This window comes from Enoplosus armatus, chromosome 4, assembly GCF_043641665.1.
Source record: "Enoplosus armatus isolate fEnoArm2 chromosome 4, fEnoArm2.hap1, whole genome shotgun sequence".
Lineage (NCBI taxonomy): Eukaryota > Metazoa > Chordata > Actinopteri > Centrarchiformes > Enoplosidae > Enoplosus > Enoplosus armatus.
In genome coordinates this window covers 17,575,880-17,687,700 of record NC_092183.1, presented here as the reverse complement: position 1 = coordinate 17,687,700, position 111,821 = coordinate 17,575,880, and the positions used below count along the sequence as shown (strand labels likewise).

The window sequence follows — 111,821 nt, the reverse complement described above, 5'->3', positions numbered from 1 at the left end:
TGTTTATCAAGTTTGATACGCAGCCTGGATGTGTTGATTCTTGATAAATATGTATGGCATGCACTAATGGCTCTCAAAACCACTGTGATATGAGCTGAGAATGATAGTTCTTTCAATGCCTGGGCCTAAAACATCCCAGCCACAGCATGTATCCTTAGTACTGTAATGCAACTGTGAAAAAAATAAAAAATAAAAACACAGGGGAAAAATGAGAAAAGAAAGAGCAGCAGACAAATAAATTCAAAGTAATGGAGTGCTCATATTGTTGTGTGAAGTATATTTCCTTGTGAGAAATGTAAATATTACTTTAAGGCCAGCAAAAAAAATGTTTGGACGTTTTTGTCACCAGCAGTAAGCCAAATTATTTTCCTCGTGGTTTCATTTGTTCCACCACAGGTGTTACTATTTTACTATAATGTTGGAAATCTTCTCTGGTTGATCGATTTGCAGTATGATATTAATGGCAGTTGTAGGGAATTAAAGTGTAGTGAGTCTAGCTTTCCCTGGATGGACTGCAGTGCTCACCTGTTGCTGCCTTTAGACAAACCAGAAAAGACAAAGATGGGAAACATAAGAAAGATGGATGTGAAAGCAAATCTGTTGGGTTTAAACTCAGCACATCACAGTAACATGGTGCTGGTTATGCCACCAGTTTCTTTTCTCTGAAGTTTGTCTATTATTTGTAATAATACCTGACCCTAAAAATTAAAAAGAGCAAATCCACCGAGTCTTAATCATGGATGGGATGCCCTCGTTAGATTCACTTAGAATCTAGATGGAAACTAGATCTTGTGTTTTTAAATGAGAAAATCTTGTTCATGAGAATGTTTGTGATGCATTTTGGAGCATGTGCTTTCGGTTGAATGTATTTTTCAAACACACATTAAATAAAAACAAAGGTTGGCCAAAGCAGTAACCAAGTGGTGGCGGTTCCAGATGGCAGCGAGAGGTAATTGAAAAATGTGAACTTCAGTAGCCTGCACTCATGCAACTCAAGTGGTGGCTGTACACAAATATTTCTGCCTCTCAAGTGGATTTCCTGCATGACAAGACAAATGTTGTCAATATAAATGACACATTTGCAGTGTGACCTTTTTAGTTTTTTTTTTTTAGCATTATATAATAACTAGCCTGAAAAACCCATATGTGAAATATTTCCGTCTAATCTACGCCTGTCCATATCATTCCTGGGAAATATTTTAATCAAAGTCTAATAAATTGAGTCTAGTTGGTTATTCATGATATAATGATAATAGTCTGATATGATGAAAAGTACTTCTTATAGACCCATGTTCAGAAGGACTATTCCTCAAAACAAACTATTTTGAAAGAAAAGCTAAAGTCCTTCAGATATTTTAGTCTGAAAAAGCAAATGTTGCATTTGAAAAAGTTGAATGGTTTGAAAAGAGTTGTTCAGACATTTCTATTATTTCATCTAACTGTTGAAATAAAAACTTTCAAGAGGGATGACATCTCTGCCAGACACATCTGTCCTTTCTGTCTAGTCAGTGTCCAGTGACGGTTGGTTTAACCTTCATTGGACCTTTGTACACATGAGCTCAAGTTACAGTTTTTTGTTAATGAGCTTCAGTAAAATGTTATTACAAACCCACTCAGTTATTTGTCAGCACAGGCCATTATGAATATGTAGGAGACACTAGTTTTAGAAGAGAGGGATGGCAAAATCTTGTATATATGTTATTGGAAAATATGGACTGTGTCTCCTTTTATGTTGACACACAGTGAATGAGAAGAACAAAAAAGGCTTTATTTTTCCATTAAATGATGTTGTTAATTGTTAAACTGTCTCTATATTTGCTATATAAGAAATGGTGTTACTTATAGCACGCTGTTTGACAAGTGAAAATTGTTTCAGTGAAGAGTAGAGAAACACAGAGACAGACAGAGACTGTAATTGGAAATCAAAACAAGGGCCATATATCTTTTTAAGCAAACATCTTCATTGTCTGGCGAGAGGAGTGGACAGCAGTATTGAACCAGGCCACTTGAGATGTAATTCCTTGCTCCATTGAAGAAAGACTGGACATTTCTATTGTCAAGACAAAAAAAAGTGAAGGTGAAAGAAAGAGAGAAGGACAGAGAGAACGAAAAAGAGGCCTCAGCAAGAACAAAGAGGTGTTGGAGAGAAAGCAGGAAGGAGGGAGAAGAGGACTCAAGCTAGTGGAACTGTGAAACAATCCGATATAGATTCTGCCATGGCTGTACGACTTTGACTGTCATGCTCACCCTTCTGCTTCTCACATGAGGGGTGGTTATTGATGGAGCCGTCATATCCAGACTGAACATCTGTAATGAAATTCTACTCCTCTTATTGGATTTGGCGTTGGGATCTCTGTCTCTCTCACAGCTGTAGTCTGGCCTTTATTGTCCAGCCACAGCCTGTGGAAAAGCGCATATATACACACACAATACACAACACTGTATGGATTCCTGCGCTTAGGGATTATATTGCTGCTCACCACTGTAGGTATTGTTTACCCTCTCTGGCTTGGTCTGTCAACAGTGTATTTACAGTATTCTAACACTGTTTATCATTCTCAGAAGAATGTTGGCTATTGAATCAGGAGTTAAATTTTGTTTCTGCTTTCTGAAAACATATTATTCTTGCAAAAGGAGAAGGGAGAATGCAAACATAATGGACACAGGCTCCCAAAGAAAAAGCAGGAGTGGAAACTGGAACCAGAGTTGGTATCAGCAGCGGCTGCAGGCGGCATGCAACAATAGGTGGATGGTGGTGGAGTTCTGCAAGTGGCATTATGGGGGGAAGAGCAGGAATGCAGCCTAATAGAATGAAGTAGAGTAGAAAAGAAGAGATTTGAACAGAATAGAGTAAAAGAAATGCTATAATGCAAAGCAAATTTGTGAATAATTTATCAGTGATGCACAAGAATGGAATCTGAATATTACAGTGGGCTCAGGTCCATGAAGAGCCGCCATGGCCGCGGGAGGAGCTTTCATACTGATTTCCAAAGGGGAGGAAAAACGAAAGGCAAGGGAGCAAGAAAGAGGGACAGCACAAACAGAGCGAGGAGACAGAGTATAAAATTCACATGACAGGTCTCGTTATCTTGAATGCAAATGCCGGCTGTGTGTTTGCTGGAGTGACACATTGGTTCTTTTATTGATAAATTGAGGACCGCTATGGTATAATGCTACCAATATACTTTGCAGGGGCCCGGGTAAAGGACCCACTCTAAAGGCATAGATGATGACAGACTGTTCAGACTGCCTCTCATTACTCTTGCACCTCCCAGCCCAGCGCGTTTACATGTTTATGACGTACACATAGCGAAAGATTCATTATTCCTGCTGCCTGTTGTGATTTAAAATGGTATGGGTGGATTTTTGGATTACAGGAGCTCTCAAAAAAAATAAGCCTTGGTTTTTCTCACTGCTGGAATATTTGAATTTAGAGCAGATGACCCATCCAAGACACCTCCTGCAGATAAAACAAAACACCATCGATACACCAACAATTTTTGTCAGTTTCACTTGGCTTTTGCAATCTGCTTTTTTAGGCATGTCATCACATGATTACAGTATTTTCTAAATGAGGTGGGAGGAAGGAATTGTTAGACAGCAACCCCTTTGAAACTCTACTCATTACATTTGCTACACTCCTTCGGTGATAGAAATGTATCCTGTGCCACCATTTTCCATGCCATAGCATTTCTACATATTCCTCATCTAATCCCTAAATTCATACAAGACACTATAAGGTGAAAATCCATTATGCAAATATATTCAATCCATACCTCTGTGTTGAAGGAGCCAATCTACTCTGTGCATTCCCTCTGTGGACATGCACACACTGCATATAACCTTCTGCGAGTGTCTTCCAGACTTGTAATCATATTTACATGAACTGTGCATATTCCAGCAGGAGTTCTGTATGAGACCCAATCACTGGGGAAGGTCAACCTCAGTAAAACATCACTATTATAAAGCAAAGAAAAAAGGCACAGTGAGCAGTGTGTATCTGTCGACAAGTATTCAGAAAAAAAGCGATTTTCATTGAAAATTCAGAGACTCTGAGACTTCAGAGTTCATGCTACACATCTCAAGGAGATTCACAGTTCATCGTATCCCTTTCCCCCTTTTCTTTCTCTCTGATGAGCGTGTGTTTCCCCTCACTGAGGGTGCTGCAGGGCTGCACAACAACTTGCTAACCCTCGACCAATTAGAAAATTACTCAGCACATGAAATACTGTATGCTAGTGCTTCATCAATTACCGTAAAACAGAGTATTCCGCTGCTCCAGCAAATCTGTTGCGGCGGTCTTATTTATTTCCTGGTTTTAACAGTCATATCTTAAGGAAGTGCAAATAATATTAATGAATTATAAATATTTAAGTGTACTGCCCAACCAAAGCTGGGGGGAAACTTCTCCATGACTGAGATGACATTTGAACATATCAAACAGTATTGATGAAAATGCATTATTATAATGAACACTGGATCTGTCAGTATCAGCAGCTAATAACTGAGAAACTCTAGATAGTGATGCATTGTTTCAACGTTGAAGTACTTAACTTAAAGGTAAAAGGGGAAAAGGGAGAAAAAATATAGATTTTGACATCTATAACACCTTAATGTCTGATTTGTAGTCCAGCTACAAACACAACAGAGATAAGTTCAGATCAAAAACTACAGTAAAAGTGTGGACAGAGATTTATTTAGTGGAACGAAAGTCTGAGTAAAGGTGAACATCATACAAAGCTCAGGGAATCTCAGTGTGATATCGTGTGTGTGTGTGTGTGTGTTTAGTCTCACGTAAGGGTGCGTTGAAGCTTGTATTTTTAGGTCTTTGCCCAGGGCCGTTGTACTACCCTGAGTCTGTGTACTTTATGTATGCATTGAGGCATAGAGAGAGAGGGTGAAACAGAGAAGGAAGAAGAGAGATGAGAGAGAAAGAGAGGAGGAATGAATGGAGGGCAGAAGAGGTGGTGTTGAACCCCCCTCTCACCTCCTGCCCCCCCCCCCCCGCAGAGATGAGCTCCAGGTTTGTATTCTGAATGAGCATATTGGCTGGAGAACCGCACTCCACAACCAACATACCCCGACCCCAGAGGACCCCACAGGGCCTCCAGCAGCTGTGGAGTGACGTGCTGAACAAACCCAATGTCAGGTCAAAACACCTCACCTTACAACCACACATCAGGCAGGGCTGAGAGAGAGAGCGAGAGAGAGAGAAAACAAGAGAAAGGAGGGGGAGTGCGGAGAAGAGAGGTGGAGGAAGAGATGTGGACAGTGAGAAATAACGAGAGAATTGGGGAAACGGAGGGAAAAGGAAAGGGGGAGGGGTGATGTCTTACAGATAGTGATGAGAGGAGGGAGGTCCATATACAATGTGTGGATGTGTGTAGTGTGTATATATGTGTGTATGAAGTAGAGTATTGGAGAGAGGGAGCAAAAGGGAGATAGATATGGAGAGAGGAGCAAAAACCAAGAGGAAAAAAAGACACAAAAAAGTGAGAAAAAACAAACCTGGCTGAAGAGGGTTTTTTTCTCACTAAGTCAGTTTTCTTTGCTCTCTTTCTCCCACTACAGCAGTTTCATAGTGAATACTGATACAGCACAGACATATACCAAGTGCTGCTCTTTGTAGCTACAACTGACAACAAAGTTGGTGCTAAATAATAACTCGTGATTACTCAGTTTGCAGAAGAATGCTGCATTATGTAAAGAAGGATATATGTAGTTTGTTATCAAAAAAAAAAAAGAAATGTAAAAATTACTTTTATCCTTTTTACAGGGAGTAATGTGCTGGTTTATTTCTTGGCTGGGAGCTGCAACTTCCTGGGTAGGCAGATTTTGTTACCTTTGGACAGAGCCAGGCCAGTTGTTTCCCACTGTTTCCAGTCTTTTGGGCCAAGCCATGCTAACCTGGCTGCTGGCTGTAGCTTTATTTCTATCTGACAGGTATGAGTGCCATCAACCTTCTCATCTAACTTTCCACCAGAAAGCATATTTCCCAAAATGCTGAACTACTCCTTTAACAGCGCCCAGTTGCTGAGTCGAAATATTCTATGACAAATATTTCTTGCAGTTTGCGGTTGAATATTAGTTTAGCACACAGACTGGAAACATGGGGAAACAACCAGCCTGGCTCTGTCTGTAGGTAACATAATCCACCCACCCAGGAGGTTACAGCTCCCAAGCAAGGAATAACTGGCACATAACCCCTGTAAAATGGCAAATTATCATTTTTCTACTTAGGTTTTTGTTTGGATTAAACAAACTAGATATAATGTGTTAATTAGGGAGCTTTAGAAGAGCTTCTAGACAAATTATGTAACAGTTGTACAAAGCCAGGCTAGCTGTTTCCCCCTGTTTTCGGTGTCTGTGCTAAGCTATGCTAATGGATGCTGGCTGAAGCCTTATAGATAAAGGACAGATATGAGAGTAGTACTGATCTTCTAATATAGTTCTCCCCAAGAAAGCCAAAATATCAAACTATTCCTTTAAGTTAAAGCACAACTTGGAGGTTAGATCCATAAAGGGGTGGATCTGTGTGGTATGCATCCAAGAAACCTGCATGCCTTTATCATAAATGGATGCGGGCTCTCTATCACTGACGTGGTGACTGCTCCATCTCATACAAAGATATCACCGGAGACTCCATGAGATGGAAAGAAATGATAGAGAGGTGTAGAGAGAGCTGGAGAGAGAGGAAGACGGTAAACATTTCATGGAAAGAGTAGGGGGGAGGGGGGATTAATTGAGGAGGTCAAGTACGCCGAAAGAGCTTGTTGATGCTCACAGCTAATGGGGGAAGACAATAAGACAATAATGGACAAACACAAAGCTGATGATTTGTTCCCGTAGAAATGGTTTCTCCAAATGCTTCCTGTCAACAGAAGTGCTGTCATTCTTAGCTTTTGCTCTGGTGTTAAAGGAAGATTTTTGGCCGCACTAAGACTCCTTCTGTTTAACATCCAAGCATTTTCACCGCTAATACACTGCAGACCTCCTCCAAGGCCATGGCATTCAAAAACCTTTCATACTCCTTGTTGGCCTTCTGATCTAAATGATTAATTTAAGTGACTAAATAGCCTTTAGAAATGTGGGTACATATGAATATATTACAGAGTAAAAGCTCGGCAAAGGTAGACTGTAACAGAACTCTAGCATGCAGACTGTGAATATTATGATACAAACTATATGATGCATAATCAGATCGCAAAAACTGCTGGCTGGAATTGTCTTTCTTGTGGGTATCTTTACTTTCACTTTATCTTCAGCCAACTGGGACTTTCAATCTACCGATACAGAAATAATGATGCGTCTTTGGGAAAGGGATTGAGAGGAGGTAAAGTCGGGGGGAAATCCCAACATCCTAAACTACAGTATTCAACTGACAGTGACAGGTTTAGCGTGACAGAGCCTAAAATTTGATTAAATTATATTCATTCTCTCTCCTGTCTCTTATCATTTTTCACTCTCCCAGCACCCGCATCTGCACGTTACAATAACAAGTGAGTAAAGCTGAAGTCCACTATGAAGTTTAGCAGTTTTCATTTTAGATATTATAGATCTGGACTTACAGGGCTGTTCTAAGAGTCGCAGCTCTGTGGCTCTCAGCTCCGTCCCCCCACAGCACTCAGGTCTAATGAGTTGAAACGAAAAGGAGACCAACTGCTGACGTTAGTGGCTGAGCATTAGCTTGAACCAGGCCCCATGCAGACCCACTTATCTGTAAATCACCTGTGTTCTGCAGACCGTATGGCCAATTATATTGAGCTAAACTAGCACACCAGAAACAAATCAGAGCACAGTGTTGTCATCCGCTTATTCCCGATCCAGAGAGAATTCCTGTTATTTTATTTAACCCTTATCTGCTTATAGAGGATAAACTTATTAGGGTGTAATGTGTTTTTCAAAATCTGGCTTCTTACTCACTTGCCCTCTAGGGTCAATCATTGCAACAGGGAAGAGGGAATAGTGTGCAGTGTGTGTGTCTGTGTGTGTAGCTGTGTGAAGCTGCTCCAAGTCATTAATAATGTTCTTTTGCTCTGATGTGATTTATTTGATTTTATTTGAGTTTACAGCTCAGAACAGCTGGGCATCAGTTCAATCTCTGCAGGATTTTTCCAACAAGATATAAGGTCCACAGAGGAATAAAATAGTGCTTTTTACTCAAGTTCATAGGGCATGTGAGGGAACTGCACTGTAGGGTCACACTGCTTCTGATCCAGAATCTGTTTAAACTTCTGGCAGCCAGCTTTAACCATTACAATGGAGTCCCCTCAAACACAAAGAAATTGACCGCAGTATTGATCTGCATGTAAGAGGTAGAGATAACATTGACAGGACATTATGTTGAGTAATTTATCTTTCCACTCGTGATAAAATGATTGACAGTAGAAGGGGATTCTTATCCTGATAATATGCCCTGGCTGAGTAGCCTTCATATTCATCAAAATTATAAGTCAGTGCTTGAAAGTGAGAGTGTCTGTGCTGATAAATGGACTCTCAGAGAGTGTTTGATGTTGGACTTAACTATGCTTTCTCACCAAGGAAGAGACCATTTAAAACAACCCACCCACCCCCCAAAAAAGCCGCCTTTGAAACAAAAGAAAGTAATTACTGATTACTCAGTAAGTGAAGCATGCCACACTCCTGCATAGCTTCAACTTTTATTTTCTTTCAGTGTGTTTGTGTGTGTGTGCACCTGTGTTCACTGGTGTGCCCATACTTGTGTTTGTGTCCACTCTCCTGTTCTGCCTAGTGGTCCACTCAAATTACACACTCTATTATCTGGTCTCTCCAGTCAGCAAGCTCATTTGGAAATGAGATTTAAAACAGCAATAAATATAGAATTATGTGGGGAAAGGGGAGTGATTTTAAAATTGTTTTGTTGGGGGCTGGTCCAAATCACAACTGGGCATTTGGAAAAAGGCAGATAGAAAGACGTAATGGCAGTAACTAACTGCTTGCCAGTGTTTTTGTGCATTCAGGCACCCTTGCTGAAAGCAGTATTTTCTCCACAGTTTGAAATCCTTTTCCCAGGATAATTATCCATTGTAGATGCCCATCCTCAGATAATGACTGCCTCGCCACTGAGATAGGAAATTAACAGGGACCCAGTGTGCTGCAAGCGCAATGGAGGGACTGCCCCCTGGATCACTCAGCTAATTTTAACCAAGGACAGAAATGGGGAAGCTGTTGTTAATACTTTCCTCCTACTTATAAGGAATAACATAATTTCATCTCATGTATGATATCATCTAGAAGGAAGAGAAAATGAAAAATAATGTCTGAGGAGACCTTGGTTTATGAAGTGAATGGCAACAGTGCCCCCTTGTGAAGCAGATAAGCAACACTACAGCTGAAGATTTGGAATGGCTCCACATTTTTCTTTTCTTTCATACATTAGGAAGCTGATTTGTGCGGTTCAGCCTCACGCTGTCAACACACCTTAGTTACTTTAGCCATGCTAAAAAGGATTAAGTGATCAGGAAAGATCAGGACTGACAAAATGGCTGAGGAAAATGGGTTATGTGAAGTTGGGTTATTTTAAGGTACGAGCTCATGAGCAGTTTGTGGCACAGAATAAAAGACGGATAAAATAACAGTATGAATAAAGTGCAATCACAAGCTGGTATTATGTCTACAGCAGGATTTTTATAAGTGCATTAGTGCAGCAGGGCCTCAGTTTTAATTAGTGTAGCAAGTATGAACACATTTGTTTAGTGCTGTGCTAGTGTTCACAGAAGCTTAATTATATGATAGTGAAGGCCATTTTTCACCAGCTTGGCCTCTTTGTAAAGTAATAACTACTGGCTCACAGGCCGCTATTTTCATGATTCAATTGAGACACTTGTTGAGAGTTGGCATGAGGCCCAAAAGTCAGCTATAGGTTAGCCATTATCGCAATTTGCATATATTATGCCATCAATATTTAGAGGGAACTACAAAAACCAATAAGATCGTCATCTCGAGCTAACACAACCTGACTGTGCTCTATGAAGCAAACAGATTTCAGAGGGAGGAGGTGTTTGGTGTATTCTGCTATTCTGTTCACGCTACATGGTCGTACACCTCGCTACAATTTATAGCTTAGTTACACTCCATATAATCCCTATTAGCAGATGCTTAAGACTTCTCAAAGTAGTTAACTGTTGTTAGCCTGTGAAGTGTTAACCACGGGAGAGATGGATGCCTTAATTTGTGAAATTTATATTATGCACGTAATACACCTGGGGGGGCAAAGCGGCTGGATCAGGGTGAGTTTGGCAGTGATCCATCTGTACCGCGTATGGGCACAGTCACCCTGCGCCTCTACGCCCCTGCATCAAAAACTTAAATCATCAGCAACAGTTCTTCTATTAACCCCACTACTTAATAGGATTATGTGCAAATCTAGTCTGAAAGGTAAAATGAGGGTGAAACAGCAGCTGAAAGCTCCAAACAGAGATTCAGTGAGCGCCAATGGCATCCCTGTCCCAACATTCACCTCCCACTTCTACACATTTCCAAAGGGGTCAAGGTGTATATTGATGAGCCGATCTGTAAGTATGTGGCCCTATACTTTTATCAGAAGTCAGTTAATCCTTTATTCATCTATGAAGACAATGCTTGCCCTGGCTCTGTGCCCAACAGCATCAACAGGGAGAGTATGTTGATGAATTAAAGCCTCATCAAACTGTGGCTTAGCAGAGTTGAGCAAGGTACATTAAATCAATACTAATAACCCCTGTATGTGTTTGTGTGTGTGTGTGTGTCTTAGTGACCACGTCAGTATCTGGGTGTGTAATGCGTACTCTACTCCCAACTTGTGCCACTCATCAGGTGTGTGGGACAGACAGACAACTTTATTGTCCTCATCTAACCTGACAGGCTGTTACTGTGCGCTCTGACCGCTTGGTGCCAGGCTTATTTATATGCTGCCGGTGAGAGAGATCTTGGGGAGAGCAAATTGCCTTGCACAGAGAGAGACAGCCATCACTGCTTTGAAGTCTGTGTGTGTGTGTGTGTGTGTGCGTGCGTGCGTGTGTGTGTGTGTGTGTGTGTGTGTGTGTGTGTGTGTGTGTAGGTGTGTAGGTGTGTGTGTATGTGTACATAGCCTCACTTCATCTCTTGCTATGGGCAGGAAAAGTTGTACCTATTTATGCCGGGAGGAAATTCAAAGCTGTTTATGGATTTTATTTATTGATGACAAGTTTATGCTGTCTGTTGTCTGACAGTGAGCGCTGGAGATTTATCAAGTTCAGTGCAAAGTCACGTTCTTGCAGGTCAACAAGCAGGTGAGTGTCTCTGTTGCTCTCCCTGGTTCACGCCAGCTCTCAGTGGAGTTGTGATGTACGGGGCTCGGAGGGCTGCCCTGCCCCTGCTGTACCAGCAGCGTAACACAAGGTCCCTGTAGTGCCTGACTCCCTGACTCGTGTCCCTTGCTGCAGCAGCAGAGGATTAAGCAGCCATACATCATAGGCCAACGATGTCCTCTGAGGCGGTGACAGACAAAGCCAACAGAATCAATAAAGCCTTAGCTCAAGCCCTACTTCTGTGCACTCAGACCTCGCCTCGGCCTCTTTAGCTTCTTTTCTTACTCAAATTCAATCTCTTTTTCCTCCCCACTTACATTTCTTGTACATTTTTCTCCCAGATTCTGTCTTTTCCAGGGTGACATCATTTATCTGTGTCTGGCTACTTCTGTCAATATTATCTCTATCTGCCCTTCTGCTCGGCCCCAGGTGAACATGCTGATACACAGTGGAGCTGTCAGCCTTGACAGGAGATGGAAAAAAAAGAAAAGCATTTCAGAAAGAAAGAAAAGACCAAGGCCTGAGGATTACCGAAGGCCATTCAGCTTGTTAGTGCAGCGGCACCTACATCAGACAAATGCATACTTAATTTTTTCAGAGGGGCTGAGTGATTCAAGCTCTGGAGGGGTGAATGTTCCCCAAATAGACAGTTTAAATGATGGAGGGCCTTGTGTAGTACCCACAACCCATTTCAGACAGCAGTGGAAATGCTATTAGAGAGATAGAAGGAGCACTGGGGAGTAGTTCACGGTAATTAAACTGGAGCGTCAATGTCACTGCTACCTGTTTACGACCCAAAAGAGTAGCAGTTTCCTGTAGTGAAGAGGTTTGGTTTTCATTTATTACCGTCGATTACCATTATGAAGTCCTCCCACAAAGGACTTGGATTTTATCTGGGGAAACTCTTTTGGAAATATTTCCCCACAAACATGACTCTTTAGAGATAATAGTTGTGTTCAAGTTGTAAAGTCTAGATGAAGGGTTCAAATCTAAAATGCTATAAATACATTCTGGAATCATTTTGCTAATAAATATTTTAAAACCACAGTTTATTCTATGTGCTTACAGTGCTTACACGTAAGACCACTTTAATAGCACAGTGCTTTGCTTTAGTGCTTTTTGTAAGAGAGGCATGTTTTACTCTTCTTTTTATCTCTTTTGTTATGAGATGAAGAAGCTCAAACTGAAAAAACTATGGGACTGTGCTTCTTGAAAAACAACAACTTTAATTTTGTTTCCATCCAACAGAGTCACTTTGGAATAAAACGTGACCAACATTTCAATATAGCTGCTTACGTTTTAAAATGACGGTTGTAAATCATACAGCTATTGCACATGTTTGCTCCATGTGATAATATTGTGACTTGACAGTGTCTAATCTCCAGTGTAATATGGATTCATATTGGATTCACGTTCAGCCTACTACATCCACCAGTCTGCCAAAAAAGGCATATGTGCAAACATAGGGCAGGCTTACATAAGAAATTGGATTTTTGAGATCGGCAGTGTGTGTGTGTGTGTGTGTGTGTGTGTGTGTGTGTATGTGTGTGTGTGTGTGTGTGTGTGTGTGTGTGTGTGGCTTTCTATTTGCTTGTCAGAGCACTGGTTCACCAAATTCCTGATCTAAATGCATGTGCATATGTGGATATGTGTATTTAAGGTTATGTACATACATGAGGATGTTTTCATGTATACATAAGTACAAGTGTGATATAAATGTGTGCATGTAGTAAGTATGTGTGTGTGTGTGTGTGTGTGTGCCTGTGTGTGTGTGTGTTTCCACCCTCTGGACACCCAACAATGACTGGGATCAGTTTCTTGGGCCAGCTGGGTCAACAACATTATGCTGGGTCTTTTTATTCAACAAGGTATTGATCCTCCTCCATGTGTTTATTTGTGTGTGTGTGTGTGTGTGTGTGTGTGTGTGTGTCTGTGGGGGTGAGTGAAGATAAGCAGGGAGATGGGGCCGGGCCAAGAAAAGGAGGCACGTTCTGGAAGAGCAAATTTGACATAAAATCCAATCAATTGCTGCAGCCCATTCCCAGTCTGACAGCCTGAGCCGCTCCTTCAAGTACAGAAAACAACACACACACAAAACTCACATGAGTAATCACGCCAGTTCATTCACTTAGGCAGAAAACACGAACATCTCTTAATTGTTTTCCTGTAATGCAATCTTTAGAGACCTACTAGAAGATTCATATGGCAGTGAGTGTAAATACACAAAGAACCATACACACATACACAACATGCACACACTCGCACACCATCATTGATACCTTTGGACTGAGATATTAAAACAGACTATTTCAAAGCACACAGGCTTTTGAGATAACCATGAAATTATATGTTCACATATACACACAATCATCCCCATCCACACAATCCCAAATGCACAGTCCTGCCCACACATCTACTCATGCACACACAGGCAGATGCTTATGTGAGAGCAAACAGGATACTAGTCAGATGTAGGGCCTTTGAAGAGTGAGCAGACAATGGCACACTGACTAATGTACTTTGTCAGACACACACGATAGTATAAAAAAAAGGGGGAAATTATACTGCCAAGTATCGAAATATAATAATTTAAATACACCTTGGTTACAACTAAGATAACAGGCTTGTATCAAGCGCCCAAACACACAGTTACACACACACACATACAAATCTCTGGCACCCACTGAGTGTAAAGCCTATAAAGGGGGTAATATCATTTCAAGACAAATTGGCACACCAGGAACACTGAAGGAAGTCTGCAACACTCATCATATCTCAACTAAACATGCTCAGACAGAAAAGAGGAATATTGTACTTTTTGTACAGCCAGCAACTTCAAACTTCATTTTATTAAATTCATTGTGAGAGAGACTGGAAGTTTTGATACTTCTAATTGTGATGCAGCAGTTGTCAAGTGTTTGGGGGCAAAAGATTAAGCATGTGAAAGGAGGGTGGACTGCAAAAGAGGAACGAAAGAGGAAGATAACAAGAACAAGAGAGACATGCAGGCAGGCGCGCAGGAAAATGATGGACACAGAAAGGCGAAACAGAGAGATTGGGGAGGTGTACTCGCATGTCAAAATGGTACTCTGCCAAGACTGCATGGGGGTTATAACCTGCACACTACCATCCTGATCATTTATTCAACTCATCTGTTACATAAATAAACCAACACACAACAGATCGGCCCCTGGCTTCCTGTGTGTGTGAGAGCCAATGGAGTCAGTTAGAGCAGTGAAGCAGGTTAAATCTACAGCTGCAGAGCATGGTGGGTAACAACATGGATGAGTCATCAGCCCAGCAGCCACTTACTGACTTACTTGCAGGTGCGCACACATGCACACATATAGGCTGCACAGGTTCACATGAATATAGTCACACAAACGAACACACAATAAAAGGAAGTTTTGAAGCTTCACACAATCAAACACACATGTTTAGACCACTTTAGACCACTTACAGATATTGTGTGTGGCTTAGAGGTGTGGGCAAGGTTGACATGCTGTATGTAGGCATACAGAGGCAGTGAAGGGACTTAAGATGAAGAGCATAATGCCAGGAAAAGCGAAAAGTGGCAAGAGACAGGTTGAGAGAGATGGACGCAGGGAACAAGGGATGAAGGGGTGAAAATACTAAAGAAATAGTGCACAACTAAAGAGAAATGTATGTAGCATGCTGGATGAGGCAGGGAGGGAGGGAGGTAGGTTGGGAGGGAGTGTTGGATGTTCAGAGTGAAGGACAGAGTGGGAGGGAGTTCAGAAGGGAGGCAACAAGGATACACTGTAAAGAGAGGGAGGGGAGAAAGAGAAAGAGCGTGTTTATGGAGGAATGTGACAGTGTTCAGTGTATGGGAGATGGGACGGAGTGATTGCACCGTACCAGGTGTTGAAGAGGAGTGAGAGGGGGACCTAGAGAGAACAGCAACAAAAGCAGACATCTCTTTCTCTCCACACCAGCAGTGCTAGCTAGTATCCGGTTGGAAGTGGTTTATCCACAGTGATCCACACAGCTTTGGGAGACAGAGCAGCAGTGGCAGTGACTGTGACTGTGGGGGCAGGAAGACTATAATTGAGGTAAGTTACCTCCAGCCAGACTTGAAGGGAGGTTATGGCTGTGCGAAAGGGTTGTGACAGGGTACAAATGATGGCAAAGACCCAGTCAGGGCTCACAGCCTTTGCAACTTCAAACAGGAATGAGCCTGGGTGGCACGAGCAGATCCCACAGATTTGAGTGTGTGTGATTTGTTAAATGGAGTCCTCTTGATGTGGCTTACATAAGTTTTTGTTTATACAAAGTAAGGACAAAATGTAAACTCGGTTCATTTTAGTACCCAACTGAATTATATCTGTTGTTTACATAGTTAAACATTCTGACTGAACCAAAGTTTCTCAGCATGGAAGTAGTCCAACTCTTTTGCTACTTTTAATATGCAAGCTGACTTTCAAAGTAAAAGCATCTCCATGTTTGAGGACATGCCAGCTCTGAATGAAAGGTCTGCTTTCAACTTTTTATTTACTGCCAATCATGTTCTTTACTTTCATCACAGCCATTACTGGACAAACCACTGTTTTTAAACTGGTGAAATAATAGGGAGCAGCATGGGGCTTTATTTAAATGTTACACTATACACAGCAATTTGGGAAAATAAATGGCATTGGACACAGAGCCGGTTGTTATAGGTGTTTTAAGCATGAATAAAGTATGTTCATCTATATGTGTCCCATCCTATGATTCTCTAAAGTAATTAAATATTCTTATGATTTTCCTGCATAATAGCAACACAAGGAAGAGATCTGTGAGGGGAATAATTTACCCTTTGCACAACCTCTCAGCTTCGGCACGTCACACCTGTGTATAGTAATGTATGTGTTGAGACCTGTGGGGATCTGATATTGTGCTGGTGACAAAGTGAATGGGTAAGTATAGGGCACCTGTTCAGGCATGTTCAGTTTTGTTCTGTACTGTAAGTTACTGTACAGAGAAAAACACAGGGGAGAACCACAAGAAGAGGGTGTGGAGGATGGAAGATAGGTCTCTTCAAAGCAGAAAATAGCTGATCTATTTATTTTTCTTATGTGAAGTGCAAAATTCCTTTTGTTGATGTAAATATCTTGACTTCGCAGGTAATTTAATATCTTTTGTATTTTGCATTTTTTCGTGGAATTTAATGCAGCTCAGTTCCATATTTGTAGCGTGTGACAAACCATTGGAGCTGTCATGACCTGCTAAAGAAGACGCTTCTTAAAATAACTGTCCCAGATACCCAAATGCAGTGTCCTTTCAAGAGTGAAGGCTGTAGAGAAGTGCAGCATCCCAACATCTTTGAGAGTTTCAGCTCATGATGTGGCAGAGTTTTCAACCTTTCAGTAATGATTCATATAAACGTCCTTAAAATAGAATTATATTATGACGGTATGTGAATCAGCTGAGCAACTGTGCGCAGCAGGTGAGTATCAGCCATGCCTTTTGTTCGTTATGACACCTCAAACTGAACCATGCAGAGTTTCCCTACACCGAACAATTGAGCATGACAGTGTCAGGGGGCTTTTATTTTGGAGCTGAGCACAGGTATCGCCTGCAGCACATATTACCACCAGCTGCTTTCAGAATGATATAGACCCCTGAAAGTGAGCTCATTGTGTCTTCTCTTACTCCCACATTACACCATCCACACATACACACACACACACACACACACACACAGCCACAGCAGATTAGGAGGATGGGAGGATGGTTATGCTCCAGAATGACAACTTTATCACAGAGTCTTCAGCTTGCAGGGTCAATGGGCCCCAATGCCAGGAAAGGCCTCATTCTTTTCCACCTACCTATGCATGTCATTCCACTGTGATGCCGTATCAAACTAAAATATATAAGACAGACTAAAGAAATGGTGCAGAATGGAGAAATTCCATGTTACCATGTTAGGTGAGTTTATGTAAATCACATAAACTCACTGTGTATCATTCACTGGTACTACTAAGTTCAAAACGTTTATCTCTAATTTGTGTTTGGAACACAATTTTTTGATCCGACATTGTACATCACTACAAAACCTGAACAAAAAATGGATGTGAAAACCGGTAATAGCCAGTATGTGTGCTACCAATATAACTTCTACATTTTGACAACAAGCGTGCCTTTCCTCGCTGAAAGCTCAATTATTGTACAAATAATAATCTGACACCACAGCAAAGCTTTTATGAGAATCCATCTAGTTTAAACTTCATATTCATATCATGCAGAAATGACACAGCCTGTTCAAAACAAGCGATGGCTAATGGAAAAGGTAAATATTCGTGGGTAATGGATGGGCAATAATTCAAAATGTCTAAAAATACTTCCACTTGTTTCAATACATTTCCAGTTGCTGTTTATAGAGTGGGATAAAAGCCTTAGACGTAAATATTTTATGACTATGGAGCTGGCCGGTGATCTGCCGTATCTAACTGAAGACACATACAACTCTTTAAAATCATTTTTGGACAGATTCCAGGCCGCTGCATAAGTTTGAAGCATTACAGAAAAGGGCAGAGATGTATTGCAAGGCAATAATCAATCATGTATGGATTGTATGGATGGATGCAGCTCAATAAAGAAATATAAAAGGACATTTCAGATATTTAATTTTAGGACTCCTTAAATTCATGAACATCAATTCCCATCCTCGTCACAGCTATAAAGGCTCCCATTTAGACTCCATTAAAAATACATTTTCCTCCATACTCCAGCTGCCAAGGTTATGCAAATGCCTGTATTACAGGAGCAGTAGTTGGCCAGCCATACAAACCCAGTGAGCAGTGCAGACAACCTCCTTATCTATTAAAACCCAAGGAGGCTGATTGTTTAGATGACCTAATGTCTCATTTGGATGCACATAATAGCATCTGAATGCAATTTAATTTCAACGGGAGGTCCTTCACTAAAAGCTGGCCTCCAGTCAAAGATGCGGCCACGTGGCTCCCAATAGAAGACACTGAGATCTAATTGATGAGTAATACATGTTTTACTCAAATGATTCAAGTGAATTCATGCAGTTCTTAAGTCGTTCTCTGCTTCCAATCCCCTCAAACTTTGAACAGAGGAGACACTGACTGTTTGCTGGACAATACAACCTTCATCAATGCATAATGCAATGTTAGCTCCACAGAATATAAAACTCTCGCACACACACTCTATCTCTCCACGCCTGTCTCTTTCTCTTTCTGCTATTGCCTCTCTCTCCGTGCCTGGTATTCCATCTCCTTACTCTGGGGCGGTAATGAGTGTCTGGTATTCTGCTCTTCAGCATTGAATCCCTATTCATGCTCAATCTCCTTTACAATGCACTAAAAGGATTACCCAATTAGCTACTATTGGATGCCATTGTGAGTGTGTGTGTGTGTGTGTGTGTGTGTGTCTGTGTGTGTGTGTGTGTGCGTGAGTGTGTGTGTGTGTGTATGCGTGCTTGGTCAGTAGATAGATGTGTTAGCAGTGAAAGTGAAAGATAGATGGCTGTCTGTATCCCACACTTCATTCCCAGTTGATGTTCTGCTGGAGGCCACATTACTCATCCCTACAACTCAGCCACAGTGAGTAAGACACAAGATGGGGAAGTGTGTGTGCGTGTGTTTGTGTGTGTGTGTGTGTGTGTGTGTGCGCGACTGGAGCATTGACAGGCCACAGAGGATGACAGAGAAAGAGACGGAGTATTACCTCTCAATAATTCAACCTATCAGCCTATCATTCTCTGGAAATATACTCTCTGCTGTCACATGTGAGCTGTTCTTCTTGTCCTTGCTTTAATTTGTTGAGTTTAATTTCCACTGTGTCATGCCAGGGATAATGGGACATGCTTCATTACATGTGAATCATCAGTTACTTTGTGTGAGCCGCAGATCGATTCCAGTTATCTAACATGTTACATCACACTGGGAGCAATATGCTCAGCGTGTATTTAGACAATCGAATCGCATAATAAGGATTGATTTTGACTGATGTCTCCTCCAGGATTTAAGGTGCAATACAGAATTTTTGGCCATCTTAATTTAAGTTACTGTTCTCTTTGGTTTTATTTCTGGCACTTTGGAGAATGTTCTGAAACAGCATTTATATCATGTAAGGACACACTACTGCCTTTCAAAGTTTTATTTGACCTTTTAGACTAAAACCCGCAATGAATTTACTAACAAGTACTGCCTGTGAAATCACAGTCTCATATGTCGGCCCACATGTTGGTGAGCCAACACAGATGTTGTGGAAATGATAACTTCAATTTGGTAGCTTTTTGCTCCTAGCGTAAGTCTTTGATGTTAGACATCCCTGCCAGCATTTTAACATACCACACTGGAAGCCTTTGCAAAACCAACTGTGCTTTCATCTCCATCATCTCACAATGATATCCTAATTCTGACCAAAAAAAGACTAAATATTCGGATTACCTGCCTCAAGTAAGTTTGAAGTCTACAAGATGCAGAAATAGGAATAACAATAGCAAAGACATTTTTGGAAAATGAATGGGAAATTAAAATCAATAATGTTAGAGGGGAAGTCATCGTGGGGAATACTCCACGGCGCATTCTGTGGCTCCGGAGGGAGCATACTATGTCAATGTCATCAGGGTTAACTTGGGCTTTGAATTTTTAAAAGAAATCCTGGAGGTGTGGAGTTTAAAAGACATTTATGGGCCATGGAGGATTTAAAGAAAAGATGCTATTGTGTTGTATTACGGAAAGTGCTGAAGGACTACAAGCCAGGACTACAGTCATATTTCGCCCTCTGCTGCTTCACTTTTGACCACTTCCCTCACAAGACCTCCAACATTATGTTCAGATGGCAGTAATTCAACCTTAAATGACAAAATGTTTGTAGATATTGGGGTAAAACAAGCAAAAGTACTGGAATGATCCTGTTATTGTTACAGATGGAAAGTGTTGGGCAGCAGGTTGGGCTTTCGAATAAAGAGATACTGTGTATAAAATTCTGTATGCGCTTAAGACGCCACACATAAACAAAGAACAATAAGCTGTCTCAGACTGACCTAAAAAAACAGAGACACTGAACTAGATAGATTACACATGCATCTGTTAGAAATTACCATATAAACAGTGAGAATTAAAGGGATGCCATCTGGCACCGTGGTAGTGTAGAGGTACAGTGAGAACAGAGGAGAGTTTCATGGTCATTGTGAGACAGGTATAAATCCCGGACCTTTATAGCACACTGCTGCCTTCCACTGGCTGTGGTAATGGATTGGCTATGCTCTCAGAGTGTGTGTCTATGTGTGAGTGTGTCTGCTTGTGTGTGTGTGTGTGTGGGGGGGGGGGGGGGGGTTGCATTGTCAGCTGGTCTTGTGCAGGACAGGGCTTTGTGTCAGGCAGGTCAGCTGGGGCTCGAAAGCTAGGGCGACACCCGCCCATACACACACACAGCACCCCCTGCTTACCCACACACACACACACACACACACACACACACACACACACACAAGAGCACACACTCTTTTGTGCAGACACAGAAAAACATGCAGCCAATCAGATATAAGATTAGATGTATGCATGCATCTACACACACACTCACCCCCCCCCCCCAATCCCATCTCACCAAAGGTCTTAAATCACACTGTCCACTCAAAAGCCGCGAGGTCAGACCATTTGTACTGCTTATTGAAATGTGCAATGATGGAGCAATGAAAAGATTTTCAAATCGCCACAATATTTGCATCAAATCGAAATGATTCTCTCTAGAAAGTGCAAGGGAACATGAAAGTGAAATGGCAGGATCATTGTCCAGACAAACAGGCTTTGGGGGCTAATCGAGGAACAATGGTTGTCTGCTGAAAGCATGAGTGAGCACTGCTGCTGACAAAGATTATTGTAGATCTACAGAGATACTGTATATTACTTCATTAGTGGGTCAAAACACTGGTAAAAAGTTTCACACAGTATGATGCAATATGATGTAAACTTTAGTGCAATTCTGTCTGCACATGTTGAAAGTAGGGTCATGCTGTTTCCCGCAGTTCATTATTGGTTCAATTTTAACAAACTGATTTCTTTATTGATTTTTGCATGATGATATCATTGAATCACCAGTGTTCCATCTGTAGATATGTGATAAAGCTGTCTGCTTTCTTCACATTAAGGGAAAGTATACCTTTACTTCTGACAAAAATGGGGTATAAGATTTACACTTGTTTTGTCAGCAGCAATGCTTAGGGGCCATATCTTTTCGGTTGTTGTTGTTTGTTCATTTGGAACACAGTACCTTGTATATTTTCCTGTCGTGACGTGTGATTGTATTTCATCCACAAGGTGTTTCGTCAACAGTGTGTGCTCTGTGGGATGCTGAACGCTCTACTGCCTTAGAGAGACTCGCACTCCAGCAATGAGACTGTGTGAAAGTGTGTGTTATTTGTGTGGATGTGTAAAGGTGTGTGTGAGAGAGTGAGTTGTGTGTATGTCTGAACAAACAGCATAAAGGCAGAATGGTGGTAAATCACTATAAAACCGAGGCTCTCCAGCCCTCTCATTGTGAGGACTAGTCATTTATTTAACACTCAAATATGGTCCTGGGCTGTTTGGGGAGAATACATCAACCGGCACACAAGAGTCCACACAAAGAGCGGCACACTTCAACAGACAAAGAGCGAAAAGAGAGAGGGCAAGCGCCTTTTTTTCTCCTTCAGATGAAGTGTTGTTTGTTCAGGGTGGGTGCAGGGCACCGAGTGGGACGGATGGATGGAGGGAGTGAGGGAGGGGTGAGGGATGAATGGTTATTACACAGTGAATCGATGCACAAACGGAGGGTGTCTGTGGGTGATAGTGGGGAGAGGAGGGGGGCACACGGGGGGGTGTAAAAGATCTTTTGTGTAGGCTGGGAGTTAATCACTTGAGCGGCACACGCCAGTTCTATGGGAGCACATGTTGTACACTGGCTCCCCTGGGGGGAGCAGGAAGTCCCCAAACACACACACACACACACACACACACACACACACACAGTTGAATTTACATGTCAGTTATAATGCAAAGCTGGGTACAGGCCGACTAGAAAAGCAGAAGACCCACCCCCTCCGCAGAACAGTTAGTGAACCCTCCAGGCCCTGGTGATAGGATGAGGTTTGGATTTGCTGCTGGTTCATTCAAGTGCATACACACACAGACGCACACACGTCTGCCTGTTCAGCTTCTCCAGGACTGGATAGATGAATCTGCAGGGGCCTTGCTAGAGATGGATGCTTAGTTTGACCTGGCAGTAAGTAAAATCTATTGTTTCATTACTTCAGTCTTGTGTCAGCGGTGGATGCTAATATCTGAGAGTGATAGTGAAGGCTGGTGTTGAGATTTAGCGGCAGACATCCAGGCAGAGTAGAATAGAGGCAGTCATGTCAGAGACTATTTACATCAGTGGCACAGGGGACTGCTTTGCTTTGTACTATAGCAGGTACAATTTAACATCATATACCATTACTCAACATTTTCAGTGGCTGTTTACGTTGTAAATTATATTTTGAATTTCATCCCGAATGAAATTGAAGCTGTGCTGGAAGACTTCCAACTGGCTATGTGATTCTTTCATGAGTAGAAGGCTTCTTGCAATTTAGGATTATCTTTCCTTTCCTGTATTTACATGAAATAGCCTATAACTATTAGCTTTTTATTCTGCCATAGCAACCACTCGAACTTTCCTTCCTCCTTGTGTATGCACACTACTCTGTCTCACTTGCTGTCTGTATCTGATGCTCCTGTTATTCTCCTCATCGTGAAACATCTATTTTGTGCATGTCTCATCTCGCTTATCATTGTTCTCTGGGTGATGAAAAGGCATTTTGTTCTTTAAGCATGCACATCAAACACCTCGGGAAAATGACAGTGACAGCTATGTGTATCCTTATGAACACCACCGTTTAACTAATAATTATGGATTAGCTTCAAGCCAAATGCAATGTACACTAATACGTGACTTACGGCAGGCTATTAGTCCCACACTTTGTTGATGTGGCCATTAGAAAATGCTTAAAGGCTGAGGACCAGGTGGTTAGGGGAACCCACAGGCCTGATCAGCCAGTATGGAGCCCTTTGCTACTAAGTCACCACTGAGGGGACTTTTCCCCTGTGGGTTAGAGATCATGACATAGCAACATCTGGGGTCTGGTTGTCTTTAAAAGGGAGGTGGGGACAATGAATAGAGAGCATCAGCAGTACCTCTGTGAATAAATGTCCTTGAATTATAAGTGAGAATGTTAAAAACACAGATCAACCCATGACATCACATTAAAACTCAATATTTCTGTGTGGTGTGTCTATACTATGTTCAAGTACAAGAGTAAATATGAAATGGTTGTATAGTGTCACTCAGATGGCAGCACCAGCGAAGTGTTTAGAGTAGGCAGTAAGTAGCCTAATTGCCAGTTTGTTTAGAGGAAGGGCACCCAAAGGGTTGTTTGTCAAATTCAACGGCTGAGCCATAAATCTAGACACACAAAGCCAGGCGGAGTGCCAAGATAGACTTCTTTTTTCACATTGTTTGTTTTTCAAATGTGAACACACCTGCTTCAACACTGCATGCCTGGACTGAACAGGAAACAATAAAAACTAAAACACTAAAAAAAACTGAAGGATCAGAGGAAACTATGTCATGGCTTTGTCCTTTCATCAAAAAGTCTCCTGTCTCTCCTCAGCAGCTTTAGTCTCTGTGTTTAATCTGTATAACCCCTTTCTTATCTTGCAGATGAAGCCGCTGACAGTGCTTCTCTGGGGTCATGAGTTGTGTCTTCTCTTCACTTCTGTGTAACTTGACCATCTGGACTTCAGCCCCACCCTCCCCTCACCTATGCCTGCAGGACCATGGGGAGTGTCAGCAGCCTCGTCAACGGCGACAGCTTCAACAGCAAACACTGCAAGGCGTCTGACTATAGGTTAAAAAAGGGAACAAACCATCATAGAAAGAGCGGAGGTTGCAGCCTTGACGGGCTACTTAAGTGCGGCTTCACTCAGGGCTCCTCGTCCACCACTCATCCCTCTAAAGGCCTGTCCCACTCCCGGTCGGGACGAAGTGAAGATTTTTTTTATATCAAGGTAAGCTCACGTGCCATCAGATGGCATCAAAAATATGGTTTTAAATCATAGGAAATATATTGCATATACTGTATATTACAATGCACTTAAATAGTAAAAAATGTTTGTCCTGTTCCATATAAGGTGAGCCATAAGCCCAGGTCAGTGTACCACAGAGGAGGATCAATGGAAGATCATGCAGGTGGAAAGAAAAGAGATGGGGAATCAGATGGGCGACTGCAACCAAAACTGCTGCTCATGTCAGGAAACATGACTAAGAGGGTGAGCAACATGCCCATTATTTCCTCTCTCATGCTTTACCCAAAAGACATGGTAAGATTTTAAAGGAATAGTTCAACATTTTTGGAGAAAAATCTATATTAACATTAATAGCAAACTCGCATCTGTATGGTAAAAAGATGGTTAGCTTAGCATAAAGACTGGTTAGCCTGGCTCTGTGCAAGGGTAACAAAATGTGCCTATCGGCAACTATGTAATTTGTTTATACTGTATAAAGACAGTGTTAAAATAACAGTTCGGTTTTTGAACAGAATACACAATCAAGATACATTTCATTAGTGAGCTTTAAAGGCAAATTTTGTTACCTTTGGACAGAACCAGGCCAACTTTTTATTCTTGTTTCAATTCAATTCAATTCAATTTTATTTATATAGCGCCAAATCACAACAAAAGTCATCTCATGACACTTAACATATAGAGCAGGTCTAGACCTTTATAATATTATTTACAGAGACCCAATAGTTCCCAGTCTTTATGCTAAGCTAAGCTAACTGGCTGCTGGCAGTAGCTTCATATTTATCGTGTAGACATGAGAGTGGTATCAATCTTCTCATCTAACTCTCGGCAAGAAAGTGAATAAGCGTATTTCTCGAAATGTCAAATTAATGTCCTTTAAGAGTATTAGATTTAGATATTAACTGAGATTCTGATTTTATGTCCATTGTCATAGCCTTATAAAATGTAGTTTGAGGTTTTACTAGACTGGAAACCGTTGCTATGATTATTCTTACAACCATTAAGAAGTCATACTGTATAACATGCGCAGCAGACTTTGAAAGCCTCACTGCAAAGTTGAGGATGAAACATGCACAGCAGGTAGTTTAATTGGTAGCAGCCATTCCTCATAACCTGTGTTGAACCTTCCCAGCTTATTAATCACCCCCTCCCAGATTAATGACCTAAGAATGCCTTGATCTTCTCAGAGAAGTCATTTCTGTGCCAAGAATACGTAGGCAAACTGAGTCTCTTTCAATAGGTCTTTATTCCTCAGGGGCAAGAGCGGGAGAAAGGAGAGAAATAGGAAGCGGCTTTAAAAGAGAAAAGAGAGAGATCGAGGGCCAAGGAGAGTTTGAGGGATAGAAAGAGAGAGAAAAAATGAGGAAAGGCATCCCAGTCATGAAGTCAGTGAGAAGGAATGCTGAGCTCACAAGCTTTACCTCTTACACTTCAGCAGTAGCTCATATTATTAATATCACAGAGAAGAGCTATTCATCTTCCCTCAGACAGCACATGGGGGAGAGATGTGGGATGCAGAGGGGAGGAGAGGAGGACAGAAAGGAGTGGAGGTATGGTACTGCTAGTGACGTTCTTGGACAGCACAGATGGGGCATGTGGAGTATAAGTTCATCTCTGAAATGAGTTTTCTCTTCTATGACAGTCTAGTGAATTTTACTTGCAACTACTGCTGTGTGGCTTTTAATGCTGCCAGCTTGTAGTGAAGCAATTCTGCACGCTTCAGTGGTTCTATTTCTAATATGAAAAGGCATGATTGGAAAAAAAATCTATCCCTTTCATTTGTACAGACTTCCAGCACGTGCAATATTTATCTCTGTTAAAGCCAGTCATTATGATTTTCAAGTTTCAGAATGCAACCCATCCTTGGCTCTTTGTAGCAGTACAAGAGGACTCTTTTTTTCCATGCTGTCAGCTAAGAGGAGCCACTGAATATAAAAACATAAATAGGCAAGAGCACCCCTGACTGTGTGTCATTTCACTCTTCCAGACCTCTGCTGAGAAGTCACTGGTCCGTTCCACTGCCTTCAAGCCTGTGATTCCCAGGAGTACGTCCTCCACAGAGACAGGCCACAACAGCCTGGGCCGCATCCTTTGTCCAATGGAGAAAGCAAGGAGTCCTGACATAAGACACAAGCAAGACACCTTCTCAGGTCTTTATCTATATTATATTGATAATCTGTGGCCTTAAAATTAGATTATTCGTGTTGAAGGACAAATTACCTTATAATAAAATGTCATCTCTTTTCCTTTCAGGGACTCTCTCTGACTCCGGACGTAACTCGATGTCTAGCCTCCCCACCCACAGCACCAGCGGCAGCCTAAGTGCTTCTACAGGCCCTGTCAATCAAAATGATGGCAGCTCAGCTCCCGCAAACAGCCCCAGCAAGGGAGTACAACCCAATTTCCCTCCATGGGTCAACGGGAATAGTGCTAACCTTGACTGTAGCTACAGGGCTGGTTTAAACAGCGGGGGCTTTGCATCTAAAGCTAATGGCTCCCCACTTTCTGCAGATGAGCCAAGTCCTCTCTCCGAGACGGCTGGTGGGATTCGGTCCCCTATTACTCCAGATGAGTCACTAATTGAACGCTTGGAACAAAGGCTGCTGGAGAGAGAGACTGAACTGCAGGAGCTACAGGTACCAAGCTGCCACATTACAAAAAACAGCACATGCTCTTAATCAAAATCAGTACTTCTTATAGGTAGTTAGACTGTCAACAATGTTTTACTGAGATGTCTTCATCTTATAATAGGTGAGTTTTGAGGAGAAGGAAACAGACACCTGCCAGCTGTTTGAAGAAAGACAAAGGTACTGTACTGAGGAGATGGAGGGACTGAAGCAGCGATGCTCCACGAAGCTACGACAAGTGTCCCAAATGGCTGCAAAAACCCAGCAAGCTCTCCAGCTGCAGGTCAGCCAGCTCCAGGTCAGCCCACCTCCTGTTTTCTGTCCTATGAATCAATTAAGATACAGTATTTTACTGTTCTTCATTTCATTTAAGAAAGCATTTCAAGAGCAAGATGTATAGAAATTCCACAGCTAGCACACTTGCATGAATAAGTGAAATGAGAAATAAACTCTTGTACAGGCCGAGAAGGAGAGGCTTCAAGAGGACGTCTCAAAGCTGACCCAAGAGAAGGATCTCATTGAGCTCAGACTGAGATCTTATGAGAGCGAGAGCTCACAGCTCGCTCCGACACTCGAGGAAACTCAATGGGAGGTGAGTCATGAGTCATATGTGTGACATCAGATGGGTTTGAAACCTTGTAGCATAACGAGGTGTGGGAACATAATGTTCTTCTATCACAAGAGGAAAAATCCACCATTTTGCATCATGTGTCAGAGATACCAACTTCTACCAAAATTCACATTTTCCTCAGTAGTTCACAATGTTGCCTTTCAACATCAGGAGCTTTACGTACTTTGCCTGAATGAAAACTTCTCACTTTGCTTAGTTCTCTTCACCCATATAGGTATATTGTCCCTAGTTAGATCCCAAGATTTGTGAGATGAGCTTATTGATTTTATTATTATTATATTATATATAAACAATGAGTCAAATTACTTTAAATTAGTTTATTGTGTGTAATGTAAAAGGGGTCACTCTTAGTGATGACCCCACATAGAACAGTCACCAACTCTGCAGTTCTCCTCAACCTTCGGGAGCTTTTTAGCATCTTTCAACTCATTGTTTTGGTTTTATGGCCCGCAACTTTTCTGTTTTGTACCAACTGTTTGCTACCTGCCCAACATGAAACGGCAGACAAACAAAGTTAGCAACAAGGTGGTGAACATAGTGGGGCATTTAGCAGCTAAAGAGACAGAAATCTCAAACAGAGCTGAAAGGAGAGCGAATATTGGACTTAACATTTTCAAGGTGGCCAGACACATGACTTCAAATAAATGCTAATGTTGCTCTGTGTCTGCTGGATGTAAACCATATATACTGATAATATGTCAATTTTGTGTTTAGGTGGCCAAAACAATAAATGAATGCACATTTAAATTCTCAACAAAAAATTGTATTGCTTCCCATGCTTTGTCATATGATCTTTTATAATGCAATATAATTTACTAATACTTAATGCCCATTACAAGTATTTAGCATTTGTGGTCATTTTACAGATTTGTATGACATTGTGTGCACAAACAAATTCAACTATTTCCCAACCATTTTCTGGGTGCTTTCATTATGGGAAAAGCAACAAAATCAATGATTGTGAAAATGTGCATGACACTGGGTGGAGGGAAATATATCTTATGTTACATTTTATATAAAAAATGAAAATCCTTGAAAGCCTTGAGCATTATTAACAGTGTAAACAGTTCATTTAACTGCTGTGTGGGGTACATATCACACACAATATCCCTCTCACTGGTTCATCTTCATAAATGTCTCCAAATGTAGGTGTGCCAGAAGACAGGGGAGATCTCATTGTTGAAGCAGCAACTGAGAGACTGCCAGGCGGACGTCAGCCACAAGCTAAACGAGATAGTCAGCCTCAGGGCGTCACTGAAGGAAAACACAGCAAAGATGGAGATGCTCGAGAAACAGAATAAAGACCATGAGGGCAGACTCCACTCTCGCACCATAGAGGCTGAGGTGAGTCTCTTTGTGATTCAATGGCAATTCATTCCACAATGGCTTTCAAATAGGGACGTGCGAATAAAATGTCCACGTAGTGCTTGTAATAAGAAAGCACATCTAGGAAGGATACCTCCTGTTACGTGCCACACTCAACTGTGACCTTCTGACTGTTTTCGATGTCTGTATTTTAGCTTATATAATCACAGTCATAATAAGTTAGCTTATTTGACACTGCACATGATTGGACCTGTTATATTAGTCAAAATGGTCTTCTTGATTGCTGCCTATGTCTGAATATTTTACATTTTTAATTCAGGTGTGCCAAAATGAACTCCAGCGCAAGAAGAATGAGGCTGCTTTGCTGAGAGAGAAAGTAGGCAAACTGGAGACCGACATTCAGGGAATGAAACAGGATGTGGCCATGGCCAAAGAGCAAAGGCTGCAGCACAGTTTGCAACATGAGACCCATGTCCAGACTCAGGCCTTGGAAAGACTAATTCAAGGCTCAGACTCCCCCGTCCAGGGCCAGGGGGAGAACAGTGGACACATCTCCACAGAATCACTCCAGAGGGAGGTGGAGAGACTGAAGCAGCAGCTCAGGGAGGAAAAGGATGCACACGAGAGGCTGGCCAACAGCTTTGAGCAGGAGAGGCAAACGTGGAACAAGGATAAAGACAGGGTCATCAAGTACCAAAAGCAGCTCCAGATCAACTACCTGCAGGTGCACAAGAAGAACCAGGACCTGGAGAGGATCCTGAAGGAGCTGACCGCTGAACTGGAGAGCCGGACGGAGCTAGGCATGGACATCAACTACAGCTCAGGGTTGCAAACATATGACGACGTTATTGCCACAGAGATTTGATGGGAAGCACTCACACACATTCAGCAAAAGTGAACTGACTTTTTTCACCACAGATATTTATGATATTACAACACCTGGAGATCATTCACTGCTAATTAGTGTTTTACAAGGGTTATTTAATAACACATGCATAGTCTAGTGTATTTTGTGTCCAGGTCACAAAAAGGGCTTTTTGTGATGACACTGTTAGAACTAGAAGTAAATACTAAGTTATTTAACGTTCAGATGAGTATATCTTTTATTTTTTTACCATGCTGTCAAACAGGATCACTCATTGTTCAAACCATGCACAATTTTGTAGTTTAAACACCATTTATTAGTTGTTTATGGATACAGGTCAGACAATAGCTGATTTATGTGTTTCATGATTAATGTCTGATAGTAACACATGACAAGCATGATCGTGGCTTAACATCTGTCCCTTCCAGTATAGAAAATGGCAGTGATATATCATCTATTGTGAGTCAGGGTTCCTAAACTTAATTTACTTTGCCTCATGTATCCACATGACTGTATGCTCCCACACTGTCCATTCACACTAAAATCGTTTTAAACTGTCTTGCATTTTCATCCTCAGATTAAAATCAGTGGAAATTGAAGTCAATATGAAAACTGAAGTTAACATATTTCATTATATTATCTTTACGTTTTTGTCATTCTCTGAATCTTGTAAAATTCAAACTTCAAAGTAACAAATTTGTTACTGAGAACATTTCAGTGATCAGTAAATTCATCTTGCAAGGCAGTGCCATGTGTGTCAATTCAGGTGCCATGTAAAGCCTTAATATCACTCGTACAATAACCATCACTCCACTGAACAGATATATATGAAGTTATTTATTTTCTTTATGAACACAAAAGTCTGAAATGGGTTCATTGTAGTTCAAGCTGACTGTCTGGTGAGATCTTGCAGTTGTAATCTAATTGTCTAATTAAATTTTCTATGGCTCCATCTACAAACTTGAGCAGAGCTCATGGACACTGGACAGTGTCACTGCATTGTTGGAGTATGCATGAAACCAGGACTTTGTTAATGCCTGAACTATGCATGGCACGTTTACTACACCATCAATATGTATGTTGGTTCCTGATACAGAAATGCACATAATACACTGTGTACTAGAGAACACCTCTGACAGATACCAAGGGCAAATGCAAATGTTGGGATTCACTTTTTGCTCTGTGTGTTTAGAGAGAGAGAGATTAAAGGGGGCTGGATAGAATACAATAAAAGCAAATATTTTAAGAGAAGAACAAAGGAAAAAAGGGGTGATCTCCCAGTAATGTCTATCTCTCTCCCTACATTGTTCATCTAACTTCGTGAGCATTAGCTGGCACTGTTCCACTTGGAGACAATATCCTTCCTAGCAGTGGCCCCGGCCATTTGGCTGTACTATTTTGGAGCTATTCCACTTCCCACAAGGGCAAAGTAGTTTGTGAAGCAAAAGTTTAACTACTCGACCCACTCAATACTCAGGGGCTCACATCGACTATCAGGCAGAAATACATGCACACTCTGCACTGGTCAAGAATGTGTGGCAATCTCTGTAATGAGGCTGCTTGAGATTACTCAGCTACCCACCATTACATTACATTACCACAGCAGGTCAGGAGAGATTTGCAGGCAGACAGACTAAGTGGAACGTTAAGGTGAGGTGCTGTAACCAGTGGCACTCAAATTCAAGTGACTGATAAGTGTTTCATAGCCCTTACTCTGCGTCTTAGTACAGAAAAGTGGTCAAATAGGGACGTAGCAAAAACACAATTAATACTGCAGCTGTGATGCTGGTGAAAATGTCTTCAAACATAGAACACCTTGCACACCTGGGGCAAAAAAGCCCCAGTGAACAGACGGTATGCTGAGATAGAATTAGAAATAAGTACCAACAAACAGGCTAGGGTGCAAACACAGGTGATTTAAAAAAGCAGCACGTTTGTCATTTGTGCATCAGTGTCATCTTTGCCAACACTTTTGCCAATTTACTCTGCTGTATTCTGAAATTCTGTTTATGTAAAACAGTTTTACATCTATCTCAGCAACCAGACTCGTTCACTGAGGCTCTTTTTGCCAGAAGAAGACGGCGAGCAGATTTACCTGTGTTCAGACATCAACAAGCATATCATTGGACTAATCTGTATTATGTTTGCTTTTAATGATTACTAAAGCTGTCCTTTAATGCACTTCATGTTGAAAGGTATATGGGTGAATAGTTTTCGATTAAGTACCCCACACCACAATGGACAATACTGTGGCTAAAAATGTACAGAATTATTAGATTTTTGTAGACGTTTTGTCAAACAACACTTGTTACTATCTATCACACAACTTCACGAGCAAATGCTGGATTTTGAAATAAATATGAATGCTGTTGATATATATTCAAAGCTGTCAACGGCACTCTTTGTCAATCCCTCATTATCATTCTCCATTCCTCTTGGACTTAAATAATGAGAAGATTGTTTTCCTCTCCCATCTAATCATCTAATTTCAGCCTTTATAGTGTTTCCTTCCTCACGCAGCAGCTCTTTCCAGCTCAGCTTCTGTCATAACTAAGCTGATTGGACCAAATCAAAACTGAAATCAAATTAAGACCCATTGTCAATGCGCATTGGCTCCGTCACTGACATGAAAGGAGGACCTCACAGAGGAGATAGCTAGAGATTCAAAGTCGCTGGTTTGACAAGAAAGACAATAACAGAGCTGGGTGGGTGAGGGGATTTCTTTCTCAAAAGAACCATCACCTACACTTGCATGGTTGTATGTTATAAACATAGATCCTTGCCGAAATGTTCTCATGTGCTTTATGCAATAAATATACAGCAATTGTGCTTTAACAGCAGAATAGTTTTAAAAATATATATTTTCCGGGCACATTATGACAAACACAAGTATTAAATTCTAGCTTTCAATATTTATCTTTTTCATCAAATTTACCATTTTTAATTATGGCATGTAGTTGCAGCGAGGTTTTCTTCAGGAACGTTATGATATGCATCTCTTTGTATGGACTCAGCTGAACATACAGAGTATTGGTCCAGCAGATGTCACGGTGTGATTGGACAGCAGTTAGGCAGCCGTCAGAAGACACTGGGTGATAATTTAGCCCTGCCCTGCAGTGACATGATAATAATGCATTCATATCCTGCTGTGATTCTGCTGATCGGCTGACAGTCAAGCACAAAAGAGCCTGAATTCATTAGTAATGGGGAGGCACATTTGCAAACCTGTTCAACATACAAAAAGGGGATCTCTGGTTAAACATTCACAGCAAACAAATGTAATAAATTCACAATTTGAACTATAATAAAAATAAAAATTGTACTCCTATGAAATGGGAGTTTGCACTTCATGGCCCGACCCTCACCTCTAACATTATAATAAATATTCCATACCGGTAAATAATAGATGAGTCAATAACACTGTATCAGTTTCTACCTTGCCCTCATTACTTATTACACACTCACATACTCAAATGTGCTATATCCCAGCCATACCCCTAAGCAATTAGTTGCTCGAAAATATCAGGGGGCTAGTTATTCAGGCATGTATTTCATATTTGTATTGGTTTATTCGGAGCCCTGCATGCAGACCAAGCTACAGCAAACACAGCCTCAGCAAATCCCCGAGCTCCTCCGCAGTCAGCAAAGTAATTGGGGAGGGAGTCCCAAAGGGTCCTCGCACACTGCTGAACCCTTTACTACCAACAAGTTAAAATGGCAATGGAGTTAGATAGGAGTCAGTGTTAGTGTGCGAATATGTGTGTGTATGTGTGGAGGATATAAGTACAGGAGGTGGCTTGAATACTGTGTGAATAGGCCTGCAGTCTTTAGAGACTCGCCGGTTGGCTGGGAAACCATCTGGTTCCCCAACCCCCCAGCTGCATCGCCCATGGTTCCCCATTTCTATGGGGATGTAAAATTCTGCTCACGGGGGGGCTGTATGGGTGCCAACTTAAGCCCCCACTGCTCAAAATTAGTTAATTAACTCTATCTCTCACACAGAGAGAAACTTCCTTTGTAAGTAATTCTAGCATTCATCACAATCCAACTCTTTTATTATCATGCTTTGCCAACTATCAGCTTGTGAAATTAGCAGGAACAGTTGAATGTGGAATAAAAAGCCCTGTAAGTGAATCCATAACATTACATAAGCACAAATGCAGAAAATGGCTTCAAGCTAATTTCAGAATTTGAGGCCGGATTTAAAAATGCACTTTAGCTTTCAACCATCTGCAACTGCAACTTCACTGATAAGATTAAGATGATAACATTAATTTTGTTTAGACATAAATTAATTGATTTTCCTAATCAATGTACCACACATATTCATGGAATATGCCTATCAGATTCCTAGTTTCTGATGCAGCTGTCTGCCACGAGGGAGAGGATGTCAGTGTGCGTGTGTGTGTGTGTGTGTGTTGTCAAAACAGACTAAGCATATAATGAGATCTACTCATATTTACAAAGATCAAATAATGCCATAAAGCCATATATATATATATATATATATACACCATGAGGCTTTAATTCACAACAATCACGTGTGTGTGCGTGTCAATTTTGTACACTGACTCTGTGCACTGAGACAAAGTGGTCATATCCTGAGGTGATGATAAATCGAAGGTGGGTTGCACTGCTTCCATTTAGCTGAAAGAGAAACAATAAGACAATAGGTTGTTTTACCTGTGAATTGTATGCATTCATATGTTTTACATAATATTTTCATTTCCACGTACCGAAATAGCATTTGACTGAAGATGTCCCTCTGTATGTTCAAATTCTATAAAACAATCAGTTTGTTAATCCCAATTTCCATTCTTTGGCATTTAAACCAAATGTGCAAACAGATACTGTAGATGGATGCCCCCCTTACCTTTCTCTGTAACAGACTCAAATTGAGAAGCATTTTGTGAGGTATTCTTTTCTATCTTTAGATGCTTGACTGCAAAAGAAAAAAAACAGATACCTATAAATGAAACAACAAGAAAAACATATATATATAGGTTTTGTGAGAAAATATGATAAACTGAACATTTTGGTTTATCACTAATGCCTAGGAACTCATTTATTTTGGCAATGAACATTATAAATGTGTTAAAACGTGGTAAAATTACATTTCATGCCATGCTAGCAGCATATTGGATGGATTGCCATGAAACACATTCAAGCCCCCCCTCAGGATAAATTGCAATCTCTTTAGTAATCACCATCACCACCATTAGGTCAAAATTCCAATTTGTCTAATACTTTGGTTTATGACCAAACACCAGCAAAACTAATGACGTGCCCATCAGCCTCAGCTGTACTTTGCTGCTTATTGCTATTAGCAAATGTTTACATGCCAACATGCTAAACTAAGATAGTCACAGTGGCTATAGACCCTTAGGATTGTTTATACACATTTTTTCCAATCACGTTTTTACTCATTCAAATGACCAGACATTCAGTTCTTGTCCAATATCTTCCAAATGAATCAGTACATTTTGACCATGTAAAAGAGGAATAGATAGATAGATAGATAGATAGATAGATAGATCATTTCTGGTCATAACAAAATATACATCTTTGTGATTACAAACACTAGTGATCTAAAGAAACCTTTATAAAGTATCAGTCTGAATATAATTCAGATAAATATAATAATAATAAAATATTTGGCAGTATAGACCTTGGTTGCATGTTGCTTCAATCTAAAATACAAGGCATGGCAGAGTACATTGGTGGTGAATTGATAGCTGATCATACATGTATTTGTTTTAGAATGTGTTAGTTTGTAATTTGCATGTTTTCAAAGGCCATTTACAACATTGTGTTCAGATTCTGTTCATTTAAGAGATGTGAAAAATTAAGCCATAGTCAGATTGCCTGAAGGAGTGTCCATACATACGAATATTAATTATGATCCAGCTGTTATAATAATGTAAAATGTAATCTTGACTAGGGCATTGACACTGACATTAACTATTGACAATAGGATATTTAACATCTACATATCCTTCGAATTCTATCAAAATGAGTAACTAGTTTTTATCAATTCATTAATTGAGGAAGATGACACAACCTGTGCAGTGTGTCATGGGGGACTTCAAGGCAGATAATTCAGACAATGATTATCTGCTTGATTTCTCAAACAACAAACAAATCAGTAACAGTATTTGACAGTAACATGACACTACCACAGCTTACATACCATTGTAGCTGTCCACTGTCACAGCAGAAATCTTTGAGGGCTCAGCAAAGCGAATGATGAACTCTTGAGGAAACATCCCGGTGGACATCCAAAACGTTTTCGTGTTTCTGGGTGAAGGGGGCAAACAAACATGAAAGTTAGCATTAATCTGATGGGTTTGGGGTTCAGTGGCATTGAACAAAGTGATCACCTGACGTTAACTGTCACTGTAGTGACTTAGAGTTGACAAAACCACTGGCGTTATTTCAGAAACAACTAAAGCTAACACTCACCCGTCCGTGAGGTTTTCTGGCGGGTGATTCTCGTCGCTGGATGTAGCGACGACAACTTTTGCACCCAAAGAACTGAGAGAGGAATCGATCATCTTCAGCGACTCACTCAACACAGATTATGATCTTCGGTGCTGTCTTGTTGAGGAAAGTAACCCTTGTTCCGACAAGAATACACAACAATCTGCTTTGTTTATGAGGTCGGTTGTTTTGGAGAGGTCGACAACTAACGCTAGCTACCGTCGTTGCCAAGCCAACCACTGCGTCGCAATATATATACGTCAGCATCACTGTAAGACGTCATTATTTCCGACGCACGTTGCTCGTTAGTTGTTTAGCAGTTAGCTGTTAGCAGTGGAAGCTACACATCTTCACATGGCGAATGGATGCAAAGACGTGTTGTTTACGCGCGGAGCTGGACAGGTCAGTTATGATGCACTACTGAGCACAAGATGACAACACATACTAACCTTTGTGGGCTGCTATAGATTTGGTTGAGATGGTGAACCAGGAAGATAAGCAGCAAACTAACGCCGAGTTCGGCTAAGTTGGATAACAAAGAGGAAATGAAGAGAAAACATAAAACCAGAAATCCACAGTGTATCAGATGTGTTTCAATAACGCTAGTCAATGTATTGTGGTGTTGTAATTTAACGTCTTGGAAAGACGTCACGTGAATTAATTGAGGGGCACTTGTATTCAGCGTTAGCTTTAGCCGCTGAAAGACGTTGCTCTTTGACTTCAGCATCCTTTCAACGTTTCAGGGGATGCAAAGGTAAACATGTCAGGAATCAGATGATTTGCAGAAATTAGCTGCACTTAGGATTGTCCCAGATGATAAAAAAAAATCTAATCACAATCGTTTTGCATCTTATCTGTCGTGTTTTGAGTTGAAATGCTTGTTAGAAAAAGAATCTTTCTTCTGCAGAGGCTCTAAATCTGTTTCTCTTTCCAGAGTGATGATTCGGACATATGGGATGACACAGCCCTGATAAAGGCTTATGACAAGGCAGTTGCATCATTCAAGGTAAAGTAGGTGCTTTGTAGTGTATATGCACGTAAAACTTTTCGTTTTTTAGTTTTTGACACTTATGTCCCCACTCCTGCTTTGTGTGTCAGACTGCCCTAAAGGGTGAAGAGGAGCCGCAAGCCTCCAAGAAAAACCAACCAGGGAAAAAACGCAAGAACAACAAAAAGAACCAAAGCAGGAAAAGAACCAATGCGCCACCAGATAAAGAGGTGTGTAACTGGAACTAAAAAATACTTAAGAGTTCAGTTATTAACTAAGACTTCCTAATTACAGTTTAAGTTTATGTTGTGTCACAGTGGCAGGTTGGGGACTCGTGCACTGCATACTGGTCTGAAGATGGCCAGCCCTACGCAGCCACCATCTCCTCCATAGACGAGAAGAGGGGCACTTGTATAGTTGTTTACACAGGATACGGCAACGAGGAGGAGCAGAACCTTGAAGACTTGCTTTCAGAGATTTCTGAGGTTGATGAGGAAACAAATTCCAAGGTAAAGCAGTGCAAATAAAGTACTTCATTTCTGATTATACAATACAGAATATTTAGCGTATTTTATTAGATTTCTTTTTACATTCTTACCTCAGGTAAGAATGGTGACGTCATTGCAGCTCTTGAGTCCATTTTGTTTGGTGGTGTATTTATATTATTCCCTCATGCCAGGTCGGTCAGATTTTGCTGTCAGTCAGAATCAAAGTAAAATGGCTTCTTTCCAGGCTGAACGTTTACATTTTCAATATTTCACACATGCACTTTAATTTGTACATGGCTCACCAACTTTACATTTTGCAGTTCACTGTGAACCGAAGCTAGAGTCATTTTTTATTTGAAATAAATCACTCTGGCATTGAGCCAACTCAAACCTGGTGATACTTCTCTAACCTTCACTCAGTGAAGAAAGGCAGCATCATTCCCTGATACAGTTACAGATACAGTATGTCTTTCACTCTGCAAATATGCAGACACAATGTGAGTCCAATGGGATCCAGAAATAGCCAAGTTACCCTGACATACTACCTTGTTTACTTTTCAAAGCATGTACATGGTTTGTTTTTATTTATTTGGCCACTATTGACTGAATATAATAGTGGGAAATGACTGACAGACGAGGTCAGTTGAGGCAAAGTGAGAAAATGTTAACTACAGTATTTGATCAAATAATAACTCCTGGAATGCAATGAACATAACAACTTGCTATCTTACCGTGTTATTAACCCAAGGATCCAAGTTGTAATTAGTAAAGCACTTGTACCTTACACGGATTGTAAATTAATTGGGCTACAGATAAGTTCATTTTTTTTCTTCTATGGTGTAAGGTATAAAAAAAGACAAATCAAGGCTAAAGCGATGTGTCTCTGCAATTAAGGGAAATGAGGCAGAATCGTCAACAGAGGAGAGTGACAGGTCAGCCACACCAAACCAACACAAACAACAGCCACACAGTAAACCCCAAAAGTCCAAGGCTCACAAAGAACCACCTCCTATGTGGGCTCCTGGTTTCCCTGGGTTTCCTCCAGGCCCACCTCCCATGCATGCTTTCAGACAGGTAAGAAGAATGACTCCTTTCCTTATTAGTCAGTGAACAAACTGGTAATAGACTATTTTCATACATATTATTATTATTATTATTATTATTATTATTATTGCTTGAGATTAAAACAATTTAGACTTTAGGTTGTGAGAAGGATAGCTCTTTGCTGTTTACGGTGTGAATCGTAAAACTAGAATACATTTATTGCTGTATAAAGTCATAAAAAGAGAAATAGAAAAAATGTGTCAAAAATAATATGCGTTACCTTAAATCTTCCTTGCAGGTTGCACTTATTTTATGACAAGTAGAGTTCACTAAAGAGGGTTCTTTAAGCCATTAACCTCCTTTTTCAAGCAAAAGGTTCTGGGGTACTATTTGGTAATACTGAGATCGCAGTGTGTTGTTTTCAACCCTTTTCTTTTGTGTCCTCTACCAGGGGGGAAGCAGACGACCTGGTGATCAGGGGCCTGTACCGCCTTCCTGGCCTCCCATGATGCCTTTTGGTCCACCGGTGAGTTGGAATATATCTTTTCACCAAATACAACTGCAAAAGCTACTGCAGATACTGTTTTATTTGAGCAAAGGGGTCTGCAATCTACATGTATAAAGCACTCATTTACTCATCCAGCTAATGAATTGAGAAACAACTGTCCATTTAGCATGTTAGTGGTAAATGACAAATATTGTCAGCTTCCAGCATCTGCATTGTGATCACACTCCTCTCTTCTGTCGCTGTCTCTCAGATGATCCCTCCACCTCCACCGATGAGCCCTGACATGGTGGATGACGAGGCCTTGGGCAGCGTGCTCATCTCCTGGTACATGAGTGGCTATCACACAGGCTACTACTTGGTATGTGCACAGAAGCTATCTTACTTATTATGGGCTATAAAAGGCATTTACAGCTTTTGTTTACAGGTTCAGCCTCTTGCATTGTGTAATGAAGAGCAGTAGGCGTTTATGGTAATTTGGATGCTTTTTTGCCTTTTTGGTAAAGTGACTCTATTTTTACTGTCATGCTTTTTAGCTGGAAGAGCCTTTTCATCAAATGCCTCCAGTTTCATAATAGGTGGGAGTCCTTGATTTTAAAAAGGGGAGCTTTAGTAACATCGTGTTCTTTTTTTACAGGGGTTGAAACAAGGACGCAAAGAAGCTGCCAACTGGACAAAACTGCACCACAAATGAAATGATCAACTCAAGATTTCATTGTTTCAGTTACTTGGGGCGTCACCTGGAGCAGCAGTCAACCCTCCCTGTGTTGCCTGATGTGTGTCCTTGATTCAAAAGCAGATGTTATCAATGAAATGTCCATGCTGTGAACAAAACATTCATCGGAGTTCAAGGAGGAGAGTTTTGTATTCTTTGTAAATAGATTAAATGAATAAAGGCTATCCAAGCACAGTTGCTAACTCGCTCAGTATTTAGTTTTTATTGCACTTTAGCATAGACGCACTATTGTGAGATGAAAATGTATTAGACAGTAGATGTGTGCAATTATAGCCCCAATTTATTTTATAAATTAGCAAAAGAGGGAATTGTTTGCGGGAGATTATTTATCCAGATGTGTGTGACAGACTCAATAACGTGTGGTTGTAATGTAATGGCAAGTATTGTCCAGTAGAAGTCAGACTAGTATAATGTATTCACATTGTAGGAAATGTGGCATGATGAATGCATAGTAGCTTGGTGTTAAAACCTGTACAGAATCACTGCCATACAGAGAAACACTCCACTTCTAATTGTGTGTCTGTCGTGCTCTTGTGTTTCTTGGCATGCTAAGAATGTGATTGCAAGCCAGACTTGAGTCCTGCTGGTGGTGCTTTCCACACAGTTAATTGAGAGAACCGTTCCAGTATATGACTTGCATTCGAGCTCTCCGCTTTCCCTGAGGTGTTCCCTCATCCACCATCCAATATAGGATCGCATCCATCATAATGTTTTTCAACTCGGCATCAGATGGGTGCATATTTCAGGGGGATAGTACAACTACAGACATTATGACGCATTGGGCCAGTTGGACCGATAAAGATTTTCAGGGCAACACTAAGAGTTGCCCTGAAAACAGATCCTGGAATGTTTGAGGTTTAATAATGTAAGAACAGTAGAGGAAGTAGGGCAATGGTTGCATATACTGTATGCGAGTGTATATATAGAATATAGAAAACCACATGTAATTACATTGTGAACAGCCACGCTCATTCTGCCGAGCCTGTAGCGCTTTCATTCCACGAAAAGGAAGCCACACAGATTTCACAGATTTCCTGTACTGGTGATTTGCTGCCTGCTTACACCCACTCCTCTGGTTCTAAACTGGTGGGCAATTGATCATACACTATGTGTGTGTGTGTGTGTGTGTGTGTGTGTGTGTGTATGAGAAGGAGAGAGAGAAACAGAATAGGATTTAGTGGTACGATGTAACAGCATGATTGTCTCCTGCTTTTTTATACCATGTGATCTTCCTCCAGCTGCTGCATAGCCATTGCTTTCTGAGTGAAGAGCGGCCCCTTTGTTTGTGTTCTGACTGTGGTCTGCATTTTACAGCCCACTGTCTCTGTGCCAGTGTTGACTGCTGTATTTGATTCTCACTGTAGCAGTCACTGTTGTTTTTGACTGTTTGTGTGGGCAAAAGAGAGAAAAGAGGGGTGGTAACAGGAGAAAATGTAGTTTGTGGGATTTACAAATAGAATATGCTCTATAAACGAGGGGTGATAAACCAGACCTATCTTTCCCCCACAGATGGGTTTAAAATCTGCCACGGCAAAGCCTGCACATAAGCCCATTGCTTGCCTGACTCTGCAGCAAACTGAGCTGCCCAAAGGGCTCGATGGAGCCCAGCGAGGAGTTAAAAGGGGGTCAGACCTAGCTTGGGAAAGCACTGCTCCCCTCTGTGACTGTCTACCCCCTACTGACCAGAGCGGCATGAGGCGTGTAAACATAATCTGCATTTCACATAGTCCCTTCTAGGAAACAGACAGACATCCAAGTGAGATCACATTGCTGCATGAGTTACAGCGCCTTCAGCTATTTACTCAAGCTCCCAACATCAACAAACATCCTGCTTTCAAATAAGAGACTTGGGGGGAGATTAGAGAAACGGGCTGCACATGCAAGCCCCTTTCCCAAAAGCACCAAACGCTCTTTGCAGAAATACAGTCATCATTGCATGTATAATGTATAATGTATAATAATTGTGGTGCAAACACCATTAACCCCAATGGAGGAGAGTGTTTTTTGAGGCAGGAAAAGATAAATTTGGACTATTAAGCATAATTAGTAGTCTGTGGTAAATCACTGGATTAAAGTGTATGCAAGACTTTGTTTTACAGTAAGCATCGTGCACCAAACTGTTAAGTAATCTGGTTGAAACATAGCGTGGGAAATGCAACACTGTATATTTTTTCTGTTCCAAACAAGTGGAAAACAAACAGACACAACATTATTATTGGTAGACAGACAACAGATTGCACTATCAAGGCTGTTTATGATTCAGACAAGAATAAACAAAACCTTCTCACCATCACAACATGATACCATGATGCCAGACAGTGGATTCTCAGAGTTAATTGCCTACTCAGTGTTAATTAAAGCAGTTATGTTGTAAATAGTAGGAAAATCACAGTGAACAATGGCTCACAATTACACAAACCCTGATGTAGACTTTATCTTAATGCACTGATTTCCTGCCTTTCATCACTAAAGGCTTTTTAACTTATTTATGGCTTTTGGGTACCTTCTGATTCTCCTCACTTTTAATGGCTCACGCTTTATTTGGATAGTTTCAGGTGATACTGTAGGTCACGGCTGGGGTCTCTGAATGTGCAGAAAGTGGAGCTTTATTGAACACTGGCATCTTGCCACCAAATAGTTCTTGTAATATCACCACTGAACTGCCCAAAGTATCATTGAAAAGTGAAAAAAAAAAGGAAAGAATTTTGACATTGAAGCATTTCAGGCAAGATGTGCAACGTGTCAGTACAAGGCTGTGTGTGAGGATGTGGTACGTTCCTTACTTGAAACTTATACAATGAACAGCCAAACACACACCTATCTTGAGACAAGGATGGACATTTCATAACTCTATGGGTCTCGAGTTGGATGTGAATCCCAGCATGTGGGACTGGACTAAGCAGCATTGCGGTATCACCTCATGTCATGAGGCTGGGACTTCCCAGCAGACCTCTGTCACTCTCTATGTGGATGTGACCTCTGCCTCAGCGAGACGGTGATCATCGATGACCTTCTGACCTTTCAGAATTCCACTCACAGCAGGTCCAGTAAAGTCCTGGTGCGGCCACAGATTATGACTCACATTCCTGCTGGATCTTCATGCTCTGTTGCAGATGCTCGTAAATAAAATGTTATACCATGAAGGCAAAGCCCATGCTGCCAACTTTACAGCCCCCAAAGAAGGAGGCCAAATAGTGGCAAATAAGCATCACCTGAAACATTCTGTACATTTAAAAAGCTCCAGGTCCTTCAACAGGTCAAGGGAATTGTTTTATCTGGTATCCTCTTTATGTTGTGGGAAATAGAAGCCATGTACTGTTAACCTCATCAACCCAGCTCGCCCCACCGATGGATTCATCATTCAAAGGCACATTACTTGGCCAAACATCTCTTTCACCCATGTATTCTAGTGAACCTCAAGCTTTCCAACCATATCAAATATGTCAGACTGAACTACATAGACCCCATTCTAGATTTTTTTTTTTTTTGATGGGCCTAAATATGGCATCTGTTTGAATATGTCACCCAAGGTAATAACTCATGTCTGTAAAGTACCTTTCATGCATAGATTTTAGCTCATTTAAACCACAACAGCCAAGTTAAATTAAACACAGTGAATATTATACGGGGCAATGCTCTCACTTTGAAACTACTTAAAGGGAGTTTTAATGACAACTTTGGAGTGCCAGGGGTTAAATGTATGTTGTGGCAGTAGGAAACTGCCAAAAATGTTTATAAGTTGAAATGAACCTAGAACTACAATTGGTGAAAAAATACACAAAATAAAAGTAGCCTAACTTCGATAAATGTCTTCTATGTTTAGAATTTATGGACAGATTTTGTATAATTTGAAAGTTATAATTCATAATGAAAGAATCAGGAGGACAAATGTTGGTGAAAGAAATGGTGTCGTGCGCAGATGTGGTTTCTATGCTTCATCCATGAATGACTTGCATGAACAGGCCTTTCAACAGGGCACAAGAGATATTGCAATAGTAAATCTCAGCAGAGTTACACGACATTCACCGCCGGCAGAGGTCTCCGGATACAGGACAAAGTTAGGGCTCAGCTGCACCACATGGGGTGTCACCGTGTCACTGCTGGACGCACAAGGGGCAGTGTTTGGAAAAGTGTAAAGTCAGCTGTGAAGGAAGGACCCCGTAAACCCCGTTTTTCTTTCCCGCAAGTGGACTTCTCAAGTCTCGGCTTCCACATCAGAAGAGACGCCAGTGTTTAAAATCTCTTGGGACGTTTTTGGCCGTTTTGTGCCGCCTGGATCCGCGCGGGGCCGTTTGGCAGTTTTTCGAAGCGATTCCTCCCTTTGCGCGCACTTAAAGTTCAGCTAATACGGGACTGTCTGTGAAGTTGCCAGAAAGCAGAGGCGATGTTTTGCCGAAATCAAACAGCGAGAGCCACCGTTGCCCGCGGCTCTGCCCTTGAAATGGAGATACGGCGAGGGAAGTTCAGAAAGAGCGTTTTCCTGGACACATCACAGGTAGAGCCTGATAGTCCGCCAGTTATCACTGCCGTCTCATCACACACACACACACACACACACACACGCTATGGGGGATTCTCTTTGACTGATCTCTCTCCCTCTACAAACTAACTTTTTTTTTTGGCACACTTTTAATCTTGCTCTGAAGGCGTTTGCGCGTGTACCCTGCTCTGCTTTGTGCGATGTTTTTAATTACATTGCACCGGGGAGCTTTGCTGCTGCGTTCACGTCCTCAAATGAAAGCTCTTAATTGCAGCATTTCCGAACTACTTTGCATTTTACTCGAGTCTAACCAAACACCAATAATATTCCTTCAGAGACTTAAGAGCGTGTCCGGGCCACTCAGTAGTGGGTTGCTGGTAACTTTACTTTATGTTCCGTCTCCCATGACATTGTTTTAATGTTCCTACATGGTTGATATATTGTATAGTTTAGTTGTGATGCTTGCACCTTGGTTATTCCATGGCATTTGTTTTTCATATTGGCTCATTTTTTTGTTTTATAAAAATCCATTATACTTTTCTGCTTCCCTTGACATTCACCTTGTTCAACTCACTTTCTTTGAGTAACATTGCAAAATTTCCAAACAGCTCTTCTGCAATGCACCTGGATTTCAACCCCTTGGCTCACTTGTCTTTCAACTGCTTTAGTTTTGACTGCAGCATGTGGACAGTCACCTGCAAGGGAATAGTCAAAAAAAAAAAAAAAGAGGCTGCATCCAAAAGTTGAGAACTAGGTCAGAGCTGTATCCCTCTCAGCTGTTTCTCGCTGGATTAGAACTGGTGCTCTTCAGACATGTTTTCCTCTTCCTCTCTGCAAAGCTCCAAGATGTCAACATCTGCTTCATGTTAGCCACCGTTTGTCGGCAGATCAGACAGGCTCAGAAGCAACTTCCAATCTAACCTCTAATTATTATTACTTATGGGCCACTTTGACACTGTTTTCATGGGAAGTCCGTCCTCTGTCCATCTCCCTTCTCTTCCTTTTCTCTCTCACAAACACACACACTTGCCTGGGAGCCCTGGGCAGTTTGCACATTACTTTCACTTTAGAGTGCTGCTATTTGGTTATTCAGTCAAGAGACATGCTCCTGATTTAGGGGTGTTTGTGTCTGTTGAATTAAAACTAAACACACATTTTAGATGTACACAGTTTTGGAAGAGTCAGAATTGTTTTGGTGATACTAGACAGAAAAAAGAGGGATGTGTGTGTGGAAGAGAGTATGAGGGAGAGGGAAGGAGGGGGGGACTCAATTGTAAGAGGATACTTAAGGAATGTTAATGGTGCAATGTGGCAAATGGAAAAGATAGGGTATTGATTCTGTCTCTCTCCTTCCCTCTCTGACTCTCTCTCGCTTTTTCACCCTGTCTGTGTGTGTGTGTGTGTGTGCCGGCGTACACAATGTCAGCTTATGTGTACTGGTTGTTTATAATTCACGTCACAGGAAAACATCGCTAACACCCAGGGAGTCAGGCACACTCCATCATATTGATCTGCAGTCAGAATTATCCCGATCTGGTGCTCATATCTGACACACTGAGCTGGTAAAGGCCAATAGCACGTGACACCTCCTGGAGGTGCAGTAGTGTTGATGTGGTTAAAGCCTGTACTGTGGCCCAGGCAGGAGTGAATGATCTCATGTGTTTTACGGGTTTATTTTCAGATGGTGTGACTTGATGATTCTCTACAGAGCGTACAAACAGTGTGAGCAATTTTCCTCAGAGGCATTGTGATAAGAGAGATGAGCAGTTGTACATGGTCTTTTTTAGGCAGTGCAGGCATTCTTTACTTATCTTCCATAATATTTATTTGGCCAGAGGGGTCGGGTGAGGGCTAGATGAGCAGGTAGCAGAAGTGGAAAGAGGAAGACTGTCCTTTACATATTTATGGGAGAAAAAAAGAAAATCAAAAAGGATAAAAAGGGTATAAAAAGGGACTGACCAGGCCAAACCATCACATTCATCTTTAAATCAAGCTTCACGGATATTCCGGCCCCAACTCATATTACTTTCCCCTGTTTAGTCTCGGTGTTAGTTATTTATCATGGTAAAGACTTCCTTTATTTTAACAACAACAATCAGTGCTTCCTTAACTCCTTAACTCTGTAATCTGCTCTCTGCTGGTTCTCATACAAGATTAATTTGTGTCTCTGCCTTTGTTGCCAATGCTAATGATCCTCTTTCAGAGACTGGGACTCTCCTCCGGCTCTGTGTTTTTAGGACTCTCTCAATGCCACTGTGGAACCAGTCTGTGGCATTTCAATGAACCAGGCCACCTCAGGGTGAAAGCACCCCCTTCTCACTGTGCCAAGGGATATCGTGTGTGTATATGTGTGTGTGTTCATTTATGCCAACATCTGAGCCTCTTACGTAAATATGTGTACCGGTATTTAAAGGTGGTTTGTCTGTAATCTCTGTCGGTCAATGACATGTTATCAGAGAATGAAATGCACAATGCTCAAACAGCTGATAGAGAAAGACTCCTTTGTTGGACTGACTGAAGTGAGCAGGGCCAACTTTGCTTTGCACACTCATTTGTATGTATGTGGACAATGAAAACATCTATTTGGGAGAGAAAAGATGCTGGTTAGGACTCTCCCTTCATGTCATCAAACCTAAACTCTTGCATTAGGTCATATTCAAAGTAGTGACGTATGTATATTTGATTAGTTTAAGATGGTAAAAACTGTAAAAATGCACTCAAAGGCACTATAATGTGTTTGTGTTAATGTGCCTGGAGGCAAATTAAGCATGGTTTTGTAAAACTAAATGGCTGCTATTATTAATCTAGAGACTGCAGAACCAGACTTTGGGGATTTCTGTGGACTATGTGCATAATTATGGCAATCAGTTATGTAAATAAAAGATTAAAATGTTTAAAATATCGCCAGGCATCCAGTTTGATTTGTAGACTTATTATATCCTTGGTAAGTCATTGTTTCCATGTGAAATGTAATTCAAATGTCTCAGGATTGTCAAGAGAAGTCCTGACAGTCTGTCTCGCTGTGTTCAGACTCCACATCCTCTGAGGTCCGGCGGCGCTGAATCATTCTGCTGTGTGCGCATATCACAAATTGACAGGGTAATATGGTCAGAGAGTGGAAGGAGAATGAGAAGCCGAGCAAACGATTACATGCTCATACAGCGTTTGTCCAGAAATCCATTCTGCAGGCGTCCTGTCGATCCTCTGCCTGCTGCTCTCGGTGGGAGCAGAGAAGACATCTGCTTTTGACATCCCTCCTCTCTGATCCACAAGGCCACCAGTGTGTCTCTGCGCTCTGCTCCATCTCGGCCCTCGTCGGCTCTGCTGTTTCAGCTGAAGCCACCCAGGCATGCAGTGGGAGCCCGGGCCAGTGCGGTTATTATTATGGAGGTGGGGATGGAACGTCCTCTATTTCAATTCTCCGACTCCGCATTATGTTTAACTCAAGGATGGTCCCCACTAGCCCGCACCACTGTGGCTACCACCAACTATGCACGGCCAGGAAGTGGTTAGATGCGTGTGTGATGACACACCCATCCACCCACACACTCTCCCAGCCTGCAGGAGTGTATGGCAAGGTCTGGGACTCTGCCATTTGTGTTGAGTAAAAGCTTTAACAGCTGTGGTTTGGTTGGTTTTGGTGCTCTGCCCTTCTCCACCCTGTAGATCCACACACTCTCACCAGTAAGTATCCAAACTGAACACACTACTGATCTGTCAGGTATGAGGAATATTTTGCTTTTATCTGTGGAAACTGAACATCAGTGGCGTTATTTCTCCCAAGTCTGAGATATTGTCTAACTGATATGTTTTCTCCAGATGCTTGGATGTATGGTTTATAGCCTTGTGTTCAGCAGCCTCTCTGTGTGGCTTCTGCTAGTGTTTAATGTGGCCTGGCAGAAAACTGTGATGAACTAAGCCTGTTTATGTAAGCATATGTTTGCCTCCTCACATACGCAGAGGAAGAGAGGTTGTATAGATGCTGCCAGGAAGACACTTTTGCCAGCAAGAGGAAGCACCTCGGACCATGAACCCATTGAGAAAAGGGTCGCTTTCAAGGAATGCCAAAACTTCCCCCGAGTCTCCCTCTCAAGGCAACTCTGTGTACCCAGAGAACAATGGGCCATCACTGCTCTGTAGCCCAAAACCAAGCCCTGTGCTGGCGCATGAAATGCCAGGCAAAGGGGCTCAGAGGCCTGGTGTTCTTAAGAGTGGATGTATTCTCCCACTTTTCTTGAACAACTACAGTGTTCAGTCTCCAAAACTGGCCGACATAGAGTTCTGTGAGAATGTTATGATATAGGATTTTTTTTAGCTTAATCTTCCAAATTAGTGTGGGACTACCCAGTAGTGCTTAAATCTGTATGAACTCTAAAGTGTTTGTGCACCCTCAAGGCTTTCTGGCATGCTGAACACTGCAGGGGTGCAGGGGAGATGCCAGGGAAACGTTTACCCCTTCTAAGACCCTTCCTCTCAAACAAAGCTCGACCACTGGCGCTTTCTGCTTGGAGGCTCTCTTGGTATGCTGAGGGATATTTTAACTAGCAAATGTTTAACTTTCTGTTTTATTACCCGGGCTTTGTGTATACGTCATTGTGGAGCACTGTTCCCACTCAGCCTCTCAGTGTTAGAACAAATGAAAAGTTGTTTAATCTCAGTTTCTTCAAGCCGTGAGCAAAATTCAACCATGTCCCGCTATTGTTCCCATGGTAATGACTGGACTGTTTGCCTAATAAGTTTGGTGAAAGAGAGAACAAAACTTTATTGTTCAAATGATGTATTTAATAAAGATTCTTACTTCTTTCATTATTGAGCTCGCATTTGCACAATCTTTATTTTTTTGTGCAACAAGGCAAGGTTATGTTGTAGTTTATTATTTAACACAATGGACCAGTTCTTTGTAGGGAAATTTCATACATCAAATCTAATTCATGTAATGTCCTTGCTGTTATGCAGTAATAATCTCTTTGGCTCTCTAATTTGTTCATTTTCACTGTGAGCTATCTGAACAACAGCTGACGATCCTCATATACTATAGATTTGTTCACTTGTTGTTGGGCCTCAAAAGCCCGAAGGTCTCGGTTCTGTCCTACTTCATGTGACCCACACACACGCACACGACATTAGTCTCATAGATAGCGGATGTCCTCCTGGGCTGACCCCTGCATTGGTCCCCTCCACAGACCCAAGGACAGTGCTTTCCTTCACTGCCTTATCTTATCTAAGTCTCACTGACCGGACATGCTGGACAAACCATTCAATTCTTGGCTTGGAGAAATGGTAAAATTGGCATTTTGAAGATAAAATCTGATGTTAATTTGAAGTGCAGTTTACATTTTTAGCAATGGGTATTATGTTTTTCTCTCTCCTTTCCCTTATTTGCTGCTTTGTTCCAGTTTTATGATGCCATTCAGTTATCTATTTCCAGGTCCTCGTCGCTGTAAATGGACATATGTATGGCTCTTAGTGTGAGAGCCATACATATTTTTAGGCATAAGTGTTTTGGCCTTGGAATGTGGTTAGTGGCCTGTGTGTCTATGTGGCAGTTGGTGTCAGGGTACAGTTTAACAGCTGAGGGTCTGTTGCTGATGTTGCAGTAGTGAACTCCACCCAACCACAGTACATTTTGTTGTGTAGGACTTCACTCTGACCAAGGCGTTAGAGAGAGTAAAGATAGTGCACACACAGGAAGTGAGTCACACATACTGTCAGTATCCAGCTCAAAGATGTCTGCCTCTTCATGTATGCCTGCACATTCACAACCCCACTTATCAGTCTGTGTTATGAATGAAAGCTGCTGTGTTCAACTCTTCATTAGTCATTCATGTTAACAGCAGTCAGTCAGCCTCTGTTTCACGCACGCACGCACGCACACACACACACACACACACACACACACACACACACACACACACACACACACACACACACACACACACACACACACACACACACCTTCAGACAGTGACTAAGGAGCAGTGTCTCCTTGAACAAGGTCCATTGCATATTGGCAGACATAGACAGGCTTTGTTCACTCAGTGTACGCTGTCCTGAGCGAGGCTGTCACTGGCAGTGACTCGGTTAACAGACAGACGGAGAGATAGATGGAGGTGGCGTAATCACTGGATACTTTCCCACTCCCCCAGATGGGAAACTTCCTCCATGCATCATCAAACCTGTCTAGTTCACTTTCTACCTTGGTTGGCGAAGTGGATAATGCTTTTGAATCAGAGTAACCTCAATGCCTCCCTTCCCCAGGAGAGCCATAATGTGGGCCACACTACTTCTTTGAGGCTCAGGTCCCCTGATACAGCAGGAAAATTGGTTTTTTTTGTCATGTACTGTCGGGCTAACCCACTTTCCTGATCCAGATTACACAGAGGAAGTCCTCCTTTGTCTTTACCTCTAGACAGCCATAGAAGATTACTGTTTGTTTTATTTCCCTTTTATCTCTCAATCTATTTTCACTGTTCATCTTTGTATACACACCCCACTAGAGACCTTAACCCTAACATATCGCGCCCGGCGCTAACACACTGTAAAACAGAACTTGACTGCCTCATGCCAAAGTTATCTTCTTCCTGTGAACATAAGACCCCCTCTGCGTACTCCTCCGTTAAACATTGACAAAAAGACACCCACACACACAGATTCCAATGCGTGGTTTCGTTTACCATCCAGGACACTTGTGGTCAGCTCCCTTTGACTTATCACACAGGGCTTAGAAACATGAGATGCTTTGTCTCTATGTGGAAAAATGCATTTCTCTGACAAACATGCTAGGCTGGACACAAATAGTTGCTTATGCAAACTTATAAATAGATAAAACAGTTTCTTTCCGCCTTTTCTATTTTTTCTTGTAAATCTTGCTGGAATGATCAAAATAAAGGAGGCCCTCTGTTACAAAAGTGACACAAAAGCAGACATGTCTGGCTTATATTTTGTATGGACATGCAGACCAAACAGGTCAACGGTGAACTACTAGTGTAAAATACTTAACAATAAGGTAGCATAAACCCATATAAGCAGTGAGAAAAAAGTCACCTTGTACTCTCTGTGAATCCATTACAACACTCTATGCTCCAAGTTTAGCCTGTACCTTCACTAGGGACAAGTCATTAACCTTCAATTCCACACAGCCACTAAGGCTGAAGAATATGGGGCATGTCTATGTCAGCCCACTGTGCTACATGTTCTCTACTGTTCTTTCTATTCCAGTCTCTTCTCTCATTTTTTGAGTTTCTTGTGAAATAGTTGGAGTCATGGCCTCTCTTTAGAGAGGAATACACTGTGAAAGGAGTCGATACTGAGGAGTGTTTAGAGATGTGTGTGTGTGTGTGTGTGTGTGGTTGTGTTGTGCATGCCTGTTCCTGCACTGATTCTGACTATTGTTTTCCTTTTTGTGCAGTAGCACTGAGTTACAAAGTGTTGAGTTCAAGCTAAGTCACCTGCATGCCCACTGTGATTTGTGTGTAATAACCAGGAACTGTAGGTGTTTAGTTGGATATAGGTATTGTATTGCAGTTCTGTCCTCGTACTGTGTAAAAAAAAACAAAAAAGACCCTTTGTACCAAATAATTTAGTGCGGCATTGAGTCTAAATTTTAAACAGTATTTTAGATGAAAAGGACACTTTTTCAGCACAGCCTGGCCAGGAGACCACTAGATGTGTTTGTGGAGAGGAGAGGGCAAAGAGGGCACAACCGACAATGATGTTGCTCTCTGTTTTGATGATGCCGAGCAGGTGTTTCACTTTATGAGAGCAGATGGGTCTATTATGCATGTCTGCCTTCCCTGCATGCTGCGTAGTGCACTAGTTCCTGCCAGCATGTCTGTGTTTTAATGTGTTTGTTTACTGGGCCCAGTGGCAGACGGTGAGGTGTCAGATCTTGTTGTATCGTTCTGTATCGTTCCTGCTGTCTCAGCAACTATTTGTTACCGTGTCTGTTGCTAGCTTTCCATTATTACCCACTTCAAGAAAAAGAAAGCCATCAGCTTGTCTAGATGTTCACTCAGGTGGATTTGGATGCTTAATCACCTATACTGTAGGCAGGAAAGATACTGTGGACGCCTCTATGACGATAGCATGAAACATGAAGGGTAGACGAAATAAACTTGTATGGAAAAGGACTTAAAAGTTGAAACAAACAATCATATTACCAAAAACATTCATAATATGTGGATCAGGTTGAATGCCACTTAAAGAGGCATTCAGCAATTTCAAATATGATAGCAGCAGAAGACAAATGATCAGTGTCCAAATTAGATGCATCAGTTAAAAAACCTGTAAAATATATTGATTTTGTTTAATTGAAGACGGTTTTAAAAATGACAGTACTATATACTACACTGAGGAGAAGAAATCACCATCACACAATCTAATTAGAGCTGAAACGATTAGTCGATAAATCAACTAGTCAGAAAACGAACTATTATTATCAACTGTTTTGATAATTGATTGTTTAAGTCTTTCATTAAGCAAACATGCCAAATATTTGCTGATTTTAACTTCTCAAATGTGAGAATTTGAATTTAAATTGAATATCTTTGAATTTTGTACTGTTGGTGGGACAAAATAAGACATTTGAAGACTTTGAGCTCTGGGAAAGTTTGATGGGCATTCTTTACTATTTTCTGGCATTTAATAGACTAAATGACTAGTCGATATACAGTACATATACATATACAATATGTAGGGCACATTATACACACTTTATCAAATACAATATGTATTTTACTTTGTACTGTGTGTGTGTATATGTAATCCAGACTCGGCTCTCGCCAGGGGATTCCCCACAGTTGTGACTATCCAGCCAGATGAGAAAACCAGCTGACTAAAGGATGTTTGCGGCTGATGATTTGGGTGATTTAATTTTCAAACAAGTAATGAAAAAAAACTCAAATATATGATCTTGAAAGCAAGACAACTAAAATAACACCAGTAAATATTTTTATTAAATGTAAAGTCAGTGCTGAATTAAATTTGCACCTGAGCATGAGCATTATTCCAAAACATGAACGCCGGGTACATAAAAGAGTGAGGGTGCGGGTAAAAGATCTCAATTCATTTTAACAAAATCGCTGACCGGAATGGTCCCCAAGTATTGACATCATGTTCAGTACCTTGTTCAGGCAATTGCCTCATTAGATTTCCTCCTCCCTCGCTCCTAGCTGACCAGAAATCAGTAACCTTTAAAGATGTTATGCCTGTCAGTTTGAGATATGGTTTCCCTGATGACTGCTCTGCAGATGTTTAGATTCTCATATTGTTTCTGCAGATGTTTACATTTGTGGCTTCTGTTTTAGATTTTTCCCAGACAGACTTTTACTACAAACAGCAGTCTCTTGGTGTGAGCTCTTCTAAAAATATTTATTATGGTCTGGCAGAAATGACCTCACGGCAAATAAAAGTGCAGAATTTCACATGTTTTTTTTCTACCCCTGGCTATTCATATATGGAACAATGAGTCTCGTTCTGTCTTTCTCTTCACAACTCTCTGTCTCATCTGTGGAGTTCGTCTTTGTTGTGTCTTGTTTAACTTGGAGAGGAATTGGAGCATGTTACCTTCACAAACATTCATTCTCTTTCTCAGTCTCTTCTCCTTAGAATTGTTCAAGTTTAACACATTTATAAGGACACACATCTCAACTTAATGTGTAATTATTATTATTATTATTATTATTATTAACTAGTAAAGCACTGTTCAACTTACTGTTCCACATGGTGGCACATCTTGCTGCGTTGCTGTTTGCGCTCTGCAGAGGGAGCCATTGCTCCATTTCAGATTCTGCAGGAGCCAAGATGCACTTTTCTCTCTTTTTAGTCACCTTTCCCTTAGAGATTTGACATTCACTTTATATTCACCTTACAGTCATTAATAAAAAGTTCAGGAAAGCTTTCACATTTTTAAATACTAAATGAATTGCCTCAGTGTACATATCCTCTTAAATCCAAACATACCTGACTCTGCTACTGCACAGCCTGCACCCCAGAGGGTAGAAATCAATGTGGATGAATTGCCTAACGAGCACGTTTCTCTTTCACTGAGCTGCCCGGTTCGTCAGAGTGATGAGATGCTGCAGTCTCCTGTGACTGGCTGAGGTAGCGTTCCTGAAAGTCAGCAATGATTCTGGGAAGCAGCCAGAGTGCTCTGCTTCTTCCTGACACGCTGCTCCACTGTCTCTATAGGTATGTGTATGACTGAGCACTCGAGCCTGTTTTTCCTTCATAGCCAACAGTACAAGGGCTCATGTTGAGAAATAAGATGAGACCAGGTGCTTAAAAGACTCCCTGTCCTGTTATTGCTGCGTGTGATGAGGCAGGCTACTCCTCCAGCTTTTCTAAGCTAATCCATGGACTGTGACGCATACATGTTTTTCTTCAATATGGGATTTCCAGCAGAAGAAGAACACCAGCTGTATGATTTGTAGGCCCACGTCCAACATTTCATTACATTCTCTACGACATGCATCATCATAACATCCCCTGTATCTAATCTTAAAGTAGGAGTTAGATCAGACGGAAACTGATACGCCTAATAACAAGGTAGGCCGTCGATGAGATTTACAGTGTCATTACTCCGTCTCTGTGTCTGAGTTACGAGTGCGTAGCTGTCAGCGCAGGTTGTTCATGCTCTATAACTGAGAACTGGCCTCCAGGGGGATTTCTCTTACGATACGTCTGGTTTCACAGCTCATCACACGCTGCTGTCGTCAAGTGGAACAGATGTGACCCAGCGCCTGCCGTAACACAGCCGTGTAATTGAAGGCCTGTGATATTCAAATCGGTTGAGGCTGATTTTTTTTTTATTTTTTTTAGTAGACTTACTTTTAAACTGTTGCTGGTTTCTTTCTGTCTGTCTTTTCCTGTGTTGAGCAGATCAGTTGTCTCTCTGTAACTACGCACGGTCACAGAAAGTTTCATTTTATCTGTCATCTTCCTATTGTCACAAAAATTTGTGTGATTTTTATTTGTGACTCACATTTTACAGGAACAGGTTTGTAACCCGTTGCTTTGGCAGATCCCGTTTTCAGTATGCGACTATAAATCAGTTGAAAGATACCTCTTTTCTCACTGTCCTTGTGAAATCAAGCGTCTGAGAGTGTAAGAATACACTTCACTAAGGCGCTGTAATAATTCGGTCTTATTTTACTTCTTTGCCCTCTGTGTGAAAACACAGGGAGGACGTTTGCTTGGCAGGCCATAATCAGACAGACAAACCTTGATCAGCAGCATTCGTCTCATATTTTGACACACTTTAATTGTGTGTGTGTGTATGTGTACTATGTTCACATGGTTCACAGAGTGTTTGTTTATGCCTGGGTGTGTGTTTGCATACGTAAGTGTAGGTCTGTGTCTGTGTACGTATGTCTCAGTTGGTGAGTGGGAGTCGTGGTTTGGGTGGGGTTCAGTTTTCAGATTGGGTCTCGGTGACAGTCAGGGTTCTTTGTTGTGGTTGGGGCCCCGGCTGGCCTGGGGCCCTCTCCTGTTTCCCTGCCCTGTTCTGCTGCCACACTGTGCGTTAGACTAAAGACAGCTTTTAACCTTAAGCACAGACTCTACAGTTGGGAAGATAAAATGTGGCGTTGTTATCTGAGGCGATAAGATAGTGCTGGTGATTAGGAGTTGAAAATAACATTTGTATGATAATGATCAGTGTGTTTGTTTTCTTTACTCTCTCCAGAGTATCATATGGATCTCCTTAGGGTTCTTTTTTGTATTTAGCAGACTGTCTGTCTGAACACTAGGCATACTCTGTATTCTGAAGCATATGGAGTCTGGTAATATTAAAGGATGATTGTGATTTATTACAACTAAAGTCTTGTTTTCATAGCTTTTGCCTTCATTCCTATAGCTAACTATGACATTCAATGCACCAAGTGAATTGCTGAGATCTGGAAACACAGCATCATCCCTAAAAAGAATTGTGATAGGCAGGAAACCTGAAGGCAAACATACAGGTTTTAAACAAACCCCCAGGTTAGACAAACTTACTTGGAAGAGAAAATGAAGGCAAACTGTAAAATGATTGCCCAAACTGTTCGATGTAAGTGAATTTACAGACCAACTCCCTGGTTCAGCTTTGACCTTTGCTGTAGTTGTGCACACGCACAGTTTCCTGTGCAATGAGGGTTACTACCACCAAACGTTATTACTTAAGATTGTTTTTCGTCAAGCACTTTGGCAAGAAAGGTATTAAAGCAGAAAGAAAATGATGACCAACACTATAAATATATTCTTACATTTGCAATGAGAACATTTGTATGTTTTACTTTTTTACTTTCATTGTATCTTTTATTCTAACGCACAAATTGAATGGAGTCCAATTGTCTGGACAGCCTTTCCTTCCATTGTCACTTCATTGCACAAAATATCATCACAGTCCACCTGACTGACCAAAAACTAATGTTTTAAAAGATGAAAATACAAATCTGTCTTACAATTGATACCTTTTCTTTCCTCCACATCAAAAACTACAAATATAACACTTGTCTGTAGTGTCTCTCTGGCTGACTCCAGCATGCTTCCTCCAGCTGATTAGTTGTGTAGTGCATGGACAGGAAGTTTTCCATATTCCTCCACACATCCGTTTAGAAACAAGACATGCACCGGCTATTGTCTTGAAAGCAGTCCAACCCCCTCAGAACCTATTACGCAAGGGTCAGTGCTTGTGTGTGTGTGTGTGTGTGTGTGTTTGGGATGAAGGATTTTACCCAAATTTTCTAATCTTTTCATGGAACAAGTGGTTCCTGTCGGTGTCCTGTTTACCTAATCCTCCCCGTTTGATCAAACCTCAGAGTTCGTGTTGGATTAACTGATTGTGTAATATATTGCTTTCACTCCTCCCTCATGGCGGCCAATTAGCACATCTGGCCCCGCTACAGTCAGACCAAGCATTTAGTCACATACTGCTAATCCACCGTCCCATCAGTAGATAATCACCATTTAACACAGCAAAATCCCAGTCAGGCCTCAGCACTAATGTACTGTCTCTGAATACCTGAGTTTGCCTCGTCCACAGTGGCTCCTGGCCAAGAGGCAGCGTTGCTCTGTGTTTGAGCAGGTCGCCCGCCTGCCTGCCAGCGTGCCCTGTCATTGTGATAATAGCTGTTTTCTGTCTGTTTCTGTTCAGCCTCTAGGCTTTCGTCATAAGGCGTCAGTCTTTGTGTTTTACTGCAGGGAGATTTACCTGCAGCACGTTCTGCTTCAAGGAACTGCTGCCGGTGTAATAGAGAGACTAAAGAAAGACTAAATGGATTAAGTGACGTTGGAATAATAACTTGTTGTCCTGTTGCTTGTTCATTCTTTAAAACATTTAAAACATCCACATCTATCAATGAAAAAGCATCTGTGAGGAAAAGCTGCATTAAAGGAGCCACGCCTGTTTCAACACAGTTCTGTATAGTGTTTAAGTTCTTGTTAAGTGAATATTTTTCCAGTTCAGCAGCATGCCAGATCGACTTTCAGAGGGGATTGACTGGATATGAATCTACACACAGGGAACTGTGAATTGAATGCTTACACACACACACACACACACACTCGCACAAGCGTCCCAGAATGTTTTGTGAGCACCCATAACCCTCCCTCTGTGCACTCACCTCAACTATTTCTCTTTCCACCTCAAGAGCAATAAATCTCTGCTCTTACTGTGTGTATGTTGGTGTCGGCGAGAGATTAGCCGGGTGATTTAAACTCTCGAGGGTGGAGGCTTTTCTTGGGGAAATGACCCGGCTTGCTACTGGCACCCCTGGCTCCTCTCCTCTGAGGTGAAAGGGCTTTTTACAGCTCCTTTGTTTTCACTGTTTGCCTGTGTGAAAGAGTTTAGAGGACATGCTCTGGAGTGATGGAGTACCATATGGGCATGTGTGTGGAGAGGGGTGGTCCCAAAAGTCATGTCAAAGTGGCATACATCAAAACAGTCATCCTAATACTTTCCTGTAAGGAATGATCTTCCTTCCTGAAATCCCCCCCGCGTTGGTGTTGGTGAATACCAGAAGAATGTATGTGTTGTAATGAGTGTGCCTCGGTGAGCGGTGCGCAATGTGACGCCGACTTCCTGTTGAGGGGTCGGCTTGTGGAGGATACACACAAAACACACACGTGCTCTCTCTCTCTCTCACTCACTCACTCACACACACACACACACACACACACACAGCTGTATCAGGTCCAGGATTAACGCGCTGGAGAGGAGAACAGGACGAATGTTTTGGGTCTGTCTTCTGCTACTTGACGGGCGTGTTCTGGAGAGCAAATGCAGATTGGCTGTAAACCACTTTCCCCAGAGGACAGAAGCGGAACCATCAGCGCTGTTTATGGCTGAAAGTCACGTGGAGTAAACTTTGGGATTCTCTCCTCTCCCTGGCTCATGCCTTTAAATGTTTTATTATTTCAAAGTAGGGAAACATTTCTTCCTTTATAACTTCCTCGTATATTTGTGTACCATCTAACTTTACGCAACACTGTTCATTTTACGTGTTCATTTGACGCGTGAACCGATATTTTTGTTGGATATGTTAAAATTTGCCAGGACAGACTAATGATTAATATTTAAAAGGTTAAGCGATAAAAGATTGAAACGATCCGTGCTATGAAATATGCATTTGAATTTGCCAAATGCTTGTGACCCTGTGCCCTACTAAGGTACATGTTTCCTTCTTCAGATATCTGCGCTTTCAGTTGGTCAGTTTTTAACAACGGCATAAAGTTGCATCTGGATGAATCTTTTTTTTTTTCATTTTGTTTTAAAAACGAATCTTTTGTTTAAAAAAGGAAATGAAATCGGACTGATGTACTGACATTATGCATCACACCTTTTTTTTAGATAGCCTAACATCTCTGGGTGTTAGTTTTCACTCCCCTCATGAAGAGCGCCAGCTGACACGGTTATAATTTCTCCATTTATTATCAAGCCAGTAAAAAGAACAAAGCTCCCCACCCCGCCATGCTTGTGTGGTGGTGTGGCATTTGCTATTTGTTTGTTTAAAAGGGCGTCGGGTCTTCTACAGTGATCTCTCCCTCTTTCTTCTTTTTTTAGTTTTTTTTTTTTTTTTTAAGTTCATTACCATCACCAGAGGCGCGTCGTAGGGGTTAACGTAGCGCCGAGTTGGGGAGCGTCAGGGCGCACACAGAGGACTAGTTGTGTCGATCACTCCCGCAGAGGCGATGCCCTTTTGTGGAGAGGTCTCTTGTCTCACAGAGGACAGACGGCATTCACAATCGGGACACAGGGACACAAAGAGAAGAACTGCATTTTAAAAGGCTCCATTCTTTCCCCGCTGCCGCTGGGTGTAGACTGTGGGTGTTTGAGAGGATCTTTGTTGCCCGGAGAAAAGTACAGAAGGAGAATACGCACCGTGAACGGGTTGGGGGGATTTTTATGGACAGTGACCCTGTCAGTGCAGCCGATGCTGTCATCCACTCCACCTCTGTCTGTTTTCCCGAAGCGACAAGGTTGTTTTGGATGGGGAGAGGGACTTTTACGCATTGTTTTACGCACTGATAGAACGACAGGACTCTGCCATAATGAACTTTCTCTCCCCGGTACCTGCGGGGTATGAGCCGGACCATTAACTTCAAGAAGACGTTATTTTGTGGATATCTGCCTTAAGGATGCCAGTTGATAAATTCGCAAACATGGAGGAAAAATTGTGGATATTGGAGGACCTCAACATGATGTACATCCGTCAGATTGCACTCAGTTTACAGGTAAAAGTTCATTTCAATTTCCAGTTGACCATCGCGTGTTTTATTCTCATTTCCTCTTATTTGCAATGTTGACATCAGTTTTTACACTATCTCAACGCTGCAAGGTGTGTCAGTGGGAGAGGTGTGTGTGTGTGTGTGTGTGTGTGATCATGTATCAGACTGTTTTACTTTCTTTTTCTTGACTGATTGACTCTCCACCCCGAATACAAGCAGGCTCTAATAACTGAAATCTCCTGTCAGACTTGTCTGTCCCCTCTAAAGCATAGTGCATCACTGTGTTAGCTGACTGAGTCTGCAGCTGTGCCTCTGGGTGTTGGAAAGTTTACAGAGGGGTTGGTTGAAGAATCTTTCTATGTGACAAACAAGTCGAGCTGACACCGGTGTGGTCTCCCCCTTTACAGATGGCAAAGCTCCCACTGACAGCAAACAGAAAACAACACTGCATGCTATCCATCTCTCCCTGTCTGTCTCCCCTTCCAACTGGGGTTCACACACAGTCCACAGCTGCACATATGGGCCTCATAAGTCCCTATGGGAGGGTGTGTGTGTGTGTGTGTGTGTGTGTGTAGGCTAGTATTATGTTCAGAGAAAGACAGAGAAAGGAGTTATTCCATATAACATGACAAAGGTTTTGTCATTAATGTAATATGTAACCACCTTTTTTTTTTTACAAGTATCAGCAATCTCTGTCCCTTTAACGGTTTCAGAGGAAACAGCTGAAGAATGTGTCTTTTCATTCTTAACAGAGTTGAAAGAAAGAGGAGACACATGGCCATTGGAAATGTTACAGGAATTTCAGGGGGATTTCAAGAGAAATTCTAATATACTTTATATTCCGACCCCATAATCTGAAAAGATATTGGCTGTCTGTGCCGCAGCTGTTTAGAGGTGTAAAAAAGCAGGCTGTTTCTTTCTCACTATGTCAACTGAAAACTAGTCCAAAAAGCCTTCAGCTGTGTGACACAGGGGCTGCAAGAGAGGTGATATCACTCACTGGTGTGTTGTACCTGCTAGCAGTCTGGCATCGTTTTCATGTGCGAGGTGTTTCTTTGTTTATCTACCTGTGCCAAGTGCCACAGAGTGTGCCAGGTGTCTGGCTTTTTACCACATAAGAGATAGTAGCTATGAAGTAACACACACTCCTGCGCAAGTTCAGCTTGCGTGAAGCCTAGTCTATTCTCTTTCTGCAATGTTATGGTTCCCTAAATGTTGGTCTGTCTTTGAAACGGTCATTAAACTTTAGAGCCACTCTTGCTCAAGGGTACAGTGGAAAAGGGATTTTCCTGAGGCTTTTATAGTGTCTGTATCCTGAAATGCACTGTCACAGACCAGCTATCACGAGGTGTTTTCTACCAACAAGCTGATCGGGCAATAATCAGCTTATTAGTTCCTGTCACAGAGCCTCCTTTGATGAAGAAACTTGTTTACAGCTCAGACACAGACTGGAAAGTGGCGCTGTCTGAATATTGAATCTTGGGCATTATGGTGGAATGTAGATAACTGGCAAGACCTTTTGTGCATCTAAGCATTTTGTTGTCTCAGTTTCAGTTTTATTTTTGCGAATGCAATTTGCAAGGGTAGGAATGTATAATCACAAGATGATGGGCCCCCTTATTCAGCCCTGTGGGAAAACTCTCTTGTCGCTTCTCCTCCTTCACAGGGAGTTCAGAGGTCACGGTCAGCTGCAGCGAGGGGCATTTCTAACCAGGGAGAGTTTCAGTTTGCTGGATATAAAGTCGTGCTCGTCTTCAACTCATAAGAGCATTTTTGCTAGTAAACACTCACATGCCCCCCCCCCCCCCCCCCCCATGTCTCCTCTGCCTGGGTGGGTTTATGAGACAGGGATTCTTTGTATGTGGCTGGTCTGCACGGCCCACAGTCTAACTGTAATTTCAGCTAGCTGTGGATGTTTTTTTGCTCCAGGGTCTTTTTCACAAACGTCCTGTTGGGTTATCACGACCTGCAGTTATTACACTGTAAGCCCTTCTCCTCCTTTTTGTTTTTACCTGCAGCAAATCTGAAAGCCACCCCATGCACACACATTCATCTCATACACAGAGGTACACCTTGTTTGTTACTGTTTTTCTGCACTGGTCATTTCAGAAGATATAAGTGTCTGTCATTTAAAAAAGAAAATTAAGAAGTGAAAAGATCTTGCATGTCCTGAGTAGTTCCAGCATTCCTCAGGCTTGTATAATTGCTCTGCCAGGAGGGGAGAGAGAGCAGCCATTGTGTTATTTTCAAGCTCAGTAGGAAGTAACTTTTCTGCTCTTCAGGTTTAAACAAGTCTGTTGTAATAGGAATGACTGCATTCTTGGCTCCAATGCACTTGTTTTTTTTCGTCTTTCCCTCCTCGATGATGAGGCCTGTAAGAGAGTCACTGCAGTGCTTTTTCTTCAGTCACATGCAAAGTGTAAAAAGCATTTTGCCCACAGAATACAGGATTCCCCTCAGAAGAGAGGTGGCTGATGGGAAACAGGAAATGGGCTTGTGTAATTACTGTTTCCCACCGGGAGTGACAACATGATGTCACTGAACCCACTGCCGTTAATAGACACATACACACCATTTCCTGTCACCACAGACCCGGATACACACATACTTTTTTTTTTTAATTTGCTTTGCTTTTAATGTCCCCCTGTCTTCTTCTCCTGTCCTGGTTCTCAGCCTTCTTCGGGCTCTGTCCCCCTGTCCAGTCCGCTTCTCCCCATTGACAGCCCGAGGGCCGTAGATGGACACTTTCTCCCTGGTCTAATTTTAGCCTGCAGACTGGCCTTGAATACATGGATAGTGGCTTTGCCAGAGTTAAATGTGGACATTTGTTAAAGGGTTTCTGAAGTCATTAATTTTTGCCCCAGTTATAAAAGCAGGATTTATCTCGAGCATTTCATTCTGTAAGTCGGTCATCGTCTTGTGAAAGTACAATACTTTCTCTATGTGTGTTGCCCTCACTGGGTCTACTCAGAACGGGTGCAGCATTAAGCTGCTACAGCTGGCTGCTACAGATCAGACCAGTGATATCATCTGATGAAAGACTGAGAGAATCCCTTTTTGGGTTCTGCTGTAGTTGTTGTATTTTTTGAGGTATTAGGACCCAGAACTGACCCATCACTATTACCTAAACCTGAAAACCCAAACTTGGAGGTGTAGTGAGATGAAAACATGTCATAGGCTGATAAATTACCACTTTTATTTTAATATTTATCAACAAGTTCTATAGAAGTCCTTGAGCAAGTCATGGAAACTCATCCTCTGGCCCTGGGTGATGACGGGCTTGTGTGGGGGTCAGGTGGAAGTTTCTTGCTGCCTCACCCGGGACTCATGTTTGACCTCTCACACGCTCCCGGACCCTAAACTTAGCTCTGGCCATGCCTCAGATAGTTCTGCAGATTCGAGACACCACAGGCAGGCCTTAAATATCTACTGGCTGGTATTCATGCAGCCTCTCTTCATCTGATCTCAGATCACTGGTCAAGCTGCCTTGACTGTTTGATTGAGTGGGACTTATCAGCAGTTAGTCTGTCTACCCAGATCAATGCAGACTGTGTTTCTGCTGTGACTGCACAGAAATATATTTTCTATGATTCAGTTTGTTCCCTTGCGCATATTTGCTGTCACATGTCTGAAGACATTCACTGTGGCTATTCCGCCATAACCCCTACTGTATATAAAGCCTTCTAAGTATCAGCCCTGGTAACAGATACTGGGACCCCGCAGAGCCCTCATGCTTTCTAAATGTAGGAGGTCCTGGAGGGCAAAAGCCAAATTGACAGCAGTTAATCTCTGGGACAGTGAACCAGTATCTTCTTGTGTTCTCTGGCTAGACTAATGAGTCTCAACCTTGATGATGAATTTGTAGTGAGAGCAAAGGTTGATCTTATTTATTTATTTAATTCATTTGTTATCTATTCTTGTCTCTCCCAATTATCCTCTTCCTTTATCATTAGTGCCATTAATTTGTTAATTCTTCATTTTAATGCCTAAATTCCTCCTTTTAGCATTGAAGTCAGTATCAGTATAGCCTACCATGAAGAAGTAGGCCGCTGTTTAAATCTGTGTGTGTGTGTGTGTGTGTGTGCGTGTGTTAGTTCAGCTGTGACGTTGTTTAGGTAGCCTAAGTTACACCAGACCTGCTTGCTTCAGTGGAAGGTGTGCTAAAGCTAACAGTGCTCACTCTCTTGTGATACAGGATACACAGTCGCATCCAAGCCAAAACACATTCCTCCACAACGGACCGATTCATCGTACCTCGCTCCCTGCTGAGCTTGTCTGTGTGTGTCTGTGTGCTTCTGAGAGTGTGTGTGTGTGTGTGTGTGTGTGTGTGTGTGTGTGTGTGTGTGTGTGAGTAAATATTTGCAAAGAGTAATAAGCCAATACTGTAAGCTATATAATCAAGCGGATTGCTTTAATTTAATTAGGGACATTAGGGACATCACCCTGGATTTCATTGTGAATGTGAGTTTTTTTTAATGGGCTTTTTGCATTTGTTTTGAATCAGATGGAAGACTTTCCTACAGTTGTGCAACAGCCTAAAATGAATGGAAACAGTCAGGTTTATTCACTTGTAACTGTTATGTACATGGTTTTTAGTCTGTTTGCTGTGTGTGCGTTGTGTATTTATAAGTGTGTCTTTGGCATCTGCATCACGGATAGCTACAGTGGGCTCCAGTTCTTCCAGTGCTGTGTGCCAAAAGCAAGCACAGTGTGTGTGAGGTAGAGGAGAAAGGGAGCTTTGTATCACTCACTCCCATCACTCCATAATAAGCCCTCCTCTCCTTCTTGGAACCGCACATCTAGCTCCTAACCCTCAGCCGTCTCTTCCAAGTCTTCCTCTATCCCTGCCAGCCTCACGTCTACTGACTCCAAACCATCTGGCTCCCCACCTCACCTCTGCACCCCAACGCTCCCCCTAACCCCTCTGGACTTCACCACAGTGCTGTATGCCCCCCTGTACCTCAGTCCCCACCCCAGCCATCGCCCATACAGCGGTTAGGAGGAGCACTACAGGTCTGAATAGGCTCTCTGTGTGAGCAGGAACCAGTTAGATGCCGCGGCCTGAGCCAGCTTCCTTTGAAAAACAGCAGGCATGAGCCAGGAGAGCGAGAAGGAGAAAACACCAAGCCAAGCGGAGAGGTGCTGTTATTGGAACATAGACCTGACTCCTTGCACCTCCCCAGCCTGTTTCTTTGTGTCATTCACTTCCCTCTCCACGCTATCTCTATCTGAAACTATTTGATACGTTCACTCTGCTGTTCTCCTGTCTCTCTGCCTCTATCTCAGCTTTCGGCCCTTATTTCCACTTTTATCACACTCTTCATTATCATCTTTCTTTAATCCTCCTTCTCCAATCCTCTCTTTTCACCTGTGCACGCACAAAGACGCCTTGGTTTGAGCAGTTAAAGGGTTTTTCTTTTTTTGCAGCTGCAAAGAAATTTACTTTGCAGCCACTTAAGCTGTTTGGATTGAGACTGCAGGCATTATTCAAATCCACACAGACTGGATTTAAAGCTATGTTTGACGTATTGTGTGAACAGCTCACGAGTCACTTTTTTCAAGTAGCGATATTAAAAAATGTTGTATTCCTTTTGTTAAAAATATAATTAAGACCATCTGTGAGTGTTCTGGAGCTGCAGCTGGCGGTGCTGGCTGTTCAATCAGATGGTTGCCTTTGAAAATGTGCGCAAACACACATTGTGTTAAAATGAGCATTTGTTAATGTGTTTAATCGAGCCTGTCGATGTTGCTTTTGTGTTTGTCCATATGGATACAATTTATGCTCGTGTCTGTGTGATGTGTTTGTGTGCTCTCCAGCCTTTGAGATAAACTGCACGGGTTTACATGATTGTGTGCAAGTTTATGGTTCATGCAGTGACTTTATTGATTCATGTGTCTTTGATGGGGTATATGTAGGCTACAGTATGTGGGGGAGTTTTATGTGAGCATGTGAGTCTATTTCTGTATGTTTATCTCTCTTTCTGATCTCTGATCTCTCTATCCCTCTCAGCATTGTTACCATGCAAAGCGAGTAGGTGGAAGTCAGAGAGGCGGAGGACAAGTACGAAGCAAGAGCTGTCTAAACAAACACTTACCACCATTTAAACAATCCATTCCCCAGAGAACATTAATCTGAAGTGGATAGCATCCGTAGCATCACCAGTGACCCTAAAGAGTGCGTCTTTTGGGGCAACCTGTGTGTGTGTGTGTGTGTGTGTGTGTGTGTGTGTGTGTGTGTGTGTGAGATGTGTGTTTAAGCAGCAAGCCAAACTGTCTAATTGAATCACTGTACACGGCAGGATCCATGGCCACTAAGTTGCTGCATGCACGTGTGTGTGTGTGTTTGTGTGTGTGTGTGTGTGTGTGTGTGTGTGTGTGTGCGCTTGGCAGGTGGAACAACTCTGTCAGCATTTGGAGGGCTGCCGTCTGACCATCTGAGAGTCCATTCTGCTTTCATCAAGGACAAGAAAGGATCTCTTCTCTCTTTCATTCACGATCTAATGACGTTATTGCCTCTGTCTCCATGTCTAATTATCACAGCGTCTGTAAGAGACATCACATAACAGTAACATCACATAAATATCAGTTGGGTTGTTTTAACGTTGACACTTTTGAATCATACGAAACTTAAAGGGACACAGAGCAAGCTGAGCAGATGGCCTCACAGCATCTGCAGAGGGCTTTGTTATCACTGCAACAAGAGCATGGAAAGGCCATGCTAGCTTGAGTTCTATGTGTCTGTTGTTGGATACCTTGCCGTGAGAAGACGGATGGCTGTGCTGCTGAGGAAAACCTAAATGCCAGGGGCGAATTGTCACTGGGGAATATCAGGGTTTGGAGGTGGGTCAGCAGGAGCTGGGGCTTTAAGGCTGAGGTGGATCTGAGGGCCAAGGCTGCTGAAAGGGGCCTCTTGTTGTGGTACGAAGTGTTGAGAGGCATGGCTGAGCTGTTCCTCCCCTAAACAACACCCCTTCCCCCCCAAAAACAGCCTCTCTGTCTCACCATGATGAGATCAGTGGAACAAACTCTCCAGCTGGATGATGTCATGTTTGGGACTTGGGGTCAAAAGCTCAGGGTCAAATTAGGAGAAGATGCCTGTGTGTCTGTGTCTTGAAAGTTCATTTTGCAGGGGTTGTGTTACTACTGTAATCACTTCTCCTTTCTGCTGTCTCCTTGCATACACAAATACACACACACACACAAGCACACACACCTTTGACTCCATTGCCTGCAGTGTCCTCCCTCGCCCCCATTAGTGAAGCTGTTAAATAAAGCTTGTAGAGCCTCCTCAGGTTGTCAGAGTTGAAGGGTGTCCATATATCTGGATATGTGTTTCTAATCTTGTCATCATTAGGAGATGAAAAGGTTAATTCAAATTTATCTTCATCTGGACGGACTTAGGAACTGAACAAGTATTCCTGTTGGTTCTGGGGAGAAGCATGGCTCGATATGATTGGCTGAGACAGATAGCTAACCAGACTGAAGACCCCTATTAACCCCTGCTACACCAAGCCCCTCTGACACACACTGTGTCATTGGTCAGCATGTCACTGGACAGACACCGGTTGTTATGTAACTACACGTGTGCATTTTTTGAGGCACTATTTTAGGCTTACATAAAAACACACACACACACACACAGCTCACACCCTCACAGTTGGCAAGCACAGCTGTCACTGTAAAATCCATAAAGATTGACAGTCAGTTTATATAGCTTTGAATATGATCACTGTTGATTTAACTTGCATAATACTAAGGTATAGGTTGCAATGGCTATGTATCACTGATGACAGAAGTGTATCATGATATTTGTTAGGTTTCTCATGTTGCAGACATTGATACTGTTGTAGTGATAATGAATGTCAGTGTTAGCGGTCACACACAGTTTTTGTAATCTAGATTTAAGCTCCACAGTGTACTTAGAGTGTAAAGTACTGTGCCACTGCAAAAAGAGGTGAATGAATTTCACAGTTTATATGTTTATAAAAAGCTGGCATCAATTAGCCTGCATTATTGATGTCATGTCTGTTTGGTGTCAGGCATCTGGTCCACTCCCAGCATACAAACAGTCATGTCCATGACCAGTTGTACAGCACTTCAGGCTGCCTGACACTGGGAGGAAAGCAGGTCTCTACATGCTTCTTGGTCCTAAGACAAAACCATGACAGGCGCATAAAAATATGGACACAGTTCCTTAGACAAGAGGCACAGTTCAGAGAGAAAAGGAGAGGAGTGAGTGATCCTGTTTGTGTCTGTAGATGTTGTCATGCCCTCACATGGTCAATAGGGGGCTGATAGGCTACCAAACCTTAGTGGGTAAATCGTTTTCTCCTTCTGCGTCTCATCTTAAGACAAGGGATTCAGTTGTAATATGAATGATGAAAGGTAAAATGAAAATAAGCTGATGCAATAAATAATGGATGGATGCGTAATATAGTATGGCTGCACATTTAATACAAAGGATTGCAGTTTATTTGTTAGAATAGTATGGACTAAATGTTCCCACACAATTCAGGTGCCTAGCCCAATTTCTGGCCTATAAATGAAAATGCACATTGTTAAAACAGTATTTTTTTGTTTTGTATGTCCACTACAGTGTAGTGTAATCCACATGTACTGCACTATTTAGCTAAATAATTGCAATGATTGTCAATATTGTGCTTCCATGAAAGAAATAGTGGTGGTAACAGGAAGAGAAAGGTACCACACGTATTTATTTTTACAAGAGTAAAATACATCTTGCAATAAAGCAATTGAAGCTTGTCCATGTGGTTCAGTGCTTCCTTTGGGTCAGTTTACAAGGAATTGCCCAGAGACCTATATTCAAACAAAGGGTTGTGGGAAAAAAAGTGGGTAAAATATGTGAAAGAGAAACACAGGCCTGTTTTTGACAGTAGACCTCAACGACTACTGTCAACAAAGGCACCAGATTCAAATCTGCACACATCAGAAGTATGAATTTTGGTAAGCTTATTTACTGTGCCGTTACTCCTCCAGGCTGTGATAGGAATTAAGATTTCATTCATATTCAAGCTTATGAAAAGATTACAAATGAAACAGAAATAGTGTAGAAAGATGTTTTCTAATTAGACACATGCCTGCAACAGGCTCGTCTATCTACAGTAGGGAGGAAGGGATCTTGAGGATGTACAGTAGCAGCAGAGAGGAAGAGAAATGCTTGTTTGAGGAAAAACACTCCTGTCGGTGAGTCAATAGGAAGTGCTTGAGTCTCAGAGGGAGAGGGCTGAGTAGGTTAGTCTGGCTGGAGGAATGTCCTCTCATCCTGTGAAATGCAGTGTAATGACACTGGGAATGACGCTATCATTCATTCAGCTGGTCCCACTGACTCATTCAGCATGGGGAAACTGAAGCTGACTGCATGCAAGTTATGTGTCTTATCTTACATCCAGATTCCTTCAATGTGTTCACAAATTCAGTGTATGTGTTGTTGTTTGGTCAATACCATGTTCCCATTTTAACAGGTGGACGTGGACAGTTTAAGCCACCAGTGTTTTGTCTCACTCAGACGTGTTGTTCACTGAAACCCCTCAGTGAACTGTGAGTGTAGATTTGCCTCTGACAGCACTTCTCTGGCTGGCTCCCTGGCGCAGCTACTTGCTGATGAAACCTTAATCTGATTAACTGTAGGATATTTACAGCTCTAAGTCCTGAGTTATCAAGGCTCATCTTGTTTTTGTTGCACACGTCTACTCACACAGCGAGATGAGCAAAGACAGATAGATTTGTATAAGAGGGTCGAAGGAAAATTTTAAATACCGTATGACTTTGTTAACATTCTTGTTGGTGTTTGATGCATTTGGCTTCTGTGGGAGTATCCCATTATGAGGTGAATGCCATGATAAAGTATCCCCCACCCCCCGTGTTGTCCTCAACTAGAGGTACAGAACTGTATTCACCCAGCCAGATACAGATTATTGCACTATTGAGATGGACTTTGTTGCTCTGTTGCCATTAGCTAAGGCTGCCCACAGACTGACTCTCTCCTCCTCCATCCTGATCCTCCTACATGTCATCTGCTGCATCTCCTGACTGTGTATCTCGTTCCACTTCTCATCTCACGACACACAACAAAACAAGTGGTGTGGTTTTTGTCTGCCTTCACTGAGATTGTAGCCATTTTGCTCTGCAGACATTAAGGAAAATGTTAAAACACTAAAAATGGGAACAGCGTTTGGTGCTTTACAGTTATTTCCTGCAGAGGTATGTTTTCATAACGATGTCCTGAATGCTCCATTATTAGTTTTCCAGTGCGGATTTCCTGGAGCCAAACTCTCAGTCAGCTGATTCGCCCTAAACCCCGGTTTATTCCCACACTTAATTCTAGCTGGACTCATCTGTGTTTTCCGTTTCCACCTGCCCACAAATCACTCTCATACATCACCGGTCGACAAGGCGATACACTCCGCTGCACAGCAACTTCCCAGTGTGCACATATGGGCCAGGCAATAAGCTGAGGCAGGCACAGAAAGAGAAACGGCAGAGGGAGACGGATGAGGATTTTTATTTTCCCTGGAATGATAAGTTGTTGTGTCAGTTGAATTTCACTTAAATGTACCAACTGCAGGCTGCTGGCCAATATGGCCAATGACACTGTGCTGTTTGGATATTGAGACATATTTTTTCCCTGTTTAGATAGGTGTTACTGTAGTTCACTGTCCAATTCTTAGTAGAATTATTGAATTAATTGCCAACAAATCATTATAATAAACACATATTACTAGAGGAACTAAAAATGTGATGTTATTAAAGTGACCAGATTTGTCTAAATTGCCTAAATAATCCCTCTACCAGTCCTACGGGAACTTAAGATGTTTATAGTCTTCTACAGTATCTCCTCTATGGGATCACTTCACTTCGCAGACATATCACCTGAAGCAGCGGCATTATTTGCCTCTGTATCTGAAATGCATGGGGGTTTTTGCTATGGCCGTCTTGTGTATAATGCAATTACACTTTAGACTCTCTGTATAGACAAATGAAGATAGTGCTTTTTGTAGACTTACAGTATTTCATTTCATTTCATATTACATATTTCTTATTGCTTATTTGAATCACAGAAGCGAGCAAGGACGTGGGAAAAAAGGCATGTTGGATGTTATGATCCAAACAGCATATTGACCGGTGCAAAAAAGTTGAGTCATAACTAGAAAAAAAGAAAAAGGTCTTTTTCCACTGTGGGCGGTGTAGGCACACAGCAACCACAGTAGATTTTACTGACACACTTGCAACTGACTTCACACTGTGGCCAAACTCAGAGCTGCCAAATCCTTCTTATGTCAGTTTTACCCGAACAGTTTTAGACTGCAATTTTGTGAGATTTCGGAGCGACCCTGGAACCACATGGGACAGTAAACAAACTGAAATGTCTGTTTATACTTAAGTGGACAGGCAACAGCAAACCCGTGAGAAAAATACATTCTTAGTACATTATCTCATTCACTGTGTGTCTGGTGAATGACAGTGCGATGACACTGTTCCTAAAACTGCTGCCAACGCCCCTGGGATGCTCCCTCAAGGATCCCTGGAGGTCCCTGAACACAGCTTTGAGAGCCAGATGACAGGTCGCTCTTCTTTGCTTGCGCGCAACTACACGCAGATTAGGAGCACACGCGCCCGCGCACACACACACACACACACACACACACACACACACATACCCGCCTCCTCAGAAACGGCTCTCGGTTGGTCCATCAGTCGGTCAGTCTTTATCCTCCCTTGTGCCGGTGGCGTGTGTGAATACGGACCGGAGCTCTGGAGGTACTAGGAGGACGACGACGACGGCGGCAATGACGAAGATGATGATGATGATAATGAAGACAACACAGAGAGGGGTTCAAACACATGACCGCTGTCGTTCCCATATTGCCACGAGTGGGGTTTGTGATTTCTGCGCGGATCCTTAACAACTTCTGCGGTTAATAAACGGCAGTTGTTTCCAGTGGATAGTTCATTTAGTCTTTAAATGGAGGCGCCTCAAAGGGAAAATCTGAGTTAAGGTATTTCACGGGCTGTGTGGGACGTTGAGGTGTTGCGTAAAGCTCCCGTGCTGCCAGTTTAGGAGAGTTGAGAAGCGGAGTGCTCCTCTTTGGATACGATGAACAACTCAAAGAATCAAAGGGTAAGGTTTGTTGTGTTATTTCCAAACGTGTAGCCTATTGCCGAAAGATTCAGAGCACTTTTAAGTTTTAGATGAAATGGAAAATGTCACACGTCACAGTTCGGGTTAATTCGTCACAGTCAGTATGTATGATCCGAAGAGATCTGGAGACATCTCACTGGATCTACTATTGATTGTGGCGAGTCCACTCCGATTATGAGCTGGTAACTCAGTTTGGAGAGACGCAACGCCTCTATCGAAAATCCTGGCATTTTAAAGTTGTCTTGTTCATATCCCAAATCTGCATCTCGGATTGAGCCTAATCAGGACCTATTTTGAATCAATGAAATATTTTGGATGAATTCGGCTCGCAGCTGATTCCACCAGCGGCTTTAATTAATAAAATCCGAACTTTTAGAATTGGTTCACACTGTTATTTACCGCCCACCATGTTTCTTCCTAAATGGAAGAAGATCGAGGGAATAATAGATGAACCAGTTCTAAAATGTGAATTTACTGGAGTAACTTCTTTAATTGGTGTATAAGGTATATGCCGAATTAAAGAGTGGTACCGAATGATTTGTGAAATCTTTTATGTAGTGTTTCTACAAGTTAGTAACTTCTACTAATAATTACGTTTTTTTAAAATTGCAAATTTTTTAAGTCAGTTTGGTTACAATATGTCCCAAATTGTGCAAATTGTCTATGACTGGTTGGTGTGCCGTTTCACATCAGGGTACAGGCGATGTTACGTTAATACATTTCCTGTGGGCATAATGGCCAGTTCAATACTAATAATAGCAACTCATGATTTTGTTCTTTTATTTGTCACCTTAAATAACTCATTCTCTATGGCTCTCTCTGCTATGCCTGTGGGTTGCTGGAGTAAATGAAGTAAAAGGGGGGGTTATTAACTCTCAATTTCATGTTGTCTGACTGCACTGTGACATATCACCCAGCCTCCCAGAGTTGGAACAATGTGACAACTGTGGGATATTACTGCAATAATGACTTGCATCTCCCAGTCCTCAACCTTGCCCCTCCCTTGTGAATAAATCTTTCCTAAACGCCTTGAATTGGCAGCACAAAAATAGCCACACTTAAACTGAATGCTGGAGTAGAAAAGACTTTTACATGTGAGCATTTGTTGCTTTTTTTTCACAGCATTTAAATAATACAATTCCATGGTTTTCACATAAAGCAGAGACACATCTATCATGCTTTCATATTTCTATTTCAGGCAGCAGTTTGCCATGCTTCCCACTTAAACAAATGAACGCCGAACCACAGAAAAGTGCTGAAAAGAAAGGACGGATACCAAAAAAATGTTTTCCTCAACATGCTATCCCCTTAAGAGCAGCAGCCAGATGGCCTGAGTGTGTGACAGGCAGTCATTCTAGTTTCTTGGTTTGAGCCCATTTGACCGGCAGACTGGTGGCTCTGACCACTTCCTATAATCAACTTTTCTATCACCACTGAAACTCTATCCATGCACAAATGAACCAAACAACTGGCTGCATCTCTGTCCGCTGATTGCCTTCGCTTTACTTAATGATAGGCTGCTTCCTGACGTGAGAGAGCTAGAGTTTAGATTTTAGCCTCATGTTGATTAAAAAGGTCACCTGCATCAACATCAGTCAGAGATTGAAAGAGCAAGACGGACGTGCTCTTTTCATTCCTGGATTATAGCCTGCGCTTCTGTGTGTGTGTGTGTGTGTGTGTGTGTATGTGTGTGTGTGTGTGTGCGTGTGTGTGTGCAGTGCATAGATAGCTCAAAGCGTGTGGTGTGTGTTCATTTTGTCCCTACTACTGTTACAACCACAGCCATCTCTGATCATTAGTAGTGAAAAGGTCACTGATGTGCCAGAGCTCCTCCTCACTACACAGCATCCCCAACATTCACTGCATGCTGCAGTTAAACTGGTCTTCTGTTGCATGCATTTCTGCTTGTGCTTTGTATTGCGCTTGCAAATATGCAAGGGGGGAAAAAGTCAGCATCCCGTGTCAGTTCATTGGCCATGGAATCCTTCGGCCCTTCGTCTTACAATCAATAACCACTTACTGCAGAGAAGCTTTCTGCAGTCAAGTCTCTGTCTGTCCACCCAGCTTTCTGTCTCTCTCCTCTCTCTCTACCTATCTATCAAGATAGATATCTCGAGTGTCTCCTCTGCTTGTATCTGTCTGTTTCTCCTCTCTCCCCAGCCTTCGTTCACCTCTGCAGTCACGTGTGTGTGTGTGTGTGTGAGTGTGTGTGTGTGTGTGTGTGTGTGTGTGTGTGTGTTCCTCTCTCTGCCCCTGCTACGGTGCTGCTGTGTCTCTGCAGTAGAGGTCATTCTGTTTTCTCTGCTGATATTGTTCATTGCTTTTTCCCAGGAGGCCGCTGCCGGGATAGGCAGGACTTCCTCAGCCTGAGAAACGCTGGGGTTACTGCAACCCATTACTCTATGTACTGTACGGCATGACAGCAGCTGTAGAGGAGGAGAGGGTGTTTTGTGTGTGCGTGTCTCCTTGAGCCAGTTGTCTAAGGAATAGTGTGAAAAATGAGGCACTTATACCCTGCTCCGCCACAACATTGCCTCTCCGCCCACCCAATTATAGATCTTTTAACTCACACTTATTCATACGCACACTTCCTTTCTGTGGGGACTTTTTTTAATTTTTCACAGCCTCTCTTGCCAGGTTTGGTTCTCTTCTCCTGTGCTCGGTTGCTTGCTTCCCGACTCAAACACACACTAAACAAAGTCAGTTCAAAAGCTGCCCTGACATGCCATGGCAGAGCTCTCTCAGTAATGTTCTGTCCTATTTTTCTTTCCTTTCTTTCTTGTGGCAGGCAGAGCCCTCGATGGGTTTGTCCTGACATGAGTGCCTCATAAAGAAAAGAGAAGAGAGTGAGAGACAGAGGAGAGAGTGAGGAGAGCGAGGACAGATAGGGCTGATGCAGGAGGACGGATCTGTGCATTGTAAGAATCATACGCGGGACAGGATGTATATTTATGCAGCAGCAAATTGATGGTCTGTCCTCATGATGTTGATACAGTGGATGGGGAAAGGAGTGATGGACAAAGAGAAGACAGGCAGATAAACAGACAGACAGACAATTAGAGAGGAGTGATGACCTGACGAAGCAGAGGGAGATTGTGAAGGGATTGATGGTCATGGAGGAGAGAGCTCAGTCCCGCAGACAGATAATCGGACAAGCAGCTAATGTAGAGCTGCTGGCAGCGGATCACAATCAGACCCGGTTCACGTCTATCTGTCATGTCCATCTGAGGAAGCAGATGCTGAGCTGTCAGTCATTTATACAGTGCTGTTAGACAGGCTGTCTAATACCTGCTACACCACCTGTGTGTGTGTGTGTGCGCACGTGCAAGTTTTCCTTCATTTTAAACTGCATCAGCTGCTGCCAATCCATGATTAGGCCATGTTTGTGTAGCAGAATTGTTCCTGTGTTTCTGATATGAGCAAAGCCACATGTGTGCACAAACACACACACACACACTCACTAGATCTGTAGAGATCTAATTGATAATCCATCTAGGCTACCCTTTATCCTGCTCCCATGGCCCTCTGATGAAATGCTGGCATGGCCGAATAGAATCGATAGTAATAATATCAAAGATACAGCTTTACACATGCACACACATATCCTTCCTTGCGCACATCATGCTGCTCACGCGATACTTCACTGTGGGTTGGGTTTGGATGTTGGAGACAGAGAGAATTGTGGGTGAAGCATGTGTGTGACAGAGGGCATAAAATAGCTCATGGATTTGCATAGCAAGAGAATATGAAAGGGATGCAGTGCACAGTTAAAGCTTGACTCCCGAATGGTCTGCTGCTGAACAACAATGAAACACATTTAGCAGCGTTTACTTATCTCTGTGTGTGCGTGTGTCTCTGCAGACTGACTGAAGTAGAGCCTCCATAAATACCGCCACACTGAGCAGTCAGTGACTGTCAGACCTCTGTTCTGCATTTGTTCCACACTGGAAAAAACTTGACCGATATGGACCAGTTGTGATATTCTTAGACTGACTTGGCCAATAGCCAGTATTTTGAAAATACACTTATCTTCTTCAGATTTGAATTTAGTTTAGTAAATTTCAGCTGGTTACCAGCTACAACTGGTGTCTGTCTGAGCTGTGTCGGTGTGTAGACAAGTGATGGAGTAAATGAGGGTGTAGAAGTGTTCCGCTAGTTTATGTGCATGTATGTAAATGTGGTTCCCCCCAATCTGTTAGAGTTGTTCTGGAGAGCAGAGATAAGAAGCGCACACACACACACACACACACACACACACACACACACACACACACACACACACTTTCTGCGATTAATTATATTCCCTCTCTTGTTCTTTTTGCTTTTCAATCTCAGTTGCCCTTATCCGCCTCCTCGCCTTCCCTAACTCATTTTCTCACCGTCTCTCACTGAACTGGCACAAATGCTTGTACAAACACACACACGTATGCACAACACACACACACACAGAGACTCCAAGGGTTAATGTGGACCATTAGTAACCAGAGCAGGCTGTAAGTGCTGTATAGTGGCAGAAAGGTGGAACCAAAGCGACAGACTCAGGGACCGTGAGTGGATCTCACCTTACATGTGTTCCCTATGACATTAAAATGACTGTCAATTAATCACGGCAGTGAAACTAATACTACTTTTATTATCCTGTGATAGCAATATTCCTCAGGTTTTAAGCAGCCATTAATTAATGACATACCGCAAGGCTGGAAAGCTGTAAAAAGCAGTGTGCTGTGTTACTTTTCAGATGTGTAAGTTCTTGAGAGCTTGAATTTTGTTGCTGATCAATTGAGGGTACGAAGACTATAATTTCTGAAAGCATGAAACTGTTACAATTGCAAAAATTAGTGGCTTTCATCAGCGCATAAGCTAGAAACCCCCCCACTCACACACACGCATACACAGACACACCCTCCAGCTGTGCCTCATCTGTACCTTTCTTGGTCTTTTTATCCTCAGGGCAGAGGGCTGAGGGTCAGCTTAGTTATCGTCAGGCTTTGCTTTAACTCACTTCAGAAGTCCTGCAGCTTCATGAATATTGTAATGAACCGCATTCACTTCTGGGCTCTCGCTGGTCGATAGCGATTCAAGGACACACGAACACACACAGCTTCATCACAGAGTATCTTTCCGCCTTGTTATTGTCTATCTCTGTCTCATATACCTCCATGGCCAACAAAAAGCCTCACCTCCCCTCCAACAGATCTCACGTGGGGGCAGCACATGTGATTACATACACACATGTGGCCATATAGTCTAAATAAGGCAACAGTAGCAACAGTGATGAATAATAGAGAGTGATAAAAGCAGCTTCAACTACAGAGCTCCTGGTTAGAAATGGGGCTCAGAGACGGCAGACAGAATAGAAGAGAGAGACAGACAGAGGAAATGACTATGTTTACATGGATTGCAATATCCCAGTATTGATTAAGACAGTAGAAGCTGTAAACAACATTGTCTGATTACATTTACCTCTATAAGGCCCAGGTTTGTAATAAGCATAATTGAATTATGGAGCATTCCAGGAGAGTAGAGGGAAGAGGAGGAGAGAGAATAGTGGACACACACAGTGTAAAAATATATGTGGACCATCTGTGTGCTTACAGGGTATAAATGTGTTGGTAGTGATGATGCCAGTCAAAAAAATATCGGCATGACAAGCTATCACTGAAAATTGGATGCTTTTATTCAGTTTAATTAAAAATAAGCGGGATGGCATCTGTATGGGAGGAGTTAAGTCCAAACTTAAATGCCAAAACAAACAAACACCAATACAAACACACAAAGTCTCTTCTTCCTCCTCCAAGTTTAAGGGCAGCAGGCAAACAACAAAACCATATGGTCAGCAGAGGCGTTGGATATGTAAAATAAAAAAAAGTCACATGACAATCATGTTAGGATTTTATAAAAGCTCTGTTTTGCTTATCCATGCTACACTGCAAGTGTTCTACCCAGAGCCCTTTTGAATGTGAATAGAAGACTTCAACTGAGAAGAATCGTGCATTTACAGATTTAGCTGCATTAAGATGGTCTTAGCCCCACATGCTTTGCACTTATCTGTGCTCTCCATGTGTGTCTGTAGTGTAGGAACGAGAGCAGAGGTAAAAGGCAACAGGGAGGAGAGTTTGGCAGGCTTAAATGCTAGTTAGGCCGGCTGAGCTAATTAGCCCCCCGATTTCCTCATCCTGATTCAGACAAGGAGGAAAGCCTGGGATTACTGAGATGAGCATTGTGTGTGTGTCACTGAAATTGTGTCAGGCTGTTGGAACTGTTCATCGGCAGGGGGGTTTGGGTGCACTTGCAAAAAGTCAACTAATGAGAGCTTTAGAAATGTGCTACAGTGTGTTGCACAGCACGTGTTCGGATGAGCTTGTGGTGGTGAGATAACTAGCCACCCCCTCACCCCGCTAAGGATGAAGCTTAATTGCACGGGGCCCAGCAGGGATGCCACTCTCCCTCGGGAAACTGTGGCACTGTGACCTCTTGCCCTCTACACCCTCCCTTTGTCCCTTTTAGCTGTTCCTCATCTGCAGTTTGCCTCTCCCTATCTTCCCACTCCAACAACACTCCACCCCTCCTTCTCATACATCTCAAACATGTTTCCATCTCGTTGCCTAACACCTAATTTTGCTAAAGTGATTGCTGACATGAAAAGGAGAAAGAGATATGAGAAGTAACATACTGAAGAAAGAGTCTGTTTTGTCAAAATGTTTGTTCTGTAGAAGTTCATGTTGATTCTGTTTTTGTTTTTTCTTTGCAGCATGGAAATTGTTGATTAAATTGCCAACAGTATGCCCCAAATTAATCTGGCATATTTGCAGAGGAATATGATGCTCTGAGCAAACACTGGTATGCTCTTTGCATTTCAGGGTTTGCTTATTGCTCATTTATCCATGCTGTGTGTAGGACTCCTGTAAAATACACAACCAGTCATGTGATACTGTTGACCAGTCGCAGGTGAAAGAAATTTCCTCTGGCCAGCCTGGACACATGACAGAGATCAAACCCACGGCCTGTTGCTGTATATTACTCCTCCCCCGGGTTAACCCAAGATGCGAGGTAGTGTGTCATACATGACTCTGAGGTTTATGGGAGAGTCAAATTAGGTTGTTTTTTTTGTCTTTTAAAAGAAAATGTTGTCCATATACTCTGCTCAGCCGTATCAGCGTAAGCGTTAAGTGACTCAGCCAACGTCCGTTCACAGACTAACACCTCTCTTCAAACAGTCATTTGGTGTGTTAAAGAAAGAACAGGCTGTAACGACATGTGAAAAATTCCAGCACAGAGTGGATTACAATGTCACATCAGTTCCTTTTTGCCTCATGTGTATCTTTTAATGTGATTAAATCCCCTTTACTCTATCTCCCCACTTAGGGATGCACTAGCAGAGTGCTCTCGCTGTGAGAGATCACAGCAGTCTTTGATCAGGGGCTTAGAAAGACCTGCTGCATACCAGTTCCTTTTCCTGAACCTCCTTTCTCTGTATGGGCTGGCTAATTAGCTAATAATACAGTATCAACCTGTATAATAGTCAGGAGCTGTGTTCCAGGCCTGCAGTGCACAACGCTGACTGTGCCAGTTAAGTTCACTGACGAGGTTACAGTATTGCTGTGTGTGTGTTCTTAATTCATTAATTGCCTCTTGCAGGCCCCAGACAGTCCAGTCTGCCAGTTACTCTCATTAGGGTTTCTCCATTACTGTTTGATTGAAAAGGAAGCTCCTTGGCGACAACTCTTGTCCCTTCTCTGTCTCTTTTCTCACCAGGAGCTGTGGATTGTGTTTTCTTCACTTACACAGCTGTGAAACATACAAAACTATGCCAGAACTGCTCAAGAATACAATTATTACCATCGCATAAGTTTTGTGAGCAAACCTTTTATGGTCTGTTTGGATCCTTGAAGAGTACAATATAGTTTGTTGTGCTTATTTTGCATTCAGCTCCACAAGTCAGACAGGATTTACAATCTGAACATAGCATTACTTTGTGTTTTGAATGCAGTCCTGTTTGTTCCCTCCTGGTCCTCTTAGAGGCGGGATGAAAGAGGAACAGGAGGGGGTCCTGCTGTTATTAGTGTTTTTCTGCTGTTGTTACTCACTTACTAATAAACTATCCTGCAGGATGAATGTATATCTTTTTTTTCCCAGCCCACAGTTATTTATGAGTCTGGTCTGGAGCCTGCACACAGCGTTTCATAAATCTATACTCTGCAGGCCTGTTAGTTATATGCTGAGCTGTATTGCTGAGAGACCACACACAGTCATACAGTATACTTACACACACACAGGTGCTCACACACTTCCTTGTTATTATCACCTATATATTGCCTTCAAATGATTCTGCATTTTGGTTTGCTTTGCCTGCTGCTTCTCCCAGCTCCCACTGTGCTACTATATGATAATGCAGACCTGGTGTATTAGGCTGAGTGTGCATGGCCGTGTAAGAGCCATCAAGCTTTAGTGTGCCTATAAATTGCTGAAGTGATCACTGCTTGGCAGACTCTAAGCTCCCTGTGCTCTCTCGTAGCTCTAAACAAATTTGTTTTATAGCTTGAAATTCACTCCACTGTTGCTCTCCTTAGGGCCGGCAGCCAAAAAACAAATGCACTTGTGAGTACAAAGTGCACACAAAGAACAACTATGCACTGATTCACTTGCATGCGCTTGTTTGCATACACAGGCATATTCCGTCAACTCCTGCATGTGTACATAAAACATGATTTAGGACATAAACGCATGCATATTATTGCTCTCTTTAGCACCGTCTGCTCTGACTCCGCCCCCTGTGTGCTGGGACCCGGCTGCATTGAAACACACTGCCTTTGTGTGAGAACAGCTGGCTGCAAAGTCATTTGGACGCACGCTCACACACACAAGCACATGTGGGCAAGCACTCACAGATACAGACATAGCTTTCCATGCAAGCAGAGCTGAAACAGTCTCTATTGTCAGTGAATAATTGAATGCATAAGCTGTCGGGGGGGGGGGGGGGGGGGGGGGTCACAGTGTTCCAGCGGTAAGGGCAAGTTGGTCCACTGTTGAAACTCTATAGCAATCACCTCAATAATGACATCAGCATGTTGGCACCCTGACCGGGGTACACAGGCACATTTTGCCTGGGGCCCTGGGAGTGTGTGTGAGTGTGTTAAGTCCTGGCACTGAACAGACTTGGACTGCTTTGTAGCCAGCGTTGCTGTCGTAAAAGGCGAATGCAAACACTCCACCCTGTTACTGTTTCTGTCGCCCCTCCTCTCTGTCTGTCATGACCAGTACCCAACCAGTTCCCTTCACTGTTGTTGTGCCCTGGCTTCCCAGCGGCAGCTGGAGTCTGAAACACTGTGGGGATGTTGTTTGGATGAATCAGACCATTGTTTTTGAGTGGTTTGGGATTGTTGTCTGTTTTCTGTTTTCTCCTAATCTGACTCCAAGTGGCGTGTTCTGTAAATCTGTAAATGTACATAATGTGTACGTGTTGCACTTAATGTGTGCTTTGGTATGTGTCTGTGGGCATGCGTATGATAGGGTTAGGGTTAGGGTTAGCAATTCACTCCCCACTCCATTTCATCCATTTGCCCATTTTCTATTCATTCTTCTTCCTCCGTCATTCTTCCCACTCTCCCTATTTTCTACTTGTATCTTCATTCTCACTTTTCATTTTCTCTCATAAGCTAACCCTCTCTCAGCTAATATGCCATTGATTTTTTTTCACTCTCTTCATTTATCTTTTACCCTTTCTTGCACTCTCAACCGCTCCCTCCATCATTAACTGAAGCCAGTGCTCTGGTTGTGGGAGAGGAAGAGGGGAAGAGGGTGAGCATGAGGGAAAGTAGCGGAAGAGGGTGGAGAGGAAGGCGAGGCACATAGTTGTGGCTGACTAATTGAAAGCCAGCAGTTTGGTCAGTGAAGTCCCAGCGCATGGGAGTGGTCAGGAATTTGCAATTCTTGGTTATGTTTGTGTGTGAAACAGAGACAGATCACATTTGTGTCAATCTTCATGTCTGTGGCCATGAAGATTGACAGGTTGTGCACGTTCTTTTGACTGTGAGCTTGTGTGTTTGTCTGCTTGTCTGTTTTTGTGTGTGAATGAGTGAGCAAGACTTTGCCTTTTAGTCAAAGTGAGTGTGTTTTAGTCCTGCCGTTGTTGTGCTCCACAGTTGTCCTCTTGCTTCTCTCTTGTCTATCAGCCTCTTTGGCTCTGTCTGTCCACCCAGCTTTTGTACTGGGCCAGTCAGCCGCGGCGTCTCGTCTGTCCACAAAGAAAACAACTTCAGAGTCAGTAAAGAAGGAAAGGTGGCTCGGTTTTGTAGTCCTTAGAGAAACCAGCCTTAAACTGGAGGATGCAGATTCCATCCCAATGACAATTTCTCTAATGATACCGATACTGATGCTAAATGTCTGCTAAATGTTTCATATGTGATGCACATTAAGTGCTGCAGTAAACACGTCCTCTGAACTGGTATAATCTAACAAGACTATGACTACAATCATGCTAGCGGCTCTGTGCTCTGTGGACTGTACTTTGGCACAGCAATGCTAACATGCTCAAAATGACAATGTTAACATGTTGATGTGTAGTAGGTATGATGTTTACCATGATCACCATCTTAGCATGCTTAAATTTGTTAAAACAACATTATGCAAGAATTGGTATTTGAATTGGAGTGCAATTTACCCTCATGGACAGCTGTACATGTGCGTTTGTTGACAAGCTGAAGGATTTGGATTTGGTGGGCTGACTTGGCTTATGATCAGAAACTACGGAGTCGACAACTTTGCTAACACAGCCAAACATCAAGCAAGTGCAACAACATAAGACATAGCAAGCCAGCTAATATTAGTAGTCCAAAAGAAAGAAGGCCAGCTCGGCGTCCATCTTGCAGCCTTTTATTTCACGAAGCTCTCGCCAACAACTAAAAGCCAGTCCGAGATTTACTCATGTCCGGCCTCTTGCTCAGTCACTCTCTCTTTTTCTTTTCTTAGCTTCCTCCATCAACGTCCTATTCGGCCTCTTTGCCTCTGCCATGATGTCCGTACTGAGAATACCAGGCTAGACTTGTGTAGTGCCATACAGCGTTTCTCGTGGGAGATCTACCCATTCAACCAGGTTACATAGTGCATAGTCGTGCGGGGCGCAGAATGGGAATGAGAGAGGCACCATTGTCCCTATTACAAGTCAGAGTACCATCTAAATGATGTTGAAGCTGTTGTTTTAAGGTAAAATAGTTGCGTAATGTTGCTTTACTAAACCAGTAGTATGTAAGTATTAGACAAATGTATAAATTGCTGCTAGCTGAAAAGTTCAGGGATCAGCAAAGTGATTACAGTTTAGGTGGATTCATCCTCTATCGTCCATGAAGATCTGTACCAAATGTCATGCAATCCATCCGATAATTGTTTTCCGATATTTCAGTCAGGACCAAAGCAGCACATAACAAAATTGCCATTTATTGTGCCATGCTGCTGGCATGGCTAAAAAAATGCTGATAAAAATATGCTTTCTATATTCAGCTCTTAGATTAGTTGCAGCATTTCACAATTATTAATTAGAGTCATTTTGTAACTCCTCCTCCTCCTCCTCTGTGACTTTAATTCCCAAGTGGTTTGAATTAATATGGTTCTGCTGTAGAAAGCCAGCTGTGTTGTTTCTTGATGTATTTAATACTCATTTGTGTGTTAAGCCTAACCCCATGCACTGACCCCATGCTGTAACTGCAGTCATCTGGTCTGCTCAGGGATAGAGGTCAGGGGTCAAGGGTCAGTGATCTGAGCAGGAAAGCTTATTCATGCAGAACAACACATCGTAAACAAACCATTACACACCATCTGCAGTGGCGTCAAATCCCCAACCAGCATGCGTATGTTTGTGTAGGTGTGTGTGTTAGTGTCTCTGAGATCACACCCACAGACACACAAGTGAGGATCAACACACACAGCCAGACGGGGACATAGAGTTGACAGAGGAAGTGACCATCTGGTATCTACTGAGGCATCAAATGACCTGCTGAAAGGTTACAATGGCATTATGCATCACACAGGGATACTCTCAAAATATATTGTTGCTTGAAGCAAATATTGTTTTACTATTGACTATTATTTAAACTTGATCTAAATTCTTTCATAAGTCTCTTTAACGTTAACTGCCAACAAGTAATTATGACGTTTTTTGTCTTTATCCATTAGAAAAATGTCAGGTTTTGGAGACACACACATAGACAGTGACACTACATCTCCCAATTATTTCCCCGCCTGCTCATTTACAGAGCTTCCTGCTTCATTACCTTAGCAGCAGATTTGCTCATATAGAACCCACCACCTCTCTTTCTGTTGCCAAGTCTCTTCACTTCCCTTCCACCTCCCTTTTGCCACCACTTTCTGTGTTTTTCGTCTCTTGCAAGTCCAGCACCTTGATCTACCTCCCTCTTGCTTGTCGTCATCCCTCCCTCCTCATCCCCTCACCTGACACCCTGCTTGTCTCCTGACATTCAGCGCTTTCTCTTTCTTTTCTCCTACTCGCAGTTACCTTTCTTATCTCTTGTTTTTCTCTCAACCGCCTCTCACACTCCAGCCAGACCTTTCTGCCCTGTCAACCCATATCTCCTCCTGTCTTCTTGCACTCCCTGCTTTTCTACACCTTTCCTCAAGTCCCCCCTTGTTTTCTTTGACACTACCACCTCCCCTCTGTGTCGCCGCTTGGTACCCAACATGCACTGCATCCCCGTCGCCCATCCACCTATGCTTCACTCTCTATCTGGCTGCTGTCCACACTGCCACCATCACAGACAGGCAGTCTCTCTGGCAATGCCCACTGGTCTAACACCTGCTACTCTGAAGACACTGTGTGAGGGAATCACTCTGACAACATGTGTGTTTGTATGGTCGTATTTAAGTGTGCCTGTGAGCATTTGTGAAAGATTATAAAAAGGAAATGAGTTTCATCCACTCTAGGCATTTGTCCTGCCTGTTGTTGCATGTGTGTAAGCCTGTGTTATGTGGTATGTTTATCTTTTACTTCCCTTACTGTAAGTGTTTATGTCAGTTTGTTTGTGCTGCTGTTAACCCGACATACAGCCAGACGTGCGGATTAGTTAGATCTAGGCTGCTCGTCTTCTATTCTGAGATCCCCAGAAGGAGAAGCTTGTTAATTTAGCTGCTATAAATACAGGACCTCCTCCTAGCGGGTCACTTGAAGACCCACTGCAGAGAACTGGACTGTGGTGACAGCTCCTTTACTCTGTGTATGTGTGTGTGTACTCAATGTGTGTGTGCATTCCTTCAAAGCTGGCTGGCTAGCCTCCGGCTCAGTGGTGCATGGAGCATGGTTTGCAGTGCCACCACTGACAAGGACATTTGGGCACAGCCTGAGCTGGGCTTTCTCTCGTTTCTCTCTTTATCCTCAGTTCAACCCCCCTCCCCTTTTTTTTTTGGTTTATTGTTTTTTGTTCTGATTTTATAATATGTCAATGATTATTTCAAATATAAGATTTAAAGCTTGGTCTATAAAATGCCAAAAGCAATGACAAATGTCCATCAAGTCCAAAGTGGCGTATTCAAATTGTTTACTTTTTGAAAGAGTAGAACAGCAGATCTTGACATTTGAGAAGCAGGGGATATTTGAAGATATTTGGCGAATTCCTTCAACAATTAATTGATTCAAATCACAATCGATTTGTCAAATAATTGTTTCAGCTGTCTTCCCTAGAAGTAGGACTTTAGTAATGAAGATTCCACAAACAGCAGACAACATGTTTATGTGTCTGGGCGCAGGAGTTTCAGACCTTGTGCTCATTATTGTAATTTTGGTGATTGAGGAAATATGCATGTTATTTTCTTGCTATCTTCTAGTATAAGTGTCAGTCAAATATTCACTGCATAAAAATCAGAAACATAAATGCCAGCTTGGATGTGCATTTTCCCTCCTCTCCTTCAACTCCCATTCAGCTAAAATGACTCATTCTGTCTCCAAAAACAGATACTTGGATGAAAAAAACCAACTCAATCAGCCAATCAACTCTCATAAACAAACACTTCACCTACAAAATTGAATTCTCCACTTGTGCCTTTGCAGACATCCAGTAGTTAACTGATATCTATGTTTATACTGTTGCTGTAATTTGGTCTTTTTTCTTTCACAGTCAAGAGTGCTATAATTGCTTCTCAGTCAGTGAAAGTGTTTATTTAATGACAGGCTTTCTTGTGTAGCTACATTGTGTTCAGCATTCATGGTGTAGATTTTACACGACTCTAGACGGATCATTATCTTCATCAGCATAAATACACTCAATCACACTCTCATTTTGTCTGATAATTCTCCGCTCTGGCAGTGTTTCTGAGTCTCCTAGTAATCACCTCCATCCCTGTTAATGTTATACCATATAATTTGAGTAAGTGAGACTGTAATGCATGTCAGACTATTACTGGCCATGTTTTAATGTTTTGGTGGTTTGATGGTTTGATTTGGAGACAGAGCAGTTGGATCTTATGTGTGATTTACAGCTGTTAGTGTAGCTTTAATAACCATGCAGAGCAGGTGTGGTTATATCCCAAGAAGCAAGTTAGTTTTTCCAATATAGCGGTTAATCAGAAACCTCATTTTGGAGGACACTGCATCCAAGCGAGAATCTGTGTCCAAATGTGGACTTAAGTGTCCAAACTGCATTCATTCCTCTCCCACTGCGCCTCTGTTGAACAAAGTGTGGCACTCATGCTAATACAGACCACAGGTAGAAAGGAGAAAGAGAGGGTGTGGAGGAGAAGAAAGAAAAGCCAATTGAGGACAGTGAAGTGGAACGGATGGAGAGTGAGAGAAGGCGGAAGAAAATGAGCAGTGAAACTATAAAAGCTTAAATCAAAAGAATAAAAAATTCATAAGAATCAGGGAGAGAGAGGGGGAAGATAAATGAGAAATATCGAAGTAGAGGAGGAGAAGGTGCATTTATCAGGCAGAGCGGGGGGTGGGAAAAGAAGGGCAAAGGGAGCATTAGAGATTATTTGTGGGGAGAGTGTGAGCTTGTTAATGTATCGCTGATGAGGACGAGCACACACACACATTCATATACACACACTCCAGCAGCCGGGCAGATGTTGCACGCCATTTGTTCGTTCTGTCATTATGAACACAAAGTAAATGTTTTCCTAATTTGCTTAACCAGTTCTTCAAAGACGACCTTACTGGTCGATATTCCCTGGATTGAAGCAATTGATGTGCAAATGCATGATTCATGTTTTTGCTTAAAAAGGAGCACTGGCACTGACACTCAAGGTCAACCTGGCTTTGCTTTAGCTTGGTCTTTGTTTGATTCCTGGCTCGCTTTGTGCTCTCCCATCCCTCTCACTTCATATGTTAGTTCTTTCGTTCACTTCCTTGTGTTTTCAGCTCATGCATACATTGTTTTTGCACTGCTGAGAGGGGCTTAGAGATTTGTTTAAACTCTGGACAGCATCACCAGAGGCAGAACCAGACAGTTTAGGACTGAGGAACCTTTACCATCTGCATGTGTTTGGGTTTGTGAGTGTGTGTGTGTGTGTGTGTGTGTGTGTGTGTGTGTGTGTGTGTGTGTGTGTGTGTGTGTGTGTGTGTGTACTCCTGCGTAAGTGTACACATACATGCAGGGTGGCTTTCTTGTCCCAGATAAGCCAGGTCAGATTTTGTTTAATTTTCTTTTTTCCTTTGAGAAAGCAGCTCGAGGAAAGCGACAGTGGCTAGAAATCTCAAAGTGTACATTTGTGTGTCTGGGGTCTCTCGTTTGGGCTGCAGATGTTCAATGTTTGACAGCTTCATTCTTTATTCTCTCACTTGAGATGTGCTGCTCCCTCTGTGTGTCTGTGTCTGTGTGTGTGTGTGTGTGGTGAATAAGTTTGCACTAAATGATTCAGCATCTACGTGTCTGCACAGTGGGGGGTGGGCTTGTCGTAAGAGGGCAAAAGGCCGTGTGTTTGAATATTGTCCATACCACCACATATACACACACACACACACCAATGAACAGACTCTTGAGTGCTTTCAGAGACTCACCTCACTAATGTATCCACAAGAGACAATGTAATCTCCTGCAGACTTTCTCTTATAAAAGGCCCTTCTTTGTGTCACTATCATTTAGAGAAGTCATGCCTATTCTCCCTTACTTCCCTTACATTCTCCTTCCACCATCCTTTTTCTTTGCAGGACAGCGATATCCAGAAGAAGATTGACCATGAGATCCGGATGCGCGACGGGGCCTGCAAGCTGCTGGCTGCCTGCTCCCAGAAAGACCAGGCGTTGGAGGCGGCGAAGAGCCTGCAGACCTGTAGCACTCGCATCATGGCCTACATGTCGGAGCTGCAGAGGATGAAGGAGGCTCAGGTCATGCAGAAGGTCACGCGGAGGTCGTCGGATGCAGGGCCGATGGACGACAGACTCCCGTGCAAAGGAAAAGTGGCCATCTCAGGCAAGTAAAACCTTGTCTTAATGTCTGGATATGTGTGGTTTGTTGGGGGAATTTGTTTTGGTGGGGAATTGCAAGGAATTTGTGAGAAGCACAACTGGACCAAGCAATATATAAGGGGAATAGAATCTTTGTGATCCCTTTAGTGTTATGATTTTTCATTCTCTCCTTATTGTCTGAGGTGAACGTGGTGACTTGCAGATGCTGCCCATTGCAGTATGAGAGAGGGCAGTCTGTTTGTATCGCAGACACACTGCAGAAAGATCATTCACACCAGGGAGAAAGACAACAGGGGTGAAAGGGTTTTTTTGTCAAGCTGCTCTTGTTTTGTTTGTTTTTAGAACATGATGAGAAGGTAAAAAAATAAATATTAATGAGATGTGAGACTGGGAGCATGTGTGTGTGTTTGTGGGTGGAGGTTCTTGGGGGCGCTGCTGCATGTCTAGTACCCAGCTGGAGAGCACGCCACACACACACACACACACACACACTCACACAGTCAGTAATTAGCTGTGGATGCTTTAGCCAGTGACTGAAAGCAGCATGGGTAGGGAGACGCACATACAGATACATATCAGTTAGACAGTAAGGGTGATTAACATTTTTGTGGTCTAATCCCCTGTCTGTTGTTGTTACAGATCTTCGGATCCCTCTCATGTGGAAAGACACGGAGTACTTCAAGAACAAAGGAGGTGAGGAGCCACCTCTGTATGCGTGTGAAGAAGTTTGATGGGTTATTAATGATTTATGCCTGTAGGATTTGTTCACTCAGTTATGAAATGGCTAATTCCAAGATGTTGAATGTGTGTGAAAGCTTCGTCTAATCACAGGAGTTCCTCATGACTAAAGAACAAAAATCACCCTTTATCATTGGCTAGAGGGTGAAACACTTTTGAAGATATGCCGACCCATGGGACTGTGCAGACAGCCAATACAGTATGACATTGTTTTTGCTCTATGCAGGGCCCATAGCACAGCTCCTGGAGCTGATCATTACAATCTGTTGCAGCTTTACCAGATATCTCTGTATTTTACAGGAACTGATTTTTTTATAGACGTGAGAAACTCCTGGCAGCACAACCTGACCTGCTGTTCAGTCCTGCTGGCTTCGCCTCTTGGCTCTGAGGAGCAGCAGCACAACTGGGTCATTATTAGTAGGGTAGAGAATACTGCCCTACAAATAATGAAAACAAATTACATCTGTTGTGCATTTAAGGAACTCCCTGAGTCTTTTGTCCTGTGGAATATTACTGTGAACCAGGTCATATTTAAATGTGCTTAATGGCATGTCAGATTTCATTGGTGCACTGAAAATATAACAGTGATAATCGTTATATTGACCATTTGCTATCCCACCTCCTCTTGATAGAGTCAATGTGGGTTAACCCCCGTGCAGTGCTCATTCTCTCCCCTGGCAACATGAATGGAATTAATCTGCATGACCTGTGCATATAAATGAACTCAAGAGACAGGTAGTAGCCTCTTAACAAAGCTTAATGAGGCTGTTAGTCAAGGTCATTAAGCACATCGAGACATATAAACTAAAGCTCAGGAGGCGAGGAGGAGTAAGGCATGTTCCTCTCTCACGTGTCCAATCATATTTTAAGTGTTTGAGTGTTGAGCTCATACTTATAAATATAAGTTTGAATATTAAGTGTCAATGTGGCGTAGACAGGCAAGCACATAAGTGGGAGCAGACCACCTCTCTCAGCCTTTTCAGCTGTAGCCTTGAATTTGAATGAGATGGCAAAATGACTGTATTTGATTGTGCAGTAGAAGAAAAACACACAATAGAAGAAATAGTGGGGCCACACTATTTATATGACAACAATGATAGCCAAGATAGTATTTCTACTATTTCCCACTGTTATTATGGATATGATGGTGTCGCGTTTCGGCACAAGGATTCATCTAATTACCCATAATTATAGTGAAGCATGCCCAAAAAAAAAAGGTATTACAGCTTCTTTATAATGCAAGTGTATTCCCTCAGATAGTTCCTTTGTATTGTATTTAGAAGGCAAGAGTTGTTACCCAGCTCTCTTTGGCTACTGCAACATTAAAGACCTTTGTGCTTCAGTTTCAACCACAAAACATCCGACAATTCTTAACACAGCAGGCCATTGAGATTGCTAAACTGAAAATAGCAACAGTAGAAGTGCTTGCCAGACAGGTGGAGGAGCTGATCTTCTGTGACACTTTAACTACTCAAGTCATATGCCCTGTCTAGCCTCTGGCCTCAGCACTTTGTTAAAACAGTTAACTACATCTTGAAGGTTGCAGGTGAGGCCGTTTTGGAGCTGAAAATTAGTTTTCAAGTGATGCGATTGAATGAAAGCTGTGTGGTGTTTCACAGATCATTTTTTCCCTTTTTTGCCTTTCCACCTCGTCCTTTTGTAGAGCTTCATCGGTGTGCAGTGTTCTGCCTGCTGCAGCTGGGAGGAGAGATCTTTGACACAGACATGGTGATAGTGGACCGGACACTCACAGATATTTGCTTTGACAACACCATCGTATTGTAAGTCATCTGTCTGCTCTATAACCAAGCACATGCTCACATGCAGTCTGTGAGTGACACTGATAATGGTCATGTCCTGTATCCTTTCGCAGTAATGAAGCCGGCCCGGGTTTTGAGCTGCGTGTTGAGCTGTACAGCTGCTGCTCAGAGGACGACTACTCGGCAGGGAGCACGCCAAGGAAACTAGCCAGTAAACTGAGCTCCTCGCTGGGGCGTTCAGCTGGGAAAAAGCTCCGGGCAGCCATGGAGCCTGGACCATGTAGTCCTGTTAGCAATGGAGGGGCAGCTCCTCTTCTGCTGCCAGTTCCCTCTGTACCGTGAGTGTAGTTTAAAATCTTTTATTGCATATAGAGAGAAAAATAACATATATTTGAGAGAGCACAGCTAGGCATATTACGTAGATCACGTGTTACTATAAACATTCATGTTCAAACACAGAATACATTTGTGTCCACTCTCTTGTGTGTTGACAGGGGTCCTAAATACCACCTCTTAGCTCATACCACCCTGTCACTGTCACACGTCCAGGACAGCTTTCGCACACATGATCTCACCATCTCAGGCAACGGTGAGTGGCAACCTTCATCAATCTGTCTCCTCAGCATCTTTCTCTTTTCTCGGCCAAATCAGCCATCTGCCTGTTTTTCTGTCCTTCTCTCATGGCTGTGTCACTTCTCCTCCCTGCATTCTAATAATTCCCCTTAAACCGAGCATACTGTGCGTCTTCTCCCATCCTCCTCCTCCTCCTCCTGCTCCCCCTTCTTCTTCCCCTTCCTCTCTGTCCTCCCATGTTCTCTGACAGACAGCCATTGTCAAGGTCACAATAATAACGGCTGTGCTAGCGAGGTGACTGCTGTGTAAAGCTGTAATAATGTGGGCTAACAAGGGCCCAGAACCTCAGACAGACAGGCCCCTAGTGTTTTATTCATTGGCCCTTCAGCCTGCTGTAAAGTTTCACTGCTGCACTTCATGACACTCCCTGCAGCTGCCAGTCTTTTACACCCCTGTTCCTTGTTTTGTGTGTTAAAGGGGGGGGGCAGTGTGACATGGGGAAGAAGTGTGTGTGTGTCTCGGTGTGTGGATGCGTATGACTATACATGTTTGTGTGTGAATTTTGAATGTCATGTGGGAATATTTTATTTATTAATGGTGTTTATTTTTGTCCATCCATCTCCCTCTCTCCCTATAGAGGAGTGTTCTTATTGGCTGCCGCTCTATGGCAGCATGTGTTGCCGCCTCGCAGCACAGCCTCACTGTATGACCCAACAGATGATGAGCGGATGTTTGAAAGTTAAGGTAAGTCGGCAGGTGTTTGTGACACTGTTCCTATCAGGGTTTCCATAGTTTTTGGCTTTTGTCCTGGTTTATTTCTGTCCTTTTCTCCTCCTCCACTTCCCTCCTCTCCTTCTTATGTTGCCATCTCTCTTTATGTTTCTTTCCCTGCACTTAACTCATCATTTTCTCGACCTTGCAGCAGTTGGGAGGTGACCCTCAGAGTTGGACAAAAGTGTACGCTGTTCTAAAAGGAACAAGCCTTTTCTGCTACCACCGGCAAGAAGATGTGGAGGCTAACGTTGAGCCAGCTTTCACCATTGCCATCAACAAGGTCAGCAAAGGAATCACATGAAAATGGAGAAACTATCTGGAATAGAGTAAAACGGTCCGTCTCCTGAGGTTGACCCGGCCTTACAGAAACCCATACAGTGTTGTTTTGGATATGCCTAAGGCATTGGTAACCTAGATAGTAAGGCGTTGGGCTTGTGGATAGCTGCCAGTTTGAATCTCTTGAGGTAGACTCTGAGCCAAAAAAGTAAATAAGAAGTGAGTTCTTCTCTCAGTAAGTACTATTAAGGTGCCCTGGAGCACGGCACTTAGCCCTCAGTTGCCACAGAAGAGCTGCTCAGAAGCCAAGAGTAGAAGACTGTGGTTCTGTTGCTCAGCTTTCAGGTGGCTGGCAAGGCTAGAAAAGAGCAAGCATGTCTGGGTAAAAGGATTTAAAGATTTCAGAATTAAATCTGTTCGGTATCTTCCCGAGTCTTTGCAAACACAATAAGACATAGCGGCCAGCCCCATCCAATCAGGAATCATATGTCTGTCATCCCTCCGTTTTTTCCAGGCACCAAAGTTAAGTCAGTCAGCCAGTCAGGTTCTCGATCATCTTATTTCCTGCGTCGGTGTCTGAGAGTTGATGCCTGTGGGGCTTCTCATTCCTTCCATAGTGACTCACTCAGTCTTTTGTAGCCTCTGACCCTGAGCTCACAGCTGACCTAAAGCCAAGTCAGTCAGAGTGATCATCTGCGTGATACTTTGTTAGTCAGTTGTCTGGCTGTCTGAAAGAGGAAGGAGTGTGACGAACGGAACAACACTGCCATCTAGTGGCCATAAACAACCATGACACATTTGGATTAGAGTGAGGAGGTGGGAATTGGGAGTCTGCACCTTTTGTTGGATAATTGCTGAAGGGAAATGGCTTGGAAGAGTACTAATTAGTGGCTTTATTAGTGAGGGCCTAATTTCAGTGGGGACTTACAATTACAATTGCCGTAATGATCACTTGTTGCAGCACATAATTTTGTTCATTCAGGAGTACTGGCATTCATTCCTGATTGTAGTCATTTTGTGGCAGATGATTGTATTCTTTGTCGCTCCCGTGTTTCAGGAGACCAGAATTCGTGCATCAGAGAAAGACCCTCACAGTAAAGTTCAGAATATCTGTATCAGTAACCAGTACGGAGGTGAGGAGGTCACACACACACTGACAACAGACAGCCGCGAGGACACACACCGGTGGATGGAGGCCTTTTGGCAACATTTCTATGACATGAGTAAGTATTATGCTATGCTGTAACAGAGGAAGTGTGTGTGGTATACACCCACTACATACAGTCACTCACATATAGCACCATAGCTGCCTCCATTTCAAGGACGTACACTACTGTATCTGCTGCTCGGTGCTTTGAAAGTAACAGTTTGTCTCCAACATACAGGCCAATGGAAGCAGTGCTGTGATGACATAATGAAAATTGAACTGCCATCGCCAAGGAAACCAGCACCTGTCACACCAAAACAGGGCTCACTCTATCACGAAATGGGTAAGGCCCTGATTATATCACTGTGGATCTGCAATCAAAAACATTTTTGGTCTAAAAATCAGTGGAAAAGACAAAAGGGAAAGCAGGGAAAGAAAGCACTCTGCCTGCATTGCATGTGACTGTGTGTAGCTTTAATTCCTTGGGGTACACGTGCATGAGAGGTGCTGTCAATTTTCCTCTCCAATATCTCAAACTCACACTCTGCTTTACTTCTCTGTACTGTAGGTAGAATGGGTCTTATCTCTGACACGCTGACTCACTCTCTGTCCTTTTGTTTCTCTGTCTCTCTTTGTCCTTTTCAATTTTCCTTGTGTGTCCTGAATCCATCACTCCTTGGCTTCGTCTCTTTTGTCCTTCTTTATTATTTCCTTGTGTCCTCATTCATTATTCATGATCAACGCCACATTCATCAACTTTCACCATTAATTTTTAACGGGTGAATTATCTTTATCCTTGAACGAATCTCTTTTGTTCTCTCATCACACCTTAACATTCACTTCCTTCATAAACATGCGTCAAACCTTATCGGTTTCTGTCATGGCCACAACACATAAAAACTCCACCTGTTGCACACCTCCTATCCACTCTCCACCCCTTCTCACTCGCCAACCTTCCTCTCGGTTTTCCTAACCCCCCCTGGCAGCCCCTCTTGCCACACCCTCCTGTGAGGGTCTTCTGCTGCAGGATAACGCTGTGTCTGCTGAGATTCGTGCTCTGCTCTCATCCTATTACAACGACAGGTGAAGTAACAGGAGTAGGGCTCCATATAAATCATGTTGTGGTAAATGTTGCAGTCCAGGACTAACTGCAAATCCAGGACCAGCCTCATCTGGCTGATAGTGAGTAGATTTTGCAAAACAGGGCAGGACAGGATTTTTTTTCTTTCATCAGCGTCATTGTAATTGAATGAACATTAAGACATGTTCAGAATTGAAGTTTTTAACTGTACAATGCATCTTGTAATTGATCTGTAATCTTTCCTCTTAAACTCACATTTAAAAAGATATTATTTCACAAACAACAAACATGTCTCTAAATCCATCCAAAATCCATAATCTCAGTAAAAATATTCCTTAATTTTGCATTAAAACTATCCCAACACCTGCCTTAAGAATTTTAAAACAATGGTAAGAAACAGCATTTCAGTTCATCTCAAATTATGACTGGATTGCCAATTCATGTACCAAACGGTAAGAATTTGAGACAAACCCCTAAACCAAGCCCAGTATACAGCAGTATAATGTTGAGTTTTGCTGCATCTCTCCTGCAGTTATTGAGTCATCTGATGACCTCAGCAGCACCGTGTCAGACATCTTGGCTCGGAGGATGCAGGAGCTGGAGCTCCGCAGCCAGCTGGGCACCTCCCCCACCTGGATGTCTGTGTTTGATGAGAGCAACCCCAAAAGTGCTGGCCGCCCCCGTCCCTGTACCTCTCGCCTTTCTGGCCTCAGCCCCTGCACCCCTCATCGACTGCCCCGGAGCCCTGTGAGCCCTCATCGCTGCCCACAGCCGGGTCTGCTGTCCTCAGATGCAAGCCTGACCTCAGACAGCGACAGCCACTGCAGCACCAGTCCCTGCTCTCACCACCGTGGCTGGGCCGAGCCTTCTTCAAACTTCTCTCTCTTGTCATCTTCCCCCTCCCGTCTGAGGCCGCGCACTCTGTCGCTGGATGCTAAGCTCAGCACCCTTCGAGGGAGGGGGTATGGAGGAGGAGGGACCTTCCAGTGCCCCTGCCAGCCTCCTCCCTCCTCGCTGCTCGCCCCACTCCCTATCTCCTCACGTTCACCTCGGTCACAGCTTAGCACACAGACCACGCTCTCCTGCTCCAGCTCCACCTCCAGCAACAGCTCCAGCAACAGTGAGGGCAGCCACAGCCCAGAGTCATCTGAGGGAGCCCCCTTCTCAAGGCCCTCCCCGGCTCGACGTAGCCTCAGGAACCTCAGGGCCAGACTTGATCCTCGCAACTGGCTCCAAAGTCAGGTGTGAACTTCCTGCCTGAAAGACATTTTACGCTGGCCTAACGGCAACAGTGCTCATTAAACCATGGTTTAACTGGCTTAACATATGTGAACCAACCTCAGGCAGTCTGCTAGGCCACATGCACAGCCCTGAGGAGGGTAAGCTGCCTCTAGCCTGCCTCCTGGTGGAGGGTGGGTCGTGGAAGAGCCTCCTGGGGCAAACTGGAATGTCTTCTAACACAAAAGACAGGTGACAATCACTGCAGGCAACTCTGCTCTTTGCTGGGTTGCCACAATTTTGAAGATGGTCCAAAACTAAATGGGAGGTACTCTGCTTGCTTTGAGAAATGATGGTCGTGCTGCTTGGGAGAAAGTGATGCTATGAGCTAAGGACTTGCTCCAATAAACACGCCACACTTGGCCTACTGTCTGACCCTGGACTCTTATCCTGAAACTACAAAAGGTTTTGTTCTCTGCATCAGCTATCTTGGCCACTTAAACATTGTTTCGAGGTCATCTCTATTAATGCACTAGCAGTATGTTGACTGGATGTTTCTGTATTTTATAAAATTAAGGTTTTCAGTGTTTATGCTACGAAAGCCAGTGAGCATGTGGCAGGACGAACATGCAAGATGAACATAAGGTATAATCAGTCAAGAGTTTTCAAATGTTAGAAACCGTTAAGTGTGGAGGGAAGGGTTTGTGTCCGTTGCTTGTACTGTGATCTACTTCAGTGTACGTATCTAATTATTCATACAACAGATGAGCATTGTGGTTCTGCTAAAATTACTATGCACCATTGCTTTTTTTTTTTTTTGCATGATTTGACTTAAAGTTAAAATGTTGAACTACTTGAGATCATTTCAACAATGAATCTGGTGAAAGCTTAACTTTATGCAAGTGCTCATACTTACTGTACTGGTTATTACTGTGATCTCTTCAGGGTAAAAATCTGTGCTCTGGTCTTAATTTTTACACATTTGTCTGCACACTATTGACAGGCTGTCGTCAGAGCTGGGCAATAGATCCTTACATACATAGAACAAACCCTAGAATAAACGGAAATTAACCAAAGTGTTATTGAAAACCCAAGCCATACTTATAATTCATAAGGAACTTCCAATAAAATGTGAAACATCCAACAATCAAATATTATGCAACACAGAATCATTTCTTATTTAATCGTGGCTGTATTCTAGAGAACTTTCTATAAAACTGAATACTTGCATGAAGCCCTAGTCGACCGTTCATGATAGTACGAGCTAGAATAAAATGGTTGGTTTACAATGCCATCTGTTTTTTTTTAATTATGTAGTTATTGTCATTTAGACAACGGTTAACAGCAGTTCCTTCCATGTGAAAACAAATCTCATAGGAGAGTCTGTGTCTCTGTCAGTGCAGTAAAGCCTCTTCTTCTTTGTCTCTGTCTTTGTTGTTTACTGTGGATTTTTCTTTGGTAACAGTTTCCCTCTCGGGGCTGAGAACTCGGCAACCATTTTTACTAAGAATTAAAACTGTCAAATGTTTGAAAAACAGCATTTGTTACTGTAAATTAATTTTTCTAAGTTAACAAATAAACCTCTCTTTGTCTTTTGTTACATTATTGATTTTGTTATAAATGCAGCTATATTGATACCTGATTATCATAATGTTAACAGGTGATGTGCAGATCTTCAACTGTTTCGAAGAGATAACATTGAATGTTATAACCTTGCAAGAGTTTCCCGTGTTAGCAGGCTTTGTGTTCTGCATGTACGCCGTCCTCGGAGGCCAACACACATGTTTAAATAATATAACATGAATTATAATAAATGTTTTATCAATTCACGACTGACTGTTTCTTCACACAACTCTGTTAGAGATTTTACATGTAAATCTGTCAATGGTAAGACCTATTAAGTTGAAACCATTAATCTTACATTTTGATTGATATATAAATACATTCCTTACTTAAAATAACATTGTAGCATAGAATATATGAGTGTTAACAGGTCAAACACCCCACTACATTTAAATTCTGTATACTAGACTACAAAATTAGGCTCAGGGAAACGTTCTTTCTTTTCCACCACGAACACCTTTTCCTGCAGTGGGAGAGCTTCCTGTTGGATCAGTAAAGTACTTAAAGTACTCGGCACTTTGAGCATATGATGTATCATATTCTATCCAATGCTTCTCCCCCCAGCATCAAATCCCATAGGAGATCTCATCTTATGTGATCGTCTGAAGATGAAATTCCATGTAGAAGCTGCACTCGTCTGCCTTGTGGAAGCAGCGAGAGAGGCAGGTAGAACAGACGCTTTATTGTCAATCTTTCCATAGCAAAGCTTTAGATAGTACAAAGCACTGTTACAAACATAGGAGGTAGTCGACACTGAGTCTTCACTGAGCATTGTAAAATGCATAGAGAAATACTATGGCCATATTGACTGTTTCAAATGCCTCAGAGGAGAACACAAAGCTCCATGCTTTCTGTTTGCAGTACAGAGTTGTACCATTGTTGTGCTATTGCAACTTCACAACTGCTTAAAGTATAAAAAAAACATACATATAATCATATTCAACCCAAGAAATACATATTCATCAATGTAATGTATTGTAATGTCATCAGTATAGAACAGAATTACACTAATAAATACTTTGTATTGTATGCTTATGATGCTGATTATTGACTTATGTAACCCAATACGGGAATTTTACACAAAGTTTGGCAATTATATGATTTCTGTTGGATTACATAAGTAAATGAACAATGTTACATCAAGTTACAGATAAATGAGGGGTGTCTCCCCTCCTCACCCTCTTTCATGTCCTCCATATTTAAACATTTTTCTTTGTGCACTTGTGCTTCCTCCAGCTCCACGATTTCCTCTCATTAGCAGGCACTCCGTGGGTTACTCGCCCGCAGCGCCACCCCAGCCAGAGTACTCCAGGCAAATGTGGAGAACTTTGCAGGGCACGTTCCAGCTCTGCTGATATATGTGGATGCAATCCGGTGCAGCCGCTTCGCACCAAAGGTGTTGAAGTGTCCTGGGAGGACTTGGTCAACCTGTTTAATGAATTTGCGAGTTGTTAAACACTTTAAAAATGATGTACGGTACGGTCATGTGGCACACTCAAGCATGATTTCTCTGGGTACCTATCTGTATCCATCAGTATGTGGTACATACTGCAGCTCTGTTTTAAAGGACTATTACGTATAGTTGAAAAATAAATTCTGGTAAATTTTTTGATTTACATGGAAAATCACTTAATCTATTATCTTTTCCATTTTTAACATACATTTTCTTGTAAAACATTGTAAAATCTCACTGTCACTGAGGGTAGTGAATAAAAGTCAGCTCAGCACCTAAAATATACATATAATGGACACTTTTGTCAAAAGCATCATAACAGGACCATGACATTTTCATTTTAAATCTGATGTTGTAGACGATGGGATTGGATATTTTATGCATTAAAGATCATTTAATCTGTCCCAGGATAGAGGAACTATGGTTAAGCTAATCTCTCTGGTGTGTTTCAGTGTTACCTGTTCGCTGTCCACCAGCCCCACCAGGCGCTCACAGCTGCTGATGTAGTCACTGACGTGGCTGTAGGGCAGCCAATCAATCATGGCGCCATCATACACTACATCTCCACTGAAAAGCAACTTATTGTCACGGTCGTGGAGGCAGATGCTGCCCCGAGAGTGACCAGGCATGTGGAGCACCGTCAGCTGTCTGTCCCCCAGGTTGATGACATCACCTAGACAGGAGAGAGGGGGAGATAGCATCATATTTTCATTCATCATTCACACACACAAAACACAATATAACTTGTAACTTCAAGTCCATATGCATCCAATTCCAAGACTTACATCCAAACTAAATCCTTATGCTGCTCATAATTTGGCTGGCTGGAATCAAGCCATGGTGATCTTTTTATTTGTGCTTTCGACATGTCACCTCATGTTGTGCTGATGTGCAGAGTCCAGGACATTTAGTATAGCATTGATTATGTCCTGACCGATTTGGTCCAGAGGTATGAGTCTCACAGTGTGACAGGAGGGTGAAACTGACACACCAAGCAATGAGATATTTCAACTGCACTGCAGCAGTGGCTCTGACACAGCAGAACAAGTAGGTGTATTGACCAACGGTGCAGAAATTACACTTACACACTGTAAGAATACTAAAGAGCCTAACAAGTAAAGTTTTGGTCCGAACTCCAACAAAAACAAAGCTGCTCAACCCAAATGCATGTTGCATTGCAAAAAATCTAAAGTTGCAGAATGTGAGTTTAATCTATTAGTGATTGATTTTGTGTGCATCTGCTAACAGCACAGTGGGTGATGGCTATGAGGTTATTAATACTCTATGGGATGCTTACTGGCTCTGGCTGCTCTGCAAATACAGACACAGAATGAGCGTAGTAGCTGCCAACAAATGTCACATATTGTCTCACAAACTATCAACACAGACCTGTCTGCACTATCCATCTGATGAAAAATGTTGTTAGCACTACATCACCTCATATTGTACCTTTCCACTGTTCCCACTACACGTTACATGCCTCTATATGTGTAGGCTATGTGTGTGTCTTTATTAATTTAGCAAGTCATTATTGATCTAATTCATTGTGCGGTGAAATCCTCCTGTGGTGATAAAAAGGTTCTGCAGAGAGCCTAATGTGGGAAATGTAGCTACTGAGTGCAGGCGCACCCGTTGAGTATGGTCTAATGGTATCGACCATTATGCTTATCCCTGGGCGAATTTAGACCTTAAGACCTGGCGTTTGATCACAGATCCACTCCCTTAAAATTAAACATATATCTGCAAAGGCTGCATCCCCTACCTACCCTCCTGCAGTATGTGTGTGGGCTGCACAGCCTTGACTTTGTAGTGCCTTGCCCTCCATCCTGGACTGGGAGCCTCGGCTATCTCCCTGTCGCTGAGCCAAGTGACCGTCTCGAAGTTGTCACCGTTGGCCAAGGCATCGACCTCTGCACTGTGGACGCCCACCTGTTGGAACTGATGCAGACCGCCCGAGTGGTCGAAGTGGGCGTGGGTGGCGATGGCCAGCAGTGGGTTCTTCCTCTGCGGATCTTTGCCGAGCAGACCCTTGCCGTCGATGTAGTCAGGTAAGCTCCTCAAGCCCAGACCAGTGTCTATCACCACGTCCTGGTGTGAGCCGCGGAGCAGCCAGATGTTGGCCCGGTTGTCTGACTGGTAAAATCGCTCCTGGATCCAGAAGAGTCCGTCTCCGAGCGATTTGTGAGCGTACCAGTCGGCTGCAGACATCCCAGTTCATGCACTGGTCGAAGTAACCGGCTGCGGGTGTCGTGCTGTCTGGTGATTTTGCAGCGGACAGGTGTAACTAGCCTTTTAGCTAGAGGAGATATGTTTTCATTGAGGTTAATGTGATGGTGGCCGCCGACACACCCTTGTTGAAGGAGAGCATGCTCATTGGGCGAACAGATGAGTGACGACAACACAAAGCGAGCTACTATTGGCTGCAAATAAGTCACGCCTTCTCAAACGTCACGCAGGGGCGGGCCAAGTTAAAGACACATTCATACATACTGCTGAGTGTAGTGTGTGCTAAGGTTTCCACGCCGGTGTTAGCAGAGCCGTACAGATCTTCATTAGGTTTACCTTTAAATTTAGTGATTTCAGGAGTTAGTTGATGTGCCGAACAACAGATAAAACTGAGTAGCTGAATGTTAATGACAAGTAAACTCGAAAAGTGAAAAGGCTAAATGCCGCCGAATAGCCCTGAAATACACAGACCTTTAGTATTTTACGTCTCCACGTTAGGAGTAGTTTACTAACAGTCCCATAGTGAGTATTACAACTTCTTGTATGTGTTGGTGAGTCTCTGGTGTAGCATTTCAGTGTTGACCTACGCTGCATAGTAGGAAAAGTCCGTCAAAGGGCGATGAAAGCTGTGGTCCAGTAACTTGTGTGTACACGTGGTGGTCAGTGAAGTTGAATGGAGACATGTGGACTCTGTGCTCCAGGTACAGAGGAGGCTTGCAGCCATGGCAGCCAGGGGTCGTGGAGTCGCCGCCTTTACCTTCAACATTGACGCTCTGGGCATCGGCAGGGGCAGCATGCCAGAAGCCAGGGTGGGGCCCAGCCCGCTGTTTCCAGTAAGTACCGAGCACACACGCTCACGCACACAAATGCAGAGATCCCACGATGACATATCACATTGCAGTATATTCAATTCACCTTTAAGCCATCAAAGTGTTACATGGCACAAAATGTCAGGGAGAGAGAAATCCAAATATCTAACAGCACCAGTATTTGTTGACAGATCTCAGAGACGGGAAATTTGCAGGAATCTTCTTTTATGCAAAACACAATTTGTTTATTTTTCAAGTTAAGCACGTCAGTATCCTTCACTTGTGCTCAACTGAGAGGTTGTACATGTATAAAGTTGCCCTGGCAATTGATACACAACTAACAATTAATCATCAGTTTGGTACAATTTGGTACTATTATACTGTACAAAATTTTACTGTAAATAACAGATGTAATCTGTTGAAGAATAAATTGGAGGTAACACTAAAACTGTATCAATAAATGCACAGATTTTCAATATGCTGCCATAGACACATAACTGTTATACATGATTGATATTATTTCCCTTCCACTATTCATATCCTCCTCCAGAACACAGACTTTAAGCCAGTGCCGCTGAAAGCCGGCGAGGATGAGGACTACATGCTGGCCTTAAAACAGGAGATGAGGGGAACGATGCAACGGCTACCACACAACATCAAGCCTCTGTCCAATAAAGCAGGTGAGGAGTGGAGTAGTGCATTAGAAACCTGACTTCTGATAGAAATGCTGTGGCAAGACAATTGGCTGCTGTGAGGGTAGATAATGCAGCACTTAGGAACTGAGACATTTAATTAAGGTGGTATCTGGGAAAAGGAGAGAGAGGCAGAATATTGAGTTACAGCTGATAATTACAATGGCCTGGGACTTGATAGATACTTTCTATAAAAGTCACTCATTTTGTTTTGGGACTAACAAAATTGTGTGACTTATTTGTAACTTATCCAAATAACCTGAAGTGTGCTTTTGTTTCAGAGTATTTTATGTGTGTTCATGAGGTGTGCTCTGCTGTATGTACAGTATTGCTGTTTGTGTTGTAATGTATTTATGTGTCTTTTGTAGCTGTCATTACACCTGCCAAGGGACTGCAGTTGAAAATTAGCCAAGATGGCTAAACTGGCACATTTACAGAAATGTCTATTAATGTGCACTGTCCCTGTAACTTTAAACTGTATGAATAAAATAAAGCTAAGTGTATATCGAGCCAATAGCTGCTGACTCTCTAGTCCAAACTATTCAATCTATGATTTACCTCTTTTGCTAAGAGTGAGGAGTAGCACCCAGTGTTTTGTGTTGATAGACTCATGGTTCTGATAAACTGCTGAATGTGATGCGAGAGTTAACTGGGACTTGTACTGAAGCATTACTATATCTTGTTTACATCAAACAGAAGTGGAGAAATACACAGAGAGATATCTGAAGCAAAGCCAGTTGGAGGATGAGGAGTGGACTCCAGGTACATGCACAACACACTGTCACGTGATTAGAGCAAATTGAGGAAAATGCGCAAAATAATGGAAATATTCCTCTTGATATTTTAGACTGGAACCTCTTCCCAAAAGAATTGATGCCCCAAAAGAAAAAACCTCGTCCTAAACCAGGTATATTAAAGCCAAAATGTAATTATGCATGTTATGTAATGAGATTTCATTTGGTGACTATAGGAATAGAGACAAAATGCTTCAATCCAACAGGCATAAAGAAGAAAACTGTGAAGATATCCCAAAAAGACACAGAGGAGATGCTGAGTAAATTAGATGTAAGCGTTTCTTCACTTGTTTGTTCTGTGTTCAACCACTGAGCTTTACATGTATTGTTAATTTTCTCTTGATGTGATTTATCAAGTACCCATTTATGAAGGCCTCAAGTGAGTGCAGTATATGTGAGCTCAGGATGTATCTGCACGTACACACAAATAACTATGAATGTCCTTCTGAGCTAGCAGATGTTTCACATAAGTAATTTAATCTTGATATCAATATTTCAGGAACTGGCAAAGAAAGACGATGGGAACCCTGAAAAGTCAGACGATGAGACCGGAAAGAAAAAGGAAAATAAGGATGATGAGGAAGAAATTGAAGAGGAAGAATATGATGAAGAGGATATTGAAGAGGTTGGATTACAAATGATAACCTGATATCTTAACTGCCAAAGTTGTTAAACACAAACACAAATGTGATATATAAGAAGCAGAGTTAATATTTTACTGTATCTGTTTTTCCTTTGTTTCTCTGTAGGAAAACGACTACATTGACAGCTATTTTGACAATGGTGAAGATTTTGCTGCAGAGAGTGATGATAATATGGATGGAGAAGGAACATACTGAGAGTGACACTCTAGCAAGTGTGCGCTGTTGACGTAAACAATCATTATGTGATTGTTTCTATTGGTTAAATATTGTAGATAAGTTGGGAATACTGTTTTGCAAAGTGATAGTTGTTTGCTTTTTGTTTTTGTTGATTGTGAGAGGCAAGATGTCCTTAAAGACTTATGTAAATAAGAAATGCCAAACTATGCGAACATTGGCAATAATTTATTCAAAATAGATGTATTTATTTTCCAGCCTGTAGCACGTTTCCACAGGTTGAAAGGCACATACTGTCAATAACACGTAATGCTTTTTCATGAAGTATCAAGCAAACACAGTGATAAAATAAAAGGGCTATATAACAAAGTGTAAAATTTCACATAATTAAAAGTATGAGTCATTGTGGGAATACTGTGCATTTCCCATTTTCCTCACCATGCTCTTCGAGGTTATTCGAAATGAAAAAAAAAAAGCAATTCTCTCCTGGCAAGCTAAAGGAAAGTAAGATTCAAGCAACTTTCATGGAAATAGAAACATAATTTAACAGGCAACCTCCAATACTGATAGTGTAAGTAAAGGCTAATGCTCAATAGTCTTGAAATAAATTAATTCTATATTAAACACAATGGCAGCAATCATACTTTTCCAACAAATAGCGTTGGAAAATACATTATTTCTAACATGGCAAAAAAATACAGTTTGACCCAACTGAGTAAAATCTGCTTTAAAACCAAATCCACAGAATTAATGAATCTCTTAGGGTGTGGCCACTGATCCCATCACTGAATTAACAGAAATAGTGTTGTCTGTCATGGTATGTTTTTGAACTCTTTGGACACATTTGTGTGTAGCTTACTGAGAATGCAACAGCATAGATGATAAAAATGATAAAAAAAATCTATTGGTTATTCAGAGTTATCATCCGTGTGATAATAGCTCTGACGTGTCCATTTTGAAAAATGTTCAGCCAAGCATAACTTGTTATTTTCAGCCCGTTTATACTCCTTGTTGAAAAGCATATAAATGTAAATGGACAGACACAAGGAATGACTGTGGCCACACCCTTATTCATAGTCTCTAAACCTTATAAAAATTACTGTCCCCACTATAAAGTGACTGTCCCAGTCAGACAGATTGCATTGATGTATTAAGTCGATAAAAACTACTCAAAAATAGGAACATCCACCCAGTTTTATTAGGTCTCTGAGTTAGCGACATTTGTATATAATGTTATGATCCCTTGTTATGTTTTCTCATGCCCCCCGTGTTCACCGTCTCCTGCTTTGTCCGAACCGGGTCCCTGTGGATCTCCATTAACCACATTTCTAGCATGGTGTCCAGGTCCAGCCCCTGCATGGTTGTCTTCTCCAACAGGAAAGTCCAAATTGCCATGGAGATGTCCATGAGGAATGTCGCTATGAGCCTGTGGCATTCTTGCCATGATGGCTGACATCAGCTTTCATGAGAACCTCATAGTACAGCAGATAAAACACAGGTGTGACAATGCCAACCACCAGCATGATGGCCACAGCCGTCCACCACCTCATGCCCCAGTCTGCCCCATAATAAGGGTCCTTCCTCTGTGCTGGTTTGTACTCTACTTCCCCTAGCAGTGGCTGCTGTTGCTGCAGTGTTAAGGAGGACACAACCTCATTCAGGCTGCTACGAGACGGACCTGTGGATTTCACCAGCCGTTCAATGTCCTTGTCCTTCTCCAGGAGGAATCCTTCCACACTGTCGTTGGAAGAAGAAGAGTCTGTGGAGGACTCAGAGGGGAGGGAGGTAACGGGTGAGATCTGAGGCAGGCGCCTCCCGCCTGAGGGGGAGGCAGATTTGAGAGGTCCAGTGCTATGAGTCTCAGTGAGGACGCTAAAGCGCCTCACAGGAATCTTGACCGACCGCAGGGCAAAGAAGTCCTGCTCTGTCAAGAGGTTGTTGGCCCGCTTTATATCAGCCACCTAAGAAATGCACACAAGACAGATAAACTTACGATGCTGCTCACAGACAAATTGCTATTTCGCATTTACTGTCGTCTGAATATTCTGGATTCTGAGTCTGAAATATTGCCGCTTACTGACCTAAAAATACTAATTTTCCTTTGTTGTTACTAGAGGGTAGGGTTTTTAGTAGTCTATAAAGATCTTGGATGGCATGGAGGGATATGGATGGAAACATGAAGTTTCTGAGTATTGCTATTACTTTGCTGATGTAAAGAAAAGGTGGATTAATTTTGTGCCCAAAACAGAAAATTAACAATGAGATTTATTTAATTTCTAAGAACTCTTTTTGTACATTTTCTACTAAAATGATAAAATACAGTAACAATGGTACAAAGAAGACACCCTGAAGCTGTCAATGTTCAGTCTGGAACTAGATATTTATAACGCTCCATCTCTCATATTGTACATTGGTTATAATACATTCTTTGACTGTAGGTTAGATAAAGTTATGAATCTGAGAACTAGGGTTGGGCATTTTTATAATTCTAAAGGCTAACTGGCTGGTCAATTTATCTGCGAGTGACGCAGATTTACAACAATAATTGTTAGCTGCAGCCCTAATCGTGCAAAGGGCCAAGAATGTAAGAAATGAAGAAGATGGTCTACTTTAACATGGAAATGAGGGAGAGTTGAGTGGGTACTACCCAAGGAGAGGAAGAAATACAGACAGACACACAAACAGACGTACTGAGCAATGGTACTGCAGGGCAATGCTGTTCAGGGTGTCGCCCTCCTGGATATCTCTGGTCAAGTAGATAATATCCTCCATCCTCTCTCTGGAAGTGCTCCTCCGCAGCCTCTCTCTGCCACGTGGCCGAAGCTCATAGCTCTCCCCATCCTCCTCTGACAGGTCATTCTCTGAGCCATTGTTTCCAAACAGATAGGCATGACCGCCATTGGCAGGCTGCACCATGGTGGCTGTCTGGAACCCATAGTGCTGGCTTCTACTGGACATTTTTTCTTCACTGTGTTGGGAAGAGCAGGGATAGGCTTGAGTACCAAATCCAGAACTTGTACAGCATATTCTTTGGGAATACCTGCAGGGTAGCAAGGGAAACATGTTGGAACTACCGCTTCACTGAGTCTAACTAAATATTAATTTAACAGGGTGTATAGCTTAAAACAAGGGAGGGTTATCCTGTAAAATATAGTACATTCATGCAAAGCACACAAGCAATATTGTGCAACTGCAACTTCATCTATGGGACATCAAAAATGTGGCTATACATGCAGTTGACCACGATGTCATTTCTTTCACCAGTGTGAGGGAAAGATTACAGTGGACGTCTTTATACAGAATCACCTTGTACCATTACAGCTATACAAACGTGACCACTGTTTCAGATAAACTTATAAAAGGCTGTGAATGAAAGCTGGCCTCTGTGAACTTCATGACACTGTAAAAGAACAAACATGCATTTCTTTCTCTGAAACCTGCAATCAACAGGTGCAGGCAACAGCGAAGTTCACTTACACCAATGATACATTTCTCACGTTGCTCGGGATAATAAAATAAAGAAACTGAAGTCCTTCTCTCTGGCAGTCCTGTGCATTCAAGTTAGGGTTAAGCTAGATAAGATTGGGCCTCTTCCAGCATGATAAGTGACTATACAGGCAGTACATTCCATCCTCAAGATGTCAAGGTCCTCTGTTTACATAACATTTATGCTGCGTTACACGTTACGACCATAGGGACATCACCAACTAATGTAACATCTTGTCAGATAACGGTGCCTATCCATTCCTCTATCACAGCTGTAACCTATGAACCAAGCAAAGCAGATCCCACTCTAGGTTACTACATTAAACCAAATACCAGATTCCTGGCTAAGTTCATGTTAACGCTAGATAAGTTAGCTAGCAATCTAAATAGTTTACTATAAGCATACCAACGATCCTCTACTTCAGCAAGCAGGCAGAGATGCGATTAACTAGCTAGGCTTGCAAATAGTTACTGTGGCTAAAATTGTAGGTTATCAACTATTCAACCAAGCAATTATATTAGCTAAAAGCAACATAACCTAGCTAATGCTAGCTAACCCTTAGTCTCTCTCACCCCACAAAAAGTCCAGTCGATGTCGTTGTTCAATAAGAATAACTACATAACTTTGAAAACGCGTCTGTTTAAGCCACCAAATCAATGGTTTAAATGAACTGTCAAGTTGGTCTTGTAGTGATAAGAGTGTGGTGTACTGCGCAGCACGTCCACAGTTAAGAAGCATCTACACAGGCTAGGCTAGTGCTAAGTAGCGTCCACCTAGGTTATGTTATGTGGCTAGTTACGTTAGCGTCTGTAGTAGGCAGTGGTCACTGATTACGAATGATATATTTGGAGGAAGTCGTCAACAATTACCTTTACCTGAAAAGGTGAACACCGATCAATCAGTTGACCTGAATAATACCCATACTTCCACGGGACTGTCTTCGATCTCACCTTGCCTTTGGTTAGTTACCTAGCTACCTGCTAGCTACTGTTGAATTGCTACTGCTCACGCCACGTCAACAGAATATTTACGTAATGGCGTTCACACTGACGTCTCCAACAAATCCCTCACTTTTAATCGCGAGATGGCGCTAAAGGTCTAGCTGCAGGATCCCTACTCTTTCTCATAACTGGCAGTTGAAGTACCAAGATATTGGATCAATATTAGTTTCGGATTATTTTTATTCGGACACCTTTTCATATCCGCATTAGCTAAATTCTTTCCGTTTACCTAAACTAAGCTACAAGGTTTATGGAGATGGAGGGTAGTAGAGTAAACTCAACTAAAGCTAGTACAGGACACAGCTACAGCATTCAGTTTAGCACTTTAAAATAGACACATAGTAGTATCAAAGTATATTCGAAAGTATATACACGTAGCACTGCCCCTCATAACAGTTAGTTTAGAACGTATTCAGGGTTATACCTATTTATAAATAAACAACAACATGGTGGATAGTATGTGGATAAGGACGCAAGAGACATTTCACATAAAACTGCTTGTGTTTCGGCAAGTTAAGATAGCTATATCATGTCGTCAGATTTTAAGTTACTTAAGATGAAGCAGAAATTTGCAAAGTTTTTGTGGTGTGACAACAACGGACGGGAGAATAGAGGACAGCTGCGCGGGGACTCTATGCCTGTTGGGTTCGCAGGGTGGAGCTGTCCACCACCAAACGGAGCACCCTGGAGACACAAATGGGATTAAAACATCTTGTCTCATTAGGCAGCGACCGGGGGACGAGCTGGAGTCCCTGAGTAGCAGCAAACTAATCTCTCTGTTGGAACAGGGAGACGTGTGTGTACAGTAGCAGTAGCTCTCACATGGCTGCAGGAGCCCGGATCTGTGTGTAGAGAGAGGAGAGGGTCCTGAACACACCGGGGAACCGCTCCGTCTCTGCTGTTTCTCCCGGCTTTCAGTCCCGTTTGATGACATACGCGCTTCATCCCATGTTGTTCACCGGGAACCCCAAAAAGCTGCCGAAGAAGGAAACCCCGCGTTCAGTAGGTTTTTATTGAACAATACAAAATGATGCAGTTATTGGCTGCTGTTTGAGAAGAGACGGAGCTGAAGACCCTGGGAGCACTTATCGATGTTATCCTCTGCAATAGATATATTATAGTCATTTATCTTGGACAGCGAGGCCAAGCAAGGTGTCAGGTAAGTTGGAATGATTTGTCTCTTTTCACATATGCTTCTGTTTGTCATTGTAAGTGTGGCCTAATAGTACGGCTGTGTGTCGACCAGCCAAACTTTGCTGGATCATTTCAAAGAAAGACTTGCATGGTAAAAGATATCGCGTTGTGACACATGGTTATACCGCCTCTAGGACAATGCAAACGTCTTCGATTTATTTTTCAGTAAGTGAGTCAGTAATGATTGGTCACCCCAGGCACTACTGCCAGCGGTAGATTAATAACGCAGAGAATAAAGGAAACAAATGAGTAGCGATACTCCTCATCAATTATGCCAGACAGCTCAAGCAGACATATTGTTTCACACTATAAGAAAACGATTAAAAGTGGTTGGCCACTGCTAATTTCTTTTTGCGCTGTGCCAAAAATCCCCCTCGGAGCAGCTAATAAAATTGAAAAGCCTAAATATTGATTCAGCGCAATCAGTAAATGAATGGCCGGGTAGCCCATTGAGGACGGAGACAAACGCTTCCATGGTTACATCCAGGATCTCCAGTGTGATTACTGCGCTTTGTGTGGGTTTTCCCTCTCCCACTGAAATAAAACAACAATTCAGGGGGAACTGCCACACATGGTGAGCTGGAGACCCTCTCATAAAGGCTCCGTTGACTAATCTATAGGCTTACTCTGGCCATAAGTAATCTTGGCACACTTTGAGTTGCGCACATGTGCTGTTACTGTTAAATCAACGAGTGGTGCCTGTAGCCTCATTGTGCTGCTGCTTCTTTGCGTATTTTACGCCGATGTCCAGGCTCCATAGTTTACACCAGTTGATGGGGTGGGGTTTTCGGTCCTTGAATAATTGAATATGTCCACCTTATCTGTAATTGATTTGACATGATGTCATCTTGGTGCGTCCCTTGCAAATCTCTTTTGTTGCCTCCTCTGTGGCGCCTCAGCAGAGTTAAATCCTTTTTCTCACTGGGGAGGAAGGGAGGGAGCTGCCTCTGAATCCATTCAGCACTTACACCTGCTCTTCCTCAGCACCAGCCTTCACTGTTTACTGTTTCTGAAATGTATCTTTGTATAAAAGGGGGAAATGATTGAATTGCTGAAGAATTACAGTCTTCCTCCTTTGTTTGCAAAGAAGCAACACAACTTGCCATGACATTTTCACAATTTTATTTCCTCGAACCTACAATATCTATTTTCATCATCACAAACTCACAGGTCACAGTGTTTTTGTAGATTTGGATCCTCTAAGATCCACACTTGCTCAGAGCTCAGGTCCTTTGTTTGTCAGTGTTTATGTCATCGCCTGGCAGGGGTCAGCCCCCAGTCGCCTGTGTGAGGGTCTGAATGTGATTCACTGGGCGGAAACTGTTTTACTGCCTGCCTCTCTCTCCCTCTGTC

At 42.4% G+C, this 111,821-nt stretch overlaps 7 protein-coding genes across 9 annotated transcripts; 4 read left to right on the top strand and 3 right to left on the bottom strand.

The window, feature by feature from the left end:
* Positions 1 to 24,115: 24,115 nt before the first annotated feature.
* On the top strand, positions 24,116 to 29,810 carry lzts1 (leucine zipper, putative tumor suppressor 1). Its single transcript, XM_070904940.1, has 8 exons — positions 24,116 to 24,346; positions 24,470 to 24,607; positions 26,349 to 26,511; positions 26,615 to 26,997; positions 27,113 to 27,286; positions 27,449 to 27,580; positions 28,769 to 28,963; positions 29,265 to 29,810. The coding sequence occupies exons 1-8, from the start codon at positions 24,116 to 24,118 to the stop codon at positions 29,808 to 29,810; spliced, it is 1,962 nt and encodes a 653-aa protein (XP_070761041.1).
* A 4,554-nt stretch (positions 29,811 to 34,364) lies between these two features.
* Positions 34,365 to 36,364, bottom strand: hspb11 (heat shock protein, alpha-crystallin-related, b11). The gene is made up of 5 exons (XM_070905033.1): positions 36,273 to 36,364; positions 36,001 to 36,107; positions 34,684 to 34,752; positions 34,547 to 34,590; positions 34,365 to 34,457 (listed from the first exon to the last, which is right to left on the bottom strand). The coding sequence occupies exons 1-5, from the start codon at positions 36,362 to 36,364 to the stop codon at positions 34,365 to 34,367; spliced, it is 405 nt and encodes a 134-aa protein (XP_070761134.1).
* A 207-nt stretch (positions 36,365 to 36,571) lies between these two features.
* Positions 36,572 to 40,225, top strand: smn1 (survival of motor neuron 1, telomeric). The gene is made up of 8 exons (XM_070904525.1): positions 36,572 to 36,692; positions 37,225 to 37,296; positions 37,389 to 37,508; positions 37,596 to 37,787; positions 38,661 to 38,840; positions 39,262 to 39,336; positions 39,569 to 39,676; positions 39,953 to 40,225. The coding sequence occupies exons 1-8, from the start codon at positions 36,645 to 36,647 to the stop codon at positions 40,007 to 40,009; spliced, it is 852 nt and encodes a 283-aa protein (XP_070760626.1). The 5' UTR covers positions 36,572 to 36,644; the 3' UTR covers positions 40,010 to 40,225.
* Positions 40,226 to 44,435: 4,210 nt separating this feature from the next.
* On the top strand, positions 44,436 to 96,401 carry rtkna (rhotekin a). 3 transcript variants are annotated; one of them, XM_070904756.1, is made up of 11 exons: positions 44,436 to 44,546; positions 88,547 to 88,808; positions 89,444 to 89,497; positions 91,206 to 91,323; positions 91,416 to 91,640; positions 91,797 to 91,891; positions 92,513 to 92,619; positions 92,801 to 92,929; positions 93,983 to 94,148; positions 94,311 to 94,415; positions 95,686 to 96,401. In XM_070904756.1, exons 1-11 carry the CDS (start codon positions 44,436 to 44,438, stop codon positions 96,399 to 96,401), a joined length of 2,088 nt encoding a protein of 695 aa, XP_070760857.1. The 3 variants fall into 3 exon arrangements, with proteins under 3 accessions (XP_070760857.1, XP_070760859.1, XP_070760858.1); XM_070904758.1 differs by lacking the exon at positions 95,686 to 96,401 and adding an exon at positions 95,059 to 95,159; XM_070904757.1 differs by lacking the exon at positions 44,436 to 44,546 and adding an exon at positions 60,207 to 60,242.
* Positions 96,402 to 98,687: 2,286 nt separating this feature from the next.
* mblac2 (metallo-beta-lactamase domain containing 2) lies at positions 98,688 to 101,655 on the bottom strand. Its single transcript, XM_070904968.1, has 3 exons — positions 101,214 to 101,655; positions 99,906 to 100,120; positions 98,688 to 99,422 (listed from the first exon to the last, which is right to left on the bottom strand). Exons 1-3 carry the CDS (start codon positions 101,653 to 101,655, stop codon positions 99,249 to 99,251), a joined length of 831 nt encoding a protein of 276 aa, XP_070761069.1. The 3' UTR covers positions 98,688 to 99,248.
* Positions 101,656 to 102,395: 740 nt separating this feature from the next.
* Positions 102,396 to 104,807, top strand: polr3g (polymerase (RNA) III (DNA directed) polypeptide G). The gene is made up of 7 exons (XM_070904991.1): positions 102,396 to 102,506; positions 103,033 to 103,162; positions 103,871 to 103,936; positions 104,022 to 104,081; positions 104,175 to 104,239; positions 104,468 to 104,593; positions 104,718 to 104,807. Exons 1-7 carry the CDS (start codon positions 102,396 to 102,398, stop codon positions 104,805 to 104,807), a joined length of 648 nt encoding a protein of 215 aa, XP_070761092.1.
* A 202-nt stretch (positions 104,808 to 105,009) lies between these two features.
* Positions 105,010 to 109,272, bottom strand: lysmd3 (LysM, putative peptidoglycan-binding, domain containing 3). Its single transcript, XM_070904716.1, is given in 4 exon segments — positions 105,010 to 106,224; positions 106,226 to 106,747; positions 107,478 to 107,826; positions 109,149 to 109,272. Coding segments are annotated over 3 exon segments (981 nt in total). The 5' UTR covers positions 107,745 to 107,826; positions 109,149 to 109,272; the 3' UTR covers positions 105,010 to 106,032.
* Positions 109,273 to 111,821: the final 2,549 nt, after the last annotated feature.

Bases quoted from the DNA above. Each gene is read 5' to 3' on its own strand.
- polr3g (XM_070904991.1), top strand. From the start codon at position 102,396: ATGGCAGCCAGGGGTCGTGGAGTCGCCGCCTTTACCTTCAACATTGAC. The intron at 104,082-104,174 runs GTATATTAAAGC...TCAATCCAACAG, and splicing joins AAAACCTCGTCCTAAACCAG to GCATAAAGAAGAAAACTGTG. The intron at 104,240-104,467 runs GTAAGCGTTTCT...TCAATATTTCAG, and splicing joins AGATGCTGAGTAAATTAGAT to GAACTGGCAAAGAAAGACGA.
- smn1 (XM_070904525.1), top strand. From the start codon at position 36,645: ATGGCGAATGGATGCAAAGACGTGTTGTTTACGCGCGGAGCTGGACAG. The intron at 37,509-37,595 runs GTGTGTAACTGG...GTTGTGTCACAG, and splicing joins ATGCGCCACCAGATAAAGAG to TGGCAGGTTGGGGACTCGTG. The intron at 39,337-39,568 runs GTGAGTTGGAAT...GCTGTCTCTCAG, and splicing joins TGATGCCTTTTGGTCCACCG to ATGATCCCTCCACCTCCACC.
- mblac2 (XM_070904968.1), bottom strand. From the start codon at position 101,655: ATGTCTGCAGCCGACTGGTACGCTCACAAATCGCTCGGAGACGGACTC. The intron at 100,121-101,213 runs GTAGGTAGGGGA...TCTCCTGTCTAG, and splicing joins CACACACATACTGCAGGAGG to GTGATGTCATCAACCTGGGG. The intron at 99,423-99,905 runs GTAACACTGAAA...TTCATTAAACAG, and splicing joins GGCTGGTGGACAGCGAACAG to GTTGACCAAGTCCTCCCAGG.
- hspb11 (XM_070905033.1), bottom strand. From the start codon at position 36,364: ATGATCGATTCCTCTCTCAGTTCTTTGGGTGCAAAAGTTGTCGTCGCT. The intron at 36,108-36,272 runs GTGAGTGTTAGC...CCCTTCACCCAG, and splicing joins CCAGAAAACCTCACGGACGG to AAACACGAAAACGTTTTGGA. The intron at 34,458-34,546 runs GTACGTGGAAAT...TTTCTCTTTCAG, and splicing joins TTCAGTCAAATGCTATTTCG to CTAAATGGAAGCAGTGCAAC.
- lzts1 (XM_070904940.1), top strand. From the start codon at position 24,116: ATGGGGAGTGTCAGCAGCCTCGTCAACGGCGACAGCTTCAACAGCAAA. The intron at 26,998-27,112 runs GTACCAAGCTGC...ATCTTATAATAG, and splicing joins CTGAACTGCAGGAGCTACAG to GTGAGTTTTGAGGAGAAGGA. The intron at 27,581-28,768 runs GTGAGTCATGAG...CTCCAAATGTAG, and splicing joins TCGAGGAAACTCAATGGGAG to GTGTGCCAGAAGACAGGGGA.
- rtkna (XM_070904756.1), top strand. From the start codon at position 44,436: ATGTTTTGCCGAAATCAAACAGCGAGAGCCACCGTTGCCCGCGGCTCT. The intron at 91,324-91,415 runs GTAAGTCATCTG...ATCCTTTCGCAG, and splicing joins TTTGACAACACCATCGTATT to TAATGAAGCCGGCCCGGGTT. The intron at 94,149-94,310 runs GTAAGTATTATG...TCCAACATACAG, and splicing joins GCAACATTTCTATGACATGA to GCCAATGGAAGCAGTGCTGT.